At 44.7% G+C, this 143,224-nt stretch overlaps 4 protein-coding genes across 8 annotated transcripts; 1 reads left to right on the top strand and 3 right to left on the bottom strand.

Annotated features, from left to right (window-relative positions):
- Nucleotides 1-6,355: 6,355 nt before the first annotated feature.
- PDX1 (pancreatic and duodenal homeobox 1) lies at nucleotides 6,356-11,981 on the top strand. The gene is made up of 2 exons (XM_036917357.2): nucleotides 6,356-6,865; nucleotides 10,441-11,981. The coding sequence occupies exons 1-2, from the start codon at nucleotides 6,463-6,465 to the stop codon at nucleotides 10,878-10,880; spliced, it is 843 nt and encodes a 280-aa protein (XP_036773252.1). The 5' UTR covers nucleotides 6,356-6,462; the 3' UTR covers nucleotides 10,881-11,981.
- A 27,875-nt stretch (nucleotides 11,982-39,856) lies between these two features.
- Nucleotides 39,857-46,666, bottom strand: CDX2 (caudal type homeobox 2). 2 transcript variants are annotated; one of them, XM_036917354.2, is made up of 3 exons: nucleotides 45,930-46,662; nucleotides 42,399-42,544; nucleotides 39,857-41,527 (listed from the first exon to the last, which is right to left on the bottom strand). In XM_036917354.2, the coding sequence occupies exons 1-3, from the start codon at nucleotides 46,468-46,470 to the stop codon at nucleotides 41,282-41,284; spliced, it is 933 nt and encodes a 310-aa protein (XP_036773249.1). In that variant the 5' UTR covers nucleotides 46,471-46,662; the 3' UTR covers nucleotides 39,857-41,281. The 2 variants fall into 2 exon arrangements, with proteins under 2 accessions (XP_036773249.1, XP_036773250.1); XM_036917355.2 differs by having other exon boundaries at nucleotides 41,277-41,527; nucleotides 42,403-42,544; nucleotides 45,930-46,666.
- Nucleotides 46,667-54,451: 7,785 nt separating this feature from the next.
- Nucleotides 54,452-62,958, bottom strand: URAD (ureidoimidazoline (2-oxo-4-hydroxy-4-carboxy-5-) decarboxylase). Its single transcript, XM_036917353.2, has 2 exons — nucleotides 62,708-62,958; nucleotides 54,452-55,184 (listed from the first exon to the last, which is right to left on the bottom strand). Exons 1-2 carry the CDS (start codon nucleotides 62,880-62,882, stop codon nucleotides 54,838-54,840), a joined length of 522 nt encoding a protein of 173 aa, XP_036773248.1. The 5' UTR covers nucleotides 62,883-62,958; the 3' UTR covers nucleotides 54,452-54,837.
- Nucleotides 62,959-70,808: 7,850 nt separating this feature from the next.
- FLT3 (fms related receptor tyrosine kinase 3) lies at nucleotides 70,809-140,807 on the bottom strand. 4 transcript variants are annotated; one of them, XM_057490043.1, is made up of 25 exons: nucleotides 133,212-133,372; nucleotides 132,528-132,561; nucleotides 120,676-120,797; nucleotides 111,255-111,460; nucleotides 108,567-108,682; nucleotides 104,037-104,166; nucleotides 103,023-103,150; nucleotides 102,579-102,718; nucleotides 102,328-102,481; nucleotides 101,252-101,420; nucleotides 93,515-93,618; nucleotides 92,711-92,819; nucleotides 92,247-92,425; nucleotides 91,359-91,465; nucleotides 91,140-91,272; nucleotides 90,942-91,046; nucleotides 87,539-87,649; nucleotides 86,355-86,508; nucleotides 84,385-84,467; nucleotides 83,431-83,558; nucleotides 80,054-80,176; nucleotides 78,080-78,191; nucleotides 77,642-77,741; nucleotides 77,071-77,176; nucleotides 70,809-71,375 (listed from the first exon to the last, which is right to left on the bottom strand). In XM_057490043.1, the coding sequence occupies exons 3-25, from the start codon at nucleotides 120,781-120,783 to the stop codon at nucleotides 71,253-71,255; spliced, it is 2,928 nt and encodes a 975-aa protein (XP_057346026.1). In that variant the 5' UTR covers nucleotides 120,784-120,797; nucleotides 132,528-132,561; nucleotides 133,212-133,372; the 3' UTR covers nucleotides 70,809-71,252. The 4 variants fall into 4 exon arrangements, with proteins under 4 accessions (XP_057346026.1, XP_036773244.2, XP_036773245.2 ...); XM_036917349.2 differs by lacking the exons at nucleotides 132,528-132,561; nucleotides 133,212-133,372 and adding an exon at nucleotides 140,697-140,807; XM_036917350.2 differs by lacking the exons at nucleotides 132,528-132,561; nucleotides 133,212-133,372 and adding an exon at nucleotides 140,697-140,807 and having other exon boundaries at nucleotides 92,283-92,425.
- Between the last annotated feature and the right edge of the window lie 2,417 nt (nucleotides 140,808-143,224).

Genomic DNA, 143,224 nt, shown 5'->3' with positions numbered 1-143,224 from the left:
CTCAAGATTGATGTGTGTTTTGCCCATGCACAGATTCCAGTAGCATGCTTTCTGCCCTTAGACATTTTCATAATTTTCTTCATTTAAACCTCACACAACCTTATGACATAGAAGTACTTTCTTTTGAATGTCCGTATTTTGTGTTTCTTCTTTAAGAGTATCTGTAAGCCTCCATGCATCAAATATATTATAGTTTAAGGATTTATTGTTGTTGTTATTAGTCCCAATTCACAGTGTGCCCAAGAGTGACTTTGGGTGTGTTTAAAATGCAAATTCCCAAGTCCTACCACACCCACGTGTGCTTATTCAGTAGATTTAGGATTAGGCTCAGGAATTTGCATTTTATAAGCATTCCAGTGATTTTGATACACATGGTTCATGAGTCATACTTCCAGAAACAGTGCCCTATGTACCCATATCATTTCATTGATTAATAGAGTCTGTACCTTTGTGGGATTTGCCTAAAGGTAAATGTGTTACAATATGTAATTGGAGAAAATACACAAAATAAATATATTCAAATAGAGCTTCTCTCTGCTCAACAATACACTGATAAGAAATATCTACCATAGAAAGAAGTAATAATAGGAAAATTCAATGAAGTTGCGACCACAATAAGCCTTTACTTTCGTCATTGCAAGAGTGGGAGTGGGTCTATCCTCGGCAGTCAAAAGCAAGGGCCCTCAGCTGTGCAACACAGAGAAGACAAGTAGTGACTCTACAGCATCTTACTACACTGATGGACAGTGACTGAATGGGGTATATGGGGGGGACTTGTTGATGGGGGGGTCTTGTAAACATAATGTTCCTCATGTAATTGTAGATTAATGATATCAAAAAACAACAACAACAACAAAAGCTAGGGCCCTTAGGGTCCCATTCTGGGTTTGGAGCTGACTCTCTGACTTTAATCCCCACAGATGTCCAATTTTAACCCTTTGATTGGGTCTCAGTTTTGGGGGGACACACAGAGGAATCACCTTGACAGGGGTGTTTCTGCATCCTCACAAAGACCAGGGCTGCCCGTAATTTCACTCCCGCCCTGGAGAAAGCAGGGATGCAGCAGGTCTCCAGCGTGCCCCGACCCACGCACTAGGATCACTCCCATCTCTCCTGAACCATTGGAAGGTTTCCTCTGAGTTTACGACAACAGCTTTATCTCCATCCTGGAGGCAGAAGACCCACAGAAAATGCCATGGGAGTTATCTCTGGTGAACAGACACTACTTAGGTGCTGGATTCTACCCCTGCTAGGAGGACCAGGGCATTTTTAGCTGTGATGAGCTCCCTGCCTTCGAGTCTCTCTACCCTGCTTTTATGGGTGTACGGAAGGAGAAGCCTTGTGTGTCCCCTGCGCCTGCTTCCTCTCTGTGGTGTATTAAGGGCTGGCTAGAGCCAAGGCCAGCTAGCTCTAGCCTCCTCCACTTTGGAGGCATACTGCGCTACAACTCAGGGATATATCCACCCAGTGCCTCCTCGCAGTGTTCTGAATATCGCATCCCAGGCCTACCTGTCCGGGGATGTCCTTAGGCATGGGCTGTGCTGACAGCTCTGCAATTCTTTTGGATGACCTCATGAACAATAACAAAATGCGTGCCTTAAAAACAATGTTAGGTGGGAGAGGAGGAGATGGCTTTTTATGGAGCCTCTACGAAGTGCTGGGAACAGTAGACATTTTGTTTCACAAAAACAATATGATACATTTCTTGATTGCCTACTACATAGCAAGACAGTACAGTATCAAATCCAAGAGAATGGATTCTAAAGCCAGACCTCCTCAGCTTGGATCTAAGCTCTGCCTTACTTGCTGTGTGATTCTGGGCAAGTTACCTAACATCTACACCTCTGTTTCTTCCACAACAAAATGAGAATAATATCTACCTCGTCGGATTTTAATGAGGATTAACACATGTAAAGTACCTAACACAGTGCCTAGTTCCATGTATTTGCTATTACTATTGCTACATGCAGTCGGTATACTTTCTAAGGCAGTACTATTGTTCCCATTACACATAGGGCCAGGGAGGGTTAGTGGGATTATATAACCTGCCAAGGGACACAGCTTGTGCAGAGCAGAGGCAGATTTGGAAGATGGGTGTAGACAGCTCCTAAGAGCTTTCCATCATACACAAAAGCCACACATATTTCCACTACCGTGTTTCTGTCATTCAAAGAGATGGCAGATAGGCAAACACTAAAAGCTCTAGAGCTCTTCAATCAATAAATAGTACTGAAAATAGTATTGAAAATAGAAATAGTATTAAAAATAGTATTCACTCTTCCTACTCATAAACCATGTGAAATACAGGATGGTTCAGGAAGGCAGCTGGAGTGACGGGAAAACGTGGGTCAAGCCTCCTCTGAGCTCTGGGCAGGGACCAGCAGGTAAGGAAAGTTCCCCAGGAGAACAAAGGATTAGTCATGGGAAACAGTAAAGGGAGGAGGTAGAGGGCAGAGAAAGGTAACTTCAGGGGCAGCAAGGAGCTGGTTATCCAGGACCAAGAAGAGAAGAGAAATGGCAAGGCCTGGGGTTTCTGGAGACTGCCTATCTGGTGATGGTGCAGCCTCAGGAGCCTGGGTAAGAGCAGGCCAAAGGGATGGGTCTGGAATTTCAAGGGTTGGTCAAGGGATGCTGGGGGTGGTGGGGGCGCTGAGACGCTTTTAGTGGGGCAGTGCTAAGATGCTTTGGAGTCTCAACTTCCTTTTACACTTCTCCTTTCAACTGCAAAGTAAACTGAGGGCCTTGGAAGGATTAAACAAAAATGTGAGGAAAGGGCTGGGGTCAGGGGTCCCATTCCCAGGGATGGAGCAGTAAGCAGTGGAGCAAAGGGGCCCACACTTTTCGGGGGAGCCCAGAGCCTCCCAAAGCTCCCCTCCCAGCCTGCTCTCAGCTAAAGAGAGCCAGTGAGGTAGAGAACAAGACCACTGCCCAACTAAGCTAGTCTTTTAGGCTTCATTTCTCTATAGGATTGGGAGGCGGAGGGAGGGGCTGAATTTTCTGGAAAATAATTTCAACTCTCCACTTATTTCTGCGGGATTGTTTTGCTCTGGGAATTGACAGAGAGCTTTCCATTCAAAGTCTGGGGTCCTTTTTCCTGACTGAGTTAGATTTAATGTTCTCCTCTCAGACCTAGATACAAGACTGAGGAAATCAGGAATAGGAGGGAAGCTGATTCACCCTGGGACAATAACGACCCGCCTGCCCAGGTGCCCACTGAAGGAAAGGCCAAGGTACAAAAACTCAAGGTAAATTATGGAAGGAGTATTCTCATTACACACATCACATCATTTGCTTTGGTGTTTCAACTCTGGGTGTAATATAATTTTTATTTTTAACAGCAAATTAATTACAAAAACAAATATGCTCTAATAAACTAAATTCATTATGAATCCATCTTTGGCATTAAGTGAAGTTGAACTAATTTTTTTCCCTTTATAATGGGATACAATGGCTTAAAAAGTCATAGCACCAAGCCAAATTCAGCCCTTGGCATGCCTGTGAAACCACCGAGGAAGACCCGCCACCATCAAGAACAAGGGAACCTGTGTTCCCCAGAGCAGAAACTAAATCTCGGAAGGGAAGGGGGGAAGAGGGTAGGCAAGGACCTCCAATATCAGCGAGGGCTATCAGGACGTCGTCCTAATAAACGACTTTTTCACTGTCCACACTGTAATTGGTTTACAGCCTTTTTTGTTTATTTATCCATAAGAGCTGCTGTTAAATGGCTCGGGAAGGCGCTGGCCTAATGGCTCCGTATCGCTCCAGGCCTGTGGGAGGCGAGAGGGGCTCAGGCGTCAGCGGGGATTCAGAGCGGAAACGCATTTCACCTGTAATGGACTTGGCGATTTTTATGATACCATGAGCTTTATCCACAGAAGAACACGATCTCACTCAGTGGAGGACTATGGGGGGCTGCGTTTTTTATATGAATGTTATAAATAGCCAATCCAAAAATCCTGGTAGCTTTGTCCCACCTAATAATAATTATAAATGGCTGTTTGACCTTTGTCTCCTGGGTCACTTCTTTGGGAAGCAGGCAACAGAAAATGCTAATTGTGAAAGTGACGACTTGCCTCCGTTGCACACGATCCCTCCCTTAACCCTCGGCCCCACCTGTCGTCCCTCCCCACGTTTTTGTTCAGCCGGGGGTTCCTGGGGTTTGCCCGAGGAAGCACTGGGTGGATTTGCTTTGTGCTGAGCGCCTCTTTTCTTTCTGCAGGGCCGAGCAAAAATATTAAATGGGAGCAAATGAAGCATCGAAATGGAGACCAATTTACAGAAATGTGCAATTAGACGAGAAGTGCAAAGCAAACATTCTGGGTAGGGGTGGCGGGCGAGGCGGGGAGCAGGGGAGGCGAAGAAGGGGGGGCTGCGCGGACCGTGCAGGGCATAGGGTGGGGTTGGCGAGGAGGGGAGGCGGGAAGAAAAGGAGGGGGAGAAATGTGGCCGATCTTTGTCCCAAGCGGAGCTCACCGCCCGCTCATAACCGCGTCGCCAAGTCAACCCTCGACGACTTGGCAGATTATCTCCGAGGGTCAACACGCCGCGGCGGGGCAGCCCCTCTCCTGTCCTGCCCTGCTGATCGATGTGGCCACTCGCGGCCGAGGTGATAGGGTCGGGTCCTTCGTGGCCACTGCGAACAATGGGCTCATTGACGCGGGCGCGCAGAGATTAGGCGCGCGGGTCCCACCACCTTTCACTCCCCGGCCCCCCTAGGGCCGCAGGTGGTCCTTTTCCCTGAAGAAATCGCCGAAACTCCCCCCACCCGCCCGACCTCCGCCAGCCTGCCCTTCGGTGGGAGCCGGGATGTCCTCCAGCCCCCGAGACGCACGCGTTCCCACCTCGCGCAGACGGCTCGGTACCCAGCGCACAGCTAAACGCCAACACTGACGCGGCACCAGCATCCCACAAAGAAAGGAACCTGCAGAAAAGTCCACATTTCCAGCTGGCTTTTGGCTTTTTAATGAAAATGAGAGTCTTTCAGAGTAGCGCACTCAACCCCTATGCGTTTAAAACAAGTATTTCCACAAGGAGAAATATTTTAAAATCTACCTTGTAAAGGACTGGTTGTAGTTTGTAGTTGAGGAAAGTCAGGTTGCAGTGATTTATCTCTTGCTGGTTCCTTGCGGTTCACTCTCCCTCTTGAAGGGGCTTTTCTGCAAAGTTATCCAGTTTTTCTAAAGCCCTCCGTGGTTGGAGGACTGTGATCATTTCGGCAGGAGCCGGTCCGAGGCTGCCCAGGAGGCCCAGGGCAAACGGGTCGGCAGCGGTGGTCATGCCCAGGCTGGGGACTGGTGGCCACCGCGACCGGGAGACAGTCGGTTCTCGCCACCGGGTCCGAAAAAAGCGTCTTTATTTAAGTCAGGACCCCAGAGTGCCCGGAAGTTACCGAACAGGTGGACCAAAGACGGACATGTCATAAAAACGCAAAGCTTTTCTTTCTTTCCTGAGCACTCTCCTTCTCTCTCCCACCTGCCTTATTTCACAGACGCAGGACTGAACGTCCTCCAGCTGACAGACGCCAGCGGGTCTCGGAATCCATGGAGAGCCATCAAGGATCTGGAAACCCCGTGCCAACTCCCTGCCCCCGCCTCCGAGCTGCTTCTTTTCCCCCTTACCACGTTAGGCAACTGCATTTTGAATGGGCCAAATGAGTCACAATTTCCCGAAAATCAGTTAACAATGCCCTGCAATTAAAAAAATTTTTTTTACTTTTAAGTCACTGTGAAAGGGAAACGCACTGAACGCTTCTGAAGTTATGGTTTGCACTCTAGAAGTCCCCGCAATGCAGCCACAGATAAAAACATATGACGAATGCGGGATCTCTACGTGTTAGCTCACTGATACTACTGGCGGTTGTGTACGGATTTCAAAAATAAAGTAGGACCAACTACTTCCGACCTGTACAGCCGGCACAGCTGGGGTCTGTAAATATTTTTGACCGTATTCCTTGACAGTTAAAATAAGTTTAAGTGTATAACCTCAACATGTGTACATTTATAAATTAATGAACTAAAATATTACGTACATTATCAAACATACAAGAAAAACAGATCGAAGTACTATGAAAGTGTTTCTATCAATGATATATAATATATATAGTTCTAGTATTTTCACGCGTGCCCCACTTTGGAGAGCACGGCCAGCTGCGCATACAAGTGTGTGCAGTAAACTCAGCTGAAAGAAAATTGAAACAAATAAATGCAGGTGCTAGTGGGTACCTGGGCCTTGCTTCTTAAGGCTGTCAGCCAGGCCAATAATGGCCTCCGGCTGAGCCACGTGGGGCACAGGAGCCTATGGCGCAGCGGCCGGCCTGCCAGTCCCAGCCGGCGGCGGGTTCCCTCTGCCGCCAGAGCAGAGCTGTCAAAGCGAGCAGGGGTGGCGCGGCTGTGGGGGAGCCGCACAGCCCCGAGTCCCTGGCTCCCGCTCGCCACTGCCAGTCTGCAAGGCCGGGAGGCAGCCATGAACCGCGAGGAGCAGTACTACGCGGCCACACAGCTGTACAAGGACCCGTGTGCATTCCAGCGCGGCCCTGCGCCGGAGTTCAGCGTCAGCCCCCCTGCGTGCCTTTACATGGGCCGCCAGCCCCCGCCGCCGCCGCCCCCGTTTCCGGGCGCCCTGGGCGCGCTGGAGCAGGGCAGCCCTCCGGACATCTCCCCGTACGAGGTGCCCGCCCTCGCTGACGACCCCGGGGTGGCGCACCTCCACCACCACCTCCCTGCTCAGCTTGCGCTCCCCCACCCCCCGGCCGGGCCCTTTCCGGATGGGGCCGAGCCTGGCGCCCTGGAGGAGCCAAGCCGTGTCCAGCTGCCTTTCCCGTGGATGAAATCTACCAAGGCCCACGCGTGGAAAGGCCAGTGGGCAGGTAAGCCTGGCTCCCGCTCCCTTTGTCTCCCGCTCTCGGCCAGGCTGCCCCAACCGGTCCAAACTCTGCCTGGGACGTTCTCCCGGCTCGCGTTCTCAGCCGCGGGCTAGTTGACCAAACTACACGGTTAGCCAGCGAGGCCCTCCTGCCCTGAAGCTGGAACGGCTTTTCCACTCAGCTCTGCTCCTGGGAGCTTAAACCCCTTCCTTCCCTTTTATGCTGAACTCCAGGAGCCCATACCCTCCCAGAGAATCGAGGCCTGGCAGAGCTCAAGACTTCGGACCCTCCAACACTGCCCCCCCCCACCCCAGGATACCCTGAAGTGCACGTCCAAGAAGCCCAGCAGGGCTCTGGGATGCTCCTGACTCGGCCAGGAGCGCGCCTTCCGAGTCCGGGGCCCCCCTCTCGCCCAGAGCCAGCCCAGACGGCTTCATTAGAAAAAGGCAGGCAGTCTCAGGGGCACCCAGGAGATGCAGAAAAAGCAGGGAAGGGAAACTGCGCCCTCGCCTGCAAAGGTGTCCGGCGGCCAGAGGTGAGGGTGGGGATGAGGATGGGGTGCTCACCGCAAGGCCAAAAACTGGCGGCTCACGCTCGGAGGTAGGCAGGCAGGCAGGCAGGAGAGGGGCGTCTGCGATGCTCATTTCATCTATGAACCAACAAAAGCGCTTGAAGGGGGTCCCCGCGCTGCTTCCCAGCAAGTCCGCTGGAGGAAGGAGATGCTGTTCTTGCACAGCCAACTCAGGCGGCGGCAGACCTGGGTCCTCGCGGCCCCAGGCGCCGGCGTGCTGCCAGCAGGGCTTCCTGGCACCGGGAGGCGCAGACGCCCAGCAGCCCCCCGGGCCCTTCCCCGCCCCGAGCGCGCCGCCGAGTTCCGGCGCGGCCTGTGCCGCCGCCGCTACACAATGTTATCGCTTCCGCTCCCCAGCCCCTTCTGCTCACACCTGCAGTGCAAATAGTTGACTTTTCCTTCCAACCAACAGTCGGGGTAGTGGGAACGAGGCTCGAGCTGGCGCCCCCCAGAGAATCCTCGGCGCCCCTTCTGCCGGCTCTGGCCGCCTGCCCGACACCGCCCCGGCGCAGCCAAGCGGGACTTGGGGGTCGGGCTCTTCCAGGATCCCCCGGGGCTCGCCTCTCCCCGGTTCCCTGTCTCGCGAAGGGTGGTGGGGAGGACCGGACAGGCCCGGAGGCAGGGAAGGGCGCACACTGGGCCTCAGTCACCCCCATCTTCCGCGAATCCCAGATGCTGCGAGGGGCTTGTGCGTCCGAGGCCAGGCCGGCGGCTCGGGAGCCTGGTGAAACGCGGGGTTCTTTGGAGGCGGGAGGGGTTGAGGGAAGGCCAGCCCGTAGTTTCCTGCCAGGAGCTGCCTTCCCTGCGGGGCTCCCCTCCGCCGCGCGCTGGGAACGCGCGTTTCCGGCCTTCAGGGCCCTCCGCGCAGCTTCCCCAGGAAAAAGACGAGGGAGGCCCCGAACGAGGCCCTCTGGCGTGGCCTGACGCCCCCACCCCCGAGGGTGTTACTGTTATCCCTGCACTGCTGCAGCTTGGGCTCTGGCGGACCAGAAAGCCTGAGAGTAAGACGTGAGGGAGAACCGGCGGCCTTGCCAGGGGAAGGGGTGACCCTGGAGGGGTGACATCCTCCGCGGAGAGTCCTCGGGTCAGGGCCTGCACCCTCTGACCCACTGCAGAAGCTCAGCCGGGGTCAGCCGAGGGAAGGGGCCGACCCCCTCTCCTGGAAGCTGCCTGTGGGGTGCTGCGGAGGCCAGCGCGATCTTCTCGGGAAACTTTTCGGGGAGCCGAACTTCAAAGGTCTGGGAACCCACCTGCACCACCCCCCAGGAGGATTTCATGCCCCCGGGAGAGCCAGGTGACCAAAGGGCTTTCGCTCGCAGTATGGATACGAATATTAATAACAATAGGGACTTTTGAAAAACATGATCTAGAAAATGAATTGCATCAGCCTCACTGGCAGGCTTGCCCCCAACCCGCCTCACCCTACGGGAAGGGTGCAGGTTCAGGGACCTTGGCATCTTCCCAGTGACCACCAGCAGCCTCCATCCGCAACCTCCATCCCCTGCCACCTCACCCAGCACGCAGGTTCCGGGCTGGGGGGAGGGGGGAGAGGGAGGGCAGTGTTCCCCGAGCAGCCACTGGCAGTACCTCGGGGCCCCAAGTGGTTGTGGGTTGAATTTAAGAACCCTGAAAGGGCTTTTTAAATGTTTCTTTAAGGTTCCCTCACTTCTCTCCCAACCCAAGGAAGGCTTGGAAGTGTAAGATTAGGAGATGACTCCCAGCGCCTTGGCTTCTAGGAGCCTTCTTTGGGCCTGGGAGGCGGGGGAGAACCTGGGCGGGTTCTATTGGGTAATTAACCCTCCCCCCAAATACACACCCACTGGCCCCTCGACTCCCTAAGGCTCAGCCAAGTCACAGGAGAAATGTCCTATACCTCTGCTTGTAGGACAAGGCGATGTAGGCCTCTTCCCAGTGTTTTGGTGGAGCTTACCGCGCGCCGGAGTCCACCACCTGGGTGCCATCGGTGTCTGGCATAGAAAGAAAAAGATCAGGACCAAGAGGTGCCAGTGGCAAACACCAGAGCTGCGGTGCTGATCTGCCGGGCAAGTCGTTGTTGCCTTGTGACCCAGGACTGGAGCTGGATCCCCAAGCCCTCACCCCACTACTACCCCCTCCTCCCTCCTCCAAGGATTTCAGCTCCCCAGCAAGAATCCAGCCCCCAAGCCTTCCTTCACCGCCTCTGCCAGTATTTGTGGCCCAGGACACAGAGGCTGTGACTGACACGGACCTTCTCTGGGGCCAAGATTAGTATCCCTTCTACTCGAGGACAGGGGTCCAGCTGAAATTAAAATGACAATTATAGAGAATTTATCGGCTGCTGATTTGGGGCTGATTGCACAATATAACTATATGGAGAGAGAATACAGTGAGATACAATGTATGTCATAACCTCAGGTTTTTATTGAAGCCTGTCAAAACCAATTAGTCGTGAAATCAATTTGCTGTGTGGAGACCATTTTTTAAATGAAATAGTAAACAACAGGAAAAGTTAGCATCGTAAATGATAAAGGTTTTATGTCCTGAAATTTTTTGTCAGTTCTCCATCGGTGTGGGAACCGGGTGGTGATCTGAAATGTGTTTCTTACTGAGGGTCCTCGTCAGAAAGTTGTAGGGTTTTTAAGTACCGTATATGTATTAAAGGTATTGTATTGCCCTTGTAGAATCGAGTGGGTTTAGGTATCTGTATGTACGTTTCAAGCAGCATCAGCCTAAACACTGTTAAGTGGACTCATTCAAGAACCACTGGTTGACAGAGCCCGCCGCCAGCTCACGGAGAGGGTCCGCGCGGCTTTGAGCTCCACGAAGAGGCCGTCTTTACCCGGGAAGGGCTGCGTGCGCAAGGACTGAGCTCTGGGACAGGGGCCTGGGGGGCGGGGGGCGGCGGCAGGAGCAGCTGGGAGGGCCAGGGCTCCTAGGAATCGGGCTGGAGAGTTGGGGCTGCGTGGGTGGGGACACGCCAGGAGGAGCCACGGGTCGGGGGACCACACTCACGCTTTGTCTCCCACAGGCGGCGCCTACGCAGCCGAGCCCGAGGAGAGCAAGCGGACGCGCACGGCCTACACGCGAGCGCAGCTGCTGGAGCTGGAGAAGGAGTTCCTCTTCAATAAATACATCTCGCGGCCACGCCGGGTGGAGCTGGCCGTCATGCTGAACTTGACGGAGAGGCACATCAAGATCTGGTTCCAAAACCGCCGCATGAAGTGGAAAAAGGAGGAAGACAAGAAGCGCAGCTGCGGGAGCGCGGCCAGAGGTGGCGGGGACGTGGAGCAGGACTGCGCGGTGACCTCGGGCGAGGAGCTGCTGGCGCTGCCGCCGCCGCCGCCCCCCGGGGGTGCTGTGCCGCCCGCTGCGTCTGCCACCGCCCGAGAGGGCCGCCTGCCGCCTGGCCTTAGCACGTCACCACAGCCCTCCAGCGTGGCGACCCGGCGGCCGCAGGAACCCCGGTGAGAAATGCGGGCTCCTCCCTGCCGGCGGCCTCGGCCACTCGCAGAGAAGAGGGGAGCGGGCCTGGGACCGGGGTATGGACGACCGGCCCTGGAGACTGGATGGGGAGGGAGCTGCGGGGCTCACCCCAGACGGGGAGGGTCGAGAACTTGTGCTTTCAGGCGCCCGTGCCCATGGCAGCGCCTTGGGGAGAGGCTGGCAGACCTCCTGCAAGAAGAGATGCTTTCTGTGATATCTGGGGCCTCTTCTGGCGGTTATCGCTGGATTGGCGAGTCTGCTGCTGTTGTGTAGGTCCCAGCGCTCCAGAACTGGGACCTCTTCAGGGAAACCAACTTCTCAAAAGACAACAGGAACTGTACAAACTAGAACGATGCCCCCAACACGCTGCAAGCAAGCTGGGTGGAGTGGCTTGGTCTGCCCAAGAGCCATTTTTACTCTGGCTTCCTCCTTAACTTGTGGAAATAATTGAAACATACGTGGCTTCAAAGACCCAGTGAAATCAATACCCAAGGAATAGAATAATTCCTGTTCCTCTCCCTTCTTCAATTTTTTTAGCATTGCCACATACTTCACCAGCACATATCCTTTATTCTTCATCTCTTTTCCTCTTGAAGAAGAGAACATTTGCAAGGGTGGCTGGACAGCGGCAGCACTGGGGTGTAGGGGCAGGGCCAGAGTCTCTGTTGCACCCTGTTGGTTCAACACTTGGAGAGAAGGCAAAGGGAGATGATGGGCCTGGGGCATGAGATTTGGTGGAGAAAGACGGACCCCTGAGAGATCACTAAACTGAAGGCATTTGGAGCCGTGTGTTTAGCAAGCAGATTTAGCTCCTAGTCTCAGGGCAGGGAAGGCAGTGTGGAAAGGAAAGCAGAGAGGCCCAACCCACCTTGGAAACTAATCACAGAGTCAGTGCGATTTCTAATCTTTAGAAATGAAGGAAACGTGGTTGGAGAGTTTGGAAAAGGGGCTATTTTTATTTAAAGTTTTTAAATGAACAGTTCTTTACAGGCGGCAGATCTGTGATTTCCAGGTCAGTCGCTCATTTCAGGGTCTGGGCTTTGTGTCCAGGTGATGTCTATGGAAAACATGCAATAAATATGGATAACACAGAAAGAGATGAAACTGACTCCCCTCCCTTTGTATCAAACCTTTCTCACCCTGTAAATGTTTCCAATTTATTTTAAAACTTAAAGCAGTGTTTGTTTTTTCAGGGTTAACCAGGGGAGAGTTGGTAATTAAGAAACACCAGATTTGGGGTTGGGGTTGGGGTAGCATGTGGGAGGGGTGGATTTTCGGTTTGCTTTGCTTTGTTTCATTTTTAGTTGTCACTTCTTAAGATGAATTTCTTAGGCAATATAGTCCAGAGGCATGGTGTTCGGAGGCCACTGGCTAGCACTGTAGGCACAGATCCAGGAGCTGCCCAACCGGCCCCACTGAGGCGGGCAGGAAGTGTGCAGTTGGCCAGGGCTGTGGCCTGGTCTCTTTCCTCCCACAGCGGGGGTCTCAGCAGGGACTCTTTCCATGACTCTTCCCAAGGAAGTGCCTGCGATGAGTCTGAGCTGCCCAGAGGGTCTGGTGTTAAGGACAAACAGGCCCTGACTTAGTGGGCTTCCAGCCTCTGGGCCCAACCTGCTCCTCCCCAGCCTCTGACGACCGTCCTAACCCAGTTGTGCTCTGGAAGGTGCCTCCTGAACCCGGGCATGTGGCATGCCATCGGTTCAGTCCCAGCAGCTGCTATTACTTTCTTTTGCAAAGAAACACAGAGCTTGTTTCTGTTTTGTTTTTGGTTTATACTTTTGTTTTTCGTTTCTGTTTTTGGGGTGCATGTGTGTGGGTGGGTGTGGGGGGGGTGTTTGAGAGAGAGATCGAATCCTAATGCAGTGAATCAGAAAGCGGAAATTTCTCATCAGTGGCAGGTCTCATGGGGCAGACGAGTCCTTGCTCTGCAGCCTCTCCACGTGTGCCTGGGCTCCGGAGTCCGGCCAACCTGTGTTGGAACCGGGTTCCTCAAATGCAGATCCATGTCTGATACAATGATTCAACTTCTCTGCGCCTCAGTTTCCATAACTGTAAGGTGAAGGTGAATACTATCTCAGAGTTGTGGGATTTAAACCAAAGAAAACGTGTAAAGTACTTAATTCGGTATTTAGAAAATAGTTGTCTCTTCACATCCTTGTTTTATAACCATCATCATCATTTTCGGAAGCAACCGGAAGCTACTGCTGTAGAAATTGTCCGGGTCTCTCTTGGCAAATCCCTAGGCTGTCGCTGTTGATGCAATTCGTTTATATACCCACCGATCTTTACTGAGCACTTGCTATAGCTTTAGGACGTCCTACCTCATAAATCACCTCCTTTAATTTCCTTCAGCAACTTTCACCAGGTAAGTGAAACTGTCCGCATTTTATACAAAGGAAGCTGATGCGGGGAGGCATCCGCAGCAGGGGAGGACCGGATGGTGGAGTCCTGTCCTCAGAGGCCGATGAGGCTTTCAGGGCTCCAGCCCAAATGCACCGCCGTCTCTGAGGCTCCCTACCAATCTCGCGCGGTGCCCGGGCCGCCGCAGGCTCGCGGCTTGCCAACCCAAGGAGCCAGCGCGGGCCCCCCGGGGCCGGGCTTGAGCGGCCGACGGCGCAGGTGCTGAGTCCGGCCCGGCGTGCGGCCTCCAACCGCCCAGGGCCGGCCCTGGATCCGAAACTTTGCTGAAAACTCAGCTCAGCCCCTCGCAGGATTCGAACTCAGGGACAGCTCAAGGACAGGGAGTTGAGCTCAGCTTTCCAGTCCCGCCGCCCCGGGCTTGAATTGTTTCCTCTCACCTTCGTGTGGCCTTGAGCAAATTACTTAATTCTCCGTTTTCTCTTCCGTAAAATGGGCTCATAAGGGGATGAAATGGAATGATGTACTTGGAAGAGAGCGTTTCCGGACCCGGCCGCCTAGTCGCCAGCACACGAGGTGCGGGGTGGCCGAGGTAAAGTGTCCCTAGTGGAGACCGGCCCTCCAGCGAGGCAGGGAGAGCGAAGGCCGGCCAGCCAGAGGGCCTCGACGACAGGAGGGAGAGGAGCGGACGCGGGCCGGGAGTGTCTCTCTAGGGCCACCGGAGCGGCGGAAGCGGGCAGGGGACTTTGTGCAGACCCTTCAGGCCAGCGTCTAGGGCAGGTCCCATAAGCCTCTCCGCGTGGGACTCGAAATGGGAATCTCCAGCCCTGCGCGGCCACCCTCGGCCTCACCGACCAGCGGAGCTGACCGCGGGCCGAGGAGCCGGAGCGTTTGGAGCCCCAAACACGGGCCCGGTCTCCGGAGAGAGGAGGCCTCTAAGGATGACATCTCCCAGGATCCCGAAAAACAAAACAGCCATCCCGGCCCTGGGAAGGGTCTCTTTCTGCCAATCAAGTGCTCATCTCCAGGTCCCAGGACTCCAGAGGTGCGAACTTGGCTCCCGCCTCCCCTGTTAAGGCCGCCGACCTCTCTCGGTTCCTCGGGCTCGGCGAGCTCCTCTCATACGGTAAACAGACCCCAGGGGCCCTCGGAGGCTGTCGGGACAGCGGCGGGGCAGGGCAGGGCCCCGGCGAACACCGCGCGCAGGTGCGCTCCTGCGGGCTGCCCGGCTCTGCTCACCGCGAAACCCAGGAGCGCGCCCGCCTGCGCCCCGGCGCCCCTCCACTCCCCCGAGGTCAGCCGAGCCGGGGCCATAAGCGCCTCCGTTCCTCCCGGCATCCTCCACCAGAAGTGGGGTACGTTTGCGGAGCGCTTCGGATGCTGCGAACCAGCCGGGCGCTCCCCGCGCGCGCCACGTGTGCAGCGCGGGGCTGGCTCTGCCACAGCTGCTGGTCCCGGGATTCGGAAACCTGGGCGCGGGTGCCTCAGCGCACACCCGCTGAGAGAGGGTGAGCGCTGGGGTTAGAACCCGAGAGGACGCCGCTCTGCGGACGGGAGCCTGAGCGATGCGCCTCGATGTGAATAGCGCCGGATCACACAGCGCCAGAAAGAGCGCACGGCACACGAATATCTCCTCTGCGATGTGTTACTTCCTGTAGGTTTGCTAACTCAGTCATTCGAAGAAGTTCTCAGCCTAAACGCTAAATTCATACCATGCAATAACAATATTTATTAGAAATAAATGTTGCGGAGAAGTCGGGAAGTCGGTGATGGTTTCAGATTCTGCCTATTGTTTTTAATAGGTCTGATATCTGTAGTTCGCTTGCGCCTTTCGACCTGCGACTGGCGCCTGAAATCACTGAGCAATCTTTACTGGGCTCTGATTTTCTGCCGGGCACGTCTGAAAGTCGCACAGCTTGTGGAGGAGGCACTCACAGCTTTAAGAAGCGGATCGCCTCTTCTGATAGTCATCACAGCCATGGAGATTGGGTTGATTATCGGTGACTTTACCAGAGTAAATAGGGGTCAGGTTCCCCCAATTTCTCCTTCTGAACAACAAAGCATGTTTTGATTTCCCAAATTAATTTCGGCGCCTTAGTCTAACGCTGTCACCTTCTCTTCATCCTCTTCAGCTGATTCAGTTCAAGGCCATTTATGTTTGAATGAAATCTAAGTATTGCCGTGCAAGGTGGTGAGATCTGCCTGTTCTTATATTGACATTCCCTCATTCTCTCTCTCCCCTTCTCTTTCTCCCTAGATCTTCGTGCCTATGTGTGTACAGTGTGTGTCTTCGGGTGAGTCTATTTTTGTGTGTCTCAGTAAGCCTGTGTGGTTTTATATATATATATAAAATGTGTGTGTGTGTGCGCGCGCGTGTTGGTCCTACGTATGCCACAATGATGACAATGATCAGTGTGTAACTAGGGTCCTGGGACACCTTCCTGTATACTCTGCCCCGCGCAGACATCTCCCAAGTGTCTGATGACTCTGCTACTGCTGAAAAATGTCCACACATTTCTCTGTGTTGACACAATATTTGAAGGCAGGAAAAGCTATCTTTAGAAGAACACAGTTTGGGACTTTGGTAGAACTTGACCAATTGCTAAAGTAGTGCATGATTGAATAATGAATTAAAATTGTTTTCTTCTACGAAAAAAGTTCACAAGTAAGGTCTTTTATATTTGAACAGCATCACCTAGGAAACACCACCCCACCCCCCTCAAAAACCAAATTGTTAGAAGGGCCAGAAGAGGAAAGTTCTTGGTTGACTTTGAATCAAATTTTACTCAAAGCCATTCTGACAAGCTAGATGTGAAGGCAGCAAATCTAACGGGAAATTGAGGCAGGGCTGCAGGAAGCAGAAAGGCCTCCCTGCAGAGGAACTAGGAGTGATGCAGCCTCTGGGCTGGGAGTCAGCCTTCAGGAAATTGCTGCATGCAGACAGCTTGGGCGGTGGGAAATGATCTGCAGGTAAGGCTGTGTAGGAAAGGAAGGTCAAGCTCTGCAAATAGTGGCTATTAATAGCTGTTTAATAGTGAAAGTGGCTGGCTGACATAGGTCTTTAGGGCTACCTAGTAATAACCTGCCACTGCTGGGTTCCCACATTAAGCTTGGCTATATTTATATACCATGAGAGCAGAATAGGCATAATAAAAATTTAGTCCATTTTTTCTCATCAAAATTATTTTTCTCTTTAAATGAGATGCCATGGCTTTTGAAAGCATAGATAGCAATATTTTATAATTCAACTTCAAGTTGAAGGCTTGAAATCTTTCCCTAAATACAGGGCACATGGACACTTTAAATATATGCCGTATCATCAGCATACATTCAAGATTCTTGTCTGCATTACCAAATACATCAAACTATCCTAATGATAATTACATGTATAAAAATTGTAACAATATTTTTGTTGCCATTTATATCATTTGAATAATTTATATTTTCCTGTCCCTTCAGTTAGTTCTATTTCCAAGGGAATGAGAGTTTGAAAATACATTTCTCTTATTTACACATCCTCTAGAAAAATTCAGAAGTTCCACACTTTTAGATATGTCTGGAAATACTGCCAATTTGAAATTGACATATCACTATTTCTACTTTGGCAACTCTAGAAATCCAATAAAATGTACAAAATAATCTCCAAGATTAAAAAAATTGAAAAGTACTACATAATTGAACTTACTGCAATAAATAAATGCATGGTTTGGTTTTATTTAGTGTTGAAAGATTAATTTTCTTGACCAAAGTGTAGTAGAGTCAATTATTTTTCTGCTGGATGAGTGGTCCTTTCATAGAAACATAAATAGATCTCACGTTTGGTGAAGGACAAGCTAACTTTCATCCCGCCTTTGGTCTCCAGATCCACTAGAGGAGAAAGGAAAGGGTCTCTGGACAAATATGGAAACTAAAAGCACCATTTCTCAGCACTCTGAGCAAAATTTAAGTTTGAGTTCTGCACCCACTATTTGCTGCCCTTCTGAATGAGGGCAAATAATCCCTGTGAGCCTGTCTACTCACCTGTGAATTAGGGATAATGCCGTCTCATGTGATGGTCATGGGGACTAGACAAAATAATATATGTGAAAGGTACATACATTGGTGAATGAGTTCTTTAGACAGCACGTGGTTCCTCCAAACACTGAGGTCTTTCTCATCCCATTAGACCAGGGACACCATTTTGCTCAGTGGGCCTCACTGGCCCCCCACAGACTGGATGTGGGAGCCTCAGATCCTCCCTTTGATGGGGCTAGTTAGGTCTCTTTCTACCATTTCCCAAGAGTGTCTGGGCTGAAATGAAAAGTCACATTGGTGCTGACCACACTTGAGCAAAAATCAACCAACAACTCTGTAAAATATAGAGCCAAAAGCGAGCCACACTGAAGTTACACTTCAAACAGCATTGATGTCAGAATTCAATTAATTTGATGTGTAAGGCACACATATTTTAACTAATTTAGGGAGTCTCATGACCAAAGATAGAAAGTCTCTTTATAAAATGGAATTTGGCTAGCGGTCCCTAAGTCCCAAGAATAGGTGATTGTCCCAGGACTTATTTAATAAGTCATTTCTCTAGATGTTACTGGGGTGGCTAGGTTTGGCTGTGACCAACAGAAGCCCTAAATAGAGGTGGCTGAAGAGTAGAGCTCTTTCTCTCCTATGTGCAAGTCTGGAGGCAGGTAATTAAGGGCTAGAATGTTGCTCCAGGATTGTCTGGGAACCCAGGCTTCTTCGACTTCCCTTTCTGCTATCCTTAAATCGTAGCTCTCATTTCACAGTCCTTTCAGGCACTCCAGCTAGGACACCTGCTTTCCCAGCAGCAGGGAGAAGAGGCAAGGAAGACGGGTAAGCCCTTGTCACCACATGGAGGGATACTGGTCCCTGAAAGGTGTTCTGTAATCCCTTGAACCTGTGAATATGTCCTGTCATAGGACAAATAGGGACTTGACAGATGTAACTAGGTTAAGGACCTTAAATAAGGAGATTGTCTGGAGTATCTGGTGGGCCCAGTCGAATCACACAAGCCCTTAAAAACAGAAAATGTTCTCTAACTGGGATCCAAGAGATGCAGCAGGGGAGAGTCAGAGAGATTCCCAGTGTGAGAGGATCTGATGTGCCATTGCTGGTCTGGGATGTGGGCCACATGCAAGGACTGGACAGGAGCTTCTAGGAGAGAAGGGACTCACCTAGGGGACAACAAGGAAAGCGGGGGCCTCAGTCCTACAACCACAGGACCTGGATTCTGCCAATGACCTAAATTCTGTCCAGAGCCTCCCTTGAAGAACCTAACTGACCAGCAGCTTGGTTTTGACCTTGTGAAACCTGGAGCAGAGGAACCTCCTGAACCCAAAGGGGCTTTTAATCTACATACACTGGGAGGGAATAAATTTGTGTTGTTTTAAGCTATCAAATGTGTGGCCATTTCCTACTGCCTCAATAGAAATGAATGCAGAAATAAAGCAAACACAATCCCCTTTGATGACAATTTGAGGGCATTATAACACTCCTGCTCATACTGCATTAGCAGGACTTAGTTACATGAAAACACCTACCTGCACAGCAGGCTGGAAAGCATAGTCTTTATTCTGGATGGCCATTTGTCCAATTAAAAATGGGAGGGGACAGCATTAAAGGAGAAAGGGTAGAACGGATATCGGGGACAGCTCCCAGTCTCCACCACTGTTACCAAAAGCCTGTATACGAAATCGTCATAACACTTTGGTGTTTTCTGCAAAATCCACAAATGAAAACAATATTCTTCATTATCCATAGCCTCTACATGGAGCCCATGCCCTAGGATTTAATGCTAGAAGGAAGTTTGTTCAGACAAACTTGTGTGCTTGCTTTTTTCGATAATGAGCGCTCTATGACTCTTTGTTTGCCTTGTCTATCGGAGCTCAAAACTAAAATTAGTATTTAATTAGAGTTCAAATCTGTCTCTCATCCTGGCATGGCAATACTGACGAAGGCAGAGATTTTCAGCAGAAAAGCTGGCTTTCAAACTGCTTCACAATTCATTACTCTTCTGACTACGTGGCAAATGACTTGGTATCTTGGAATTTGTTTCCTCATTAGTCAATTTAGAGAGAAGCCCCAGCTCAGAGGATTGTTTTGAGGGCTAAATAAAATAATGAACTTTTTGATATGGAAGCAGGACCTAAATGCTGTATGTTATTATAAAACACTAGATCTCTCTTTCCTCTAAATCAGGGTTTTTCAAACTGTAGGTTGCAACCTATTAGTCAAGGATGAAGCCAGTTCAGTAGGTTGTTATCAGACTTTAAGAATATTTTTAAATTGAAGTATGGTTGATGTACAACATTGTGTTGATTTCAAGTATACAATGTAGTGATTCAACAATTATATACATTATGAAATCCTCACCCCAACTAGTATAGTTACTATCTGTCAACATAGAAATATGTTACAGAACTATTGACAATATACTCTATGCTGTACTTTCATCCCCACGACTAATTTATATTATGATTGAGATTTTGTGCCTCTTTATCCCTTTCACTTATTTCACCCACCCACCCCAACCCCTCCCCCGTGGGAAGTACTAGTCACTTCTCAGTGTCTGTGAGTCTGTTGCTGTTTTATTCATTCTGTTTTGTTTTGTTTTTAGATTTCACATATAAGTGAAATCATATAGTATTTGTCTTTCTCTGCCTGGCTTATTTCACTTAGTGTAATACCCTCTAAGTCCATCCACATTGTCACAAATGGCAGGATTTATCGGACTTTTTAAAAATTAAATAAAATAGAGTAGGAAATAGAGTACATTATGCATAGTGGGGATAAGGATTGCTTCATGGATGTTTTTTTCAGTTATACGTGTTTGTGTCTAATAAGCCATAATATTAAATATATTTCTACTTTGGTTGCCATGCAAAGTTTTGAAAACACTGCTCTGCATGGTGTTTGATCTTTATGTTATCTATTTTTAAACCGTTTTGTTTTGTTTTCATGTCCCATTTAGTATGTGCCTTTATTGGAAACCAACTCAAATACTCTCTGGAGGGAGAAAGTTGTGCTTGGAATAAAAGAAGTGGGAGCGGAGAACTCATGTGCAATACTTTTAAATCCAGATGATTATTAAGCTCTTATTTCTCAGCCTCAAACCCACCCTCCCATTCTCTCCTTTGTGAGGCTGAAGCTGAGCTGAGACCCTGGGGCCTACGTCAGCTTCCCTTTCTGCTGACCTTCATCGGCGGCCCTCATTTCACAGTCCCATAGGGCACTCAGCCATGACACCCACTTTCTAATCAACCAATTTCTAACGTGTTCCGCATTTCTCCTTTGGGAACTGGCCTCTGGTTCCCTTGTGCCAATCAGCGGGAGGCACTGCAGGGAGGCGCGAGGGGTGGAGGCTGGATGAAGGACCCCGCGCTTCCTTTCTGCTTCCTTTTCACGTCAGGAAGAGACAGTGGGACGTGCTTCTTCTGATGGTGGTGGTTTAGTGCACTACCGCCGTTCATTCAAGTTCGCAGCGTTTCCAGAATCAGCACGTCTCAAAGACATCAAAAATCTCACCAAGACATCGTCAACCGTTGGCCAGCAGCCCCCCCTCAGAGATCTGAGTCAGCTCCAAGGACCCCTCCTTCAAGTTTCTAAGTTTTCGTATTTACAACCTCTTGATTATCTGCCCCAGCCCTTGAATGGTAGCTGATTTTTGCATTGATTGCCTCTGTGATACTTTCATGCTGTCTTTTTATTCTTAGTTTTCCAACATCCGGTTGTTCTCCTTGCTGAAGTAACTTGTGTTGTGTCTGTCTCCTGACTAGATCTTGGACTTTATCCAGTAAACAACAGCAAAACTGATGCTGGGCCAGTTTAGGAAGGACTGATAGCTCCCACATATGTGCTTCTGAGAGCCTAGAACTACCACATTAAAAACCCAGATACCTTGCTGGGGCAACTACGTGAAGTGTCCACACGAAGTGGTGGCTGCATGGACAGGAGAAGTCCTGAGAAACCGTGTGGAGGGAGAGACACACCTGAGCCTCTGGAATTCTCCAGCCCCTGCCACCATCTGACTGCAATTCCTCAGACCAGCAGCAGAACCAGCCAGCCACCCCCAGTCAATCCACAGAACTGTGAGAGATGAACCTCTAAGCTTCGGGGTGGTTTGTTATGTGGTCATGGACACCCAAAACATCCCTTCCCCATACCGTGCCTTACTCTGGACCCCACATACCTTTTCCATTTGTACCTTTATTATATTACCACTCCAGTTGCATTCTCTGTCCCCCCCTAATACTAAGTTTCTTGAGGGCAATGATTACATCGGATTTATGTCTTTTACCTGAAAAGACTGAATATAGAAAATAGAAACCACTTGAAGCATTTCAAGCAAAAGGTGATTCAGTATTTACAAAATCACTGGAAGCAAGCCACTGTGAGACTTTAGGCCCAAAAGTCATATATCCATTGTTGTGATACAGAGGTCTGAAAACTGCAGATAATGACCACAGCTGACCCACATCCAAGAAGATGATGGCCCAACAGTGGAATGTGGAATCTGGTCATGAAGTACTCCCGTCTGCCAGAATGAGTCAGCCACAACTATCACAAGAAGAATGACTCTGCTTTCTGTCTTCCAGAAATTCCATGAATGCACCTTACCAGCTGAACTTTAATTGCACCTGCAAGTCTTGCTGCTTAGACTTCTAAAATGTATGTTTTAACCTTCCAGCTAATACTAAAGAGGGGAGAAGCGAGATGGGGTTAGGAATGGATGATGAGGGCCAATCAACAACATGCAGCCCCTAATGCGATGCCCTGGTAAGTAGCAAGTCTTTGGATAGGATTGTTGAATGAATCGATCAATATACACATTAACTAGCTTATAACCAGTCAGTCTAGCCTACAGTTGTGGGCCTATCATGGACTCCTTGCTGTACTAGATGCAGGGAAGATAAAGGTAAGTAGATGGTGAAAATATTTCCAAAAAGCCAAACCCAAGGGTATAGCCAAGTGTGTGGAACAGAGTGTGAATTTTATAAGGTTCTCCCTATTGTTTGTGAAGTGCATATCTTCTGCACTGTCATGAAAGTAAACAGTAAAAAAAAAAGATGCAGAATCCATTTCAAACATTAACCTTTTCAACCTGTTTTGCAAGAACAACCAATTTCTCCTGGAACTAAGGAGGTTGGTTTTCCAAGGCCATCCTTGCAGCTGATTCTAGAAAGTATGTCTAAAGCAGGTTTAAATAAAATAAATCAGCCACCAAGTTTGTATTCTTGAACATAGTCACAACGAAGGCCATATTGACAGGTAAATTCTATGGTTTCACCTCAAACTTTATTTAACCTTGGAGGTTGACTAAAATCACTTCACATGTACTATTTATTTATTCAAGCTATCAATTATAGCAGCACTGAACTGTCGATCCCTCAGTGATGAGGACTAGAGCAGAAACCAGAAAGAGAAACTCCGGACAACAGGTTTTGTTACTTAGATCAGCCATTAACTTACAAAAGCAGGTTAAGATTTCATTTTCACCATTTATAAAATGCAGGTATTATGTGGGGAGCCAAATAATGCTGATACAATATTGGGAGAGACTTCATCCACCCCATTACCCTGTCACTGTTTATCTGAGAATATGTGAGAGGATTTTTGTGACCATAACGCTCATGAACAGTTAGTTACAAAGCACATCCCCCACACAATTAATCTAGCCATTCATAGATACAAGACTAAGATTTTTTTTTAAGGAAATTAATTGATCTTAGTAGATTTTGTGGAATTTTGTTGTCTCCATTACTATGGTTAAGATCTTGTGTGTGTGTTTTTTTAAAGAATCACTTATATATATATATTTGTTTAATTAATTAATTTTTTTTAACCAAGTATTAATAGTAGTTGACTCTGGGGATTGGAACTGGGTGTTCCTTTACATTTTACTTTTTGTCCTTCTGCATTGTTTACATTTTCAACATGAGGCATGTACTAATTTTTAAATTAATAATAAACTTTTTTAATGTTATCAATGATTAACGATGAGTAGAGGGAGTACAGGTGATTTTTAAATTTTTTCCTCATTGGAACTTTCATGTTGAGGAAAAGAAATGGGCGCGATTTAAAAGAACACTGACTAAATTGTCACTTTTGCTACAGAAAGCGCAACAAGTGTATCAAGTTACAACTGGGACTGCTTTCTGAAGTCTGTAAAGCCTTCTTCACCTCATTAATCATTGGCTGACCTAGAGAGCCTCAACGACCTGAAATAATGACGTGGGGTCAGGCGGCAGTACTTGGGAACGCTGTCTGACTTAGCATGCCCTCAGACCAGACGGTTCAAGGTCAGACCGACCGAAGGGACAGGAAACTCTTCCCCAGGGTCTGAGGGGGGGGATGGTAAGAGGCCGCTCAGCTCCTGTGTGGCTGTCAGCCCCTGGCCTGAGAACACCAGAATAACAAAGTTGCCTTTGTCAAGGGAACTGGACGGGGTGTGATCCCTTCTGTGGTTTTCTGTTTGCTGGTTGGTTAGTTTGTTTCTATAAACTGTTTACTATTTACCAGGCCCTGTGCTGATTTCTGGGGCAAGAAAGAGGCAAAATGAGGGATTCCCTAGCCTGGAGAAGCCTATCACCAAAAGCAAGAATCCAACAGGTAAAAGGGGACAGTGTAATACCCACTGTAATACAGAGCAATAAGAGATACGGGTTTATACAAAGTGCTCAAGGAATGTAGAGCAAGGAAAAACCAAGCCTGGAGGATTCAGGGAGATCTTAGCAGAGTCTGAGGCAGGCAAATTGAGGAGAGGGACTGGAAGTGGGAGAGACCCACTGGGGCAAAGACCCGAGGCCAGGGGCACATGGGAAAAGGATGCTCGCTAGTCCTACATTCATTTCACACTGCTGCCATCAAATGAGCACAAACTTAGTGGCTTTAAATGACTCAGATTTATTCTCTTGCAGTTCTGGGGGCCAGAAGTCCAAAATTAAGGTGTCATCGGGGCTGGGTTCCTTCCGAGGCTTCAGGGGAGGACCATTTCCTCCAGCTTCCAGCTTCCAGAGGCCGCCTGCTCTCCTTGTCCTAGCCCCTTCCTCCCATCCCTCCAGCCTCTGGCTTCTGTAGTCAGCACATCTGTCACCAATTTCCCTGCTGCCTCCCTCTTATAAGAACCCTTGTGATGACATTGGGCCCACCCGGATAACCCAGGATCATCCCCCCAGCTCAAGACCCTTGACTTAATCCCATTGGCAAAGTCCCTTTTGCCCTGTCAGGCAGCAGTCACAGGCTCCAGGGCTTAGGACCTGCGGGTGGCTGGGGGCCAGCGTTCTGCCAGCCACAGTCCCCGGAGACTTTGCATTCTAATTCCTCTGCCTCAGCAGCTCTTCTCCCTCAGTCTGCTTAAGTGGCTCCTTCACAGTTACTTGTAAACTTCCCCGATTTACTTAATGTCTTTCACTGCAGTCTCCTCATCTGGAAAATGGGAATAATAGACCCAACTTAGTAGGTTTTCGTGAAGATAAAATGAGTTCATGGATGGAAAACAGCAGCCCCAAGAAGACAAAGAAATTGTATTTGAAAGAATTGGCCTTTTGTTTTGGTTGTTACTGTTTCTTTCGTCAGCCAGGTTCCTTACATTTGTTCATTATAAATGCCTTTATTCCAGTGTCACCTCTGCAAAAATATCTTTCCTAGCCACCCTATCTAAAGCAGTCCTTCTAGTAATTGTCTGCATATCTCGGTTTCATTTATTCTCATAGCAATGGTCACACTCTCACATGGTCTTACAAATGGCATACATTGATTTACTCTATGCATTTATTGTTTTTCCTCTGCCTCCTCCACCAGGATGTAAGCTCCATGTCTCATTCATCACTACTTTCCCAGCATCTACTGAGTGAACGCATCAAACTCCGTAGGCCAGCATCGTCTAGGGGAGTAGCCACTAGCCACATATGGCCACTGAGTCCTTGAGACGCGGCTATTTCAGACTTGAGATGTGCTCAAAGTGCAAAATGCACATCAGATTTAGAAGTAGTGGGAAACAAATCATGTTAACTATCTTAATAATGTTCATATTGTTTATGTGCTAAAATGATAATTTGTATATATTGGGTTAAATAAAACATACTAACATCATTTCCATCTGTTTCTTTTTAACTTCTTAATATGGCTACTAAAAAATTTAAATTATGTATATGAGTTGGATTATAATTCTACCAATATAAATATAAGCACTGCCCTAGAAAGCCCTTATGGCATGTGTCCTAAAGCTAGACTGTCTGAGTTTGAATCCCTGATCCAGCTACTAGTGGTGGGACCCTAGGTAACTTATATAACATTCTTCAATAATGTAGCTATCATTAGCTAAGCTCCAAAGAAAAACTTATTTTTTATCATAGAAGCTCAGGACTTTATACATGTTTGCAAATAGAAAAAAAAAGAATATGAATCTAGAAAACTTCAATAGACCCTTAGTGGTTTGTGTAGGAAGAGAGAGTTCACTTTTAATCATTTGTATTTCTGTTGATTTGTATTTTTCACAATGACTGTGTCACATTTGGAAGAAAAAAATAGGTACACTTTTTATAAATGAATAAAAGCTTGAAAAAAATTCCTTACATTTGTTCATTATAAATGCCAGTTCTTAAGTCCCAAAACTGAAACTAAAACTGTCCCTGAGGGTTGGCCAGCCATGGCCCTCACTCATCTCATATGAAAGCTCCAGCATCCAAGATAGCCTACCCCATCCCAGTCCTTCCATTGTGTTCTGCAAATCAATTCGGGGACATACCAGGCCTAACAAGTGTCCAGGGAACTACTTAAAGAATTTTCATACTTCTTTTTCAAATATTTCCTGTTTCCATTTTGACTTTCCTCTAATAGTTTTCTCAATGTTATAATAACACAGCACAGAGCCTTGTGTCTGGCAGGTTCTCAACAGAATGACTCATGAAAATAATGAGTATATGAGTGAATTCAATCTAGCCATCACTTCCCTTCTTCCTCTCATCACTTCCCATCCTCTCACTTATACTTCTTACTATTTTTTCACTGTTAGATTACAGTTTTCCAACACATTTGATTCCTTCCTTTTCTCTCCCCCCAATGCTAATATCTCCATGGATTTCTTTATACTTTTCATTTTATTTACCACTTTTACCCTATGCTCCTCTTTAATGTAGCTCCTGGTGAAATTTTGGGAGACATGTTTGGATTCCTGACTTTGGCCAAGAGTTATAACCATGTTTTCAAAATAACTCTTTGTATGTATAATATACCACTGTTTATCTCAGAAAGGGGTAATGTGAATTATGTATACACCATGATGATATAATCAACAAACCAGAATCTAGACTACCTCATGGCATTTTCTTCAACAAATAAATAGCAACATTAAAAACAGATTGAAGGGTTAATCTCTGCTAAAGATTAGTAAAACCATAAAACACCTATCAACCAATCATAATTTGTGATGCTTTCTTGTATCCTTTTTTAAACAAACCAAACTAAAATAAACACATTTACAAGACTTCTGAGACAATTATAACTTTGAACACAGACTTGATATTTGGTTATATTAAGGAATAATTACTTTTTTTGGAGGCATAATTGACATAACATTAGTTTCAGGTGTACAACATGATTCAATATTTGTATATACTGCAAAATGATCATTACAATAAATCCAATTAACATTATCTCCATATATAGTTAGTTACATGTAATTTTACCTACATAGTTAATTACAAATAATAGTTAGTTACAAATAACAAATATGTATTTAGTTACAAATAACTTTTTCTTGTAATGAGAACTTTCAAGATATACCCTACTAGCTACTTTCAAATATGCATAGTATTAACTAGAGTCACCTTGCTGTACATTGCATCTCCATGACTAATTTTATGAATTAAATTTATTTGATAACATTAATTAATTTAATGTCCTTCACCCATTTTACCTACCCACCTCCCTGCCTCAGGCAACCACCAATCAATTCTCTCTATCTATGAGTTCTGTTTTGTTTTTTTTTTAATTTCATGTAAGTAAGATCATGTGTATTTCTTTTTCTGTGTGGCTTATTTCACTTAGCGTAATGCCCTGAGGTTTATTCATATTGTCACTAATGGTTAAGATTTCCTTATTTTTATGGGTGAAAAATATTATATTATATATAGAGAGAATATATATATTCTCTCTATATATAATATTCTTTGGATAAATATATAGAAGTAGAATTGCTGGATCATATGGTGGCTCTATTTTTAATTTCTTGAGGAACCTCCATACTGTTTTCCACTGTGGCTGCACCAATATACATTCCCACCAACAGTGCACAAGTGTTCCCTTCTCTGTGCATCCTCACCAATTTCCTGTCTTTTTGATAATTAACATTCTAACAAGTGTGAGTGGTATCTCGTTCTGGTTTTGATTTGTATTTCCCTGATTACCAGTGATGTTGAGCATCTTTTCATGTGTCTGTTGGCCATTTGTATGTCTTCTCTGGAAAAATGTCTATTCAGATCCTCTGCCTGTATTTTAATTGGATTGTTTGTTTGTTTGTTTGCTATGGAGTTGCATGAGTTCTTCATATATTTTGGATATTAACCCCTTATCAGATATATGATTTGCAAATATTTTCTCCCATTCAGTTGATGGTTTTCCTTGCTGTGCAGAAGTGCCATTTATAAAATATGACAATAAAAGTGTCCATATATTTTAAATATACATTCTAAAATATTTAGAGATGAATTGATATATTTTGCATTTTTTTCAGAATATTAGAGAGATGTGAATGAAGCAAGATTGGCTATAAGTGGATTATTACCAAAGCTGGGTGATGGGTACATGGGAGTTTCTTATACTATTTGTCTTTTGAATATCCTTGAAATTTGTCACAGTAGAAGTAAAATACAAAAGAATTGTTTGTTGCAAAATAAATACAGTTATAGAAATTTTGAAAACTATAGATGAGTCAAAGGAAAAGAAAAAAAATTTCCCCTAATACCACAATAGTGATTATCTCTTAATCACTCACATTTTGGTATGTTCCCTTTCAGTCTGTATTCTATGCACATATGTACAAATACATGTGCATCCATGTGATTATTTTAAAGCATGACCACACATTTTTGACAGTCCGCTCATCAAAAAGTGGAGAATATGTTCTCCCTCCTTGAATCTGGACGGGCTTGTGGTTGCTTTGACCATTATAATATGGTGGAAGTGACTGAGTGTGATTAGGTCACTGGAGGTCATGCAACTGCTGCATTGTTTGCTGGGAACACATGCTCTTGGAGCCCTGAGCCATCATGTAAGAAGTCTGATTATCCTGAGGTCATCAAGCATGAGGAAGCCCGAGCCACATGCAGAGACCGAGTGTTGAGACACCAAGCAGACAGGTCCAGCTGAGCCTGGACGTTGAGTCATCTCAAACAAGGTGCCATATACATGAATAAAGAAGCCTCCAAATGATTCCAGCCCCCAGCCATTCAAGACTTCCCAGCTGTGGCTCTGGACATAGGGGAGAAAAAAACAGCTACTATTCCCTGACTGAACTGCTGCTTCACAGAAACTGTGAACTTGTTAAGAGAGTTGTTTAAGGTGGCTTGCTATGCGAAAATAGATAATAGGAACAGAATTTGGTACCGGGAAATAGATGCTGCCATGAGAACATCTGCAGCATGGCATTTATCTGGGGATTGGATGGCAGGAAGAAGCCAGACAAGCACTGGGAAGACTGATGGCAGGGCTGAGATACAGTGAGGATAGTATTACCGGAAGCTGAAGGAAAGGAGACACTTGTTAGGTACTGGCGGAACGGTAGGTAACTGCCCTGGACGTGAAAAATAGGAAATGTACTTCATAAACTCAGTAGTCTAGTTGAGGAGATTTCTGGACATGGCATTAAAAGTGCCCCCAACTTTTTCCAGCTGCCTATATACAATGTGAGAGGATAAAGATAACTAAAGAACACAGGATTTGGTTTGTAATGATAATTAAGTGGAGATGTAGAGCGCTCGGCTGCAACTTTTCCAGCAAGGATTCTAAAATAAGAAAAGACCTCTGAGCAAAGATCAAATCCAGGGTAATATCAAGAAAATGTTGTCAGACTAAAAATGAGAGTCAAAGGCATGACCTGAAGCCCTTCGTTAGGACCTAGGAAAAGTATAAAGTGGAGTGTTTTCCTCCACCTTCTCAGGTTCAGGATCTGGGAATGCCTTCAAATTTAACTGGCAAAATACAGATTAACAGGAGAAAGAGAACACATTTCATTAATGTTTATCTGCATGGGAGTTCACTGAAATGGAACCCAAAGATGTAACTGGACTCAGGGGTTTATACACTATTTTAACAAAAGAAAGGGGCTTTGAGTTCAAGAGATGATAAATTGTGGGGAGGTGACTAGGAAATATTTGGGGGGAACTAATGGAAGATGAGGGTTATTTTAGTAAGGTTTGTTTACACAGACTCATCATAGTTAGTCTACTCCGTCTCTGGTGATCAGGGTTGCTCTCCTCTTCCTGGAACAGGGAAGGAGGGACACCTTCACAAGGGGAAATGTACGTCCCACTCTTAGACAGGAAAGGAGAGGGCAGACAACACTCCCTCAAACAGCTGGCTCTCAATTGCCTTCAGCTCAAAATAATCCTTATGCCAAAGAGGCATATTTTAGATGGCTTATTCTGGGCCTCTACAGCCTCCTAAGGATTTTAGGGCAAGCCTTACAATCTATTAAACAATAGAGCTTCTAGAAATCTTAAAGAGGTGGTTGCATGACAACCTCAGAGGGGCTCAAGGGAGAGAAGAGCTTATCTCAGAGATTTGTGGGTAGCTGCATCTAACAGATGTTTTTCCCTTTTTAATAAATGGAAAGATGAGAAACCCACAAGGGTTTTTAAGTAATTATATCATCTTGAATTGAAAGGAACAGAGATAGTACAAAATGAAATGAGGCCTTGGGCTCCCAAAGCTTCTAGGCAGAAAGCAGGTTGAAAAAATTGCAAACACAGACTACTTTTTATGGAAACACAGGAGAATAACTCAAAGAATGGGAACAAAGGCCCACAGGGCAAAGAAAAAAGTCCCAGAGAGTCACTCCCAGAGAGCAGGACAGTGTTGTAATCAATAAATGGGCCACATGTGCTTGGGTGGATTTCAGAATTACTATAAACCAAAGACTGCTATGTACTCCTGTTTTCTCCATTTCAGAACCGGAGTATCTGCAGCAGTTACCCTGTACCAGTCCCATCATTGCATGTTGGGTTAATTTGAGGAAGAAGTGGCAGAAAATTTGTCTCTTTAATTCCTAGGTTTTCAAATCAAGGAACTTAACTCAAGGAGCCTAAAGCCACCTGGAATAGATCTATATTATGATGTCCTGGACCCTGAGCCTAAGCCCAGTTCCCAAATGAGATGAAACTGGGAGAACTTAGTGCAGAGGAATGTAAATAATTTGTAAGCATAGGACTAACTGTGGCAGCTTTATTCTTTGATATGCCTCCCATTCAGAGGTGAACTCATTCCCCTCCTCTTGAATCTGAGAGGGTCCATCATTGCTTCAATCAGTAGATTGAAAGTGGTGGTAAAAGTGACACTACGTGACTTCTGAAGCAAAGACTTAATAGGCCAGACAGCTTCCATCCTGCTCACTAGGAACACAAGGTTTAGAACCCTGAGCCACAATATAAAGAGTCTGACAATCATGCTGTGAGGAAGCCCAAGCAACATGAAGAAGAACTGTGGTTAACAAGCAAAGGAGTCCAACTTTTTACTCATTTCAGCCTAGGTACCAAATGTATGAGTAAAGAAACCTCTAGATGATTTCTGCTCCAGTCACGCAAGTCTTAAAGAGCATCTAGACATTGTGGAGCAGAGACAAGTCAGTCCTGCTGTACCCTGTCTGGATTCCTGACCCCCAGAAACCATGAACACAGTGAAATGCTTGTTGTATGACACTACGTGCAGAGTTTTGCTATACAGCAATAAAAAAAAAAACACTGGTGTATTAGTTTCCTGCGGCTGCTGTAACAAATGATCATGAATTTGGTGGCTTACAACAACAGAAATTCGTTCTTTCACAGTTCTAAAGGACAGAGCCCAAAGTTAGTATCACTAGGCTGAAATTAAGGTGTTGGCAGAGCCACACTGGTGACTGTAGGGGAACATCTATCTGTTCCTTGCTTCTTCCAGCTTCTGGTGGCTGTATCATTCCTGTCCCTGTGGCCAACATCAAATCTCTCACTGCCTTCCTCGTATCACTCTCACGTGTGTGTGTGTGTGTGAAATCTGCCTCCGTATCTCTCTTATAAGGTCACTGGTGGACAGCACTTAGGACTCACATAAATAGTCCAGGATGTTCTCTCTCTACCTCAAGGTCCTTAATTTAATCATATCTGCAGAGACTGTTTGGGGTGTTTTTTTGTTTTTTGTTTTTGTGGGCTTTTTCTTTTTTTTTTGGTGTTTTGGTTTTATTTTGGTGAGAGGTGTTTGTGTGTGTGGTTTTTTTTGTTTTTTTTGCTTGTGTGTTTTGGGGCCATACAAGCTAGCATGCACAGGTTCCTGGGATCAGGACATAAATATCTTTTAGAGGAACATTTTCCAGCCTGCCACAACTGAATAGTTACAAAGATCGTATTGTATTTATTATTTAGTATGCTGCCTTTTTTGATGTATGGGCCAAAAGGAATCATTATTCCCAAGATCATTAAATACTCTGAAAACTGCAGCTTTAATGGTTATAAAATATTCTACTGAATGGATATATTAAAATTTAGCTATCCAAAATCTTAACGGTTGGACACTTATTTCCAACTTCCTACTTTGGATTGTTTCCTTAGATCAGTTCTAGATGTGGAATTACTGAACATGAGTGTACATATTTTAAAACTTGTAAAATATGTTGCCAAATTGCTATTCAAAATTATATTAATTTACAATCTTATTATCAGTATGAGGTGCCTGTTTCATCATACCCTCAACCAGCATTGAATATTGGATTTTTTTTTAAGTTTTGTGTTATTTGATGGTATTTCTTTAGAGGTCTAGTGTTTTCCTTATCATTTTGCATTGACGTCTTCATGTATTAAGGATGACACTCTTCTATCATTTTTGTAACAAATTCTTGTTCGTCGTTTTTTAAATTTGCTTTTAAATTTTGGAAGTTATGTTTTTGATAGTTATTTATTGTTTTATTTATAGTATCACACTTTGCTTTTAAATCAGCTGCATTCAGAGATTAGACTCAGTAGTGGTTGAAATGACATGGTGTTTTATATCAGAAAGGCCTAGATTTGAATCTCTCTTATAGGGATAGGTATTAGTTGTTGTAAAAATTAAATGAAATAATATAAGTTAAAGGATCAAGCAAGAGCCCAGATGTGTAAGCACTCCGTTTCTTTTCCATTTACTAGAAAATAATAGATTCAAACAAATCACAGAAAATGCAAATGCCTATTAAACCTATGAAAATATGCTCAACCTGCTTAATAATTACGAAACATAAAATCAGGTTAGTGATCATTTGCTGTCCACCAGATTAGCAAAAACGTAAAAGATAACCTCTAGCACAAAGAGGCTATGGAGAAAGGGGCACTCACATATAGGCACCTGTTAGGGTGGTATGAATTGCTAGACCTTTTCAGAAAGCAATGACTATATTTATTAAAGAAAAAAAATGATCGTTTTCTTTGACGTAACATTTCCAATTTAAGCAACCTATTCTTTAAAATACAAAGATACAAAAGGATATATGTAAAAAGATGTTTACCTCTGTATAGTTTATAATAACAAAAATGCTGATAACAACTTGAATATCCATCAGTAGGCAAGTAAATAAGTACATGATTTTCAGTGTCTCCCCACCCAGCACATTATAAACTTCCCAAGAACAGGGATTTTTATCTGTGACCTTAATACATAGACCAGACTTTGCTACGTTTGAATCCTTTGCCCACACGTTAGGAAAAAGTGTCCTTGACACGATTCGTATTCTTTTTACAGAATTGGTTTGTTGCCTATCCATATTAAAAAAAGAAAATGTTTGCGGACCCTACACGCTCTTATGGGTAAATTTTGCTCCCCCCAGCCCCCACTCCCCCGAGTTTGCGGGGCTGCTCCCTTCCTGCGGGTAACTCTCCTGTCAAACCTGCTGACTCCCCTGGCGCTTATCTCTTAACTCGGTGCTGTAGAGCCGGAGGCGCGGCGGGAGGGCGCTGCTTCCGCGGGGCAGCTACTGTGTGTGCACGCTCGACCTTTGCGGCTCTCGGCGCTCGGTGAACCGGAGGATGTGGTGCGGAGGACGTGGCCCAAGCGCCCTCGTTTCCCAAATACTCCCCAAAGTACAAGTCCCATCTCCGATTTTACAAGAAACACCAGAGGAGGGGGCTTGGCTTGGAGGAGCGGGGAGAGGAGACCGCGGGCGGCTGCAGAAGCACGGGCGCGGCGCCGCCGGCACTATTAATATTAACTTTTATTAAGAGTTGGCCTCTCTCTCCCCGGGGCTTCACAAAGCAGGAAGTCAAGGGCAGGGGTGCAGGCAAGGGAATTGGCAGGAGGAGAAAAACTTGAGTAAATTATTTAGCCGTGAGACGAGATTAAGAGTGATTCCGCCTCGGCGCCACCCCCACCCCCCGAAGTGGGCCCCGGTTGGGGATCAGCCCTCAAACCGCCTCTGCTCATTGCAGCTGGGAATCTCCTGCGCCTGGCGAGGGGCAGACCCGGGAGACGTTTCCCTGCCGAGATGAGACGCGAGCGCGGCGGCGCCCCCCTCCCCCGGGAACTGTCGGGGCCGCGGGGAGAAGGAGCCGGGGGCGCAGTGCGGCGGCGCACGCGAGGAAGGGTGCGAAGGTGCAGTTCGTGCACCGCCCAGGCGCCCCACAGGGCGGCGGGCCCTGCGCTCCGCGCCCTGAGCCGGGAGGCCGAGGAAGCGCCCGAGGGGCGGGAGGGGCGGCGGGGGGCCCCGGGGCCGCTCAGCCCTCGCGTCCCCCGCCCGCTCGCCCGGCTCCCGGGTTCGCGGGGGTGGGACACGGAGCCCGTGCAGCCGGCCGCGGGGCCCGGCCCTTTCCGCCAGCCCTGCGCTCAGCCGGGGCAGCAGCGCCGCCTGCCGGGCACGCGGCTCTCGTCGGGCGCCGCTGCGGGCGGGGCGGACCCACCAGCGCTCCCGCCCCGTCCGCCCCCCATCCCCCCGGTCAATCTACAGCCCCTCTGGCCCCGGCCGCCGCCGCCCGGGCGCTCATCCTCGCCGGGGGCCACCGCTCCCGGGGCTCCTCGCCGGGGCCGGGCCGGCGCGCGCGCCTGTGGCCCCTTGCCCGACACCGCCCCCGCCCCTAGCAGCCCGCGTCACGTGGAAACCACAGTTCCCTTAACCGTAGTGGCCAAGGCCACTGTTGAAAGCAAGCTGCTCCACGTTAGAAAAGCAGTGCCTGGAATCTCCCTGCGCGACTTGGGGGGCGCAGGCGGTGGCGGGGCGCCGCGGGGAGGCCCCGGGCGCAGGCCCCGCGGTCCGCACCTCGTTCCCCCCCGCACCGCGCTCCCCTGCAGCGCGGAGACTGCCCGGGAGCCGCAGGCCGCCGCGGCGGGCGAGGGCGACGACCGGGCCCCTGCGCCTCCGCCCCACCCCCCACCCCCGAGAGCTCGAGCAGGCGCGCGGCGCTGGGGCTGCAGGCCCTGGTGGCCTTGGGGAGGGTTCCGGAGCCTGGAGCCGGGTGGGGCGGGCGCAGACGTGGACTCGGTGATCTCCCCCCCGGGGACGGGGCGCGGCCGCCGCTACCTGAGCTGTATCTCCCCCAATGGCTGGGGCCATGCACAGATGCCTAGATCCAGGCCCAGTGCTGCCCAAGCCTATTTTGGACACCTGACCTTTTTGGGTGTGAGCAGTTTAGCTCCATTTTTCTGCCTGAAGCATTCAAATATTCAAATCCAGATAGACTCTGAGGTAGAGGGAACTAAAGGTTCCCACTAGGGAAACCGCTTGCTTCTTGTCTGTTTTCTCTGGCTTTAGCGTCCAGCGTTATTCAGTAATATGAAGTCCATCTAAAATTTGCTCATTGAGCAGTTTCAGATGGCACGATCTCTCGGTCATTTGGCCGTTTAGCTCTGAGTTCTGGCCCAGTGTACACCCAAGAGCTGCAAACACAGCACTGGATATACATTCAAGACTAACTAGAAATGAGGGGGGAAATGTTGACTGTTGGTTTTCTGTTGCCTTAAAATCAGAACCAAGAACTGTCATTCTGAATTAGTGTCTAATGTGTCTAACAATAGATCACTAACAGATATCTGAAAGTATGAAGATGTTTATATGACATAAGCGTGATGGAAATTGTAATAGGAACGAATAGGATTAGAGAAATTTGGATTTCTGGAATTTGCATGATTTTCAATAAAGTGGTTTGAGGGGGAATTTTTTTTTCTTTTTTGTATGTGTGGGTCCCACACAAGCAGTCTTCTTTCTGTTCTTTCTGCATGATTCCTGCTGTTGCTATTTATTAGACAACAGTTTCTGATTCTTGCTTAATTATGTCTTTCTTCTGTTTGTTTCTGGCAATTCACATATACACTACCAGAATTCTGCCTAGAAAACGGGGTGGGAGGTACTGAAAATAGAACCTAGTCCTGTTAACTTTTGTTGTGGTTGATGTTTTTAATACACTAGATACACAGAGTGAAGGGAAAATACATTGTCTTTCATGAGTAAAAGAGCCTGCCCAGGTCATTTTTAACAACTTCTAATCTGTGGTTCAGGTACTTAATCTTCTCATTCTAATTTTACTAATCGCTAATCCTACTAATCGCCAATAAATTCAAATCGTTTAAGTGTCACACAACAAGCCATTGTATGTTTGTACTACAATGACTTTAGCTCCTACATTGTTTTTCATTGTTTGCTTTCCTGAGGTTGGAGAGGAATTTATCAACTACCACTTGTGTAAAACTTAGTCATGTCATACTGCAGATACAAAGTGTTGTGATAGACTGTCAATCTTGAAAGTTCTGAGATAACACATTAACAATTAGAAAATAATTCCTTTCCTAGAAATTAAAACATAAATACTAAAATGCATGAAATACCTGGGTTCCTATTTACCAATAAAACACTAGATGCATAAACTTGATCTGAATACTATTTTAAAGCAAATGTGTAAATTTCTTACGTGTGTGTGTGTGTGTGAAGGGATGATCTGGCTATCATTTAATCACAGGGAACTCTTCTTTATGGATCAAAACTGATTGTGTTGTAGTTTATGGATTAGAATCACCAGGATCCTGCAGAAAAGAAGAACAAACTGTTCATTTAACTTTGGGGCTCTAGCAATTTAGTTGACATTATCTATATCCACTGAGGTTAATGACAATTCCAGTTTGGAAAAGCTGTTGTTAAAACAAATGTAATGTTTGGGTACTAGAGACCTAATAACCAAAGGGTCACCTATGCACTTGCCCTACCTTCTCTAAACTGATTCTTCTCCAAGAAGAATGTCAAGGTAAATGTTAGTACAATCTCTGGAACTGACAGATTTTGCTTCCCTTGTTTGGAATTTGAGGGTTTTCCCCTCTAGATCTAGTTTCATAACCTTCAAGAAAGTAATGAGACAAGGAGAATATATTCCCTTTGGTTTGTAGCTAAGATGACATTTAGTAATTGTTTTGGCTCAGAATCACTCAGCTCATCCAACAGTCATCAGTACAAACCTGCTTTTCCTAAAATCCTAGTCATCCTCTTGTATTAAGAGAGTAAGATGAAAGAAAAAAGGTCAAGGGAATAAAATGACTAAATGTAAGAATTACGAGGGTTGCAATTTTGTATAGTCTAAATGTGATTTAAGAAAATAATTTAAATGTTCATTTTAAATATTTACAAGTTAATCTCCATTACTATTATTACCTACAGGATAAGAATGTTTTCCTCCAAAGCAAAACTTCTTTAACACAAGGTCCGTTGCTGTAGTTTGAATGTAAAGTCATGAGGACTAGAGTCAAATGCTTGCCTTAAAGCTGCCTTGAAGGGATGGATCAGGCTTTAAAAATTAAATCCACAGCTGCTTTTTGGGGTGGCTCCCTGAAGAATTGATACTGAAATGTTGGGATGGAAATTGTTCCAAAATAAATTTATTTTGATGCCATATAATTAGAGTATCTGTTTCTCTGCCCCTTTTGAGTTAAAAGCAACCTGCTCAATTATAAGGGGATTCTCAACTACCTCCTCAGCTTGAGTCTCCTAAATACAACCAAAAGTGTATGGAAATATCTTTTCTGATGAATGAAAGAGCAAATAAGCTACGCAGATCAGTAACTCACTTTCACATATGGTAGGTTAGTACTTTGCCACCTGAGATTTTGTGCAGTTGTTTGGATAGTGAAATCAAGAGACAACAGCCTGGGGGATATTTTGACAAGGTAAGCAAAGCTGAGTGCATTAGAAAAACTTCTGGGAAGGGGTTTTCCTACCATGATTTGAGAAATTATCCTTGTTCAAAAGTTTTTTGTAAGCACCCTTGACCACTTTGCTGAAGATAGTTCATGATAAAAAGCAGCAGTTCATGTCATTATTGAAGTCTAATCCTAAGTGTATGCTGTACCTTGCATTGGCTTTCTTCACTTCATTGGGTTCCCATATGACAAATGAGGAAATGGTTGTCATCTCCCCAAGGTCATTTAAATGGTAAATGCCTGTCCCTAAACTTGTGCAAATAGTGCCCCTAATATATATATATAATCTTAAGATTCTATAGCTGAGATTTCTTTATTTCTGCTTTGTTGTTGTCTTAATATTTTCCAGAGTGGTTGTGAATAACAATAGCGAGTAGGGAGAATATTGCTCTTTACGTATTTAGATTTCTATTGAATAGGCACCTTACTAGATGTTATAAGAAGTGAAACTCATTGAAACTTTCATTGCCTTCATTAGCAGTCCACCTCGTTATTTTTATTTGATGACTATGACAAAGCAATGAATTGTTCATAGGAAAAAAAAAGATTCAGGCTGTTTTCTCTTCATATGAACCTATTTTGACATGAGTTCCACAATACTGGTACATTTTCCCCCTATATTTATCCTAAATTCTCAGTCTTTCCATATATTACTGTAATTTTTTTAAGAAACATTTTGTGCAAAAAGACCCTTCTAGAATGGTGGATAGCTTCCCTCCCCCAAATTTGATTTTCTTAAACATTCAACAGATCCAAGAATCTCCTGAGCCTGACTTAGCTTGAACTTGTTTTCGACAGGCCCACGGTCATAGTGAAATCTCGCCTCGGCCCAGTTTGGGAGCAGCCGGCATGGGAGCGGCGCCGGAGCTTGCCGCCTTCCAGGTGGGTGCGAGCCGCGTCCTTTTCCGGGTGCGCTCCAGAGCCGGAGAGGCGCGCGCCCCGGCCCCAGCTCTTCCCGGAACGCGCGCGCCCCCTGGCGGCCCGAGCTAAGAATAGGGCCGAGGGATTCCTCGCCGCCCACCCACCCAGCTCAGCGCCAGAGGCGCTCGGAGTCCCGAAGTCACCCTTTAAAAATAAACCCGGGAGTCTCAGCGCCGATCCCGCTAAACTTCTGCTCAGACTGCACTGCCCACTTGCGCCATGTCCCCGTGTTCCCTTGGGTTTACTCCCGGGGCGCTGCCTCGGTGTTGGAAGCGGGGTGGCCTCCCTTGCCGGCAAGAGCCCCCAGGTCTTGCCTCCTGGGCGGCCGGGGAGATGGGCAGGCAGCTGGCAGCCGAGCAGGGTCCTTGCATTTCAGAGGGCGGCCGGGCGCCCTTCCTCGCCCCGGAGGCGCGCCGCGCGCGGGCCCGCGGCGGACGGCAGGGCAGGGGCCCGAGCCCCGGGAAGGGAAAGAACTTGTAATCGCCTGCGGAGGGACAATGCCGACTTTTGAACCTCTAACCACTAAGCAAACAACCCTTGTGCTCTCGCTCCGCTGTCCAAACAGCGTTTATTGACAGGCGTTTCACGGCAACGCATAGCAACGGCGGCGGCGGCTGGGGGCGGGCGCGTGGGCGCGGCTGGGCGCGGGGCTCCGCTCCCCTCCCGGCGCCGGGATAGCCCGCGAGGACGCGGCCTCACCGCCGCCGCGAGACGGAACCCAGCGCCCAGCCCGCCCCATCTCGGCTTCCCCGGGAAGCCTCCGCCCCTGCGGGGGCGGTGCACGGTCTCTCCCGCCGCCAGGCCGGGCGCCTGCGGCCCGGCCGCCGGAATCCCTTTCTCAATCCCGGAGCGGAATGCGCCCCCGGAAGAGCCGCGGCACCGGGGAGCTGCTGCAGGGGCTGTTCCTGTCTCCCAGCTCGGCTGTCCTCCCCAGCCCTCGGGGCATCTCTTCCCTGTGTGGAGGCCACGATTAGGGCTCAAAGGTGCTCGTGGGAAGACCGAAATGGAGGGTGAAGCCCTTCTCCCAAGGCCCTGCCGACAGCGCCTAGCTCATTGGCCTCCAGGACCAAAAATCTCAAGGACGTCAGCCGGGTCCCCAGCGGATCAGGCCGATAACAACCAGCCATCACTAAAGGGATCTTATACTGGTTCTTGAATTCTCGTCTGAGGGTAGGTGGGAGGGAGAATGGGGCAAGGACGCCGCGTGGGGCAGGGCACAGGGCGGAGGCAGTAAGGGCCCCTGGAAATGCCCAGTGATTCACGGACTATATTCATGGAAATGTTGCTTCGGGAAAACAGAAAATATTTTTACTTAATGCTTATGTTCAACTAGCTGGGCTGTGGGGCATCCCTCGGGAGAAGGGAATCACTAATGCAGGGTTTGTCATTGCGGCAGTGCGTATTTGACGGGATGCTATGAAGGGGCTCTCTCACCCCATCCCCCAGAATTCCAGGTATCTGGGAAGCAGCTGACGGTTCAGATGTACATTTTGCCCAAAGGCACCCCCAGGAGAACCACACATTCCACAGTCCAAGGCTGGGCTCAGGCTTGGGGGCAGGGAAGGTCTCAAAAGCAGCTCCCTCAGGCTTCTGACGCTCTGGGGTAAAATGAGGTTGTCCAGATAACCTTCTCCACCCCCTCCATGATTTTCTAATTCTAGCTTGCAAATAGAGAAGATATTTCATTTCTTAAAAAAAAATAATAATTCCAGACAAAATCTGATGATAAATACAGAATCTGAAATCTGGAAAGCTCTATTTATCTTTTTTTCTCTTTAGAAAAAATTCAACTGTGTTCAAGTACCCCACCCCCCCATGTCCCTTCACCATATCACTTCTCTCCCCATGGATCCAGAAGGCGTTTTAAATGCTGGCTTGGATGTTCTACAGACCAACAAACAACCCAAACAGCAGCAGCAAAACAAAAACGTCCCTTCTTCATCAGCCCCAAGACTGTGAGAATGACAGGAAGTCCAGGTTGGCTCTGGCATTTACAGCACGGACATACATTCATCCCAGAGAAGCCCTGGTGACAGGTTTTCTAAACAAGGCCCTCTGTCCTGGGCCCCTGTCAGGCCTGGAGACCAATAACCACCCCGCCTCATGCCATACACGGCACATACACCAGCCAAGGCTTTCCTGGTCTGGGAAGGGAAGAGGAGAAAGACAAAGACCTGGGGGTTCTGCAGTCTTCGGTGGGTCCAGGTTTCTATCTTAGCTGCCTCTGGCTTCTGCAGTTTAAATCTTGCCTGCCCTTGAGGCAGGAGGGGCCAGCTAGTCCTTGGACGGCAGTGCAGTAGGTCATCTTGACTCCCAGCACTGGTGTTCCCCCGAGTCCCTCTCCCCTCAGCTCCAAGCAGAGGTGCACGCTGCAGATTTTGGAGGCAAAGAGTAGGGAAGGAGGGGGCTGAAAGCCTAGGTCTGTTCAGCCAGGCCAGGCAAGGCTTCTGCCAGGACTAAATGAAGCCCCCGTGACCACTTCCTGTCTCCTCACTCGCTGGCGGAGTCAGACCAGAAAATGTCAAAATATGGGAGAATGTCTTCCTTGAGGCCTCCAAACCCACTTGTCTTTACTCCTAGCCCCCATTTTTCCTCGGAGAGCTAGTGAATTGTTGCACATTTGTGGGTGGGAGGGGAGGGGTGTCTTCTGAGGATTCTAGCAGAGTCCACGCTCCTCATGGCTCAACCTGGAATTGCTCTGCTGCTGTAGGTCACTGGGTGACAGTGGGGTTTAATACCCCCCCAGTTGGCCCCAGAACCCCAGGGACATTGCCAGGCACCGAGCCTTGCAGGGAAGACACGGGACTCAGGGGCTCCGGCACACTTCTCAGAGGACCTGGCTGCGGCTGGGCAGGCGGCTGCGTGGGTGGGGGCGGCGGCGGCGGCGGCTGCTGCTGTAGCTTCTTCTTGTTGATTTTCCTTTCCTTTGCTCTCCGGTTCTGAAACCAAATTTTAACCTAGAAATGGAGAAGTGGAGAAAAACAGGTAATGGAGAAAAAGATGTGAGGGGAAAAAGGGAACGGTATTCAGCACTAGCACCAATATCTCCCTCTCCAACTAAAGACATGCCTTCTCTAAGGAAAGGACCCCAAACCCCTCTCAGAGCCTGTCCCCCCAAGCCGCCATAACAGCTCAAGCCCAAGCCCAATTCAGCCTTGGGGGGGAAGAGCCTTCTGCCCTCCGGGCTCCACAGGTTTCCCCCAAAAGCAACCTTTACCTACAACTTGACTGGAAAGGTGCAGTGTCAGAATCAAGGAAAAAAACAGCCAGGGCCTTTCTCCACCAAGCAAGAGGCGGCCAGCGCTCCATGTACTTCAAAATGAAAACCTTTGGCCTCTCAAAGCTAAACTGAAATGTAGTATTTCTCACCTTGGACCTGAGAATGAGATTTAATGTGGAGCTTCCTGGCTGTGAATTTGCCCTGTTTTTTCTAGACCACATAAAGTGTTCATGAGCCAAGCTCTCCCTCTAGTTTTATGGGCAGGGATTTGGGTCTTACATAATTTTTTCCCCCAGATACCATAGTGTGCACAGAGAATAGGGCAAATAAGTTTTTATTGACCCAAATGGAATTCTGGATTAAATGAATACTATTTTTTCTTGCATCTCCCCGATCCCACAGAAAAAAAATAAATCAAATTAAGAAAAAAACAACTAGAGGTGAAAGGAACCTTTTAAAAAAAGTATTCGCAAGGGAAATACTCTCCACCCTCCTGCTTTAACCTGCCCACAGAACTAGGTGGATTCTGAGGGGCCTGGCTTCTAACTCTTCCCATGGTGCAACCCCAGGCAGCAACCAGGCTTAGGAGCGAGCCGGCCGGTTCCCACCTGCCTCTCAGAGAGCCCCAGCGTGGCAGCCAGCTCAGCTTTCCTCCGGATGGTGATGTAGCGACTGTAGTGAAACTCCTTCTCCAGCTCCAGCCGCTGGTGATCCGTGTACACGACTCGGTATTTGTCTTTTGTCCTGGTTTTCACTGTGGAGGAAGGAGAAGGTAGGGCTGAGAACTGCAAGGCAGCCCATCAGTCATGGGTAATGACAAACCTCCCTAACCCAGGGGTCATTTCTCTTCCTCCACCACCCTGGGGGGCCGGGGTTTGGCTGGTTCCTACTGTGTCTGACAAGACCCCCCAGAGGGTCCTGCAGAGGGAGGGTGTGGGGCTGTTCCGGACAACTAAACTAACCTTCAGGTTAAATGGTTTTTAAAAATTAAGAAAAACTAAGGCCTCATACACACAGAAGATAGCAGAACCCAAGCATCTTTTTGGTAAGCCAAATATAGCACAAGAGAGCTGGCTGGAACTAAAGAGAAAGGGGCAGAGTACTCCCAGGTTCTTGGGCCCAGCAGAAATGGGAGGTCAGCCTTATAGCTGGGACGGTGAGTATGTGTTGCGAGGGAGTTACTTTCTGTTTGCTGTATTCAAAGTGTAAAGGGTGTGCAGGGAGGTGACAGGTTCCCTCAAACCACCAGACTCATGCCCAGGCCCACTAGGCCTGTCTGCTGGAATTCTGAGCTGGGGTCTGGCTGCCAAACCTAGTTTGGCATTCAGCATTTTTGTTTTTAATCCCCCATTTATTCCTGCTGTGAACTCTGCCAGAGCTACCCCGACCAGTGATCTATGTTCATTGGATTGAGTCAACATATTAAACCTCGGATTGATTGTTTTACTGAAGGGCCTTGACAAATAGAACCGACGCAGTTGGAGCAGGCCGGGGCCTGGCGTCTCCACCGGGTCTCTCGTGGGTCACCCGTACGCAGAGCTCTGGTCAAGAGCTGTGCTCTCCCGGTGGGCCCCAGGTCAGGGTCTTCTTGCCAGCAGAACAGGTTCAATCGCCCAATGCCCCATCCTAGAGGAAGATCTAAAGGGTCTGGGAGTTGCTTGGAGGTGTTTAATGCCCCGCAGGCCGACTTTGTTCAGGTAAAACCCTTTGCAAACCACAACAAAAGCGCCCTGGGAAGATACAGGCAGGATCAGAGAGAGCTCCCCGGAGCCGCTGAAAGGGGAACACAGTCGCAAACAATGCAGGACAAGGCGATCTTATCAAAGAAAAGCCCTTTCAATGCCTTAATAACAACCGCATTCTGTTTGAATTACCACTACTGAGCAAATGGCGGCCCCGGCTTTCATCCCCTCCCCGCCAGGCGCATTAACATAAACACGGCCAGGCAGGCGCATTTGAATGGGCGCTGCGGCCCCGACCCCGCGCCTGCTAAGAACGCAGAGGAAACAAACACGTCCTGGGAGCTTTCTAAGCGGTGGGCGCGTTCACACGCGTTACCGTCTAAAACCCACCCGAGGCTGCAGGAGGCAGTGCTCCCTTTTTATAGATGAGGAAACTGGGAATCAGACTAGGTGAGGCAGATAGCCTGAGGCGGGGCTGACAGGGGAGCCAGGCTGGAGCCGCAGAGGACACCTCCAGGGCCCGGCAGCAGGACGCAGAGTTCTCGGAGCCCGGCTCCCAGCAGCAACACACGCCGCAGGGTGCTTGGGAGCGGCTCTTGCTGGAGTGCGGCCCTTTCAGGATCCCGGACGGAGGGGGAAACCGAACGACCAGGACCCGAAGGGCGCTCGGCGGCGCGCGCCCCAAGGGCCCTGGAGGCGCCCCACACCCCCTGGGAACCAAACAGAGGACTGGTGGAGGGAAGAGATGAGAGAGACTTGTCAGAATTCATTATTGACTGCGAAAAGTCACCACCCTCTTTCCGGGCCCTAAAAGAGACAATGGCAGGGCTGGGAAGGTGTATATCAAAGCGGGCCGGGCCCAGTACCTCCCCCACCTCGCCCCTTGACAGATGATGCTCCGCAGAGGAGTCGGGCACCGGCTCGCGGGCCGCGGCCTCCCCACATTAACATCACAAGGGCGCCCGGCGCCGACTCCGGCCTTGCCACCTCGGCGCGGGACTTCACAGCGGCCTCTCATCTGCTGACCCCGCGGCCCGGGCTCCTACGGCCCTCCTCCCCCCGCCCCGGCCCCGCGGCTGCTCTCAGGACACGCCAGCGGTCTCCGAGACCCCCCTGGCTCCCGCCACTTGCGCCCCAGGCAGATTCGGTGCAAGGGAGCCTTCTTTGGGACCGCGCTCTGTTCGAACAAGGGCGCCTCCTCTCGGGGAAGGGACCTAGCCGAGGTTCCGAGGTTGGCCCTGTGGCCTTCTGCCTGGGCGGCCTCGTTTCCTACCCTGACGATCCCCGACATGTGCCCAGTGACGCAAAAAAACCGATGCCCAGAGACAGCCCCCAATGGCTACCCTGATTTATACGGCTGTAATTGGCCATAAACCTCTGCAAAGTGGTCATAACCTGCATGCGGGCCGGGCTGGGCTAGAAAGGAGGGAAGAGAAAAAAAGCGGAAGTGCCGAGAGCTGGGAAAAGACCTAATGTAGTAAAAAGGGGAGGCCAACAGCACTCTCCCCGCCACACCCAGCGCCTGTCCTCCCACCTTGACACACATCCCGACACCAGAAGGCGCAGACCCGGAACCAACGGGCCCCCACAGTCCAGCAAACCTAGGGTCTTTGAAGGGACATCTCGTGAGCAAGCTTCTTGAACGTATGAGTGCTTGTACACCCCCACCCACACACAACCCCCAGACCCTTGAAAGGAAGGTTCGATAGAAATGAATGAAGCCTGTCTGGAGCAGCAGCTGAATTCCGCCTCCTCCAAGGATTCCTCCCTTTCTTCCTCTGCAGACACGAGAGGACTCCCACAGCTTCTGCCCCTCGCCTCCTGCTGTCGGTTGAAATAACCCCGTTGTAGATCAAAGGTTCAAAGACCGTGACGCACCCCCTTCCCCTTAGCTCCCGGGCCCTACACCTTCCTTCCAGCTAGAGCAGCCTTGCCCGGCCTCCCTTCTCGCTGGGGCTTGGATCCCTTCAGTTGGCCGGAATGGCCAAACCTGGCCCCACGCGCAGCTTCGCCGGCCTCCCGGTCCCCCCAGGCCACCACTCTCCGTCAGTGGCTCAAATGAGCAAGGAGGGCGTGGAGAGAAACGGTCTGGAGGCCGGCGGGTGGGGTTGAAAGTCCCTGTTCCCGGCGGCTGGAAGCTGCGCCCGGGGCCCGAGCGGCAGCAGATGGGGAGGACGCGTCTAGGCGCCCTCGCGCACAGCCGCGCCGGCATTCCGGCCGCTTCCCAGAGGGTTCGGGCGGTATGAATGAGGAACCGTCGGAAAGGAGCCTCTCCCCTGCCCTAAACTGAACCCGGCTGGGTGGCCCAGATCTGCCCTCCCGCCCGCCGCTGTAGCGAAAGGCCCGCGGGCCGGCGCCCCCGGACGTTCCCCCGGTCCGCCCCCGGCGCGCAGCTCCCCCACCGCGCCGGGTCCTCCTCCAGGGCGCCCTCCCGCGGGGCGCCGCCGCTGCGCTCACCTTGGCTGCCGAGGGGCGGCTGCGCGGGCTTCCGCATCCACTCGCACAGGCTCCGCCGCTGGCCGCCGGGGGACAGCTGCTCGGCGGCGGCGGTGGCGGCGGGCCCGGGAGGGCCGGGGCTCAGCGTCTGCAGCAAGCCCGAGGCGCAGGACGGCGCGGCGGCCGGATGGTGCGGGTGGTGGTGCGGGTGGTGGTGCGGGTGGTAGTCGGCCGGGCCGCTGTAGCCCATGGCGGCGGCCGGGGAGCCCCCGTTGAGGCCGTGCGCCACAGCGTTGGCGGCGGCCGCGGCGCCCCCCGGCGCGTAGCCGTTCCAGTCCTCGCGGAGCGGGGCGCCGTACGCGGCAGGCCAGGACGGCCCCGGGGACTGCGCGCTGTCCAAGTTCGCGGCCGCGGCCGCCGCGGCCGCCACATGGTAGCCGCCGTAGTCCGGGTACTGCGGGGGGCTGACGAAGTTCTGCGGGGCCAGGTTGAGGCCGCCGGAGTGGCGCACGGAGCTGGGGTACATGCTCACGTCCTTGTCCAGGAGGTAGCTCACGTACATGGTGGCGAGGGCCCCACAGCAAACCTCACCATGCTGCCTGGGGACGGACACTGGAGGCTGCCGGGGGGTGCGAGGGGAAGGGGCCAGCGGGCGCGCCGAGCGGCGGGTGGCTGCGCCCCGGCCCGCGGAGCTCCGCAGGCTCTTGGCGGCGCGTCTGCCTCTGAGGCGGTCCCTCCCTCGGGCCTGCCTCCTCCCTCCCTCCTCCCTCCCTCCCTTTCTTCCTTCTTTCCTCCCACCTCCTCCCCACTAGGCTGCAGAGGCGGGGAAGACCCGCCACAGGCTGGCGTGCGGAGCCCCAGGCCGACGGCCTTACGTGATTAACGAGTGTTTACAAGACTCTATTGGTAATGACACAGACACCAATGGCCGGAGACGTCGAGGCGCAGCGCTCACCCTGCAACACAACCCCCCAAACGTGATTTGCATTTTAAAAGATAAGGGGGGGGGCTCGCGAGAGGGCCGCGACCCGATCACAGCTAAATATTCAAACCTTTATTGTTAAGAGCTTCCTTCTTCCAACCTGGTGCACTTTAACCTCCAATCACAGGTTCAAAGAATGAAATCAAGAGACTTGCAAAAGAGGGGGTGGGAAGCGCTATCTTGGTGGGAATCTGGGCTTGGAGACTAAGGAGTTGTGTTTATGCATTTGCAGAGAAAGGCCGGGGGGCGGTCAAGAGGCTCCTTCTATCCCAGGAGAAAGGGGAAGCCATTGCTTTGAGGACAGTGTTACTGACCCACCCGAGAGGTGATGAGATGAACCTTAGGAGATGGGCAGGTTCCTTCCCGCTCTGCGCCCCTGGCCACACTGACCGCGCGCCCAAACAACTGTCACCGCTAATCATTTACTTTCTTCCTCAAGTAAACCTATTGCCCTCCACACAACGTACCTATGACCCTAGCTTCAGGCTGCACCTCCGTGTTCATCTAACATTTGGAATTTACATTAAATGAAAGCAATTAATTCTTTTAAAGCATTTATATTCAGGTACTCAAAAGTCAAACCAAGGAGACTGAGGTGGAAGTCCGGCCAGCGGAGGCAGACGTGGAGGGGAGCAGGCGACGCTTGCTAGGGCGCTAGCGATATTCTGTTGCTTGAGTAAGGAGCTGGTGATACGTAAGTTCATGAAAATTCAGCAAGCCACACTTACATATTTATTATACTTAAATAAGTAGTTAAAATTGAGGAAAAGAGAGCCTAGAATTTCTGCTAATGTATCATACATCATACCTATGTCTCAAAAGCTCTTTCTCCTTTATGGAGAACATTGGTTTTCCTCTCCAGGGCATGGGAAGGGAGCCCCGGGCCATTATGACTGCTTCTGAAAAGTGGGAAGAGTAGAGGAAGGATCCCCCTTGGTTTCTGAGGCACAGTGTCCCAGGGGCCCAGGGCCGGGAAGTGGCGGCTATGGGGACCTACGCAGCCTGGCTCCGCACTATGCCAACAGAAGCACAAGGCTACACGATTCAGCTCCTGCCTGCTCCTGTCTCCATTTAGCCACCATGGGAAGTGGGCCCTGGGTCCCTATCTACCTTCTCTCTGGGCCCAGACGGCTCTGCCAGACTAGGACTTGGGGTCCCATCCACGGGTTGGGTGGGCTGGGCAGACTGACTGGGTGACTTCAGCCCTTTCAGAACCAGAGGGGCCCTTCCCGCTCTCCTGTTCTGCCCTTGTCGGCTCTCACTGTCAAGCACGCTGGTGTTGTCACTTCACCTTTGTCATCTCTGGAGCTCTTTCCAGGGTCCTTTATATCCCTTGATCCTCACCTCTTCCCGAATGGGGAACAAAGCTGGTGTCGTCCTCTCCAGCTCACAGATGACAGCCACCACGCTGCACAACAGAGAGACCAGGCCCAAGCAACTAGCCCAGAACTAACTGGGGCTGCAGGATCTCCTGCTGGCTGTCTCTCCCATCTTCTGTGTTTCCTATGGAAGAAGGTTGAAATGGGGGCCCGGGGGGAAGGGGCAGGCAATGAGCTGAACACTCAGGAGGTGAGAGACCAGAGCAGGTCCATGTGGATCGCCCAGGCCTGGCCCTGACAGCTGAGCGTCATTGGGCATCCTGAGAGATGAAATAGGAAATCAATTGCAAACCCCATTATAGAACCCAAATCACTGGGTTGGGGGTGGGGAGTAAAGGGAAGGGTCTGCAGTCCTGATGGGCAGGAATGTGGGAGGTTAAGTGGTGGGTACTGCAGACTTTTGATCTAGCAAACATCTTCCTCCTCTTCCTGGAGACACAATCCCTCCTTCCGTCCCCCACATCCCCCTCCAAAGCCTCAAGCTTTGGAAGCCGGGCCCAGGCTTGAGCCTGTGTCTTCGGAATGTGGGCATTCTTTGGAACAATCACTTTATTGGGGATAGCCATCCCCACCGCCCTGTGGTGGCCGCTTCCTGCGTTTTTATGGCCTGGCCGCCGGCCGGTGGCTAATTGTCCCGGTTTTCCAGCTGTGTCTCTGTGCTCTTCCCCAGAGAAAGGGCTCCAGCCTGCCTGCCCAAATGCTTTGAGCGTGGCCAGGGTTGCTCTGTCCCCAGGAGTCACACCAGGCCCTAGAGCTGGCCGGATTGCAGGGAGGCCTGATGCTTACTTGGGTGCAAGGGCTGGAGAAAGGAAGTCATTGTGAAGATCAGTGGGTTTCCTTCATGGAAAAATGGGCTCCCGTGCCAGCGCAAGGCCCCGCCCTGTGGTGCTGGGGTCCGAGCTATTTGGTGAGGGGAAAGGAGACAATCATAATGTCCTTGGACAAACTCCTCAAAGTGGAAGTCTCACCTCACATCCGGGTTGCTCTCTGAGCCGAGAGAGGGCCTGTCTAGGTTCCCACAGGTGCAGGGTTGGATGGAACTGGCTGGAGGGGAGGAAGGGTGCCAGGGCCTTTTTTCATTCTGATGGCTTAGCCCCAGTCGTCCTCCAGGGCACCTATCCCTGGAGGCCTGCTCTGGACTAGGGGGCCCCTCCAGCTCCTGGGAGCAGGTGTGTGGCCTTGGGAAGATGCAGGTGCCACTTGCAACAGGGCCCCAAGCAGAGCTTCCTCAGTCCTAGACCCAAGGTGCTTGGCGGCTTTCTTGGAACCTTTTGGTCTGAACTGAAAATGACTCAGATGGTTGTCCCCAACCCCCGCTGCTCAAGGCTCCCTTCCTGCCAGTGCCGCTGATCTCCAACCAGCTGCCCCACCAGAGAAGCCTTCAGCAAATCACTCTGAAGGAGACAAACTTGTTTGGGAAGCTTGGGCTGGAGTTGGGCTGTGGCTGAAGCTGTGACTCCAGAAGCCAGAGCTCGAGGAGGGTTTTAAGGGCAGGAGAGGGTGGGAAGAAAATGACCCAAGTAGGTCAGGAAGACTAGAGAGGCAGCCACAACTTGTCTGTCAAAGGGATGTCTCCTTGTTACTGATGCTGGTGTAGAGGCTATCCGACTCCTCAGAGAGGGTCAGGGCTTCCAGGATCCCCGCTTGGGGCAAGAGCAGGGGCCCAGGGGGTGGGGTGCAGGAGGCCCCGGAAGGGGCGGGCTGCTCCTCTAGGCTGATGAGACACTCCTCAGATCCACAGATCATTGACAAGGCTCCCTCCCTGCTCAAAGGTCCCCGGTGTTTGTTCCAGCTTGGGGGACCCTGCTTTCCCCCATATTTGTGGAAACTGGGGCCCCTGTGACCCTTGTACCCAGATAGAACAGGCCATCACTATCCACATTAACATGCAAGTCTACTTTCTGAATCTCCTTTTAGGTCAAGGAAATTATCCAAATAGTGCAGCCCTTCCAGACTCCCTCTCCTTCCCCCGCATAGAAAACCCTTGCCCTACAGCGACCTGAATTCCCAGGATAATTAAGGAAGACTGAGAAGGAAGAGAATGTCATCTGATAAAATTGCTCAGCTAGGCAATCTACACTGCTGTGGAAAAGCGACTCAATCCCTACTTCATTTGGAGTTTAGGAAGTTCCCCAGCCATTGCACTCAATCAGCAATCCCCTCACACAAAGGGAGGCTCAGCAATGGGATGTTTGACCCCGGCGACCCCACCCTGCGCTGCCACAGCCCACTCAGCTAACATCTACCGCAAGGGAATCGATCCCAGTGTCCTTTCTGTGGGGCCTCCCCAGAGTGCATCGCCCGTGCAGCCCATCAGACCACAATGGAGCCCAGCGCGTTCATTCTGATCGCAGGGAGGAGTCGCAGCTGTCCACAGCTGCCCGGGCTTCATTTGCAGGAGCAGCTGTGTCCCTGCCCCATGCAGACAAGAATGGTCCCCACCCCCCCTCCCCAAGCAAACTGAGTGTTTGGTCCTCTCTACCTGGGGAAAAGGTGCTGACTTTGTGGGAGGTCATTGGTGAACTGAGTTTCAGCTCTCAGGGACTCGGGTGCAGGAGAAAGAGTGCGGCAACAGCTGCTTTGCCCCTCTCCTGGAGGGCGACCTTTCCAATCCAAGGCAAGGGTTTGTTTTTTTTTCTTTCTGCTTTTCTATCCCAAAATTGATTCTCAACACCAACAGATCTAGGAAAATAAAGCGCTTCAGGTGAGGCGGTGACATTTGGGTGTAGAAATGTGATTTTGCTCATTGGGTGAAAATTCTGCAAATAGATGATGGTTGCCCACTCTCTTCTGAAATCAGAATCTGCGGCCTCTGTGTGGGTATTGTATAATGCACTCTAATTCTGAGTGATGGATGATCACGGATAATGATTTAAAGTCTCCTCTTGGGACTCACGCTAGAGGAAAAGCTTTGATGCTGGGAGAATCAGGCTTTCCGGCCGGCAGCAGCTGACCGTCCTCACTTGATTGTGACGTGGAGGGCCTTCAGCCACCATGTGTTCACTCATCAACGTCTCCCGCTACAGTGACCTTTGCTTATCATATGAAAATATGTTCCTACAAAGCCCTACGCAGTAGGCTTCATGTGGCTGATGGAAGGGGCTCAGGTGAAGAAAGGTTCGCCTTCCCTTGAGTCGGTGGGCGCATTGGGACTTACTGTCTCCATAGGCCTTCTATTTTACAAAGGAGAAATCTGAGACCCAGAGAGGTTGGGTGACTTTCCCAAGGTCATCCAGCAGGTTGCTCCAGCTGCTGAAGTAAGCTATTGAAGGTGCATTCTTTGCCACCCATAGCACCCAGAACAGATGTTAATTATTAGTAAGGCTGCTGGTGCCACCCTGGATACACTGTCTTCCCAACACAAAACCAACTAGCGTGATTCCCCGGAATCCAAACTCCCCACCCCCACCCTGCACACCAAATAGATAGGTTCTGTTGTTGCAGACAGTTCTAACTACTTTCCACATCCTATTTATATTCTCCCTTTCACAAGCACCTGCTAACTGTGGTTTATTAGTTTGTTGAATAGTGAATTTTCCATAAATTCCACCCCAGATCTTTCTTTAAATGCCAAAGAAGGTATCCATCTACTTTGGCCCCAATATTTTCTGAAAAGAGTTCTTTATTTTTGAATCAGAACCCATGCTCTGTGGCTGATCTCTGGAAGTGTCTCTAATTTAAAACAAGTAAAGCTTGTGCAAAGAAGCTGTTGTCTATTTTCTCCCTTCCCTTCTTCCCATATCAGTAGAGTCTGTGGACATCTTTTGGGCATACAAAACAAAGGAACTGCTTCTTTGGATAAATAAAAGGAGGCCCCCCCACCCCTTAGGTTTCCCAGTTACATAGGCGAATAGCAAGCACCGATCGGACTCTGACTTCCTAGCGGGAGCGCCCTGGAATCCCTTTTATTCAGAGCCTTGGGGATGGGGGACCGGGCTGGGCTGGGCTGGGCTGAGCTGAGCTTGGACAAATTAAGGTAAAGTGCAGATCAGCGAAGGTGCCCCTACCTCAGAAGGGAGTGCTTATGAAAGGATAGAAGAGGTACGGAAACTGAAATCAGCTCCTCGCCCTCCAATCCTTCTTAGCGTTTCCATCATGCTTTTATTTTTAAACGAATAAGTAAGTCAAGTATTAATTTTTCACCCTAGAATCTGCACCAGACACTTCTGCGCCCCCGACACTCGCTGGGTGCGCTCCGCACCACCCCGCCGCCGGCTGATGCGCACGCTGAGGTCCAAGCGCGCAACCGCCGGCACTGCTGTCGCGGTTTGTCCCCGTATCCTGCGCACCCAAGCGCGGACACGAGAAAACATCTCTGCCAGGCTCGTGCCGGCAGAAGCCCAGGGCACGTCGCAGTTTGAGCCAGGATGTGGCTGGAGAAAACTGCGCTGCCGGATCTCGGCAGCCACAGGTGACCATCTCGCTCGGGACCGGCCTCCGTCTCTTTGCTCCTACCGCAGAAGACAGCTAGAGCCACCACCGGCTTTTGCCAGGACCCTTCCCAGCCTGGCACCCACATCCATCCCGCGCCCGCCGTCGAGGCTTCTTCGGCAGAGGCACAGCAGCAGCCAGCTCCCCCCACCTTGCCCCCGGTTCCTTTGAAGAGGCGGATCCTGCGTCCACCCCGATCCGTACACCCTCCTGCAGAAATAAACAATTTTTCCGACAAGCTTTGAACCCTTAAAAGGCAACTGTAATTGGAGACAGCGGGGTTGTGCCTGAGAGGTCCAGACCACATCTACACTCCTTCTAAAAATACCACTGGGACTCTTAGCCCTGGGGAATCCTGCTCCTGGGTTGAGCACATGTACATAAGAAGCAAAGACTGAATTTGGGGGCTCACCCACCGAGGAGCTGGTCTCACCTCAGGGTTGGACAGGATGCTTTGAACATAGTGCATTATTCTCAATAATGCAGTCTGTGGCACTGTATCCTGGGCCAGAAAACCCTCTTCGTCAAACAGCAGATCTCTTGTATGTCAGAAAAGCCCCCAAGTTACCCTGGTGAAAGGGAGTCAGGCGTCTAGCCCCAGGCCCAAGGGCCCCACCATTTCCTCTGGGTCCCTGAGCACAGAAACTGAGTCATCAAGCTCCGTTTGTGGTGTGAGCCTGGTGCTTCTGCATCCAGAGAAGGGGTCTGGCACAGCCCCATGCAGAGACCCTGGCAGTGGTCCATGGGGTCGCTGCTGGCCACAGCTCACTTCCCTGGCACCCCACTACCCTCCTCTCCCGTTTCTGGCGTTCACTCTTAACGACTAGCAGGAAACATCTGCAAGATGGGAAAGGGAATCCAGGTTCCTTGACTAAAATTCTTGGTGCTTCAAGAGTGTCTCCTTTCTGTGGAATTCAACCCCAGCTAGGGTGCAGCCACCCTTTTTGTGGAAAGGCTTTCTTGCTACAGTTGCTGCGACGAGGCCAGATCCGGGATGGTCACTAATGGAGGTTCTTGTTCTCAAAAGGGCAACTCTGCCCTCACTTCTCGCCTTGTCTGCCTTGAGAAGGAAGGTACGACTTTTTTCTCCTTTGCCAACAGAAGCCTAAGAAGGAACTGTCGGAGTGAGGTAGACCTTCCAGTGTGTGTGGTGGACAGAGGATGCGGAGGGTTCCTCCTGCGTGAGTGGACATTCTGGCCACCAGTGCCAGGAGCTGCCCAGTCCACTGGGGCCCTAGAGCCCCAAGATTGACAAGCTCCCCAGAGCTGCCTAGTCTGGCCAGAAAGATTTCCGTGAGCGCCGATTTCCTCCATTACCTGCTTTTATAAGCGCTGTGGGGTCCCATCTCCCTCCAAGGGCCACACTATCCAGTACCAGTCAATGAGTATTGTTAAACTATTATTGTTTATTATTTTTTAAAAAATGACTGATGGGTCTCCCGGGGCAATCTAAGGTTCTGATGGGCTACTTCCCAGGGACCGATCCCCAGGAGAGACCGGAGGCCCCAGGCCTCTGCCCTTCAGGCTCCTCCTGCTGGGAAACGCCCCCAGTCCCACTCCTCTCTTAGGAGCGGCGGGAGCAGCCACTCTGCCTGCCCACGGGGCGGCTTCCCCGGACCTAGACCAGAGCTTTGCTTTCCTTACTCTGGCTGCTAAAGACGCCCCAGAGTGAGAAAGCCTCTTCCGCTCACTTGTAAAGGTGGGGGTGCAACAAATAAGGTGGGAGAAGGAAAACCAAACAGACAAACCGCTGTGGAATAAAAGATTCTTTTTCCATCCGTTTTGCTTTGCAGCTTGGTCTTAGCAGGAGAGAGTGGGGGAGGGGGGTGCGCCAACAAGAGCTGGATAAGCACTCTGGGGTCCACAAAGGCTGCCGGTGTCAATGGGGAAGCAAAGGGAGAGAAGGATTGAAGCAGTGAGCTGGATAAATCTGGGGCAAAGCACGAACTATACAGTTATTCTGACAAAGCGTGCGCGTGTGGGTGGGTGGGTGGACAAAGGGGCTCGTTATTCGTAGGATTGTCTCAATTCTCCCCTTTGCGCGCGCGTGTGGACGCTGTTTCAGGCCTGCGCCGGCCTCCCGCCCGGGGCCCACCGCATCCCGACGTGAGCCCCGGATCCCGGGCTCGCGCGGCGGCTACAGCCTGGCGGGGTCGACACCGAAGAGATCGGCCAGACGCAGGCGGCAGATCTTCCTCACCTCGCCCAGGGCGGTGCGCAGCTCCTGCGCGGGCGGGCAGTGCAGCCGGCGCGCCAGCTCGCGGGGCACCGCCGCCCGGTCCTGGAGGCGGGCGGCGAGCACGAAGGGGAAGCCGAAGCGCGCGCGGTACTGCGCGTTGAGCTCGGCCAGCCGGAGCCGCTCGCCCGCGCCCAGGCTCGCCAGGCCGGCGCCTGCCTGCTCCCGCTGCGACTCGGCGGTGAGCGCGCCCCGCTGCAGCTCGCGGCCCGCCAGGTCTGGGTGGCAGCGCAGGATGCCCTCTTGACCTGCGGAGAAGCACAGCGCACAGACCGTTCCCGCGCCTGCTCCGCGCCGCCTGGTGCAGCGGAGAAGGCGACCAGGGCCGCGGGCAGGCCAAGCCGACCCCGCCGCGCAGATGGCCTGGGGAGGGAAGCAGGGTCCCCAGCAGGTGATGAGGGGTAACAAGGGGTGTCCTGGAGGCAGGGGTGCCCTTTGCATCCGCCCCTCAAACATGCCCTGAACCTTGAGCCCCTCCGTCCCCGCTTCTTTCGGCCCCGGCCAGGACCCAGGGGCGGGGCGGGAAGTGACAAGTTTGTCCTTTGAGACCTTGGGGCAAGAAGAGCCGAGGGGAGAGGCCGCGGAGGCTCGGAATTTACGACTTGCTCGGGAGGGAGCGGGGACGCGATAAGGAACCCGAGCATTTCGTATCTTTTCAAAGTCCTTTGCTCTCAGGGGGGCTTTGATGTCGCAGAGGGCCGGACGCAAGGGCCTGAAGACTTCCTGAAAAAGCCACGGAATAGGTTTCCTTCTGTTCCAAAGGAGATGGGCCGAGAAGGTCCATGGGGTAACGTCCATGGGACTTGGCAAATAAATGCCCAGGATTTTGTGGCCCTAAGTGTGAGTTTGGGCTTCTGGAATCGGGCATCCTAAGAGCCTTGCAGATTATTAACCGCAAAGAAACCCATTTCCAGCCGGAATCCCAGAGCTTTTTGAATGAAAGTGGCTTTCATCCTTTTGGGAAAACAGCACCCACTCACCCCTCCACCCACAACCCCATCTGAGACTCATTTCCCTTCTCCGACTGTAGATCCCCAAGAGACTGCAGAAAGATAGCCCTCAGACTCTCCTAGAACTAAAAGTGGAACCCCTGGTGTGATACCTGGGACTTTAAGTCCTAACGGGGTTTTTTCCTGAGTCCTGGCCAATCAATCGTTGTGCTTAGCTCTCTAAAGAGAGAATTAGAATCCTCACGCTGGGCAAGATTTAAGATAGGCAAGAAGCAGGGCCATGATTTGTACAATGAGGGTAATGGCACACATCGTGCTGAATGGTATGAGAATTAGAGACACATCGTTAAACCGCAAACCCCTACTGGTAACAAACGTTCAATATGCTGCTATTATTATTAGCCGATAGTAAACTCCGTATAACTGCCCCGAGGTGCGCCCGGAAGCATCCGACTCTGGCCCTGGGAATAGACATGGGGTGGGAGGTGTCTATTGGGAAGGGGATTGTTTAAAACTCCTTTAATTATGGTGTGTGAGTCTCCTCTTACTCAAACCTTTCAGTTTCTGCTCAATTAAAAGGTGATTAAGATTGGGCCGTCTAACTCATGGACCAGTGTCCTGAGAGGTAGGGAGAACTGGGGGAAAGTTCTGCATTAAAGAGAAGATTCAGTGGAGGCTCAGAATGGGTTAGACGACCTGACCAAGGTCCCTTAGCCAGTAACTGGCTGGCCTAGATCCTGGACTCCGAATCGCAGGCGTCTTCGGGGACGGGCTGCCGTACTAGGTGAAGGGAAGTCTAAAACGAAACTCCCGTCACTAGTAATCCCATCTCTGTAACACCGCTGGTTTAGAACCCCTTTTATGGGCTCTGTACCTTGGGAACTGCAAACATGAGATGTTCTTTCCTGCTTCCTACATCCAGCCCCACTCGGATGGTGCGAAAATGTAAATGTAAAATTCCTGGGTGGGGGACCCTCCAACCTTGGGCTGGGGTTGGCCGTGCCACGCGGCCTCTTGCCAGGCCCGACGCCCAGCCGTGCCCTAATCTGTTACGCACCCGGGCAGCTCCTAGGACGCGCAGCGAGCGTGGCGGGGTCTGGGGACACGGCAGTACTGGGAGGCCCTAAGGTCCGGGCGTTAGGGCCACCCCGTACCCCTCCCCGCATATTCCTCTCAAAGCAGCCCCCAGGAGAGGGGACCCCAGACCCAGTCTTCTCGCTGGACGACTTGTCTCTCAGCTTCCTTTGCGCCCTATTTCGTTCTCCCCAGAGGCCGGGCTCGAACCCCGGGGGAAGACGTTGCTGGCGGGAAGCCCCTGTGTGGGTCGGGGTCTGCCCCCTTCCGCCCCCTGGCGGACAGGGCGCCCCCGAGGCGGCCCCGCAGGCCTCACGCGCCCCAGACCCGCCTGTCCCCTTCCTGCCCTCGCAGCTCTCTTCTCATCCCCCTGCTTTGTCTCCCCTCTCGAAAATATCGCCTGGGGTTAATGTTTGTCTAGGACTGAGCGTGTTTTTTTTACAGTTTGCGGGGAAGGAAAGGGGAAGAGAAGAGAAGGGAGGCCCAGAAAAGGGCAGAGAGGAGAAAGCAGACGAAAAAAGAGGAACCGGAATTTGAACACACTCGCGCACACACCCCTCAGTTGCAGATAAACAGAAATAGGTGCGGAGAGTCGGGCAGGGGGATGGTAGCTGGGACAAATAGAACCTGACCGGTCCGTCCGGGCGGCTCCATCCTTACTGCTCAGACCTCTGAGCCTGGACGGCTGCGCCTCGTGGTGCTGACCCAGCCCATGGCTGCAGCGGGGCCCCAGCTCCCCTCCACGGCTACATCTCAAAGGTGCTTCCCGCCAAACCCCAGGAAGAAGCTGGAGAGCCAGGTGGGTACTTCGCCCCCTCTGTCTCCAGTCCTGGGAGCCCTGCCACCTGGAATATCCTCCCCCAGCCAGCTCACTCCAATGTCCTGTGGTTCCAAGGGCCATTTTAATGCTGCCTGTTCTTGAGTCTTCCCTAAAATCTTACGCTGCTGCCATTGGCATGTCATGCCTGGAGATGTGGGTGTGGACAGGTGTTATTTGCTATGACCACAAGTAATGGATCTTTGCACCTGGAAGAGTTCCTGGCACAGAGCGGACACTCCTTGTTCCAACAGGAGATGAACAAGTAGAACAGGTGGCCACTGCGGAACAGGCAACTGGCTTAGAAACCCACTGCCCTCCCCTAGGGTCCCTACGTCTGTGCCAACTGGTGCATTCTCTCCCCTTGCTGGTACAACAGATCATCTGTCCCTCCTGTAGAAGACCAACCACTCCACCTGTGTTCTTGAAACCAGGCCCTCTTCCCATTTCAAAGACTGCAGTTTTGAATGTCAGCCCTCCCCCACCCTGTCTGCCGCAATGCCCACCGCCATGCCTTATGCCTGTCAACACACAAACATGCCTTAGAGTCATTCATCCCATGAACAAAATTAAAAGCCTCCCTTGATTCCCCATTGTGCTCTAGTTTCCTCCAAGGTCTCTGCTCCACCTCACAGCATACTCCTCAAAGGAGTCATCTCCCCAGTATCCTCAGTACCTCACCTCCCATCCCACGTTCACTCTCTCAAGCTGTCAGTCCACCCACCAACCGGTCTGCATGCGTCAAGGTCACAGATGGTGGACGTCTTGCCCAAACCCAATGGCCAGTGCTCTGTCCTCTTCTCTTTCAGCCTCTTGGGAACATGTCATAGGGTTGGCCATCACTTGCCTCCTTTCATCACTGATTCTTGCTCTGCCAGATCACTAACACTGAATTACTCTGGGGCTCAATACTCTTACCTCTTCCCTTCTGTATTTACACTGATGCCCTAAGTATATTCATCTAGTCCCATGGCTTTAAATGCCATCAATTCTTTGATAACACCCAGGTCTTAGGCTTTCCAACAAGTTCCTTTGTATGGTCCAACTGAACATTCAGTATTTTCATTTTGATAACTATTAGGCATCTCATATTTAAACTCCTGTATCCACTGTCCTCTTAGTTCTAAAGTCTTCCTCATAGAGAACAGCACCACCACCTACGCAGTTGCTCAGGCCCAAAACTTAGGAGTCATTATCCTTCATTGCTCTTTGTTCTTAACCTGCCTTCCCTTAACAAATCCATGAAACAAAAACCCTGTGGGCTCTAACTCTAAAAATCTCTTCTAAGAATCCAGCTTCGTCTCTCGAGCTCTCCTGTTCCCACCCTAGTGCCAACAACCATCACTTCTCACTTCTGCTGCTGCACAGACCTGACCTCTCTCCTCATAGCCCTCCGCCCCTCGCTCTTCTCCAACCACTGCGGACTTTGCCCCCAAATGTCAAGAGTCTCAGGTTCCTTGTCTTAGAGCGGCCTTCTAGACCCTTGATGATTCTTTCTCATCTTTTGGTTTTAAACTCAACTGTCACTTCCTAAGAAAGAGCTCTTTTGTTATATGTTTTCTACACTATTACATGTTTTCTTCTAATAGTTTCTAGAATCTAAAATTATTTTTGTTAATCCTGTCTGCCTTCACTAGAATGTAAACACATTGAAGGTGGTCACTTGTCTTGTTTACTGCTCTATCCCCAGTGCCTGGGACAATTCCTGGGGCACAGCGGTCACTTGATAAGTATCTATGATCCAACACATCACTCTCGGGAAAGAGCATTATATACTTTTTGACTGAACACATCTTAATAGCTTCATCTAAATATCTTATAGCCTGAATTTGAGGGAATATTAGTATCTAACTCATTCATTCAACAGCTATGAAATAAGTATGAAATAATGAGTTTTGGCATTAGTGCAATTCTGAAATGCTACAGAGAGATGCATGATTAGCTGTATTTTGACAGTTTTACTGCTGTTTGATTTTTAACACAAATCAGTACTGAACTGGCTTGTTAATGACTGTGTGTGTGTGTGTGTGTGTGTGTGTGTGTGTGTGTGTGTGTGTGTGTGTGTGTGTGTTTCAGCCTTTTTCCATTTACTATTGCTATTCCTTCTGCCTGGAAGTCAGGAACCAATTGACTGCAAAGGGCACTTTGCCAATTATTGCTGGAGCTGAATATTAATCCTGCACTACCACCTACTGGCCAATAATCATCATAGCATCATCTAAATGGATGTCACCCTTGTTTATTCTAGAAACAGGAATTTTCAGTTTCATGTTAATGGTGCAGGGTTTTCTGGATCATCCAAAACAAATCCTTGGCCAGCTATATCATCATATCCTGAACATCTCTGTAAGGCCCCTTTTAGTTTTAGGATTCAAAGACTCTGTCCCGCTGGTTTGTTTCTTACTATACAAGGAGTAGAGCTAGATTGTACAGTAAATCTCATTTTATTTGATTAAACAACCAAACATGGGATCTGGGACACTAAGCATTCATGTTAACCAAGTAATTTACTGAATGAATAAATGAAATCTCTAGGAACTGTTCATAGACCTTGCTTCTGATTGTCTGGAAAATTCTTCAAAAGCTATTGGTTTGACCACTGGGGTTCAAATCTCAGTTCTGCCACTTCCTAGTTGTGTGTCTTCAATAAAGTTACTTAGTCCATCTGTGCCTCAATTTTCCCATCTGTAAAATGGGGATAATAATGATAATGCTGCTTTTACAGGGTTCATAGGTGGACTAAATGAGTTAAATCGAAGTGTTTGGAAAAGGGCCTGAAACACACCAATAGTAAGGAAATGCATTTTACTATTGTTACTATTAGTAGTATTGCTAACATCACCTGCCTAATGTCTTTAAGGTGATTAGATACAGAGCAAGTACCCAGACAGCACTGGCTTAGCTCCCAACTGCCTAGGAGAAGCGTGGCCAGCAGCATAGGGCTGAGAACGGGCTCCATCAGCAGGGAGTTCTTCCTCCAAAGAACAGTGTCCAGTTTAGAAGCAAACAGCCATCTGTGTGGCCCAAATGCCCTCTGACCTGCCACTAAAGGCACCCCCGTTAAATTGTGTCGGGAACAGGTAATACCAGGATGTCATCTTTCAAAATCATCTGAGGAACAATTTCATTCACTCATCCAGCAAGCCTTTAGTAAGTCCCAATAATACCCTATTCTCTGACTAATGTAGGATTCTGACACTGGCCAGAATATAGAGGTCCCACCAAAGTGGGGTGGAGGGGGTGATCCTATACAAACCTCTGGAGCGAGGGACTGAATGCCCCACCTGCCCCTAATCCCACTTTGTTCAGGACTGTTTGGATGTAACCTTAACTAGACCTTAACTAATCTTAACTAGAACTTCTGGTCAAACTGGTTTGGGTGACTGCTGGTGGGAAAGAAGACAGAAATAGGGAAACATTTTATTATCAAGGAGCTGGCACAGAGTAGACCCCAAATCGATGTTTTTAAGCAGCCGGGTAAGCCGGTGCAGATGGATGGAAATGATCTGTGTGTCACGGTGTCTCTCTCAGTACATTCCCTCCCCAGACCCCCGGCCCTCTGAGTGTTGAGACAGATCATGGGACTTCTTTCCTCCCCCGCCCCACAGAAAAAATGTCATTCATAACGCATTCAAACCATTTAAAAGCCATTTCCCCGGGGCCTAGACGGCTCTTTTTTGGCTCCCTCCATTTTGAACATGGCCCCTGTGGCCTCTTGCTCTTCCCAGCTTGCTGGGCAGGCTTGCGGCTGACAAGCTGGCGTCCCTGCCCCCATCAGGCTGCAGCTGGCAGTGCTGTGAGTCATGGGCCAGAAGGCGCAGGTGTCCGCCAGCCCCACCTACAGCCCTGAGCCCAGTGTTCCGGCTTTGGAGAGGCCCCGAGAAGTGGGTGGGTGTCCGCACGGCCCCGACTCCGGTCAACATGACTTTGTAACACTGCCCTCCACTCCCGGTAGAGGCGCTTAAAACTAGGTCCTTATTTGGGAGGTGTTCATCTTACCATCAGAAGCCATGCGAGAGGTCAAAGCCCTGGGCTGATAGGCAAGGAAGGCTCTGTCGGCCTCCTTTCGGAAGAGAGGAGAGGCAGATCCCCCACCCCCACCCCACCCCCCGACCTCTGGGAAGGCCCCGCCGAGAAGGTGGCCTTGCCCTCTGTGTCCCTTCAGCTCCATGGAGGCTCCTCTGAAGAGGTCAGGACAGCCCAGGAGGCAGCCTCGGCGGCCAACCCTCGGCCTGAATCCCTGCGGGGCTGGGCTTCCTTCTGAGTCACTTGGGTTTGGCGGGGCCTCTACCCTCCACCTCTCCCCACCCACATCCAGAAGTGTCTCCTTTTCTCTCTCTACCCAGAGGAAATCAATTTCTCTCCCTTTCTCCAGAGGAATTCCTTCAGATTTTTGTCTTTCCCCCTTTACTCCTCTAGGGAGTCACTGATCGAAATGAGCTTGCCTTCCTTGGCAGCCAGTCCAAACTGGCCTTTTCTGGTCAAAACGTCAGCCATTTGCTCTTTCCCCTGGGCTCCTGAGATATCCTGATATGGAGCTGACTCCTTTCTTGCATACAGGACATTCCCAAAGTGAGCACGCTCTGCGCAGAGAGGCTGGGCCTTCGGCCTGACCTTTGGCCTCTGAGCCGCGGTGAGGCCTGCGGAGACAAGCGCCTGTCCCTCTTTCCTTGTGACCTCATAGCTTTAATATTTAACAGCCAGCTCGCCTGAGACAGTAGGTGTTCTTTCATTCCACTCTTGGCTTAACACCTTGCAAGTGCTTGAGTCTCACTTACTACATCTGAGAAAACTTTCTGAACTTCACAATAAAAATAGCTAAATCAATATATCAATTATGAGCAACTAGCTAAACTATCTATAGATACTGCAATAAGCGTATTTGAAATACCTTTGTAGAAAACCTCCATGTCTAACACTGAAGCCTTACCCGACTGCGGCAGAGCATCAACAATGGCAAAAAAATGCTTCTCCAAATCTTCCAAGCCAGAGAATGGGCGCTGGGACCACACAGCAGCTGCAATCAGAGGACATCTCTCAATAACGTTCCCAAACACATCCACAAATTCTCCGAAGTCCATGGAATTGACCTTCTCAATGTCCATTGCTTGTATTCAGCTGAAGGCAGCAGGACGCTGGCTGTCCTCTAGGTGGGTGAGTGAGTGACACCAGTTCTGCTCACCAGGTTATATTTGCTGAAGCCCAAGCTTGTTTTTTATGCAATACCAGCTGGGCATGTTTTAAATGCCTCTGGAAAAGCGGATCCCAAATCCTTGTGTAATGAACAAACACAGGCTTATGGTTCTAATCCCAAGAGTGGAGAGCTCTGTGCGGTCATTGTTTACCACTGAACTGTTCCCATAGTCAAAGCCAGTAGGGGCCATATTTCACTCTCAGCATTCAAACCAGGTGTACTTTTGGAGTCATTAACATTTTCATGTCAACATTATCCTGGGGAAGTTTTCTCTGATAATTCAAAGACAGTTCACGAGTCATCCCACTTGGAATTTGATTTCTCATCTGTTGTATTTCTTACTTTCTCTGCATCTCCAATGCTTAACACATTAGGTACTTAATAAATGCACCTTAAACAGGATGAGGAATGATTTTGCCCCATTCTCGGTTGTCTCTCAAACAATGTGATGTGTCATTTTCTTCCTGAATATATCTGTCCATCTCTGAAGTCACCTTGCCTAGTTATTTATTTATTTGCACTTCATCTCTCAGTCCCAACAAGTTCCGTAAGTCTGGAACAGCACGCCTTGTTTGCCTCCTTGTCCTGGACACCTAGGACCGTACGCACAGTAGACTCACAATAAACACCATTTAGTTGACTGAAGGACCTCACAGATCAAATTTTTCACCCTAACATCCTTCATGTGTACTCAGAACGAAAATTCCAGGGAAGATAAAGTCAAAGAAAAGGAGGGAGCAGATATAAAACTAAAGAAAGATATTGCTGTCACTTCTCTTTAGAACGACAAACACACACCTATTTCCAAAAGTCATCCTAAGTACACATTTGCGTCCATCCGAATCAAAATTCAGGGAGAGAGCAACCATGGTAGCATGAATAAATCCATCACATTTGGCCCGATGGTCTGTGAGAGGAAGGTGACGATAGCATCCATGATAATCTATCAGCAGCCACAGACTTTGTCCTGACTCTGTCGCCATTCCCCAGCCTGGTCTCACCCTGACAGCCTGAGTCCAAGGGTCATGGCTGATGGACCTTCTCCCTTGAAAAGAAGCTGATGAAATTTGCTTTTCAAAGGGCATAAATCGGTGCCGGACGTACCACCATTACCGGCCTGTCTTCAAGTAGGAAGAAAGCTGTATAAGATCACTGCTAAATCATATACTGCGTACACGGGGAAGCGCCCTGGACCAGAGTCAATGCTGTCGGGCAGTAGAGCCCCGTGTGGGCAGCGCGGGCCCCGGAGAGGCCCATCCTGCCTCTGCCACCTGCCACATGACGCTTCGCAAGCCACTGAGCTTTTCTGTACTTCAGTTTGTCTGTGAAATGGGGATAACTCATGGGATTTTTTGCAAAGATGAAGTCAATTAATACACCAATGTGCTTAAAATGCCTCCGGTGCACAGCACTTTGCAGGTATTAGCTGGGATTTTCTGTGTCCAATCTCTCCATTGGACCAACCGCAGACTTTTCTCTTCTTCCCCTTCTGCCACCAGAGTCACAAGGGCTTTTCTTGTCCTTACAGTTTTTCCGCAGACCCGGTTAATAGCCCAGTATCCAATCCTGCCCCCCAGCCCCACCTCCCCTCCCAGGGCTGGCCTGCGAATAAGGTAGAGGGGCAGGGAGGGGGTAGTCTGTCCGGGCCCCCACTGTTGGTCTGTCCAGGCGCCTAAGCTGGTTCCCACTCGTGTCCCGGCTCTCTGCGAGTGGGAAGAGAGGGTAGAGCAGTAGATGAGGAAGAAGGGTATCCAGATTCCACTGCTCGCAACCCCTCGCCCCTTCTCATGACCTCTTACCATTTCCTCCTCTTATCTCTGAACACGGAGGGTGTCCCCGCCCCCAAAGGGGCTCCTGCCTGGGGCTTGGAGCCTCAGGGGTTCTCAGCTCCTCTGAGAGCAGCAGGAGATAGACATCTGAAGCTGCAAGCAGAAGCTCCTTGCTCGTGGAAATGCCGAGGCCCAGGTGGGAAAGGCCAGCCGACTGACCGCACTGCACTTTGGGCACAGCCTGGAAACAGCACCTCCTTTGACTTTGTGTTATCTGTCATATAATAATAAAATTCCAAATAACCTACTAACATATAAACCTTTAAGACACAAAAGGTTAAGGAATTAAATATCCATGGGCATAGAAACAACATCGACAAAAAATAAAACCCTGAATTCCTAACACGGAACTTTGCAACTCAAGGCAAGAAGCACTCTGGGGCTTCAGTTTTCCTGTGTGAAGCTCACCAATCAAATCAGTGAGAAATGTAAGGTGGTCAGAAGTAAGGTGATTTTCATCCAAGCAAACAGTGCATTTATTGAATTGTGCACTGCAAATAGCTAAATTGTGTGGTATATGCATTGTATGTCAATAAAGCTTTTATAAAGTTAACTTATATAAAGATGTGCTTAAATAGGCACACATTTTTACTTCATCTTTTAGTGGAAGTATTTTACGGGGCTGCTCCTTTTAGCTGCTGCCATTAGCTTTTCATGAATAGAGCTCATGCACAAGTGTTTTCTCAGTAAGATAACCAGAAAAACGATTTGCTTTTCTACATGTGCACTTTTAATTTGAGGCAGATTGGGAGCTGGAACTCACATAATCTTGCTGTTACCAGAACACTTTCGTATAATTGAGGACTGAGACAAAGCAAGAAAAAGTGTGGGCAGGGAACCACGCGGCGGTAGCTGCCGGGTGCGGCTGGGAAGAGGGGGCAGGGGCTCCAGGCCAGGCCTCTGTGTACTCAGCAAGTGACTTCACCTTCTTAAGCCTTGGTTTCATAATTTGTTAAATGGGATAATACAAACAGAGGCTTTACCACGGCTCTGGAATATACAGTATGTTACCAATGAAAGTTAACCTTTAGAAATCAAAGCAAACCTTGAAGACATTCCAACAGTTGAAATAAACCAGTTACAAAAACATATACTATATGATCCCACTCATGAGGTCCCTAGAATGGTCACATTCATAAAAGCAGAGAGCAGAATGGGGGTGGCCAGGGGCTGGGGGGAAGAGGAAATGGGGTGTTAGTGTTTGGGGACAGAATTTCAGTTCGAGAAAATGAAAAAGTTCTGGAGGGGGTGGTGCTGATGGTTGCACAACAATGCAAATGTGGTTAATGCCTCTGACCTGCATGCTTAAAAGTGTTTAAAATGGTAGATTTTGCATTATATTTTAGGACAAAAAAAATTCATCAAAGCCTTTTCTGCCTTAATAAGATAATTTGAATTTAATACATTGGACTCCTAAGTGCTGAGAAGATATGTATTTTTTAGGTGGTAACTTCCCTCACCCTTTTTTCCTGTTGCTGATGGCGACTGTGGCATAGACAGAAACAAATGTGAATACTGATCTGTCACGTATTTTTGACAAAAATGGTAGTGGGAGGAGCAGAGGAGTCGCTTAATCTGTTGCTGAGAAAGTCCTTCATGAAGAGCTAAGGAGAGAGAGGGAAGAAACTCAAGTGGTGGTGGGATAAGTAGGGACAGAAAGGAAGGTGGGCCACCGAAAGGCTGGACTTTGACAAGAGGTCACCCAGGACACCTTCCTGCTGCAGGCCACACACCCCGGGGGGTTGGCGGGGAAGGTTGTTACTCTTAAAAAATCTTTAGGAAACAGACTCTTCAGTTTTCAGTATAGGAAGCCGGTCCAGGCTCAGACAACACTAAGCATAGCATAGACAGCGCCCCAAGAAGAGTAAGTTTGAAAGTCAATTCCCTGAGCAGATGTACGCACTGTTTAGAATAGGGTAGTAATAACCAGGTCCTATAAAAGAATCTCACAGTAGGCTGCTCAGTAATGTGGAGACTGTGGCAAATAATGCACATAAAAGCGCAGTCCTTAGTATAGTCAAAAAACAACTGGATACTGAATAAATGAATTGAAGTTACCTCTACAGAGGGTTGTTTTTCCTTCCAATCAACGGATTGACCCTTTCTTTAATTCTGCTTCTTAAAATTTGCCTTTCCGGAGGCAGGGTGCTATGATGAAGTCAGGCCTGATGCCTGAGCGAATCAAAAAATAGTAGTCCTGGGGCGCCACCTACTGGTGATGCTCTTACAAGGCCTGGAGGAAGGCACAGGGTTTACCTGCGCAGCCACTCAGTTCCAAAATCAGTGCACATAAGTGGTGTTCCCACATGTGTTAAGAACATGCAGTCAGGTCAGGGACACAACTTGACCCAAACTAAAACTGAATCTGTGGAAAGATCTTGTGGGCTTAATAGAGTCTAATTTCATTTTCCCCGAAGAGGTTTTTAAATGCCACCCTTCAGAGAATGTTGTCTTTTAAGTGTCCTATTTGGCATATACGAAAGTGATATTATAAAGCAAAATAATATAACCAACACCTGTCAACCCATTATCTTACTGAACACAAAAAACTTTAAGTGTCATCAGTGTAAAAATGAGTAGTAGTCGTCGTATATTCACATAATCCATCAGGGAAGTGAAAGAACTTCAGCTCCATGTAACTCCTTGAGGGAATCTTAGAAGCATAGTGTTGATTTTTGTTTTTAAAGAAAGCAGGATTTGGAAGTGTACATAGAGTATGATACCATCTTTATAAAGCTCATGAACAAGAGAATATTCATTTTCAAGGAAATCAAATTCTTTGGTGTCCTGAATACTTCAACAGCAAGGGGTGTGCTGTTTAGATGATTCCATGCATAAATATCTCTGGTTCCATCCAGTGAAGCCACATGCAGAACGTATGTCTGTCCTGACTAAAAGCACTTTGGCAGAAGGAAGAGTACATTCCTATAAATGTTAACTCACTTTCTTTTCCTCCCTATGATCACTAAAAGTTTTTGACAAGCAGTTCTAGAGGGCTTACCAAACGCTTGCGACTTTACCCCCGCAAATCCTATGAAGGTAATAGAATAGTATGCCAATGAAGATAAATCAGTACGGCACTTGAAGCTAGGAAGAAGACCACCAGCCAGCTCAAGCAGAGGGGACTTTCTAGGGAAGGTGAAGCAGAAGAAATCCTCAGTTCAGCTGAGGAGATGACTAGTCAATGCTGGGCTTTTCACCAAAGTTCTCAGGCTGTAAGTGGTAAGGCAGGCTCGGGCTCACTGCATCAGAGGAGAATTCACCGAGAGGGGACTGCGTGCTCACAGGCGTGACAAGAAAGCTAGAGACCAAAGACAGGGCAACAAGAGGGATCAAAGCAGCCCAGGGAGCCAGGCAGTAAGAACTGCTTGTCCTCCTTGCCAGAGGCTGGCGCTGTTTGAATAATAAGCTCCAACTCCTTTTTTTACCCTTGCCTGGATCCAGTCAAGGTACTAAGTTCCAGAACAATAGAGGAAGTTTATTAGGCTACCTTGAGTCAAGGACTCCCCTTGGCTAGAAGGCAGAGCCCCCTGCCTACAGTTTCATGGCATTGCCTATAATAAGGGGAAGTAATATCTCAAATCGCAGTGCTGTTACTGAACAAAATGGGAATTGATACTAGATGGTCAAAGAAACACATGATCACTGCAAAACAGTCTTTAAAAATAATAAACACAACAAAAAATTTTAAATAGAATTACCATATGGTGCAGCAATCCCATTTCTGGGTATATATACAAAAGAATAGGCAGCAGGCTCTCAAAGAGGTATTTGCACACCCACGTTCATAGAGGCATTAGTCACAACAGGCAAAAGGTGGAAGCAAGCCAAATGTCCATTGATGGGTGAATGGATAAACAACATGTGGTATACACATACCATGAAATATTATCCAGCCTTAAAAAGAAAAGAAATATTGTACTGTCACATGCCACAACTTGAATGAACCTTGAGGAAATTATGCTAAGTGAAATAAGCCAGCCACCAAAAGACAAATACTGTATGATTCCACTTAGAAGTTAGTCAAATTCATAGAGGAAAAAAAGCAGAATGGTGATTGCCAGGGGCTGGGGGAGAGGAAAAGGGAAGTTGTTAGTTATTTAGGGGGTACAAAGCATCATATTTGCAAGATGCAAAAGTTCTGGAGGTCTGTTTCACAGCAATGTGAATATACTTAACCCTACTGAACTGGGCACTTAAAAATGGTTAAGGTCGCAAGTTTTATGTTATGTGTTTTTTTTACCACAATTAAAAATAAATAAAATAATTGTAGAACCTAAGAGTGATCGCAAAGTGTAAGTGTTAACAGGGGCTTGGAGACTACAAATTACTAACCTAAGTTTCAAATTCCTCAGAAAAAATGTTGGTATAATTTTAGTATGTACTTCATAAGGCAGCAGAGAAGATTAAGTGAGGTAATACATTAGTCCTTCTTAGCACAATGCTTAGCTCAGAACAAATGCCTCACAAAAAAAAGTAGAGTTGGGAAAATATTGGCCCATTGTGAAGAACAAATGTACATTTGACAATATGGCTAGTGCAATTCCATTTTTGTGAAAAACAAAGGACTCTGTGTGTTTTAGTGTATAAATGTGTAAGTAATATAAATATATTTAAACAAGTACATGGGGAAATATATCTGGATCTTTAGCAGTATTGCTCCTGAAGAAGCATTTTGGGATTCAGGTTAGGTGAAAGGGGAAATTTCACTTATTACTATAAGTAAAAACACAAAATTGTTTGAATTTTTAACACTGATCATATTTTATGCTATAACTTGCATAGGTAAAAAACATAGACGTAAATACATATACTTACTGTGTGCTGGCTGTATACACATATGGGGGATGGGCATTTGACTTGGTATAAATCATATCTAGTTTCAAACTTAAAGTCCAAATGAAAAATACATGGTCTTTAATTCAGAGAACCTTTCTCAGCTGAGTTCAGTGTCAGAGGGAGATGTGAATGTAGAAAAATAGCTGGGAAGCCACAACATCGTTGGCTGTAAAGACCAAGAAAGGGAACATGAGCAAGAATTCTAGCAGTCTCGAGGAGCTGGAATGGGCAAGGGCTGTAACTAGGGGAGCGGAAAGCGAGCTGGCACCCCAGGTACATGGAGGGCGGAGTAAAGAAAACCTGGGGCTGGGAATGCCCGAGATGCACACGTGTTGTGTAGTCTGACACTGAGAAGTGCAGTGGGGCCCGGCTGTGTGGGGGCTGAATGCAGGGAGGCACTTGCCTTTAGCTGGTAGGCACCGGAAGCTCTCCAGCTGGATGGGAGAGAAAACACTGGATGCTTGAGAGATTAGGAGAAGAGTTACAGGAAGAAGGGGTTACTGCTCTGTGAGTATGTGGCGGCTCGGCCTAAAGCCAAGGACGTGAACAAGAAGGAAAAGTGCATGGACAGTGTAAGTTATAATTATGGGCCAGGCATTGATTGAAGTGGTTTACATGTTGAGGTAGCCTATGTATAAGCTGATAACACACATTATATGTAATTCATCTAATTCTTTCAACAGCCGTAGAAGAGGGATGCCATTATTATCCCATTTTCCAGAAGCAGAAACTGAGACCTAAAGAAAATCAGTTGTCGCACAGCTAAGCAGGACTGGAGAGAGAATTCCAGCCTAGCAGAGAGGCTCCAGAGCTCTGACCTTACCCACACTAGGAGACAAGACAAGGAGAAGAAAGAAAAGGCAGAAATGCACCAAGTTCTCCACCAAGAACTGCAGTGGCAGTAACAAGGACAAGTCCACATTTATAAGCCCATGGGGTGTAGGGGGCTAAGCCTCAAAGGGTGAAGGGGACTGAGTCAAACACAGCCATTCTTCACATGGTCTGGGGGGTGGGAGTCGTGGGTCCTTTAAACAATCTGATGAAAGAAAGGCCTTCTCAGTAGGAAAAAAATACACACCCACAAACAAAATATTGCACACCATTTCAGTAGGTTCAGAACCTCCAGTTACATCTTGTCCTAAATATGCCATATAAACAATTCAGTAATGGACGTTTCCATAATAGAAAGTTTATTTCCATTCATAAAATATATCACTAGCTGAAAAAGTTACATATTTTAAAACATAGATTTAAAAAGTCGTATCAGCTTCTCCTTAGCAAAATGCTTTTGTTTTGTGTATTTACAAGAATGTACTATACTTCAGGTACACAATTTTTCATTCAAGCCTACCCCAGAAGGCCTTTGGATGGTAGATGCTCCAATAAAATAAATCATCAGCTCTTCCTGCCTTGTGCAAAGGATGATTCGATTTTACAAAAGTTCCTTTGGAAACGAGAGTAAATACAGAGAGCTTCTAGAGCAATAGTCCAGCAAAGCAGCGGTTGAGAATATACATTCTTTTAGTGAGGAAATTAATCTGGTTTTGGTAATCTACAGCCTGTTCAAGGCAGGAGGGGGTGGGGAAGGAAGGCCTGAAGGTTTAGTTGCTCCTCTATGAATCTTGAACACGAGCCTGTGGAGAGAGCAGCCCTGGGGTCCCCTCTCTGCTGTAAGATCGCCTGTTTTGGTAGATGGATGGACGTTCCGAAACATGGCCGTCCATGCTCTGATACATCTGAAAATGGGAAAGAGATAGAACACTGATTAACCAGCTGATTCAGACTTACAGGTCATGTGCCCATATTGCCAATTCATTACTTTTACTATGCATAGGTCTTAGAGGATATTTTGCATATTAATTGACAAGCAAAGTGGTCCTTTGATTAATAGAGAAACCAAATATCTCATTTCATTATTGTTTCTACTCCTAGATATAAAATCGCAATTTAGAAATCTTAAAGCTGTGCAGAAAAAAAAAAAAAACAAAGAAAGAGAAAGGCCACACAAAGATATCTGTTCATTGTCAGGCGACGGATTCTCGGCTACTAACGATCTTCCGCATCTCCAGCCTTTGCTGAGCAACATGTTTTATCTCGTCACCTGCGTGTATGTCATGATAAGCAAAGCGGAGCCTCTTTTCCTATATTTGATGGCCATTTGCCTTTCATTGTGAATAATCTGCTCATCTCCTTTGCCCTTTTATATTGGGCTACACATGTTTTTCTTATCATTTATAAGAACTCTTTGTGATGTAGGAATTGTGCATTTTATTTAACTTTGACAGAACCCCCTTCCTCTACCCCTAGTGACTATTTACTTTGTTAGCTGGTTTTGACAGTTACGGTGTTGACTGATTGGACTGTGTCCTACTTTTAATTTTTCCTTCCAGAAAGCAAAAAACATCTCCCTTTGAACCTGGCCTGCACAATGACAGTTTGCCGGTACCCTTCCGTTGAACGAGGATGACACGTCTTTATGGTGAAGTGGACAGAGCAGTTGGTTGTGACCCACCGGATCTGTTGAGCCAAGTGTGTCTTTCTAGCATTGCTCTTCTAGCCCTCTAAGGAAGCCTGTGCCAGAACCTCCACACCTGAGTTCACTAACCTGGACTTCTAAACCTCCTCTCCTTCCTGCATTTACAGCTTCCCTTAGCGCCCTGCCCGTCACGCAGCCCCGCAGCCTGGCGTTTTTGATCCGTCTCCTCCAGCTCCCTCTACTCCCAGGGGCGGCTGTGGCTCTGGTTCTGATATACCACACCGTTTAATATCTTCCTCTCCATTTCTTTAAGTGATTTTTTAAAATGAAGTTTTGAATTGTACAGTACATATACATTTGAAACCCTAGGTTTTCAAGTGTATCGATATAAAGAGGTACGTTAAGATTTTCTATACTTGTTAAAATGGTTTTTCTATCCATAGTTATGTTCTCTTTTTTATTTTGCGTGATAGTTACTTATGCTTTCTCCTTTTTGTTTTCTTTACAGTTAGTGTGCTCCGGTGGTATACTTGAATATTTTGTTAACATACAACATTAAAATGCAGTGTTAGACTAGAGCCAGGCTGCTCTATTCAAATCATAAGTCTGACAATTGCTGTGTTACCTTGGGCAAATGACTTAACCTCTCTGGACCTCAATTCACTAATCTGCAGAAGAGGTAGTAACAGATGTTCTTCTTCAGACTGATGTGAGAATTAAGTGAGTTATTAGGGGTAATATATTAGGGAAGTGCGTGATAACACTCAAAAAATGGCAGCTGCTATATTATTACTATCAGTTCAAAAACAACTTTGGTTTTCCTGATCCTCATTAGCATTTTGCTTTTGCCTCTGTCCTCCAGTTAAGGAATTTTGCCTTTTTCTCTACCAATTCCTTCCTTCTACTTGGTTCAGTCTCTTCCTGCTCCCCTTTCTCCTTGTTTGTATTTTTTTTCTCTTAGCTGCTTGAGTTGAACATTTAGTCATTTATTTCCACTCTTTTTTGTTTTCTAGGAAGTGGGTTTAGGGCCACAATTGTCACTGGGGTCCATTTCTATTTCTTCCCCCCACCCCCACCCCCAGCCCTACTCTTCTAACCCGATTTCTCGGGTTTTCCCTCCTGCTCTATGACTTCAGCGGCTTTTTGGACTGCTCTTGGTGACTTCTCATTTCACTGCCCTGACGTTAGTGAATGTGGCCTGTATGGTAACGATTCCATTTACTTTGAAATTTTCTTTCTTAAGTGGCTTAACCAATTCTTGCCATTTTGTGTGTTCTCTTACCATAAATTCTGTTTCTCCCTGTTTTGTTGGATTGATCATGTTTTCTATGGGTCTTTTTCTCTTCTGCACTGACCCTGAGGTTCCATATTACATCACTATTTAAAAATACCATTGCTATTTCATTTTGCATTGCTATTTTTAACACTCAATTTAATTCTTACGTTTATTTAACAGTGTGGTTGCACCACTGCAGGACTTCTGCAGAATCTCACTAGACCTCTTCCCACGTTCCATGAAGCCCTTCTTGTTCTTTCAAGGCCTCCCCTGCCGTGTGGGAAATCCCCCTTCAGTCTGGTCTTCTTAACTGCTTTTGTTTTCTCAGGGATTTCCCACAGTTTCTGGTCCACTGAGACCTCCCTCTTGCTTTCAAAGCAATTATGGCATCATTTCTTTTAAAATATAGATACAGATACAGATGTAGATATAGATGTGGAAGGGAATGTGCATATAGATAGGATATGGGTATAGATGTGGATGTGGATATGACATGGATATAGATGTGGGTATGAGAGACAATGTAAGTTCAGGCCCCTTTCATGCAACAGGAGGGGTGGCTGTCCCTCCCTCCGCTGCCCCACTGCCCCAGCCCCGGTTCACTCCCTCTCTTTGCTCATCCCTGTTGCTGCCGCACCTCTTGACTAATGTCTTTCCTTCTGGTCTCTTGCCTTTGCTTTCCCAAACTCACTTTCATGCTTCTGCTCCTTCCTTCCTTCCAGAGATGTTTGCTTAGCAGCTTCTATGTGCTGAGCATCATGCCAGCAGCTGGGCATGAGACGGTGAACAAAACAGATGTGGTCTGCAACCTCTTTTCATGCTGACATTCATTCATTTATTTAGTGGCCAGTTATTGATCGACTCCTGACTGTGGGACACTTTACGTCAGGTGATGTAAAGATGAGCGGCACATCATCCCTGACCCCGAAAGTGAGGTCTAGTGATGAGAACGACAAAGCCGTAGAGCAAACTTATCATCCAGCACAACTGAGTCTCTTATCAACTGTTATGGGGACTCGAAGAAGAAGCCTGAAATCTGACCAGGGAAATCAGGGAGCCTTTGGAGAGGAGACAATATTTGATCTGCTTCTTTTTTTTTTTATTGAGGTATAACTGAAATACAACATTATGTTTCCAGTATATGATATAATGATTCAATACCTGTATATATTGCAAAACGATCTCAATAAGTCTGGTTAACATCCGTCACCACACAGAGTGATCTGGACCTTTAAGATAAATGTTGAAGCATGTTTGTCCATTATGAAAATCTAGTTGGTTCATCACTGCCTGCATAAGGTCTCAGCACATTATGCAATGACCTCGCTGCTCTAACTGCGACCACTGGGCCTGTGTTTGTCTCTACAAGCATTGACCTGCACTTTTTCTGCGTGTTTCCCTCCTCCTCTCACTTGTTCTCCAAGGGCCGTTTTCCTTCCCTAGTCCCTGATGGAGCAGAAACAAGAGATTCTACGGAAACCATTCACATGCATGCAGGGAAGATTACCCCAGGCATGCCGGCAAAGCCTATTTTCCCACCCATGACTGGCTTAGGAGAAGTGAAGAAAAAAGATGGAGGGGCAACAGAGGAGGGTCACGGGCTCCCAGTGGGCAGAGCGGCCTGTCATGGCTGTGCAGATGAAGCCTTGCTGAGAGATGCCCAGCCACACGGGTAAGTAGGGACTGAAATCTGTTTCTGCTCTACTCCCCAGGCTTACCACTGCACCAGCCAGGGGTAAGAGGTTGCTTTTGGTGCATTCATCCTACCCCAAGGGGAGGCTATTTACCAACTTACCTAAAGAAACTAGAGCTTGCAATCAGTGGTGCTGATACTGGTAGGGAAAAGAGGCTTCCATCACAGAGGGTCAGGGAGCAGAGTGGAGGCGACTGGGGCAAGCCAAGGGGCTCTTCAGTAGCCATGGAGCCCCCACCTTTGCAGTCTTGTTTGCCCCCCCTCGATTCCCCCACCCACCCTATACTGTAGCCACACCTACTGATTTTCCATTCTACTCTCTCAGCTTTGAACCTTTATTTATATTACTCACCCAGCCTGGAACACCCTACTAACCTCCTATTCTCCAATGGCCAAAGCACTACCCATTTTTCACAGCTTAGCTCAAACAACAGCTCTGTGAGTCCACACCCAACGGCCAGACACGTAGAAACTGCTCAGTCCTTTCTGTTTACTCCAACAGCTCATTTCTTGCTTCTCTCTATAACCTTTCTTCCAGTTTATCTTTTAGAGTGTTAGCGACTGCCTACAGGTCATCTCCTCAACAGCCTGCCATTCCCTTGTGAGCTTTCTATCTCCCCAACTTTCTTGACCTAATTCCCTGACAGTAACCTAGTTTTGGTATGTGAGTTTTACAAAATCCTAACAGGAGGAGAGGACACACATCTACGCAGTTCTCTGGAAAGACTACCAAATTGAATGTGGAGTCTTCAGAATTTAGAAAAAGAGGACCGACCATCCACTTAAAGAATCAGATTCATATCTGACTAATATTCATTGATAAATTACTAAGTGCCCTCTATGTGCTGAGCTTTTTCACATACAACAGCTTATTTACTCCTTACAATTCCACGAAATAGGAAGTAAGATTTGTTAATTCCATATTTCAGAGGGGGAAAATGAGACCCTCAAAAAGATTAAGCAGCTTAACCAAGTCATGTAAGAAGCAAACAGTGGAGGCAAGCTCTGCACGTAGGTATTGAGAAGTCAAGGTCGCCTCCTCTGTTCACCTCATGAGGGGATGGATCCCTTTACTGTGCCAGGTGGTACTGATGAGGGGAAGAGTCAGCAAAGTAATTCGAAGTTTCTAAGGCTCAAGGATCACCTGGCTTAGCAACCCACTTTACAGGTGAGTAGGTAAGGCCCAGAGAAGTAAGTGACTTGCCCTAATTCATACCGTTATTAGGATGTAGAGTTGTAGCTGGCATGAGACCCTTCTGACTCCAGGGCAATGCTCTTTCTACTCCACTATATTACATGATTGAGTTATGTGATTATTCCATACTAAATCTTCATGTTTGAATTAGGAGAGGTCGGTGGCTACTGGAGGTCAGGGATTAAGTTTCATTCAGCTGTCTAGTCCTCTGCACTAGAGGCTTAAAAGCATTTACAACTGACCCTGAAACAACATGGGATTGAACTGTGCAGGTCCATTTAGTACGCAGATCATATTTTCAATAAATATGTTGGGAAACCTTTTGGAGATTTGTGACAATTCGAAAAAATTTTCTCTTCTTTAGCTTACTTTATTGTAAGAACATAGTATATAATATATATAACATACAAAAACGTGTTGATCGACTATTTTTGTTATCGGTAAGTCTTCCAGTCAACAGTCGACTATTAATAGGTAAGTTTGGGGAGAGTAAAAAGTCACATGTAGATTTTCAGCTGCACGGCATATGGTGCCCCTAACTCCTGTGTCGTTTAAGGGTCAACGGAATTTTTTAATCAATTGGCTGAAATTTTCAGGAAAAGCTTTTTTCCCCCCCTAAAAATACTTAATAAATATATCTTACCTCCTAATGCTTTTAAAGAGCAATCAAGACAAATTGTGGTGAGAAAGACAGCTTGTTACTTCTGGTTCTTAGGAAATCAGCAACGACTGTCCTGAGCTACTGCTCTCCTTTCTAAGAACGCCTTACAAAGTACTGTACTGCTACATACCTCTTCCTCCGCCTCCGTCAGCTGACATCCTAAAAAGGAGATCAGGCTAAGGAAGGACGGCCGTTTCCTTGAGTCGAAAGCCCAGCAGGACTGCATTATAAAGTATCTGTGAAAACAGCAGAGCAAGGAGCAAGATGAGGAGGTCTGAATGAAGAAAATGGATCATTTTCCACTTAATGAAGCCCCATTTATTTAAGGCGTGTTTGTTTTGTGGCAAGAACTCTACTAAACTGTGACCTCATATCAGAAAGAACACAAATTTGATGATGGACAGAAAGGCATTTTTAAAAATATGATGTGGACGGTAAGTCAAGGGCACAGGGTCCTATGGCCCTCACGGATCCCTCAAGCAAAGGAACTGAAACCCGAAAGTAAGAGGGTCTTAGGGCAGGAAAGGTTCAGCTTTGTTGAGAAATCCCAAAACAAAAGAAAAGTTTTCTTTCTTATTTTTTTTTAAGAGGAATCATATGAAGTTTGCATTAAGGAGTTTCACCTTTGTTGTTATGCATTTGGAACTAGACAGACTGTAAATTTCTGATTTCAGCCACTAGACAGTCTGATTTGAACTTACATTCCTTCGGTAGCATAAAACGGCTGATCCATCTTAAATCCACTCTGAATGAGTTTATAGAAGTTAGCGTCGACGGGAATACCAGGGTAAGGATTGACGCCTGAGAAAAACAGTAGGGCGCGTAACCATTCATTCACTCGTTATTTGTTTATTCATTCATTCAATTAACAAACATGTGTTGAGAGCTTCCTGGTGCAAGGCTTCAACTGGGAAAAGTCAGGGTTCCCACTCTTGAGACAGGTGTGGGGAAGGTAAGACCTAGAGACACCAGCAAATAAAAAAGAGGGGTGCATGCTGCAACAGAAGTAAGATTTAGGAGCTCCGCGAGCACTTCCGGTGGCATGTTATCCACTCTTTGACAAGGGTGGCGGAACAGCGCAGAGAGAGCAGAATGTGCAGAACCAGTGCCCGGGGGGCTCAGAAAACAGCAACACTTACCAAGGGAGAATATCTCCCAGAGTAATATTCCGTAGGACCAGACATCACTTTTAATTGTGTAGATCCCTTCAAATAAGCTTTCAGGAGCCATCCACTTTACAGGCAGACGGGCCTGTGTAAAGTCCAAGAGGAGAGCTGGGTGAATTTCCCACCTACAAACACTTCCTTCTTTTCTCTTCTTAGCTAGATGACAAAAGGTGCTCTCTTCCTAGGGCCACTCCTAATGCGTAGTGAGAAAATTATATCCTCAAATGGAGGTTTTTCACTTTCATATTAACATTTGAACATTAGCCTTTGAAAAAAACCAACCCCTACTTTTTTTCAAAACTCATCCTGAATGAAGGTTTGTGCTTGGATGTGGTAAACTGAAGGGTAGATACTCACTTCCCCTTGACGCGTAGCTGGTTAGTTGCCCAGAAGTAAGTGGATACTAGGGAACTGGTGGACTATTCTGTTAACGCATTTCTTGGAAGCACTTCAGCGGAAATGCCATCCACAAGAACGTGCGGAGGGGACTGTAAGTCATCACTACAGGAAAGACACCAGGCTGGCTTCTGTGGCTTTCATAATTTCCAGGAGCATGAAAGGGGGGTTTGGAATTACTAAAGCCTCAGAACAGAATCAAGACATGGGACAGACAGGTCACCGAAGGCACAGACTTTTGCAGTATTTGCTTTTTCATAGGTTGAGGAGCCCTTCGCCATGTACAAAATCAAAGCCCAAGAAAGAAACCCTATTTTAAATCCTATACAAACTTTGAGCTGATAGAATCAAGCAGGCTAGTCTGGTTAATTTGATGAATTAAAGGAATTAACTGTAGTCCCAAATGGAGTTCACCTTCCCACACAGGAGACCACCAGCTAGCAGGTTCAAAACTGCATAGCCACATAGGAGTATTTGTTGTATTTATGATGAGTGAGGTATAAACTAAGATCCGCTAAGACAATTATTTGATTCTAGTGGGAATACAGTTTAATTTAATTTTTAACCTTTATTGAATGTTTGCCCAGGACAGGTGCTTTCATGTGGGTTTTACTGTTTTTTCCCCACAATGACGCTACAAGTGTATCAGCCTCAAGGGAAACACCCTATCATAGTGGTTATGCCCGACATGGGGCTCAGATTGTTCAAGTTCTAATCCATGTGCTGTGCAATCAAAGCAAGTGACGTTTCTGTGCCTTAATTTCCTCGCCCACAAATGGGAACTTTGAAGACTAAATGAATCAATGTACATACAGCAGGTAGAAGAGTGCTTAGCACAGGGTAAGTAAGCGCTGTATCATTTTGGTATTTGTTGTTATTATTTCACAAGTAGGGACAATAAAACAGAGAGAAATCCCAGAGAGCAATCGCCAAAAGCAAGAAGAATAGGGGCCTAAATCCAAGTGTTGTAATTCTTAAAATCCATATTCTTTCAGCCCCACAACATTATCATCTGGTATTTCTACTAGTTTGCTTGTAAATAACACATCTGTCCTTAGTTTTGTTTAACAAGTAGATGGCATCATATTCCAGGTCTCCCTGCATGACAGCAAGAGGATAACAGATATTTATTAGCTGATATTTAATTTAAATATTATGCCTTTTTAAAGTTTACATTTAACATTCAACTTATATGTTAAACAGTTTTCTACATGTTTCATTGTAACTATTACCTATTCCCATAATAGCTAAGAACTGAAATAAGTGCAAGTAACTAGATTTTCTTTGAAGTGTGGATTGCCTCAAAGGCCACTAATTGATCTATTCTGACTAGCCCAAGGATAGACACTATTTTGTTCAACTTTTATGACAAATGGAATATTCCCTGAAGCTACAGAAAACCTTCTAAGCATAGGAAAGCAAACTGCTGTGAGGAATTTTTCTAATGTTACCATAAACCAAAAATGTTTACTGGAACAACGACAAAACATTGTCATTATAAACAACAGTATACAATTAAGTATAAAAATATGTAACCCAGAGCAGCCTTACATTGCCTCTGATAACATAGTTGGAGTCACTCATAATGTCACGAGCCAGTCCAAAATCACAAATCTTCACCACTTTCCCATGGGTCACGAGCACGTTCCTGGCTGCCAAGTCTCTGTGGACACACTGCAAAGAATGAAATCGCACTGTTATTTGCTACATATTTTGTCAGTCCTTCCTGTCGTTTCAAGTTCCGTAGTAGGAGTTACAGATGACGGCACGTACAGCTCACCATGGCTCGCCTCTACCGCGCATCACCACCATGTGCGACACAAACCAAGTACACAGGGCAACCCAGTTCCTCAGCTGCTGTGGGTGCTGCGCATGGAACATTCCAGAAGCCAAAGGGGATGGGATCTTAGAAAGGAGACCAACCCAACCCAGTAGCCTACGGTGCTGTAAGAGACACAACAGGCCCTCGGCTGATGTCCCAAAGTGAGTTCCAGGGAGCCGTCCTTCCGCACCCAGTATGAGGGTGGAGAAAATCACCTCTTTTCTGACTGGAAATGGCTTTGGCAATAAAATGGAGTCAAAATCTAAGAAAATATTCAGAAAGAACTAAAAACAAGTGTGGGAAGGCTGAGTAAAGAAGAATTAGGAGACCCCGACCCGAGAGGTGATGTGACATTAATCCGAGGGGTCTGGCAAGAAAATTAACTCTAAAAAGGAAGATCTTAAAAGCAGCAGGGCCCGAGCAGCAAAAGCCCAAAGGGCTCTCTTCAATCCTTAAAAAATAAAAGCAAAACCCGTAGGGACTAAAACCCCCAGCCTGCCTTCCTCTCCATCCAGTGCTGTCCACTCTCAGGTCCCACGTCCAGTTCACCCACGGAAGGAAAAGGAAAGCCAGCAGGCATCATGGGTATTTCTGGTGGGCTTCCCACGGGAATCAACCAATCATCTCAGTCCTTGGGTCTCTGCCTCACCCATTGAGGCTGAAGTCATAAATATAATGAAGGCTCCTATACGGCTCTGCAGTTTCAAACCTGCTCGCTGGTGGTCTCTTACAGAGGAAGGTGAATTCCATTTGGGACTACAGTTAATCCCTTTAATTAATAGCATCATGAGTATTTTACTTAACTACCAGGCTCCTGCAACCTGCCTTCCACCTCCTGCTTGTCTGCCCCAGCTGCTTTGGCTAAGCCAGCCGTGACCTGCACAGCACAGGCCCAGCTGGGATGTGACCTGACCTCTTGGGGGGTATCCAGTACTGTTTGGCCAGCCTCTCCCCACTCAGGTCCTTTCCTCTGTGAATTTTGCACACCACCCACCTCTGTCTTCCTCCCAGTGCCCTGGGGGCTCCTGTCTTCGCCTGTGCTCTTTGCAGGAGCCTGCTCTGCTCCCCAAGGGCTGCGTCCTCTCTCACTCCACATCCACAGCTCACGCCACACAAGCACCATCATGAGAATCTCTATTTCCAACCCAAACACTTCTCTTCAGCTTCAGAAAGGAAAATCCAAGCATCTCCTTAACTAAGCTCTACTTTGTTGCCCAGGGGACCTCACCTTCAACTTGTTTAACTCGTGACCTTTCACAAGAAACTTCCTCCCAACAGCAGGTTCCCCAGCCTACCCGGGGTTCCCTGATGGCTTCCTTTTTCCTTCAGAAGTCTCCTCTGGGCCAAGCATGAACTCCTCCAGAAAGCCTCCTCAGCACTGTCCCCCCACGCCCTACCAGCCCTGGTCTGTCATCGCCGCCCCTCCCTGGGGTCCCAGAACTTAGCAGAACACGGTATTCACCGCAACTGTGATTAGCATGTCTGCCTGTCCCTTTCTCTCCATCAGCGATAAGCTCTGACTCTAAATTTCAGCATCGAGCCCAGAGCTTGGCCCCTATCAGGGGTCACGTAACATCTAACAGAGAAACGTTGCCAACCAAGGAGCCTGAGGAGCAACCAGGTGGGGAGGAAGAACAAGCCGACAGGGGACAGTGACCTGAGGACTCACAGTGGGCAGCCGAGGAGGACAGCACAGGGGAGGGGCTGGCAGCTGGATATTCTTCAAACAATTCTCATTACTGCAAGCCCAGAGGGGAAAAAAGCATTGCCCTCTACCTCCAATTGTGAGTAGTTTGAGTATTCACTTAACTACAGGCAGCACACCAGCCAGATGGTCTAAGGACATGTTCTCCAAAGCCTACACTGAAATTTGAGGAAAGAGGCATCCAACAGCAGGTGGGGAAGGTGCAGAGAAGGATGCGCCTCAGAGGTGAGCGGTGCGGAAAGATTACGAGATGGTAATTACTGTAAACTGTTGGGCGAGGATGCCCAATTTGGAAAAGAAGATCACACGCACTTTTAATATTCACGACTACAAAACCCCTGAGATTCTAACTTAGGTTGTGTTAAAGGTACAGATTAATTTGAAGAGAACTGACTTTTCTTCTCAATGTTGAATCTCTCCAATGTCAACACAGTAGAGTTCATTCATCAGATCATCCTTTCGTCCTTTAATAAATGTCATGGGTTTGTCTGCACCGATCCGGCACGTTTCTCATGTTTTATCTCAAGATATTTCATAGGTTTGGTTGCTAGTGTGAATAGAATTTTCTTTCCACTCTTCAGAGCTATTGATTTATTTCATGGTAATCTTTTTTTTTGAATTGAGGTATAATTGACGTAACATTATACTAGAGACAATACTTTTTGAAAGAAAAAAACACAGTTGAAATTATCCTCTCCAGATTTGGGGAGAAAGGGGAGGCAAAGAGAGAAAGTGGAGGAGAGGGGGAAGAGAAGAGGTCCCTTGAAGGAAAAAGAGGAAGTCTGGGGTGTAAAGAAAGGGAAAGGAAGGGGAGAAAATAAAGACAGAAAATCACCAGAGGAATGGCTTTAATCTGCTTAGAGGCAGGAGACATTTGACATGTCAGAGAACAGCAGGGCTAAAAGGAAGGATGCCAGGTTGAGGTGGAGACCATGGTCCTAGGCCGGCTCCATGGCCTCCCCAGCCCAGCCCTAATGGATCTGGGGCCAGCAGCAGAGGCGGCAGGCCTCCAGCTAACTGCTAGCCCACAGCTTGGCTGCCAAAGAGACAAGGCGCCCAGGGAGGCTGGCCAGGCCCGCAGAGCACCTGCATTGGAGCCCCCACTCACCCCGAGGTCACGTGCAGGGCATGGCCTGACCAACTGGAGTGGCTGTGCAAAGGGCCGGCCCTGCCACACCTGCCTTTGAGGAGGGATGTCTGAGGACGGTCTATCTGGCAGGCTCAGGGGACTTGGGCCAGCCTGGGAAGGATATGATAACCATTATCTAATAAGGGATGGTGTGTGTGTGGGGGGGGAGACAGACTTTAAGGGATACAAGTTAAAAACAAGAAAAAACCCAGCACATCTCTTTTTCAAAATTATCAGTTTTTTTTTCATTAGTTTCTTTAAAGGGAGCTTACCGACTTAAATTCCAGAAATTCCATTCCTTTGGCAACCTGATATGCAAAGCAAAGGAGATCTTCAAAGGTAAGCACGTTCAAGTCCTCTTCCTCCTCCAGTCTTTTCTGGTTTTCATATTCAATTTCGTCTGTAAAATAGAACTGGTCCTCATTTTGGCCAAAACCCTGAGAAGGTGCCTTATTAAGTCTCTCTGAGGAGGTTATTAAAGCACAGTTAGGTGAGGTGCTAAGATGCACACGTGAAGCTATCACATCACTGGACTGGTTGCTCCAGGCCTGACCTGCTCATCCCGAGAGCTGAGCGGCCCATGAAGGGTTGCTTGAAGACTGCTCTGGATTAGAGGAATACATTCTCTGGCTGCTGCGGTGAGAGACGGCCTGCTGACGAGCCGGGGGTGTCAGGCGCTCTACTTTAGCACTGGATAGTCTAGGCACGTGGCTTAAGGAATTAGCATGAACCTACCACATTCTATGAACTGTATCTGCACTTAAGGTTCTTCCATTTAATCCTTCTAATAGTTCTATGAGGAAATTAGGCCCATTTTACACATGAGAAAATTGTGATCCAGATGGTTAAATAACTTGCTCAAAGTCACCCAGCCGGAGCGCAAAGGAACCGGAAGTGAACCCGACTTCCATTGGCCTCCCAGAACTCATCTTTTCCACTTACCAAGTGATAGGGTGGCTCCAACTAATTTTTGACTCTGAAAGAATAACCTAATCAAATAAAATAGCTCTCAGTGTTTATTAGTTGGACACTGACATAAAATTCACAACCTATATAAACTGTTGGCCATTAACTACCTTTAAAACAAACACACATTCACAGAGCCTATTGATGACATTAACAAAGAAAAACATGCTTTTGCTTTTATACACTCTTTAAAACAGCTAACACAGAACTCTTGCATCCGTTTCTGTTTTACAGTGCTACTAATCAGAATAAAATATTACCTTCAGATTGAAATGAATTCCCACTGAACCCTGAGATAGGATCCGACTCCTGCTGTATTTGAACTTCTCTTGAGCCAGGCATACTATTAAAACAGTTATTTTATTATTTCTGATCTTCCAAGTAGACATTTTATTTTAAAAAATACAATTCGTCAAATAAATGAATTCCATATAAAAATGGGCTTTTTAAATAAAAGCACAGCACTGACTTGTCCATGTGTGTGTGTGTGTGTGTGTGTGTGTGTGTGTGTGTGTGTGTGTGTGTGGACATGAAAAGCATCTCTGTAATGATGAGCTGGCCAGGCTAATTACCGTAGGCATGATCCCCACTATCTGTATGGAGTCTTCCAGCTCAAAGAGGACCTACTCGATCCTTACCATAACTCTACAAACTGGGTGTCTACACATTTTGTAAGAGAGAGAGCAGACTTGGTGAAATGAAGATGATTTGCTGAAGTCACAAAGCTAGTAAGTACAATTAGGACTCACACCTCATTCCTCTGTTTCTAAACTCAGCCCACTTGCCCTATAAAAGCTCATGGAACACAGATCTTCTACAGAGACCTTCAAGTGTTTTACCATATTTCTTTAAGTGGGCAAACCTCATTTCCTTTTCCTGTGAAATTAATAAATGGTAATAATGAAAATCGCTTTTATGGCACATAAAATAGAACTCTTCACTGAGGAATTCTTTATGCATTATACACAGACAATGATTCCATGTATTCCACCATACAAGTTTAATTCCAATTTATAACTTCCATATCTTTGGAAAATGGCTTAATGCTTTCAGACCACAAATATTCCAAATGTGGTTGCTTCAGTGTATTGAATACCCCAATGGCTGGAGCAAATCAAAGGTGCTAAGTTACCAGCATTAGTTGTTAATAACAGTGGAGTGCCATTATAAGAACATCTGACTCATTAGGATAGACTCCCTAGTCTAGAATAAAATGACATTATAGGACTTTCTCAGTTTTACAATATGAACTGAGAAAGGAGTGCAAAAGGGAAAATTGGTGTGAAAGGTATGAATCGGTTAAGGGCAATGGCACAAGAAGGTGAATGGGGATCTGCACACTCTAAGGTGCTGGGTCTCTGTCTCCGATGACAGAAGGCCAAACCTGCGGTGAAACTTTCATGTTTAGAAAACAAGGCTGGAATCTAAAACACGTCTTCCAAAAGTCCTCCAGTAAAGACAGAAGTCTCTAACAAATCTGCCTTTAGAATAAGGGAGAGGTTTCCCATACTGGGGAAATAACGATGCACTGGGGATTGTGGAATCATTCCACCACAATGCCGTGAATTCATTCAGAGAAAGCCGTTAACAGAGCTTCGATGTTCATGTAATTAACAAGAAGTTTCCAAGGATGAGATAGGCATCCCATCAAACTCCTACAAGTCCCCATTCATGCACGCTGAAATAAGAGATCCCATCAGGACCAAGAATCACTCAGGATCCACACGAATGGTAGAATATACAACATGGAGCATAGAGATATATGTTGCCACTACTTTATTTTGTCTCCATCGCATTATGTAAAATTTTTTAAAAGTTGAGAGCTCTCTTGTGCAATACTCCCAGGATCTGAACTACTCTAACCATGAACATGTCAAGGACTTTGGAAAAAATGTCCATTCTTTCTACCAGTATCTATGTGTTAACCCAGAGGCTGGAAAGAATGGATAATGCACCTTCCCAAAGTGGAATATATGTCTAGGTGTGATTTAGGCACAGGTGAACAGAGCCTGGCTCAGCTATAGTACCTGTGCCAGAGGAAAGGGAAAGGTTCCATGGTTCCAGATCAATAGGGAAACAACGATAGCAAACATAAGTGACCTCTCGAGGTCCGGGAGCCCTCCAGCCTCGTGATGCTAGATTACATAGAGACTCGCCAGCTGGGGGTGTTTAACAATCATGCTCGGTGCTTTCTATTGTGTAGTTATGAAACTTTGACCCAGTCTCTTACCTGGAATTTGGGTGTGATTGGAAAGTAGGGTAAAAACTGAAATTGTGCTCCTTGAAAATCTCTGTCCATGTCCTGTGAAATTTTTCTCTTTTACTTCTTAGATAGTTGAGAAGATCACCGTAGCAACAATATTCAAAAATCAAGTAAATTGGTCCTGAAATAGTGGCAATTTTAATTATAGGTATACAAATAACGGAATCACTTTTTCAGACATCTGTGAAGCAGACAATGAATTCTATGCAAGCGCACTTCTCCCCTGACTTTGGGAAAGGACAGTTTTCCCTGATGTTTCTCTTCTTTTTTTTTTTTTTTCACTAACCAAAATTTTTACTGAGAGAGAAAATATCAGGAAGGAGGCTGTCTTCTGGAGGTTCTTGGGTCTCAGACCTCAGGAAGTGGGGCCCATAGGCCCTGACCTTTCTCTTCTTAGGATTTGAATTCATTTTCAGCTTTTTGCTCCAATTCCTTTGGAAAACAGTCTCGTCTTGCCTTCCACTTCGGCCCTTGTAATACATGTGGCCTCATCCATAAGCACTGGCAGCCTGGATTCTCCAGCATGTAACTGGGAATAATACACCAGCTGCACTATGAGTGCTGAATACACATGCCGACTCGCTGTCTGCCTAAGGAGGGAGAAACACATCCCTGTCCTCTCTGACATTCAACTTCTCTGTTTCTTTTCTTCATTGTCCCAGGCTGGCTGTCCCAGAGAGAATATGCCTTGGGCACATCGGTTGGGTATTTCTAGGCCCAAGTGCAAGAATCAAAGCACATGCTCCACTGAATTCTGGGAAGATAAAGTTCGAAATCCTGCCTTGGCTGTGTCTTATTTGAAGGAGGCCCAGCCAGGACAGTGGCCAAGCTCTGCAGCTCTGCGCCACACATTTAAGCCAGCTTCACAGCTGGGGGAAAAGTGCCGCCTGAGTAAGCAGAGGGACATGCCACAAAATACACTTGCCGTGTTGTTACTATTGCTAATTTGGTCAGAATTCTGCGGCATATCCCAAAAGAAAGGCATTCTCTACGCTGATCCGTATGCCCACATGGGGCCCCAGTGTCTAATCACACTTGGGTTCGAGGGTGCACACTGAGACTGAGAAAAGAGGAAAAATTGAGAAGATATGTTCTCTTTGTCTTCAGGCTAAAATATTTTTGACTAGGTGCTTTTGGTGGGACTCGGTTACCTGACAGCGTGCATGCCCCCAGCAGATTCACGATATTCTCATGGTTTCCCAGGTGGGTCATCATTTTGAGTTCAGACATGAGGGCCTCTCTTTCAGAACTGTCTGCTTTTTCTGCCAATGGAAGAGCATTACAAAATGTAAAGCTGAAGTAAAAGAAGTATTTTACGTTAATATATTAAAACTTTCCTTGGTTCAGAGCAGATGTGCATAAAAATAAATACATGAAATAAGACATGAGTTTTGAGTAATAATGTCCTGTGTTTTATGGCAGAATGTCAAAGATTGCAGTATAAAAGTTGTATCTGATAATGTACCTTTCTACTGGACATTCTTCTCCCTACCAAAATAAAAACCTTTATAGTTGATTCTCAAAAAACAAAACAAAATAATAATAATACATGATTTTCCTCCACTATTTTCCTCCAGTAGAAGTTAATATTCTGAAGGGCAAAACATACATTTTATTACTAATTTCTGACTCTTGGATTTGTTGAAGTCAAAGAGACACCAGATAGGGAGGTGAGCAAGGGTGGCTGGCAAGCCTGTGGTCCTCAGGTCAAGAACCGAAACGTGTCACTGGGGCCAATGGCAAGAAAGTCAAAGAGGACCAATTCCCACTGAGTTCTCAAGACACTCAGTAATTTATAATGAGAAATATGACTGTCAAGTAGGCTGGAATGTATCTGTTGGCCAATGCAGTCTCTCTCTGGAGAAAGTCTAGGTAGCTTGGCAAATTGTACTCATAATTGGGCTTAGAGGCATAGCACAAGGGTGGTTATTGATGAACTCAAAGGTCTCATGTCATTGAGGCTGATGTGCCCAGGTAGACAGGGCACCTCTCTAAGGGTGCTGGGGCCCTACAGGCAAGGGTGAGGTCTCTGGGCTGCCTTTCCCAGGCTCCAGGTACCAGGCACCCACCCATCTGTTAATATATTCTTTCTTAGAGACATAGTAACTTCACATTCAATGAAAATTTGCTTCAATATTTCCACGTCTCAGTATTTTGTCCAGGAAGACATCCTCACTTTTGTGATGGCTTCTCCAGAGCCCTGATGCCATTTCTTCTGACTTAAGTGAGCTCTCAGGTCTGTCTTATTTCTAACATCTTTGCTTGGGAGAGAGAGCCCTCACTGTGTGCGCCGTGACCCACTGGTACCTTGTGTCCTCCACTCCTTCATGTTTTATAGAGATTGGTGGCTTTCAGGTGTCCATGTCTTGTTCTTCATGACCAAAATAATACATTTTATGGCGTGCTTAACTTTTTCAAAGCTCTTTCCTATACCATTACCTGACTTTCATTCACTCACTTGTTCATTCACTTGTTGAGCAACTGAATGCCTACTGTGTCTGAGGTAATACATCAGGTATTGGGGAATGAATGACAGACAAGACACAGCCCCTGTCTTCCGGGTGTTCAGAGTCTCCCAGAAAAGAGAGACAAATAAATAAACAACTACAACACAGTGTGATAAATGCAACATGGCAAATGAATGTAGGGGTGCTGTGGGGTCACACAAGAAGGACAACACATCTAGCCTTAGGAGGGGCAGGGCAGGGAACACCAAATGTCTGTGCTGAAACTTGAGGGGAAAAAGGAGTTCACCAGGTGAATTCACAGTGGGGAGGGAGGGAGAATGCTCCATACTACGTAGCAGAACGGGCAGAGGTCAAGAAAGAAGAGAGCATAGCAAGACAGAGACAGACCCCACCCTCACGAGGCTCACAGACTAACAGGGCAGATGAGACATTAATTGAATGATTAAATAAATATGTAATTAACAACTGTGATAAATTCTATGGAAAAAAAAAGCCACCTAAAGCTAAAATAGCATACTGCCAGGAACTCCATCTCATCTGTGGTGCGAGAGAAAGCTCTCCGAGGAAGTGATATTTCAGATGAGCTCCAAAGGAGGAATGGGAGAAAACTATGCAAAAGAGGAAGGGTAAGCAGGAAGATCAGCCTGTGCAAAGGCCCTGACATGGGAGGGAGCACGGTGCTCAGAGGAACTGAAAGACGGTCAGTGCGTTGATGTGCTGAGATCACTGAACAGGCGAATGGCAGGCAAACCCCGCCGGGCTGGGATGACTATTTCAAGAGCAATGGAAAGCAACTGGAAATGTTAAGTAGAAATATGACTGACAGATGCTAACTACACTTATCGTGGTGAGCAGTTAATAATGTAGAGAATTGTAGAATCACTGTGTTGTATACCTGTAACCAATATAATATTGTCTTATCAACTATACCTCAATTTAAAATAAAAGAAAAATGATTGCATTTCATAACCACCACTTGGCCATCAGTATAGAGAGTCCAGAAGGAGGTAAATGTACATACAGGGTACCTGCCTGGGGAGCGCTGCAGCCATTCAGAAGAGACTAGGCATTAGCAACCCAGAGAAGAGAGAAGAGGATGAATCCAAGGGATGCTGAGCAGGAAACCTGCTAGGAAGAGCTTGGGGGTGTCAGAATGAGGGCGGGTCCAAGGATGAGTCCCAGGTTTCTGGTTTGCCTAGTTGTGTAAAATATGGCTGGTCACCAGTTCTTTGATAACCAGTCACCAGGAGAGGGAGCGCTGATGGTGGGCCAGGGTTGGAGGAACTAGAGTTCAGTTTGGAGAAGCTGAATTAGACGGACTTGTGAGACATCCAAGCATTTAGACATAACCTGACACTCAGAAGGAGACGCCATCGTGAGAACCATTGGTACATAGGATGTCATCATAGGTAGTTGAGAGGGCCTGCTGTGGGCACGTGCAGTGAAAATGGAAGGAGTCCCAGAAGCAAGCCTTCAGGAGTGCCATGTAAAAAGCTGGGTAGAAGACAGTGAGCCTGCCAAGGGCTGTGGAGCAGTCAGAAAGGTAGGGGGAGAAACAAAAGAATATGGTGCCATGGAAACCAAAGATCATGCCCATTTATGCTGAAAATTCAAGCATCGTGAGAACTGAAAAATGCCCGTTAGACTTAGTTCCTTGGAGGTCACCAAGCCCCTTCACAAAAGCCAGTGGGGTCTTGCTCAGTGAGTGATGCTAATGGGGGGGCTGGGGGTGGGAGCCAGGTGGGCGTGGGTGGAGCAATGCGTGGAAAATGAGAACACAGATTTGCTCTTCCACTCAAGGTCTGTGTCAAAATGCCAGAAACAATATCTACCCCTAGTACAGAAGCCAAAAAAGGAAAACTAAACAAAGAGAGAAAAGGAAGAAGGGAAGGAGTTCTGTATTCATGACTTGTATTTAGTATTCATAACTTTTGACACTAACCCCAAACTCACTCTTTTTTTTAACCCTGAAGCATGGCAAGTGGTAACCATAAAAATGATGGAAAAGATGAAAATGGAGCTGGGAGCCTGTGCCGCTCGCCTCTGGGCGGCGTATCTCTGTGGACATCATTCCGTGTAACTGTACCTTTCAGCATTTTGACTGCAACCTGGATCGAGACTCCTGTTTTACTAATTCCGTAAGCTGTTGCATTCATTACTTTTCCAAAAGCGCCCGATCCTAGTACCTTCCCTGAAAGATACACAGTGAGTGAGTAAGTGCGTGTTAAGGATTTTCTGACGGAAAGGAAAAGCTGTGGGAACATTTGCAACATCCCACTCTTACCAAATTCTAAGTTTTCTCTTGGAAACTCCCATTTGAGATCATACTCATATTCTCTGAAATCGACATAGAAGTACTCGTTATCCAAAGAGCCGGTCACCTGTACCATCTGTAGCTGACTTTCATACCTAAATTGCTTCAGAGATGAGACAAAGAGCCGATTAGCAACAGGCAGTTCTTCAGAAATAGCAAACAGTGATGAATTTTTACCTTTGCCTTTACCTTTTTGTACTTGTGACAAATTAGCATGGTTAAAACAGCAATGAAGGGAACACAGAGCCCAATGGTCGCATAGAAGGAGATGCTGTGCTGGATAAAACGAAAGGGGCCTGCAACGGAAGAGGGTCACCAGGCAATGAATGCAAATTCCTGGTTGATAATCATAGTAGAACGCTCATTACAACTGCTCACGTTCTGCTCAAGTAACCGTTCCTTGCAGTCCTTACAAGCACCCTCTAAATACTCTTCTCCCCACAGAAAACCAGGCATTGTTCATTTAAAAGGTGAGTTTCTTTTATAGGAAATCTTAAGGGGTTCTGAGACCACTTTAAAATATCATTTAATAGTGTTACAGGAAGTACATCGATTTAAACCCTCCGGATACACAGGTTAGATGAAAAAAGAAGATTGTGTTCTCCCAGAAAGATATCAGACAAGTGTGAAGTTAGTCTGGGGATGCTGGTGATTCTAAACTATCAGCGTAGGCAAGCAGGCTTCAGAACTGTTTAACTTAGGAAGTTTCTAAAAAAACACAGCTAAAAATTATTAAATAGCGGGCTAAATGCAAATAAGGATTGCAGCCAAAGGGAAAATAGTAGGACTCTCAATTACTCAATCTGTTTCCCTAGAATTGGGTCTTTTGGTAGATATTCAGTATTCTGGGAGTTTATAGTGCTACTTACACTACTCTGGGTCATGAGTCATAGCAATGCAAGTGGAAGCCGCCCTGCCCCTGACCTACACAGTAGCACACATTCAGCGGGGATTCTTGCCTGACTCAAAAGCCTTCTTTAACTTACATTCTCTTGTAAAATTCCCCCAAATAAAAGCTTGCTACCTTCTAGAGGGGAATTCCTAATGGTGGCGCATTACAGTAGCCCTGGTGTGTACCTGGGGAGTTTAAAAGGATTGTTTCACAAGATGTACCCAGAGAATTGTGTGCACAGCATTTCACCAGGAACCCTCTGATGGCTTCACTCATGTTTAGAGTACTGCTCGATATCCACTGTCCAAATACTTTTCTGTTAGCCTTCTTATTCCAAATTCCTTCGGTGATTTCCTCGGTGCAGCTGAAAAGAAATGGCAGACAGAGAAGTTAGGCAGCTGGGGCTGTCAGCAGATTGACAGACTGATAGACACCAGGGTTTCTCTACTGAACTCTAAGAGAGATTGGTCTGTTGTAAGTTTTCAGACACAATCTATGACCACTTAGAATCGCGGTTGGCTCAGAAGGCAAGCATTTTAAACACTGCATCATTTCTTCTTAAACTGTATTCATGAGAAAGACTCGGTACGTCGGAGAGAGCGTATGTTTTATGTTCTTCCCACACAAGAGACACCGATGTCCTTATTACTTGGGAGACTTGTCTGAACACTTCTTCCAGGTCCAAGATGGCAGTGGGTACCCATCAGAGGAGCAAGAAGCCTGGCTTGCTGATGCTTCCACTAGCACTTGAGGTTTCCCTGTAAAGAACAACATGTGACATAAGCTCTGTGGTAGGGTCCTTTCCAGAAGTTTCTCCAAAGTTGGCATCATATAGGGTACCCATTTATGCCAAGCAGTTTGTGCTTCTGGGATGTGTCTCATACAGGATGACTCAAGACCTCTGGTTACTCCCTTTTTCCCCTTGTCACGTAACCTTCTGTACAGGCAGCCCTACCGCCTATCTGCAGAACACCACTTTGTTACTGGTAGGCCCCGCCTGCAGGGAGCTGAGGTGTAGACCTCTATGGACCTACAAGAATCAGAATGATACTTTTTGTAGAACTATCTACAAAAAGTCCTATGAAATGTACTCTCATCTTCTTGATGACCAAAGAAACAAAAAAAATCATTACACCAAATAAATGGCACATAGTAGGACTTCTGGTCTTTCCTTAAAGATGACTTTTAAAGTCCTCAAGTCAGTAAGTCACAACACTTAAGGCACATTCAGAAAGGACATGGAATAGGTAGTATCTTAGCTTCAAAGGATGAACACAGAAAGATATATAAACCATGCCAGTAGATATGAAAGTAAAATCTCAGATGACTTCAGCATATAGAAATAGTTTTATAGCATCCCTTCTAATCCATTACCTGGCTCTTTCTCATCATGGTGAGTAAATAATTAAAGAGTTGTAAGATTAAAATTCAGTTTCTTGACAATGTAACTTACTTTTTATATTCAGTGTGAACATTTTAGTGAACTGGGCGTCATCATTTTCTGCACGGAATATATATTCTCCTGGCTGGTGTTTATGGTTGCAAAACTTAGATACGCTGTTTGAAAAGAATTAAAGATAGGTTTAGCCAAATTGTTATAGGAGATGCTGAGATGGATGTCAGTATTTCTGGGAGTCTTTCTTGAGACTCTCGCTCCCTAAAGTTCATTGGACAGGGAGGTGTCTGTAGGCTAGGTCCTTGCTAATCAAAGTGTGGTCCACAGACAGGCAGCATCAGCCTCGGTATTGTCTGGGAGCTTGGTAGAAATGCAAGACCTCCGGTCCCACCCCAGACCTACTGACTCAGAGGCCTAAGTTTTAAGATGATCTCTGTGTGACTTGTAGAAATATCAGAGGTTGAAAAGCACTGATCTAGGCTGGGGCTCATAAGAGGGACAAGAAGTTACCTGCCCCTACTTTTGTGTACATTCTGGACTAGTCCGACTTCTCAGAAGGAACCTCGGTGACAGATGAACCCATCACTCTGCTGGTCCCTGAAAGGTTGGCTCTCTGATGTTGCCGCAAGGCAGGACCTTGGACCAGCCCTTGACTTACATGGCAATTAACAGGGATGAGGGCTCAAATCCACTGAGTTTGCATAGAAATCTGTGGGTCATCTCAGCAGGCTCTGCTTAGAGTGCTCATCAGCCCTCAGAACATTTTGACATGGATAGCTTGATATTGGGGGTTATCCGCCATGCTTGCCAGGTATACGAGATGCTGAATATTGTATTGGGAGGTTGGATGATGTAAGGAGAGGCAGGGGATCAAGGAGCTGTTGAATATGCCTTCATGCATTGAAGAATTAGAAAAAAATTTTGCTTAAAACAGAGTAAGAAAATCTATTTGTTCAGAAGATATTTAATTAGGCCACTTCAATATAGCCTACTTAAAGTTAAAAAAAAAAACTATGCATGTTCAGGGTAGAAATGTAAACAGGATGCAAAAGACTAAAACATGGCTCTAGTCCTCAAAGATATCATAATGCAGGTGAGCAGACAAAACCTACATAAATAGAATGAAGCATTAAACTGGAAGCCAGTAGATTAAAGAAAGCAGGGGCCACTCTAGATGAGAAAAGTTCAGAAAACTTCATAGGCATATGAACTGAGCCAGGTCTCCAAGGATGAGCTGGTTTTAATGAGAGGGCAAAAGAAAAGACACCCAAAGGGGAGGCAACTGCATCACTTAAGACATGGGACAGGAATTCGTAAGGCCACAGTGGAGAGGAACGGGAGGCCCCTGGGTGCAGAGGCACATGTGAGGATGTAGTAGAAAGAGGGCTGAGTGGGTAGGGTCGGGCCAACTCATCAGGGACCTTGAAACACAAGCCTGATTGCTTAGAGCTGCTGGAAAGATCAGGAAGAAGCTGTGGGTCCCAGAGCAGGAGAGCAATGCCATGAGCCGTATTTCAGTTTAGACTGACGGCGGTAGCAAAAGTTCACTGGAGGGAAGTCTGGAGGCAGCTGTAGGAATCCAAGAATTCATTCATTCATTCATTCTACTGTCAATAATGCAGCTTATTTGTGAGAGGAACAGGAATATAGCAGTGAGTTAGAAAAATTAGGTTTCTGTTCTCATGGAATTTACAGTTTGGTGGTGAAGGCAGATGTGTAAGCAAGCAGTAACAGTCTAGTGTGGGCAGTCCTGAGGGAGAAGAAGTGAAAGTTCAGATGTGAGAATTCTGAGCATGAAAAGACAAACATTGCCTATGGAAGGGAAAGGAGAGGAGAGAGCAAACCCCAGCTGCCCCAGGAAAACAGAAATAACAGGCAGGTGCTGGACTGGACACAGAAGATGGAGGAGAGAACAGAATCCCATTTGAGCCCTAGGATTTTACACGCACACTTGGCAACACACACCTAGAGCAGCAGTTGAGCCCGGGTCTATCTGACACTAGTGTTTTGTGCCCTGCACTCCCAAACTCAGAGGTAATCTGACTGCATCCAGTAATGAGAGGATTTATTTCTCTGACTCACCATTTGAGCATTTAACAAGTTTTTTATTTGCCTTCCTAACAAAAAGACTGAAGAAGTAAAAAGGGGAATTCTTTTTTTTTATCCTGACCTACCTCTGGACAAGACGGAAATGGTTGGTGAAGCGCAATTGATGGAAAGATGGGGGAAAGCCCCATTATAACCCTGGGGAGAGAGCAGACACAGCTACATATGATTTCCGGACTTTAGGAAGAAAGAGTTCACTTGGTCCAAGAAGAGAAGAACAAACGACATGAGCTTCTACAAACAAAAAATGTAATTCTCACTGGACAGCAGCCAAAGGTCCCAAAAAGGAAGAGGAGAGGAGATAAAAGAGGAAGCCAATGTGGCTAGGCAAGGACCATGCCAAGAGCACCAATCAATTTGATAGGAAGGGAAATTACCGGTACAACTATTGATCAGTCTGCCAACCAAAGGAAAATGATTTGTAAATTTTTTTGCTAAGTCTTTTGTGGTGTCTTACTGGCGTATGATAAGCCATGGTATAGATGACACAGCATCTGAAATGTTCTCTCTCTTCCAGGAAGGAAGCTGGCCACACAAACAGCCCGAACACAAAATGGAAGATCTAGGTTGTTTAAAACTGCCCGTCCCCCTGTGTGACATTAACCCTAGCTAGCAACTGCAGCGCCGAACCTCCTCGGGAATTCCAAGGGGACTAACCTGTTAGGTGACTGGGACATACAAAGTTTCCTCTTTCCCTGAGGGTTTTTCTAAAAATGGCTAGCTGGCACGAGACGGACAGTCAAAGAATTGGAGTTCACAGTGAAATAATATCTTGGTGACTAAGACATATTCTCATTATGATTATAGTGTTCTCTTCTGTACAATCTGAATGCAGGTCATTTTAGTTTTCCATTTAGCACCTAGATGAGGGGAGCTGAGGACAGGCAGGCTCTTCCCAGGGAGTGGTTTTTCTATAAAGAATGTTTTATTCAAAGGGCAAAGGATTATCAGAGTCACATCGGATTGCAGAATAAAAAGGCAGGTATTGGGGAGGTTGAGAGCTTCTGAAACTGGAGCACAAAGGGCTGACAGGCCTGGAGGTGGCTTTGCAGCCCTGAGCAGCACCTGCTGGGGAATGTGGCACGTCCATTTCCTGGGACTGCAGTTTCCTCGGGTTTGGGAACACAGCCCAGCTGGGGTTGAATCTGTTCAAATTTTTATCCTGAGTTATATAAAGATATGAGGGGGGTGGGTAAGAGGTACTGATGATTTTGTATGAGTCTATGTAACATGAAGCTCAGAGAGCCCACAAGCCTTGGGTGATACAACCATTAAAACTGGAATAGCAAAGCATGGCATGGCTCATAAAGAGGCTTTTATTTCTAAATAACCAACAAGCATACTTCTATTTTTGTTTTCTGTACACTAGGTTTGAGAAACACACTTTTGAAATGAGTTGGTATCAAGAGGCAGCATAGTAATATGGCTAAAGCACAGGCTTTGAAGTCCACAGTTTTTGCTGGAATCCCAATTCTGCCATGCCCAGTGTGTGACCTTGGGCACGTCACTTAACCTCTCTACCTCAGCCTCCTCATTTGGGAAATGAAACCAGTCATAGTATCTGCCTCGTATGGTTGTGGGAGGAGAACTTTTCATTGAATCTTTATGAAAGCAGTTTTATACAAAGTGACTACAATAGTGCCTGGCACATGGTAAACACAATATATGTGTTAGATTATCATTGCTTTGAGGCATATTAAGTCAGAAAATCACATCAAAATAAAAAGAAAGATGAAAAGAAAAACTAAAGTAAATGCCCATCAACAGGAGTTACAATAAAATTTTCTAGAATGTGGAATACTATGCAGCCATTAAAATGATAGGGTAAATAATGTAAGATATACTTATTAACATAGAGCAGAAAGCCATGATATGTTTTAAATGAAAAATCAGTTTACAAATGGCACAGTTAACGTCCTATTTATACAAAAATCTATGTTTATATATTTCTGTCATGGTGGTTATGTAGAAAATGTCTGAAATGTAATCTCCGGAGGTAGAATTATTGGTGTTATTTCTATTTGTTTTTTAAAGGTAATTTCAGAAAACAGAAATGAATGAAAGGTATTGATTTTGCCCTATGTGACTGGGTAAGGAACTTAGCCTGTTTCCATAGTTCATAAAATGGGATTGTGAACATTAAATGAGATAACTCGTAGAAAGGACTTTGCACACTGTCTGGCAGGTAAGAGTTCAAAGAAGTTTCTTTTATTCTCAGTGAGTGGGGTCTCTAGGAGAAAGGGGGCTACGTGGCTGTCACAAACAGTAGAAATGAAGGGGGGCAGGGTTTGGGTGGGGGCTCTAGGTATTTCACTAACCCCAACATCTTTTCCTTCTTTCTCTCTATACACTCAAGTTTCATCTGGCTTAAGGGAGAAAAAATAAAATCCTCCCAGGGAGGCTCAATACACTTCTGTAATTACACATCATTTATTGCCTGGGGAGCCTGCTTTTCTGTTTGTTCCTGAGAAGGACCAGGTCTCATCAGGCTGAACCCACACGACCACCACACTGATGTTTACAAGCAAGCACTGATTGACACCTGCTATGTGCAGAACTTAAGACTCCTAGAGTTGGGAAATTAAATACTTCAGGGAAAATGAAAACACAAGGATTGGGCAAGCTAAGGATAGCCTTTCAGAAGAAATTACTAAATAATGATAACACTCTAATAGGTTTTGTTTTGTTTTTAACCATGACACTGGGGAAAACTAAGGTAGATTTGGTATTTATAATCAAGTCTCTACAGATAGGAAATTATGCAAACAAACAGATGAAATACCCTAGACTTTTTCTCAAGACCAAGGTATCAAGACTGCTGGAAAGTTATAATTTAATACAATGTAAACATGACAAGGCAAACCCTAATAAACTTTGGTGCAATATTTGAGGAAGTAAATTGGAGAAATGAAGCTGTGAATGTGGGGAAGCTGCAAGATTCCTGGCACACGCACCACAGCCACACCAGAGCTTTTTCAGGAGGAGTGTTATTACGTAGACCTTTCAGTTACATAGAAAAACCCCAGGCCACTCTGCTTTTAAATCAGTTAACATGATTTAAAATACTCTGGTTAAATTTGTTCAGTCTAGGATGGTGGTTGCAAAGGATGCTCACTACGCCGTTCTTTCTGTTTATTTGTCAAATTGAAACTTTATAAGTGGGAAAAAAATCTCAGATTATTAGTGAGTCTGCCACCCCCATCTCAACATGGAGCCTCACGTGGAGAGCACAAGACATTTAGAGCCTGCAGAGCTGTGCCCACATTTTTGATTATTCATTTTTCGGAGGACCTTTTTCAGGAAGAAGGAGGCTCCGTCTTCCCTTTGTGCTGTGTATTAAGTGGGGCGTGGCTCCTGGTGTATGATTATCACCAACAAGCATTGCAGCGCTCCAGGAACTTTTAAAATAAAATAAGCACTGAGTGTTAGGTGCTGTGCTAAGTCTGTCTGTATGGTCCTTGTAGTGCAAAGAGGGTGCCACTGATTCATCTTTGGTCCAGGCCCTGCACTTTGAGTCATTTTCCAGGTGAAAATGAATTCACACATTTATTAAGCGCATGTGAACTGAAAGAGGCATTGTACAGACATGGAGAGATGACAGGGCGCCTTTCTTTATGAAGCTTATAAACTCAGCTGTGAGATTCTACACCCAAAGAGGATACCTATACTAGCAGGTAACTATGAACAAGAGAGGTACAAAACACTGCAAGAAACTGGATCTGTCCTGATTTATTTATTTGGCTCCCTCCACAGGATGACAGCATGGGTCAGGATGCAGACTGGGACCATGGACAGAAACCACATTTACCAGCCCACTAGGTTGGCCCGTGACCCATATAACAGACACATGGTCCTGTAATGAGTGATTCTGTAAAATCTCAAGAAGTTGTGAGACATGTCCCCAGCACAGTGGCAATGATCTCCCAGGTGGCCTCTGGCACTGAAAGGTGCCTGTGTAAAGTTGGTGGGGATTGGGAGACAGGCATTACTTCATTCACTCTGTAGCCTCTCACAGCATCAAGCCCGTGAGAAGATATGAAAGGAGTATTTGCTCAACTAAACTGAGTTGATCCTCCAGCTCCGAATCAGGTTCAGAGGAGAATCCCTTGGTGCTACGAGCTCCTCTGACACTGAGTCACATGCAAGGCAGGGAGGGGATGATGACACAGTTGACAGCCTTCTGCCTGGGGTAGTCCAACAGGGAAGACAGGGTGACTCTCCGGCCTCCTAGTTTCAAAAGTCTGATGATTCAGCGTAAGGCTCAGGACAATGGGGCATCCCTCTAAGGTGGTGTTTCTGAGTTTGGGAAGTTTGTATCAGTAAGCTCACAGGCCAGAGGCTGCATTCGTAATTAACTGAAAAATGAACGCTTGAACATGTGGAGTTTGGGGCAAGAGAAGGCAGACACTCCCGTGCAAACTCTGCCATTGACACTCTTTAAAAATGCAAGCAAGGATCAGTTACAAATCACTTGTGGGTATGGAGAAGAGCACACTAATCATGAAACAGACACTGAGTAGAACAAGGTCAAAGAGCCTAACCCTTCCTCTTCCTCTAGACCAGGGCTAGCCAACAGAAATATCATGCAAGCCACAGATGCAATTTCAAATTTTGTAGTTAGCTACAATTAAAAAAGGAAAAAGAAGTAAAATTTAATAATAGGTTTTATTTCACTCAATATATGCAAATGACTATTATGGAACAAATAATCAATATAAAAATTCTTAATGAGATACCTGACATTGTCTTTTTTTTCACACTATGTCTTCAAAACCCAGTGTGTATTTTACAATTACAGCACATTTCAATTTGGAATAGCTACATTTCAAGTTCTCAGCAGCTGTATATAAGGCTAGTACCTACTGTATTGCTTGGCCCAAATCTAGACCCATGAAAGGAGTTACTGGAGAGTCTCATTAAAAATGTAGAATCTAGGTGTTTTGCCCCAATTTCGGTTTGGCATGTCTGGAATGAAAGCCAGGAATCCACATTTTTAACATCTGCCCCAATCATTCCCAGGTAGTTGGTTTATGGACCACACGTTGAGAAACAATTTACTCTGGACCACTGGCTTGCTTCAGAGATGACAAGGGCCTTAGTCCTCAGTCTAGCCTGAAACCATGTTGCATAAGATTAATTTTAAGAGGTAAGAGATGTTGTAGCTATGGAAAATCCAAGAAAAACATGTTTTGTTCTTCAAAGAGGGAATGAAGATTTCTCCCATAAAAGAACCTTGAATACAGTGGTACAAATCCCTAGGAAAGTGAAATTTTCCTTCAGCATTTATTACTGGGCTAGTTCTGCATTTGTTTTTTAAAAATTTAAATCAATACACCTATAGGTAATGTTTTACTGTTTTTAAGGGGTTTTACTTCCTTAATCATCCACAAATGTGCTCAGGGAGACTCCGTGTACTACATGACAGTCCCCTCAAAAAGGAAGTGACAATCTGGTGACTCAGAAAATGCCGTGGAACCATACGCAAACTAATATTATTCTTTCCTTTTCTCGTGGGGGTGTTACACTGTCTGAACGGATGTTAAAACGTCTTGTGTCCTCATATCTGCTGTGCCTGTTCTCGTCTTCAGTGTCAACTCAATAATATGTGAACTCATAATTCGAAACTGTTCTCAAGGGCAACGGGAAGCATGGTGCCAACAACGGAACGTTGGCCTTGGACTATCTCACCTGTACCCGTCTTCAAGGCCACGGTGCTCACAAGGAAATGATTTGCGGGAGAAGGTCCACGTACATCTGATCTGTGGGTATGCTTTAAACCTGACGGAAAAACAAAACTCTTCATACTGGTCAATTTCATAATCTTCACTTGATTTGGAAGCATTTATAAATCCCTTTTCTGCGAAAGAAAAGAAAAACATGAATAAATCAGACAATGCGATTCATGTGGAAATACATTGAGAAGATAAAATAAAATGTTTATTCATCAGTTTAACATAAGCAAACTCAGATGTGGGCATGAGGCAGGTCAGATCTGATGTTCCAGCAGCAAACACAGGGGTCCTGACCCCAGGAACAAGCCTGAGCTCACCACCTTCTGGAATCAAGATTCCTCTAAGACTTGGATGTACATAATTGACTCACTTTCCAAAGAAAAGTATAAATAAACCCAAAGGTTTTGCAGACAATTTCAAGACACTGAAAGGCTCCCCCAGCCCAGTCAACCAGGTACTCATTGGGGTCCATGACAGTTGAGAGCGCCTGTTCTCAGCCAGAACAGCTCTCTCAGGGACACATCCCACGTGAAATAACCTCAGGATAGAAATAAAAGCAGTCTTGCCGGAAATATTCACAAGGTTTCCTTAAGGAACACTTCCTTATTAGTTTGGTAAGAGAAGCCCTTCCTTTCCTATCATTTCCATCACGGCTGAAGGCTGCCACCTAATCTGAGTTTACTTAAGCGTGGTTGGTCCAAATCCTAGGTAGCCCACCCAATGTCGATACAATCTGAATAGAAAGAAGTAGCCCCATCCTAAGGAAACTTACAGTCCGCTGGCAGGCAAAACCCACAAACAATGCTCACATTACAACGTGATAAGTATACAGACGGTGGCACTCATGCAGCGTGGTTAAACCGGAGGGAGGGGCGTAGGCAGCTTCTATTTGCAAAGCTATTGTAATTCGTTTCTTTCTCGGCTTTTTGACACTAATATTTAGATTGAAATCAGAATTTTCAGTACACACCTCACATTCCACACGCAAGCAACTACAGTTTGCATACACATTGTGAGAACAGCCTGCATTACCTATAATGGTAACCAAAGCGGATTTACTGGGATGCTCTGAAGAGGAACAAGTGTAATACCCGGTGTCGTTTCTTCCCACTGATGATGCAAAAGCAAACAGAATCCGTATCATAGTTCTGTTTGTGGAATAGGTACTCATCTCAAAGTAGCTGCCCTAGATTTTAATAAAACAGAGTTGGAATTTAATGATTTCAACCTGTACTATCAGTTCATTGTTTCTGCATTTTTGGAAGGCAAATTGGTCACATTACCTCATCCAGGGCTTTATTTTCTAATTCCCAGCTGAGCCCGAATCCATGGTTTACATGAACAGCTTTGCACCTTATCCATAGGGGTTCTCCTACTTTAAGAAATAATTGTGGCAGTGTGGTCTGAGGGGTGTGATTTAGATCTAGAAGATGAAGACATCCCAAGTAAGAAACACAGTTGTTTTCCTTGTCACAAAATACATCCTGAACATTCTAAAGAACAAATGTTATGAACCGCGCTGATAATCTTTTAGAGACTGACTACTCTTTCATGAAGAAATCAGCAGGTAGAGAATCCATATGACATTCGAAATGACATAAAAGAACTCTAGAATTTCTGAAGCTGGATGATTACCAAAGAGATTGACAGGAAGAATATATGGTTGGTCCCAGACTGCTTCTAAAGAACAGTCTCTGGAATACAAGTCCATGATACTGTGGTCTTACCTATTGTGAACAGCTTGGTGCATTCCCTGCCCAGCTCATTTCTTGCACAGCACCTTATGTCTGTTCCAAACAATTCATGAAGCACGCTCTCCTCCTTTGTCACAACAGCTGGACTTTCTCCTTTACAGCTGCAATTAGAGAATCAATGTCATCTGACTAAACATGTTTTAACATTACCAAGGAATGTTCAGGAGAAGAATAAAGCTAAAGGTTCTAGAGCCTGTTTAACCCTGCCAGGAAAGGAGCAGGTCAAAAGGCAAGCAAACCCAGATCTATGGCTTCAGAGAAGAGTTCCTAAGGGAACTAGTTACTTAACCATTAATTAATTAGTTAATTAACTAGTTATTAATCATTATCTCAACCCTTAGAATAACCCTGGAGAGGATTATATAATAAAACAGTTTACAGTTTTTCGTGTTTGGTGATCTCTTTTGTTATTTCAAAAGAGAAAGAAAGGAAAAATTGAGAAAGAAGATGGGGGAAAAAGAAGAGAGAAAAGGAATCGCATGATTAGGTTTTAATACAGCTTAACAAGGTAGGTGTCTTTTCTTTGAAGCACAGAAGAGGCCAGCCAGTGACAAGGAGAGAGGCTAAGAGTGCAAAACTCCCTAGAGTCCCCAGAACTAACAGGGGAGACGGTCAAGGTGTCCCTCCTGAGAGACGTTCTCCACATCTCAGGACCCAGGAGCAAATCCTTCTCCCCAGCCAGACGCTCAGGCAGCCAACAATCCTGCAACTTTTAAGGGCTTTTACGGGTAAAGTGTGACGTCCAGCGAGGACCCTGCTGTTGAGTGACATCAGATTTGAGTTCTGTAGGGCCTCCTTACTAAAACATCCCCATCTTCCTCCCCGGGGAGTCCTGTTCTCCCTGGGAAGTTCTTTTAGGAGCCAAAATCTCCTGTTAACATGCTGATAGATGAACTTATCCAGACAGTATGATATATATTTAGGTCTATATTAGACAAAGTCCAAAAAGTAGAGTAACAAGAGCAGTGACCTCCGTACATGTCATACCTTTCACTCTGTGAATCGCAAAACACCCATTCCACGGTCGGTTCTGGAATGCTCTCAGAGATGCAGACCAAGGCATCCTGATTTTCCATTTTTCGAAAGTAAGGTCTCCGCAATGTGTAGAGCAGTGTATCTAAAGCATCATAAATTATTCACATTTTAATGTTTTAAAAATAATCGTCTTAGCAGCCCCCTCAAAAAAAGAATTCGACATCATTAAGCGGTGTTAATATTTTATACCACAGCAGTATCTTTTGCTCCCCTCCAAATATATATGTGATGGTATATGTCTCCTCGCTGACATATTAAATTCAATTCTGGCTGAAACACCCACTGGAGTATTTATCCTCTTTGCCAGTTTCTTTGGGTACTTCATCAATGCACACACCAGTAAAATAAGTAAGGGGGGTGAAGTCATGGACACATACGAATATTGCCATGCACAGGAGAAAGAAAACTAGAACTAACACAAAGACTAAAACCCTCCATATGTAGTTTAAGACCAGTAATTTTATCTGGAACTAGGCAGAAATATCCTGATTGAGAAATGCAGAATACAGTCGGATGGAGTTAGAACTGGAACAGAATCAGGGGGTTCACGCTGGACCATCACCCCTCATGCCCCACCCCCTGTCTTCCACTCCCCACAGAGCTTAACATAAACTTTCTGCTTCTGCTTGGACACCTCTACAGACAAGAGTTCACCAGCTCCCAGAGTAGATCGTTCCATTGTCAACAAATCTTTTTTTTTTTTTAAAGAAAGTTTCCCTATATTGAATTCCAATTTCCCTCCTTACAATATTTTTGTTTAAAATTATTATGTAATACTTTCTCTATATATACAAAATAATATATGAAATATCAATGTGAAGCATATAATCAAAATGAATATTCATGGACTCACATACAATTTAACAACCTGAATATTAATAAATACCTTTGAATCTACTTTTGAGCCCCTCCCCATCTATCAACCCTAGGTAGCTTTTATCCTGAATTTTGTGTTTATCATTCCTGTGCTTTTAAAAGTAATTCACCTCATGTTTGCATGAGTGTGTACACGTTAAAATTCATCAAACTGTACGCTAAAACTTGTGCATTTTATTGTATGTACTTCAATAAAAAAAATAATAAAAATATTTGGCCACACAGAAATGTGTCCCTAAACAATATACTGGTTTGTTTTGTTTTTGAGCTTTAACAAAAGAAATCACTCAATATGTCGCCTTCCACAACATCATTTTTTTCAAACAACTTTATGTTTTTAAGATTCATCCATGGCTTTGCATGTAAGTATTTTTTTTTTTTTTACTGCTACTTAGTATTCCATTGGTGAATACACCACAGTCTATTCTATTTTCTTGCACTGGACATTCGGGTTGTTCCCTGTTTTCTGCATTACCAACAGCGGTGCTGTGAACATTCTATACTTTTTCACTGAGGCAGGTGTGGATGTTTAATAATATATCTAGAAATGGAACCTCTGGTTTATATGGGATGAACACATTCAGCATTATGAATCATAACAATCTGTTTTCCAAAGTGGTTATACTAATTTACACTTACAAAGCAAGATATGAGATATCCCAATTCTCTATATAGGTACTAAGACTTCTTAATTTTTAACAATCTAGTGGGTATAAAATGGTATCTCATTGCGATCTTAATTTGCATTTCCCAATTATTAATTTAATATGTTTATTGACCACTTAGGTTTCATGTTCTGAAAGTGAAATGCCCACTCATATCTTTTGTTCATTTTTCTATTGAGTTTTTCCCTTATTTATTTGTAGAAGCTTTACCTATTACAATCATTAATCCTTTTTGATTATGTGAATTGCAAATATCTTTTCCCATTTTGTGGCAGCTTTTACTTTCTTTCCCTGTAATTTCTGACTAGCAGTCCCAATTCTAACCCTTGAGCAATTTTTCTTTAATGTGTAGCTTTGCTTCCACATGAAAATCTCTCAAATATTTAAAATCAGAAACCAAGGTCAGGGGAGATTATTACTATCCAAGGCATTTTAACCAGTTAGCTCAGGTTTCCTGACTCATATGCCAGAATTTCCTCTAAGTTACACCACAATCTTCTTTCCTCAAAAGAGTTCCTTATCTTTGTGCTGAACATTACCAATTCCTTCAGCTGCTCCTAATTTAAGGAATTGCAAGTTCTTCACTATCCTGGTTGCTCTGTTTTGCCAATATTTGTCTGAAAAAAAAAATGTAGAACTGACAATAATAATCTCCCATTAATTTCCTTAACCTAGCTGTTCTATTTTCACGAACACTGCCAGAGTTCAGATTTCCTCTTTAGCAGCCGTGCTCTACTGTCGGTTAACACTGGGCTTGTGGTTCACTAAACCCTGTCCTTTTTTTCACACTAGCTGTTGCCAAATCTCCCCAACCTGATTTTTTGAACCCCACCACCCAGCAGAATGCTAAAAACATGATACAATTGACTTGAATGATTGTTACATTTTTACATGGTAAATCTTAAGTGAAAATAAGATACCCTAAATGTTACAGAAACACAGTAGATGTTCCCTTTCCTAATACAACTTTATTCAACTATAAAACCCTTGGCAAAAAAAAAAAAAAAAGAGAGAAAAAGCAAGCAAGAAATCTTTTATTTTCCAACCTGAAGCAAACAGACAATTTACCATCCCACGGAGGAGGGCAGGGGACTGAGGAGAGGCAGGGAATAGACCAAAGTCAAAGACTTCCTGACCTTTTGTTTGCTTCATCCTATACATTTCCGAGTCCTTGAAGGGCTTTTTGAACAAATTTTGACAAATTTTGATCTTACCTGATTTTTGTCTTGTAGGCTGGCTTTAGACAACCCACCTTAACCCCAGTAAAATGACACCTCTGGAAATCTAATGAGCACAGGTGCTCTTTCTGTCAGCATCTTTGCCTACAAGGTTATGCATTCCTGCACAAGAGCCAGGGCAATGGGTGTAGACCTGGCTACACTCCGCCTGTGCTGGGCCCACTTCCACGCCTATGAGCATGCCCATTTTCTCACCTACATGAAGGCGAGATGGCTGTGAGGGTCTGAGATGGTACGCGCAGAGCACGCTCAGCAAAAGGGTGGCTCCACTGTGGGTGGGATGCCATGCACCACCCCCCAGCTTCGTGCCTGCAAGTCGCTGGCAAGGAAGTTTGGCCCAGCAAGTCGATCAAGGTGTAGCCAGGGCACCTGATTTAAAGTGGCACTCACCCAGAGATTTGGGAGCGCTGCCCTGGCCCTAAAGGCAGGAGCTATGAACGCACCACAGCCAGGGCCGATCTGTTGTGTGAGGTAAGGCGGTGAGTGCGTACGGCGCTGGGTCTGCGCCATCGGGAGGGAGTGAGGAGCCCGAGACGCGTGCCACGGGAGATGCTGCCAGCTGCGTGGTTGCCTCCCTGGGTAGGCACACTGCATTGTTCCTTACAGTTGGCACAGTGACCTGGCACTTGTATAAATTCACAGTAGCCACTAACTTTACATAGCTATTTCAATTCCATTTTTAGTTTATTAAAATTAATAAAATCAAACCTTTGGTATCTCAGTCACACAGGCCACATTTACAATGTTCAACAGCCACATGTATCTGTAGCTACTGCACGGGAAAGCGCAGACACACGGTTCCATCACCTCAGAGAGCTCTGTCGGACAGCGCCATGATCTTACAGTCCCATGGGGGATGAATCTAACCCCATTTTACAGTCGTCCCCCCTTATCTGCCATGTCACCTTCCACAGTTTCAGTTTCCCACAGTGAGCCATGGTCCAGAGCAGATGATCCTCCTTATGACATGTCCTCAGAAGGTCAGTAGTAGCCTGAAGCCATGTCAAGTGCCTACGTCATTCCCCTCACTTCATCTCATCACACAGGCATTTTATTACCTCCCATCATCACAAGAAGAAGGGCGAGGACAATACAGTGAGATATTTTGAGAAACAGAGACCACATTCACAATAAAACAGAGACTTTTATTATAGTCTCTTGTTATAATTGTTCTATTTTATTATTAGTTATTGTTAATCTCTTACTGTGCTTAATTTATAAATGAAACCTTACCCTACATATGTATAGAAAAAACATAGTATACATAGAGTTCAGTACTGTCCACAGTTTCAGGCATCCGCCTGGAGTCTTGGAACGGATTCCCCGTGGATACATGGGCACTACTTTACACATATGGCAACTGAGGCTCATGGAGATCAAGTGACCTGCCACAGGTGGGGGTATCAGATCTAGAATAAGAACCCGGGGCTTCTGACTTTAAGATCAAAATGTTTTCCATTTTCTCCCCTGTCAGCCATCTGTCACTGAAAAAAGGATGTCCTGGATTTTTAGGAGCACGAATTCTGGTAGTCCAGGGATCATGTCAGAGTCTCAGTGGGTTATATGGACGTTTAAAGCAAATTCACTCAACGACGTGCTGATGGAAACCTGAATATTGTGTCCAAAACAGCTGGTAAAAAGCTCATGAGTTCTAAACCACTGCTTTGGAATACTGCGAATACCTAGGAGCAAACTGCACTTACTTCTTATACTCACTGTAAACAATATTGTGTAATTGGCAGCTTCGCTCTGAATAAAAAGTAGGTATTCTCCAGCTTGGGTTTCTGTCATTTTCAAAATGACCATGGAAACAACTCTTCTGAAAAACAAGAAAGAGAACTGGTTATTTTGGAAAATGGGTGAAACTAAAAACATAAAATTTCATACTGAGTCAGAATGGCGGCTCCCACATTCCATCCCTACCCCGGCACCCAGGGCGGCTCTGTGGAGGCCGCAGCCTCGGTCGCACACCCAGTGCTCAGCCTGAGCCTGGTTAATTCGGCCTTGACTTTTATGAGGTCCCACCTTTGAAAGTGAGTGTCCTCCATCCAGCACTTTCATCTCATGCCTCTTGCACCCCATGGCGAGGAAACTCCTACCCAAAACTGCAGGGACCTGTTGGCACACCCCCATGGGCAGTGGCGGACCATTCCTTTCAGTGATGAAGCACCTGCCACAGCCATATCGGTCCAGTCACCTGGCCACAGCGTCAGTTCCCCATTTGCAGAACCACATCACTGCACAAGCACGAAACACTGAGACATAGAACCTTCTGTTTTGTGCCTCTCCCTCTCAAGAGGAAAGAATTCAAGCAAAAGGTATTTTCCTATGAAGTAATCAGTACACTGACATATCACATAGATGTAAGGAGAAAGACGTTAGTATTTTTAACTTTGCAGATACTTGGTAGAGATAAATTGGCTAAGGGCAGTCTCTTCAAAGAAATGATGTTGATGTGTTTGGTGATACCCATTCTCATTTAAGCATAAAATATTGTTTAGCAGTTGACTGAGTAATGTTGGATTTAAATGTACACTTTCTGACCTTTAAATCCTTACTACTCATAGTGTGGCCTTCCTCTGACAGTGTTAGCATTAGTTGGGAGGTAACAGAGATGCACAATCTCAGGCTAGCCCAGACCAACTGAATCCAAATCTGCCTTTTAACAAGATCCCCAGGCAATCCAAATGCCCATTAAGCTGGAGAAGCACCACTCAGAGCTCCAAGCAACAAGTTCAAGAGTACTTGTGCACGCATCCATGTGGACAGCAAATTAGTAGGATATATATATTTGATTTGCTTCTGCAGATAGTTTGGTGATGTGCTTGCTTTCTCTGAAATGTTCGCTTTCCTAGTATCATTTATGAACTCTTGGACATATCATACAAAACTCTATGCCAGATATAAATTTCTATAATTTTCTACTGTGGAAAAGTTGCTTAAAGTATTTTGGTACCAAGTTAACTAATTCACATAAAACACCCCCATGACTCTGGCTAACAAATAGAACTCCTGTCCTAAAGCAACAAAGGCAGTCTTCTCATGGAATGAAAAGAACCCCATTTTTTTTTATTTTGCTTTTTGGTCTCAATCTAGTGAGAACTGCAGTGGCATAAAAATTTAATAAGATTACTAGGACATTTCTTTAAGCCAAAATTCTTAATACAAGAGTGCTTTGGTTTAACCTCAACATAAAAGTAACCAAAACACAGAAGTGAGTAAGACAGTCTCAAAAGAGGAAAGGAAAATGAATGTGCTCCAAGATTCAGAACCAAACCTCAGAATTATAGCTACTGTCCTGAAAATCGCTTAAGAGTTTGGAAACAAATACAAACACTTGGTACAAATCAGCCACAGAGATGTTCTCCCATACCTCAGTCAAGTGGCATAACACCCCCTTTAGGCCATTTGGGTGTCATTTACAGCATGTTCCTGGAAAAACAATGCCTCTTCTACAGCTATGGGCCACGAGAACACCCCCAAGAGTTAGAGAGAAAGGCTGCTTTAGGATTATTAATTGGGCATTTAAATGGCCTGTGCCCCCTTGCTTCCTGTCCCCATCTGGTCTCTGCAAGAGGACAAGGAAACCAGGAGGCAGCAATCGGTGCAGAGTTAGATCTAGGCTTGGCTGTGATCACCCACAAATCTTGGCTAAGATACTTTTACAGTTCATGAGATCAATGTTCCGTCCCGCAGATCAATTTCTTACTAAAATACTTTGTGGATATCACATATCATTGCAATTCTGCTCATCATACTGTGAAACAAAATAGATAAAACCAAATCTTCTTTCCTAAGCATTTCTAAGAAGCTTCTTACTACTTTAGAAAACTTCTTGCTACTGTAGCTAAAATATAATGAAAATTTTCTATTTTTTTATCTTTAAGACAACATCCAATTAAAAAACAAGACACCTTAAGTAGATACCGTAAGAAAAATACTCCCTTCACAATATGTTACATTCCACTCCCTGCTTTCTTACATCCTAATATGTATATTCCTATACACAATTTTTAGATTAATACTTTATTTTTTTGAGCAATTTTAGATTAACAGAAAAGTTGAGTAAAAAGTACATATGCTCTTTCCCACATATGCTCTCTCCCTAAAAAAACACACATAGTATTCCTTATTAATAACATCTTGCAGAGGTGTGGAATATTTGTAACAATTGATGAACCAATATCAATACTACCTAAAGCCCCTAGTTTATATTAGAGTTCATTTTTTTATGTTGTACATCCTGTGGGTTCTGACAACTACATAATGTCATACATTATATAAAAGATTCCAAATGAACATTTTGTGGCTAGAAAGTATTCCTTTAAAAACCCTTGCAGTTGTACCTCAAGTTGCAAGTCCTTGCAAAATTGGTGGTTGCAAATCCTTACCTGTTTTGTGAATCAAAGTGTGGCTGGCAATTCAGGGGGCTGTGATTAAAGACCCAGAGGCAGGAAATGTGTCCTGGGGTGTTGACCAGCACTTGTAGTGTGATGGATGCAGACGCGTCTACTTCCACAGTGGCTGCTTCATATACTGCCTCTGTGCTCTCAGACTTCAAGGAGCACTTGAGGTCTTCCTCCAGGGATCCTGACCCCTATGTTGAAACAATGTGAATCTACGACAAGTGCATATTTAATGCCTGCTCTTATTAACTGGAAGCTTTATCAAATAGATACGTGGTGATACACCGCACACAACATACAAGCATGTTGTAATCTGCTGAGAACATATCACTGACTGAAAATCCTATTGTTCATAATTCTCTAAAGAAAAGATAATGTTAGGCTGCATTTATAAAACATTGCACAGATGGTTATGGGTTGAACTGCATCCCCCCCAAAAGTCATATGTTGAAACTCTAGCCCCCAGTACCTCAGAATGTGACTTTATTTGGAAATAGGGCCTTTCTAGAGGTAATCAAGTTAAATGAGGCCATTGGCATGGGCTCTAACCCAATATGGCTGTGTCCTTACAAGAAGAGGAAATCTGAAGACATGCACACAGAATGCCAGGTGAATACATGAAGATGTCCACCTACAAGCCAAGATAAGGCCTGGAATAGATTGTTCCTTCACAGCCTTAGAAAGGAGCCCACTGTAACGACATCTAGATTTTAGACTCCCAGCCTCCAGAACTAGGAGACAATGAATTTGTTGTTCAAGTCACCCAGTCTGTGATACTTTGCTATGGCAAATCTAGTCTACTAAAATACAGACAATAATCATAAAATTCATAATACATAGGTAAATGTTTTTTGAGGTTATTGGTATTTAGATAAGAATCTACATAATAACAGTAAACTGGTATCTCTGTTAGCAAGACTTAAAAAACAAAAAATATCCCCATAGGCTCATTGCTATATTCCTTAGCTGCTTTAAATAACTGATATATGAGAGTAGGGTGTGGTAGCAACTTCTGCCACTGGACCCCTTACTGTCTACTCTCCTAACATGTAGAATTACACATGTGTGCATATACACACACACAAAGCTTCTTCAGGTGAAGAGCAGCATATAGCTCTTCTGCTCTGATTATGAGCCATATTTCTGGTTTTATTTGTTCATTTATTCAGTATATCTGACAAATTTATTTAGTTAATATCTGATAGGTGGTAGACCATCTGCTGGGCACTGTGGGACTAGAAAGAAAAGACACAGATCTTGTCCTTAAATAGTTTCAAGTCTAGTAAGAAGAAATAACTCAAATACAAGGTGAAATATGATGTGCCCCATAAAGAGATACCAACTAGTTTGAAAGGTAAATTTAACCTCAGAGGAAGGAGAAGCAACTTCCAAACCAGAAGAGTGGGGATAGGGAGACTTCGCTGAATTTCAGCAATCAACCTGGATCTTAAAAGAAGGGTATAGAATGTTAAAAAAAAAAATCCAACATACTAGAAGAAAATATTTGCAATATATATTATAAGTAAATGGCTAATACCCTTAATATATAAAGAAGTTTTTAATATTGAGGGACACAGGACCAAAAACACAGTAGGAAAAATGGGAAAAAGAAGTGAATAGACAATTCACATAAAAAAGATAAAAAGAATGGACCTTGTCCTAGCCACAGCAATCAGACAAAACAAAGAAATACAAAGAATCCAAATTGGTAAAGAAGAAGTTAAACTGTCACTATTTGCAGATGACATGATATTGTACATAAAAAACTCCAAAGACTCCACCCCAAAACTACTAGAACTGATATCGGAATACAGCAAAGTTGCAGGATACAAAATTAATACACAGAAATCTGTAGCTTTCCTATACACTAACAATGAACCAATAGAAAGAGAAATCAGGAAAATAATTTCATTCACAATTGCATCAAAAAGAATAAAATACCTAGGAATAAATCTAACCAAAGAAGTGAATGACCTATACTCTGAAAACTACAAGTCACTCTTAAGAGAAATTAAAGGGGACACTAACAAATGGAAACTCACCCCATGCTTGTGGCTAGGAAGAATCAATATCGTCAAAATGGCCATCCTGCCCAAAGCAATATACAGATTTGATGCAATCCTTATCAAATTACAAGCAACATTCTTCAATGAACTGGAACAAATAGTTCAAAAATTCATATGGAAACACCAAAGACCCCGAATAGCCAAAGCAATCCTGAGAAAGAAGAATAAAGTAGGGGGGATCTCACTCCCCAATTTCAAGCTCTACTATAAAGCCATAGTAATCAAGACAATTTGGTACTGGCACAAGAACAGAGCCACAGACCAGTGGAACAGATTAGAGACTCCAGACATTAACCCAAACATATATGGTCAATTAATATTTGATAAAGGAGCGAAATGACAGTCTCTTCAACAGATGGTGCTGGCAAAACTGGACAGCTACGTGTAGGAGAATGAAACTAGACCATTGTCTAACCCCATATACCAAAGTAAATTCAAAATGGATCAAAGACCTGAATGTAAGTCATGAAACCATTAAACTCTTGGAAAAAAACATAGGCAAAAACCTCATAGACATAAACATGAGCGAACTCTTCTTGAACATATCTCCCCGGGCAAGGAAAACAACAGCAAAAATGAATAAGTGGGACTATATTAAGCTGAAAAGTTTCTGTACAGCAAAAGACACCATCAATAGAACAAAAAGGAACCCTACAGTATGGGAGAATATATTTGTAAATGACAGATCCGATAAAGGCTTGACGTCCAAAATATATAAAGAGCTCACACACCTCAACAAACAAAAATCAAATAATCCAATTAAAAAATGGGCAGAGGAACTGAACAGACAGTTCTCCAATAAAGAAATACAGATGGCCAACAGACACATGAAAAGATGCTCCACATCACTAATTATCAGAGAAATGCGAATTAAAACTACAATGAGGTATCACCTCACACCAGTAAGGATGGCTGCCATCCAAAAGACAAACAACAACAAATGTTGGCGAGGCTGTGGAGAAAGGGGAATCCTCATACACTGCTGGTGGGAATGTAAACTAGTTCAACCATTGTGGAAAGCAGTATGGAGGTTCATCAAAATGCTCAAAACAGACTTACCATTTGACCCAGGAATTCCACTCCTAGGAATTTACCCTAAGAATGCTGCAATCAAGTTTGAGAAAGACCAATGCACCCCTATGTTTATCGCAGCACTATTTACAATAGCCAAGAATTGGAAACAACCTAAATGTCCATTGGTAGATAAATGGATAAAGAAGATATGGTACATGTACACAATGGAATACTACTCAGCCATAAGAAAAGGGCAAATCCTACCATTTGCAGCAACATTGGAGCTGGAGGGTATTATGCTCAGTGAAATAAGCCAAGTGGAGAAAGAGAAATACCAAATGATTTCACTCATCTGTGGAATATAAGAACAAAGGAAAAACTGAAGGAACAAAACAGCAGCGGAATCACAGAACCCAAGAATGGACTAACAGGTACCAAAGGGAAAGGGACTGGGGAGAATGGGTGGGTAGGGAGGGATAAAGGCGGGGGGAGGAAGAAGGGGGGTATTAGGATTAGCATGCATAGGGGGGGTGGGAGAAAGGGGAGGGCTGTACAACACAGAGAAGACAAGTAATGATTCTACAACATTTAGCTATGCTGATGGACAGTGACTGTAAAGGGGTTTATAGCAGGGACCTGGTATAGGGGAGAGCCTAGTAAACATAATATTCCTCATGTAAGTGTAGATTAAAGATAACAAAAAAAAAAAAAGAAAGAAAAGGGGGATTACTCCATGATAGGATAAAACTAATTGTAAATCAACGATTAATGCATGCTTTAAATATCCTTAACTTTGATCACTTAAAGGGTGTCAGATGATCGGCTATGGAGGTACACTTTTCTGATAATATTCCTTTCTGTTAAAAAAAAAAAAGCAGTTCCTGTGTGGTGACCTCCAATGAGTTCTACACAATGGTATAAAGGGCAGATCAAAGTGTGGGCAAAGGGTCTGTTTATATTTATACAGAGGATCAAAGCCTAATTTGGCTACCCAGAAAATGAACTAAGATATGATATGAAGAATAACTTCCAACATCAGCACTCTCTGGAAGAGTCATACCAGAAGATGATCATCAAAAAACCTCAACAAAGATCAAGGCGATGCTGCAGTTGTAGCTGCATTCATCCCACCGGTTCCTGGACTTACCATGGGAATTAAGAAGGAGATATCTAAGCTGGCCTGTGCATACAGTAAAACAACAAAATTGACTGGATCTACACTGTTGGAACTCAACCAAGAATTAGGAGAAGTGCAAGTTGTAGCGCTCCAAAGTCTTACAACTACAGACTATCTACTGTTAAAAGAACATATGGGATGTGAACAGTTCCCAGGAATGGGCTGTTTTAATTTGTCTGATTTCTCTCAGACTGTTCAGGTACAGTTGGACAATATCCATCATATCATAGACAAATTTTCACAAATGCCTAGCGTGCCTAACTGGTTTTCTTGGCCTCACTGGAGATGGCTGGTAATTATAGATCTGCTTTGGTTATGTAACTGTATTCCTATTATGTTAATGTGTGTGTGCAATTTAATTAGTAGTTTAAAACCTATACATGCTTAAATTACTCTACAAGAAGATATGTCAAAGAAATAATCAATCTTCCCATGTTTTCTTCCGTCTGCTACCTCTATAGCTTTTCTTCTTCCTTCCTAATTACAACCCTTAAATAGAATTCGTGCCTCATATCGAATTTACCGAGTATCATAACTCCTCCAAGTGCTAAAGATACTCAAGACAAATGCTGGGCATAGAAGCCACAGGGCATAAATCTGTAAAGAAGTAAAAAGCTAACCTTTTCAAACAATATGGCTTCTCTCTCACTTACCAACTTTACATTTCCCTGTATGGCCCCAGAAGATGACTGGTTAGCCAGAGACGGGTAAGATTCCTCAAGGGAGGAACAACCTAACACAGGCACAGTCGCAGGGGGGCCATCAGGTGAGAAATTGGGGATCAACAGAGGAGAGGCTTAGAACCTCACCCCCCCATTCTGAGAGAAATCTTCTGCATACGTGGATGTTTTATTGCCCTGGTCTAGCTTGGATTAACACATAGTCTACAGGCACACACCTGATCATCTACATGTGCTCTCTTACAACACTAAACTAAGTTTTCTACCTTTATCTTACATCTACCTACCATTTCAGCATTTTATTAAAAATAATAATAATAATAATAATAATAAAGGGAGAAATGTGGGATCCACATATAAATCAAGTATAAAAATCAAACAAATATTCATATTTGACCTGATTGTTTATGGTTCATAATGCGTGATCAAAACTGAAAGTTTCTGTGATGACTGCCCTTGCACTGTTCACCATGTAAGAACTTATTCACTATGTAAGAATTTGTTCACCATGTAAGAACTTGTTCATTATACTTTAGAAGATTGGAGACTGTTGAGAATTAGGCTTGGGGTTGATTAATGATTGTGCATTGAGTCCCCTATACAGAATTTTATTGTTGTTAACAACCATTTGATCAATAAATATAAGATATGCCCTCTCAAAAAAAAAAAAAAGAATGGACCTTGAACATAAGAGAAAATGTTCAAACTCATAATTAGAAAAATGTAAATTAAAACAACACCGAGCATCACTTCTCATCTATTAGACTGGCCAAAATTTTGAAGTATGAACACATTTTGTTGGTGAGGTTGTGATGAAACAGCTACGCTCATACATTGCTGGGGGGAAATGAAAACTGGTGCTGTTCTTCTGAAGGGGAATTTGGTGACACCTAATAAAGCTGCATGTGCACTCACCCATTGAGCCAGCAACCCTTCTTCAAGGACTATTCCTCCAACAATTAATTGCAGCATTACTTGTCATTGCAAAATACTGGAACCACCTAAATGTTCATACTTAGGGAATGGGTGAATAAACTATGGGACATCCACACAATGGAGTACTAAACAGCTATAAGAAGAAAGAGGACAGTCTCTATGAACTGATTTGGAGTGATTTTGGATATACCGTTAAGTGAAGAAAGCTAAGTGCAAAAGGTATCAACTTTCAAGTATGCTATGCTTTATGTAAGAAAGAAAATACACATGTGTATACCCATTTGTGCACACAAAATACAGGAATAATATTTTTAAAAATCTAAAGAGATTGGTTACACATAGGAAGTAGATGGGAAATGGATGGAAATTTGGTGTCAGGGATGAGAAGGGAGAGATATTTCTCTGAGTATCTTTTTATACAGCTTTGGCTTTTAGGATCATAATCATGTTTCACATACTTAAAACTAACAAGGATGAGGGAGGGGAACTCAAAATAGAAAGCTAACCACATGGACTTCTTTGTATTACAAATAAACAACATAACCAGAGTGAAAGGGGTGGGAAAGGAAAGAACCCAAGTAACTTTGGAAAACAATACCTTAGCTACTATAAGGTTAGAGACAAAAAGAATCATACACAAATAACATATTCTAGTGTGTAAATCTGTTTCTCACTGGGATATGGGTGAATATTCAAGTAAATTATGATAGATAATGAGAGCCAGGTTTCTTATTTCAGAGAAAGAAGAACAAGTAGGGAAAGAGGAAAAGCTAAACAGAACCCTTTCATGCTGAACTGAAATTAGAGTTATCAGCATGAACTTACGGAGAGAGAGAGAGAGAGAGATAACAGATGAGAGATAACAGAAAGATGAAAAATAGATAGATAAATAATAGATAAATAGAAGTAGAGATGATAGAGAGATAGATATAGTGTGTATGGGATGGGAGTGGGTGGGTAGTATACATACATATATTTCCTAGCTGTGTCTGCTGAGAGGGCCTAGAAGCAATGACATCTCAGTAGCAGTGAGCACCCCCAGCTCTCAGATCTTGGTTTCTAATACTATTCTCCATGAAACCAGGGCTCTTGAAGAAGTGGTGAATTCCAGGGCTGAAGCAGGAAAAACACAAAATGAGCCTGAACTATGTTGTAGCCAGAAAGTAAGGCAGTACATGACAAATGATGGGGACCTGTTGGAAGGGCACAGTACCAATCTGAAGTAGTTTTCAATGGCCAAACTGGGAAAATTTGAGCAATAAAATAAAAATGACAGTTTTGGGTGATAACCTATTAATAAAATAAGTGCCTATAAGTCCATACTGATATAAATAAATAAAAAGGAGAGAAGAGAGAGCTCTTCTTCACAAAATAATTCCAGTTAATAAATGAAGACAGAGTAAGGGGGAAAGGTAATCAGCATTAGGCAAACATCATAGGAACAACAGTTGTAGCAACATCTACCAAAGGATGCTAAAATCAGCAGGTGAAAATTGGAGAAGAAACAGGATATTTGCATCTCCCCCAAAATACTTGTTAATTACAAAGAAAAAATATAGTGACTTTGCAGTGGAGAAACCCAGCACACACCATCTTAATCTTCAAGCAGAAATGATAAATGATAGAGATAATCAGATTTAAACAATAATTAAGTGGGAAGAGTAAAATTATCTTATTTTAGTTCCAGGATATACTGGTATTATAGCTGAAGATGTAGTTAATGATTTATTAGAGTTGCACTGACAAATTTTGTCTACTGAAGAGCACTTGGTTATTCAAAACACCCCTGCACTGTGAGTTTCCCAGAAAATATTAATCTGGGATGGATAATATCTCATCTGAGAATTAAGAACTGTGCAAGAAATCAAAACCATTTTTTTCAAAGCCACAGACACCCTAGAAATCATTTCACATTAAAGGGGGAAAATATCCTAAAGGAGCGGCTTCGGCTTCAGGAAGGTGAAAGTGCACAGTGAAGACTGCTCATCTTTGCAGCAGTTAGGATTTGCATGACTGTCTGTTTGATGCTGTTTAAGAATGACTAGGTCTTAATACAGTCCTGAATATTGCAAAAGAATATAATTCATACTGCATGAAAAAAATAATGCAGAACTTAATACTAGCAAGACCAATCACATTAATTTTTAAAAGATGGTGTTTTGTAAGAAAACACCTAAGTGGGGTCACTATTTTCTTACGTTGAAAAGACATGGAAAGTTTAAAACATCATAGCAAACAATATTAATATATTTTGCCTGCACTGAAATACTGTGTATGCAAAATGCCTTAATTACTAATGTGCCAATGTGTTATATGTTAACCCATATATGTTAAAAATTTTAAATCGACCATGCTTCTGGCATTTAAAAAATCATGTATTAAATCAGGATTCTTACATGCATGTAGAATGTTGTTATTGAAACCTATTTCACACTGTTTTAAAATTTGAGAATATTTTTGATACCTTTGATTTTGGGGTGGGGGTAAGTGCAGGGTATCATGTCATGTGTTTATGTATTATACCTACATAAAAGAAAACAGAGTGACTATATATTTGTAAGCATCCTTAACTGGAAATGTCCACAGAGTTGCTAATTTTTGCTCACTTTTTGTTGTAGGTAGACTGTTAATATTTTTAGTTCTCTATCATTTAAGCTTCCTTCATTTGAGTAAATACCTAAGCTATGCTAACTGAATATCATGGGGAGAAGAATGGTAAAAAACAAGCTTGGAACTTGAAGAAGCCAGAGTCAGATTACAGAGCAATTTGCATGTCAGTTTAAGTAAGGGGAAGTCTCTGAAAGTTCCAAGCCAGGCAGTAAAGGATATAGCTGTACTTCAGGAAGAATAGTCCAGCCGCCCAATCTGAGATGAATGCAAAATCCTTATGATATTGTGATTATGAGAGAGTTAATGAGGGCTTGAGTTAGGGAAGTGGCAGTGAGACTGGGGAGTCTGAGATGATTGTATGAGAACTATTAAAGAGAGGAAACTGATAGGACTTGGAAACCAAATGTGAAGGCAAGAGAGGGAAAATAGTAAAATATGACTCTGAGCTTTCAAGCCTGGGAACTAGAGAAGGCCATAAGCAGAAATCAGTTAAAACAAGAATAGGAGCAGATTTGGGGAAATGGAAATGAAATAAATTATGTAGGAGGATTTTAATGAGCAAATGGAAAACTTATTCATTTTACTTCATACTTCAGGAGGCAATTGGAAATCAGGGACTCATGCTTGAGAGAGAAGCCTGGATCCTCTTTAAGGAGAAAGGTGAGTTCCTGTTACTTGTTCATGCTGGGTATCAGTGTCCTTCCTAAATCCAGACCCAAAGAGAACATGACTCTTGATGGAATGGACTCAGATGGAATGGAGTAGCAATGAGTATAAATGCTCATCTGCACCAAATAAGAGTACATAATACATTTAAATACATAAAAAGAAGTATCCATATAACCATGGTAGGTCTCAATAGCTTAGAAAGTATATTCTTTAGAGAAAACAACTAAAGTTATATCGTTTTAATATTACTTTACCATGGGATATGATGATGATATCCTCATTGATGAATCGTCGTTCTTATGATTGATTAAAACGCACTTGATCACAGGTAGCTCTTGATTTGTAATAGTCTCAAATACCATTGCTGAAAATACAACTGTAAAACAAAATACAATGATGCTGATACATGTACACCATAATAAAGAAAATATCATCTTACAGCGAGCATAATCAAGGACAAGTGGCCAACAGGAAAGTGTGTAGGAAACATAATTTCATAAAAAGCAAGTCTTACTATAAATCAGGACCACTGCTGTCCAGTAGAACATTCTGCAATGATGGAATATTCTTCCTCTCTGCTGTCCAATATAGTAGTCATTAGCTACACGTGGCTATTAAGCATTTAAAATGGGGCTAGTGCAACTCAGGAATGGATTATTTGTATATAAGCCATTTTTTCTTCTTTATGAGTACTTGTAGAATCTTCTTTGCGCGCTAAAATTTTCAAAATTACATGCCTTGTTAAAAGTCTATTTTCATCCATTGTGCTAGATACATAGTGCACCTTTTCAATGGGGAAACTCATACTCTTATCTTTGGAGAAGTTTTCTTCAGTTATATCTTCAATTCCTTCTCTCTCTTTCACTTTTTGTTCTATTATTTGGATGTTTTTGATGAATGATGATCCCTGAAGTCTGCCCATGTATAATATAAGAAAGAAGTACAAAATGTTCATCATAAACTCTGTGGACAGTGTTTGACATGTTACCTGATCTTCTCTGTGTGGTTATATTTAGGTTGGATTCCCTGGAAAATACTCTCCTTTCTCTTGCCTGATGCCTATGCTCTGGGAGCTGGGGCTGGCAATTTATACTCTTTTAGGGATCCTTCAGTGGAAATCAAACTGCTTCTAAGTTTTCTCAGCCTCCACCTTTTGATTCAGCTTTCTTCATGTGCTTTGAAGCTCTTAGAACTTTTTCTCCCTCCCCATCGTCTTTAAATTTTTTTTTACTGTAATTTGAGTGGACTATTTGTGGACAGGAAGTAAATGTATGTGTTTAACAATGTTTGTACCTTGTAATCTGCCTTAAAATCTCTATTGCAGCTATGGAAACTACATACTAAGACACACTCACTGGTCTGTTTTACTTTGTCTTTATTACTTAACTATTAAAGAAGTCTCATTACACCAATACAAATGGACTTGTAAGTGAAAATTCACACTAAATCCCAAAATCCTAACAAACCATTTTCATTTCTCCAGAACCATTTCCATCTGTATACATAGTTTTCAACTAATTGTATTGATAGAGTAGAAATAATTTTATTCTGACTTTGAAAATTAAAAATAAGCATTTCTTATAATATATATAATTGTTTTGTATTTCTTTAGTGGATCTAACAAAAATGATCTAATCATTCCCTTGCTATTCCACATTTTACACACACACACACACACACACACACACACACACAACACCATTTCAAAGACTTCACTAAGCCTTTCACTTTAAAAATAATTATTTCCTTAGTAAAATTTCTGGAAGTGGAATTAGTGTGTCAGAGGATATAAACATATTTAAATGGTTCTTGATATGCATGCCATTTGTTTTCCAAAGGTGCTACACAAATTTATGTTGCCACATGTAAGGTGAGAGTGTAATTATTTTTATTATGACCTCATCAGTGTTTAGTGATTATGTGTTTTTAATTTCCCTTAATACAGCCCTAGTCTTTTAAAGGAAACTAAATGAGCACAACGGAGAGGGTAAGGGAAGAAAAAAAAAAAGAAAACAAGATTAAAAAGAGTGCAAGAAACTGTCCTGTCCAATTCCCTAATGTGTTTTTCTCCCCTCTTTTTTTAAACAGTTTTTTCAGTATGCTTCACATACACTAAATATAACATATGCCAAGTGTATCAGTGAGGATTGACATTAATATACATATATCTGTAAAACCATCACCACAGTCAAGATAGTGAACTTATCCATCACCCCCCAAAAATTTCCATGAGCCCTTTTGCGATCCCTCCCTCCTCCCCATCCCACTCCTAAAATGCCAAGCAATCTCTGATCTCCTTTCTCTCACAATAGGCAAGTTTGAATTTTCTAGAATTTCATATAAATGGAATCATATAGTAAGAACTTTTTTTGTCTTGATTCTTTCACTCTATATATTTTTTGAGATTCATCCATACTATAGTATGTATCAGTAGTTCATCCATTTTAATTGCTGAGTAGTAGTCTATTATATAGATATAACAGTATTTAATTCATTCACCACTTGATAGAATTTGGACTGTTTCTACTTTGGGGCTCTTACAAATAAATCTGCTATGAACATTTGTATAAAAGTCTTCGTATGGACATATGCTTTCATTTTTTTTGAGTAAATACCAAGAGGTGTAATACCTAGGTCATATGGAAGTTTGTGTAACCTTTTAAGAAAGTGCCAAACTGTTCTCCAAAGAGGTCATATCATGTTATATTCCTATTGGCATGAAAATTCCAGTTGTGCCACACTCTCACCAACATTTGGTTTGATGAGTATTTTTCATTTTAGCAATTCTAAAAGGTATATTATATCTCATTGTGGTTTTATAGGCATTTCCCTAATGATGTTGAGCATCCTTTCAGATACTTATATGACATCCTATATATTCTTTGGTGGTATGTCTATTCACATCTTTTCACCAAATCAAGTCTTTTAAAGTTGGGTTATTTTGTCTTATTATTATTATTATTTGGTACCAATATACAATCACATGAGCAACATTGTAGTTACTAGATTCTCCCCATGATCAAGTCCCCACCACATACCCCATTACAGTCACTGTCTATCAGTGCAGTAAGATGTTATAGAGTCAATATTTATCTTCTCTTCCCTGTGACCACCCCCTATGTTATGTGAGCTAATCATAATGCCCTTTATTACCCTTCTCCCTCCCTTCCCACCCAGCCTCCCCAGTCCCTTTCCCTTTGGTAACTGTTAGTCCATTCTTGGGTTCTGTGAGTCTGCTGCTGTTTTGTTCCTTCAGTTTTTGCTTTGTTCTTATGCTCCACAGATGAGTGAAATTATCTGACACTTGTCTTTCTCCACCTGGTTTATTTCACTGAGCATTAACACCCTCTAGCTCCATCCATGTTGTTACAAATGGTAGGATTTGTCTTCTTCTATGGCTGAATAATATTCCATTGTGTATATGTACCACATCTTCTTTATCCATTCATCTACTGATGGACACTTAGGTTGCTTCCACCTCTTGGCTATTGTAAATAGTGCTGCGATAAACATAGGGGTGCATATGCCTTTTTGAAACTGGGATCCTGCAATCTTAGAGTAAATTCCTAGGGGTGGAATTACTGGGTCAAATGGTATTTCTATTTTTAGTTTTTTGAGGAACCTCCATCCTGTTTTCCACAATGGTTGAACTAACTTACATTCCCAGCAGTGTAGGAGGGTTCCCCTTTCTCCACATCCTTGCCAGCATTTGTTGTTCCTAGTCTTTTTAATGTTGGCCATCCTAACTAGTTTGAGGTGATACCTAATGTGGTTTTAATTTGCATTTCCCTGATAATTAGTGATGTGGAGCATCTTTTCATGTGCCTGTTGGCCATCTGAATTTCTTCTTTGGAGAAATGTCTGTTCTTATCCTCTGCCCATTTTTTAATAGGGTTACTTGCTTTTTGGGTGTTGAGGTGTATGAGTTCTTTATATGTTTTGGATGTTAACCCCTTGTCAGATATGTCATTTACAAATATATTCTCCCATACTGTAGGATGTCTTTTTGTTCTGCTAACAGTACCTTTTGCTGTACAGAAGCTTTTTAGTTTGATGTAGTCCCACATGTTCATTTTTTATTTTGTTTCCCTTGCCTGAGGAGACGCATTCAGGGAAAAGTTGCTCATGTTTATGTCCAAGGGATTTTTGCCTATGTTTTCTTCTAAGAGTTTATTGGTTTCATGACTTACATTCAGGTCTTTGATCCATTTTGAGTTTACTTTTGTGTATGGGGTTAGACAATAATCCAGTTTCATTCTCTTGCATATAGCTGCCCAGTTTTGCCAACACCAGTTTTTGAAGAGGCTGTCATTTCCCCATTGTATGTCCATGGCTCCTTTATCATATATTAATTGACCATATATGCTTGGGTTTATATCTGGGCTATCTAGTCTGTTCCATTGATCTATGGGTCTGTTCTTGTGCCAGTACCAAATTGTCTTGATTACTGTGGCTTTGTAGTAGAGCTTGAAGTTGGGGAGCGTAACCCCACCCCTGCTTTCCTTCTCAGGATTGCTTTGGCTATTCAGGGTCTTTTGTGGTTCCATATGAAATTTAGAACGATTTTCTCTAGTTCATTGCAGAATGCTGTTGGTATTTTGATAGGGATTGCATTGAATCTGTAAATTGCTTTAGGCAGGATGGCCATTTTGACAATATTAGTTCTATCCATGAGCATGGGATGTGTTTCCATTTATTGGTATCTTCTTTAATTTCTCTCATGAGTGTCTTGTAGTTTGTAGAGTATAAGTCTTTCACTTCCTTGGTTAGGTTTATTCCTAGGTATTTTATTCTTTTTGATGCAATTGTGAATGGAATTGTTTTCCTGATTTCTCTTTCTGCTAATTTATCGTTAGTGTATAGGAATGCAACAGATTTCTGCATATTAATTTTGTATATTGCAACTTTGCTGAATTCAGATATTAGATCTAGTAGTTTTGGAATGGATTCTTTAGGGTTTTAAAGTTGGATTATTTTCTAATTATTGAGTTTTGAGAGGTTTTTTTCCCCAGTTTTATTGAGATATTATCAAAATTGCATAAGGCTAAGGTATACAATAAAATGATTTGATATATGTCTATATTGCAACATGATTACCAGAATAAATCTACTTAACTTAGATCATCTCACACAGTTACAACTTTTTTTCTTGTGATGGGAACTTTTAAGATCTACTCCCTTAGCAACCTTCAAATAGATAATAGAATATTGATAACTATAGTCACCATGTTGTACATTATATTCCCAGAAATTACTTATCTTATAACTGGAAGTTTGTACCTTTTGACCACCTTCACCCATTTCTTCAATCCCCAACTCCTGCCTCTGGCAACCACTGATTTGTTCTGTATTTCTATGACTACGGTATTTTCAGATTCCACATATAAATGGGATCAATTGTCTTTCTATAACTTATTTCATTTAGCATGAAGCCCTCAAATTCCATCCATGTTGTCATAAATGGCAGGAATTCTTTCTTTTCTGTAGCTGAATAATATTCCACTGTGTATATAAACACTGTATTTTCTTCATCCATTCACCCATGAGTGGACACATGAGTGGTTTCCATGTCTTGGCTATTGTAAATAATGCTGCAATGAATGTGGGGGTGCAGATATCTCTTTGAGATAGTGATTTTGTTTTCTTCAGATATATAACCAGAAGTAGAATTGCCACATCATATAAAAGTTCTATTTCTAATTTGTTGAGGAACTTCTATACTGTTTTTCATAGTAGCTGCACCAATTTACATTCCTTCTAACATGGCAAAAGAGTTCCTTTTTGTCCACATCCTCACCAACACTTGTCATCTTTTGTCTTTTTAATGACAGCCATTCTAACAGATGTGACGTAATATTATGATTTTGATTTGCATTTCCCTGATTAGTGATGGGTTCCTTTTCATCTACCTCTGGGCCATTTGTAAGTCTTCTTTGGAAAAATGTCTATTCACTTCGTCTGCCTATTTTTTAAAAGGCTTGTTCGTTTTGCTATTGGGTTGCATGAGTATATATATATATATATATATATATATATTTCACTGTGTTCACAAGAACAATTTATGAATAAAATGAGATTTCCAACAAAGAGATTGAAAATCTGAGAAAGTGCTAAATAGAAACCATAGAGCTGAAGAACATGATAACCACACAGTAAAATTCAAAAGAGGGGCTCAACAGCAGACTAGGTGAAATGAAAAAAGGGATATTAAACTTGAAGGTAGAGCAGTGGAATTCACCCAATCAGAGGAACAAAAAGGAAAAAAAAAAACTTGAAAGGGAGTGAACATAGCTTAAGGATCTTAGGGAACACCACCAAGTGGCCCAATATTTGCATTACAGGGGTCCCAGAAGAAAAGAAAAAGAAAGGTGAAGAAAACTTATTCAGAGAGATAATGGCTAAAAAATTCCCTAACCTGGGGAAGGACACAGGCATCCAGATCCAGATCAGGAAGCCAAGAGAGCTCCAAATAAGAAGAATCCAAAGAGACCCACACTGAGAAACATTATAATTACATTGTCAGAAGTTTAGAAAATAACTTTAAAAAAGTTGAAGACAAAGAAAGAATCTTAAAAGCAACAAGAGAAAAACAACTTATTACATTCAAGGGAACCCCTATATAGAATCAGCAGCAGAAACCTTGCAGGACAAAAGGGAGTCACATTACATATTCAAAGTGCTGAAAACAAAAACTGCTAACTGAAAATACTCTCCCTGACAAATTGCCCTCCAGACTTGAAGGAGATAAAGTTTTTCAAACAAGCAAAAGCTGAAGAACTTCATCAGCACTAGACAGTCTTTACAAGAAATGTTGAAGGGGCTTCCACAAGTGGAAATGAAAGGATAGTAATTAATGATAGGAAAACATATGAAAGTATAAATTTCACTGGAAAAGATAAATATATAGTTAAATTCAGAATATTGTAATGTCATAAAGGTAGTAGGTAAATCATTTATAAATCTAGCATGAGGGTTAAAAGACAAAAGTAATAAAAATAACCACAATAATTTATTAATGGATGCATAAGATAAAAATATGTGAATTATGACATCAAAAACATAAAATGTTTTTGGATTCCTCTTATTTGGAGCTCTCTGGGCTTCCTGATTTGGATCTGGATGTCTGTGCTCTTCCCCAAGTTAGGGAATTTTTCAGCCATTAGGTCTTTGAATAAGTTTTCTGCACCTTTCTCTTTCTTTTCTTCTGCGATGCCTGTAATGCAAATATTGGGCCACTTGGTGGTGTTCCCTAAGATCCTTAAGCTATGTTCACTCTTTTTCAAGTTTTTTTTCTTTTTGCTCCTCTGATTGAGTGAATTCCACTGCTCTATCTTCAGGTTTCACGTTCCTGTTTTCACTTCATCTAGACTACTGTTGAAACACTTTTGAGTTTTTCTGTGCAGTTATCATGTTCTTCAGCTCTGTGATTTCCATTTAATACTTTCACAGGTTTTCAATCTCTTTGTTGAAATTCTCATTTTATTCATGATTTGTTCTTGTGAACTCAGTGAGCATCTTTGTTTCTATTGTTTTGAACTCTTTCCAAGTAAATCTTTTATGTCCATTTCATTAAGGTTTGTCCTGGAGTTTTATTATTTGGTTTGGAACATATTCCTCTTTCTTCACTTTCCTTGATTCTCTCTGTGTTGGTTTCTGTGCATTAGATAAAACAGCCACCTCTCCCAGTCTTTATCGAGTGGTCTTGTGTAGGAGATGAAACTTACCTAAGCCCAGGCTTAGGTCTTGATTGTCTCTCAAACCTTTGGGATTGTCCAAGTCACCTTCTTTGTTCTTACTGGCTTCCCGTAGTAAGGGTGGGCCAAGACCTGTCAGTGTCTCAAAGGTGAGGATCTGAATCAGCACATAGAGGCAGAGTGACTGGAAGCCAGACCCTCAAGCAGTAGTTTTTTTATTTTTTTATTTTTTTTATTTTGGTATCGTTAATCTACAATTACAGAAAGAACATTATGTTTACTAGGCTCCCCTCTTCACCAAGTCCCCCCCACATACCCCTTCACAGTCACTGTCCATCTGCATAGTAAGATGCTGTAAAATCACTACTTGTCTTCTCTGTGTTGCACAGCCCTCCCCGTGTCCCCCACGCACTATACACCTCAAGCAGTAGTTTTAAAGTATGCAAGTAGATTTCTTTCAGGGAAAGACTGGGAGCTGGGCATTTCTGTCTGCTCCCTCTGCACTGAGCCCTGAGGGTTCTACAGTCCTGTAGAATCATAAATGCTAGCCACCAGAGCCAGACAATCCACGGGTGCACATTCTGGGTGGCAGCCACAAAAGCCTAGGCTCCAGATATGTGCACAAGCTCCTTTTAGGGAGATACCAAAAGAGGGAAAAGATAGAAATGGCCCTCACCAGACTCCCGTCTCAGGCAGAATCATAGTCAGTTCCTAGATGTATGTTAAATTAGGAAACTGACTCCAGGTAGCAAATAGACCTCTTTAAGGGAAAGACTGGGAGACAGGTGCTTCTGTCTATTCCCTCTGCTCTGAGCACTGGGGTATAGCCACAGTTTGTCTTTGTAGGCTTGCTAAGTGTTTCTTTTCTATAAACATCTTTGAGTTTTGAGAGTTTTTAAAAATACATATTCTGGATACAAGTCCTTTATCAAATACACAATTGACAAATATTTTCTGCCAATCTGTGGCTTGTCTTTTGAAGACCAGAAATTCTTAATCTTGAAGGTGCTCAATTTATCAATTTTTCTACTATGGATCATACTTCTGGTTTTGTATCTAAAACATCTTTGTCCAATTTAAGTTTGAAAATTTTTTTCCTAGAAGTTTTACGGTTTCAAGTTTTGCATTTATGTTTTTACATTCACATTTTAGTTTTACATTTAGGGCTATCATCCACTTGGAGTAAACTTTTTGTACAGTATGACATTTGGATCAAAGGTTTTCCTATGAATATATTTATATATGAATATCCAATTGTTTCACCATTTATTGAAAGATTATAATTTTTTTACTTATCTCTGTACCTTCATCTATTTTTTTTATCTATTTCTGGAATCCCTATTCTTTTCCACTGATCTATTTGTCTATCTGGATGCCAATTCCACATTGTCTTAATTATTATTGTTTTATGATAAGACTTGAAATTAAGATTATAAGTTTTTCAACTTTATTCTTCTTTTCAAAGTTGTTTTGGGTAATCTAGGTCTCTTTCATTTCCATATGAATTTAGAATCAGCTTGTCCATTTCTGCAAAAGGTCTGCCGAGATTTTGAGAGGAATTGTGTTGAATCACCAGATCAATTTGGGCAAAACTGACATTTAAAAAATATTGAGTCTTACAATACATAAACATGGTATATCTTCTTTTATTTAGGTCTTCTTTAATTTCTCTTAGCAATGTTTTGTACCTTTCATTGTATAGGTATCTTAATCCCTATTTCCTATTTTTGTGCTATTTTATATTTTTGCTTCAATTTCTGATTGTTGTAGAAACACAATTGATTTTTCTACACTGATCTCGTATCTTTTGTATTTGCTTATTAGTTGTAGTTACTTGTTGCAGGTTCCATAGTATTTTCTACATATATGATACATAGAAAATAGCTGCAAATAAAGACAGTTTTACTTCTTCCTTTCCATTCTGGAAGCTTTCCATTTCTTTTTCTTGTCTTATTACACTGGATAGACTCTGCAGTACAATGTTGAAAAGAAGCAGTAAGAATGGACATCCTTGCCTTTTTCTGATCTTAGGAGAAAATATTTTGTCACTTAACATTACGTGTCATGTTAGTTAAAAGTTTTTCATAAATGCCCTTAGTTTGAGGAAGATCACTTCTATTAAGAGTTTGCTGGAAATTTTTATCAGGAGTGCTTCTTCTGTGTCTATAGAGATAAACATATAGGTTTGTTTTTGTTTTTGTTCAGTGGCTTTTCTTTTTTATTCTGTGAATGTGGTGAACTACAATGACTTCTTTGCACATGTTAACTAACCTTGCCTTCCTGGAATAAACACCAGTGGCTGGACATGATGCATTTTAAAAATATATCATTGAATTAAAATTGTTAAAGTATTGCTAAGATTTTTTGCCCTTTTATTCATGTCAGTTATTCTATAGGTTTGTTTTTGTTTTTTGCTTTTAATATTTTGTCTGGTTTTGATATCTGAGTAAAGCTGGCCTCATTGAATGAATTCAGAAATATTATCATCTCTTAAATTTTCTGGAAGAGTTGTGTAGAATTTGTATTATTTCCTCTTTAAACATATTTGGCGGATTCTCCAGTGAAGCCATCTGCTCCAGTCATTTTCTTTTGGGAATATTTTTAACCACATATTCAATTTCTTTAACTGGTGTGGCATTATTAGGTTATCAATTTTTCTTGAATGAGCTCTAGTAGTTTATGTCTTTAAAGGAATGGATCTTTTTTCCATTAAATGGAAGTTCCAAAGTATAGGCATAAAATTGTGAATAATATTTCCATGTTATCTTTTTCATATCTATAGATTCTATAGTCACATTGCCTCTCTTATTCCTGATAATGGAAATTTATGTCATCTCTCTTGTTTTTCTGAGTAGCTTGGCTAGAAGTTTAGCAATTTTATTTGCCTTTTATTGCTTTTGGTTGCATTGATTTTCTCCATTACTTTTTCTATTCCATTGATTTTCACTGTCATCATGTTTATTTCCTTTTCTTTGCTTACATCGGCCTTAATTTGTTCTTTTGCCCCATTGCTAGTTATCAAATTCAAGGTCATTAGTTTGAGATCTTTACTCTTTGCTAGTTTAATTTGTAACAGTGTAATTTAATGCTACTTATCACTTAATATTTAATAATTTAATGCTACAAATTTCCTCTTAAGCATGACTTTGGGGCATTCCACAAATTCTGGTATATTGTACTTCATTTTCATTCAGTTCAATATACATTCGCATTTATCTTTTGGTTCTTCTTTGACCCATGGATTATTTAGCAATGTGTTATTTGGTTTTCAAATATTTGAGGATTTTCCAGATATTTTTGTTATTAATTTCTAATTTAATACCATTGTAGTCACAAGATATACTTTGTATGTCTTCAATCTTTTAAAATCAATTGAAACTTGTTTTATGGTTCAGAATATGGTCTTACTTGCTTAGTGTATTGTGTGCACTTGAAAAGAATGTACATTTCACCTGTTGTTGAGTGGAATATTCTGTAAATATAAATTAGGTCCGGCTGGTTGACATTGTTGTTCAAATCTATATTATCTTAGTGATTTCTTTCTACTCCTTCTATCAACTGTTAAAGAGTGTTGAACTCTTGAATATAATTGTGGATTTGTCCATTTCTCCTTGCAGTTCAATCAGATTTTGATCCATGTGTTTTCAAGCTGTGTTATTAGATGCATAAATATTTAGGAATTTTATGTCTTTCTTAGGAATCAAGCCTTATAACATTATGAAATGATTCTCTGTTCCTAGTAACATTCTTTGCTCTGAAATGTACTTTCTCTGATATTTTAGTCTCTCCAGCTTTCTTTTGATTACTGTTAGCATGGGATTTTCCCCCCATCTTTTATTTTCAATCTATTTGTACCTTCATATCCAAGGTTGGTTTCATTTATGCAAATATAAGTGGGACTTGCTTTTTGTTTGTTGTAACCAACTTTGACAATCTCTGGCTCTTAATTGTGACATATAGGACATTTAAGCTTAATGAGATTAATATGCTTAGGTTTAAATCTACCACATTATTCTTTGTTTTCTATTTGTCCCATCTGTTCTTTTTTTCCCCTTTTCCTCTTTTTCTGCCGTCTTTGGGAATAACTGAGTATTTTTTATGATTCTACTTCATCTCCATTTTTGGATTATTAGCCAAAGTGCTTTGCTTTGTTCTTTTATTTGTTACTTTAAGGTTTAGAGTATACATTTTTACCTTAACACAGTCTATATTTAAGTACTATTATACCTCATGTATAATATAAGAAGCTTATAATAATATATTTCCATTTCATCCCTCCCAGGTATAATTATTGCAGTCATACATTGTACTGCTACATAAGTTAGAACCCAACAAGTTATGATATTATTTTGCTTTAAACAGCCAATTATCTTTTAAAGGGATTTAAACAATAAAAGTCATATTTTACTCACTTTGGGTGGTTCAAATTCACATGTAATTAGAATCCTTGGAGAGAATGGGGAAAAGGAGGACAGAAAAAATATGATGAAATCATGGAGAAAAATTTTCCAAATCTGATGTAAATGATATAAACCCACAGATCCAAAAAGCCCAACAAAATCCAAGCACGTGACAAAGAAAACAACAAAAGGTATATTACAATCAAATTGTTTAAGCCAATGAGAAAAATTTTTAAAGCATCGAGAGAGAAGATACATTCATGCAATAGACTTACACATATATTTGACTAACCAAAGTTCTCATGTAGCTCATTGATTCTCTGTTTATTTTGTCTTTTTTCTCTGTTCATTTCAGAGAATTTCTATTTCTCTGTCTTCAAGTTTACTAATCTTTTTTTCTGCAGTATCTAATATGCTATCAATCCCACCCAGAATAATTGCAGTTTTCAATTCTTTTGTGATTTTTTTCATATTTACTATGTCCCTGTTTAACCTGTACAATCTTTTCTCTAGCTTCAGGAATATATGGAAATAGTTATAACAATTATTTTAATGTTCTTGACTACTAATTGTAGTCTATGTCATTTCTGAGTCCCTTTTGAATTATTGATTTTTTTTTCCCTTATTGTGGTTTGAATTTATATCCTTTGTTTGTCTGTTAATTTGTAACTGGATGCCAGCCATTGTGAATTTTACCTGGTGTCAGATGTTTTTGTACTCGGTTAAATATTCTTGAAATTTTTTTCTGGGATGTAGTTAAGTTCATTGTAAACACTTTGTTCCTTTCAGGTCTTGCTTTTAAGCTTGCTTAGCTGGGACCAGAGCAGTGTTTAGTCTAGGGCTAATGTTTTTCCACTAGCAGACTTCATCAAAACTTCTGCTCTTCCAAAGACACTGTTAAAAAAAATGAAAACACAATCCACAGACTGGGACAAAATATTTTCAAACAACCTGATAAGACAGACAAAACATTTTAGGGGACACTCCACCAAACAAAATATAGGATGGCAATTAAGCACTCAAAAAGATAATCAACATCATTAGTCATTAGGAAAATGCAAATTAAGACCACAGTGACAAATTGCTACACACCTATTAGAAAGGTTAAATAAAAACAAACAAAAAAATTGACCATGCCAAGTGATGACAATGATTTTGAGCAACTGCAATTCTCACACATTGTTGGTGGCGGTGAAAAATGGTGCAGTCACTTTGAAAGACTGGCATTTTCTCATAAAGTTGAACGTTCACTTAGCATACCTTCCAGCAATACAACACCACTCCTGGGTATTTATGCCAAAGAAATGAAAACTTATAAGTACACCAAAATCTATATTCAGATTGTTATAGTGGCTTTATTCATAATTGCCAGAAACTAGAAACAAACGAACATCAGCTGGTTAATGGATAAAGAAACTGCAACATCCATACAATGGAAAACTACTCAGCATCAGAAAGGAGAAAAATACTAATTTGCAGCAACATGGATAAATCTCAAACAAACATGCTATGTGAGAGAAACAGATTCAGAAGCCTACATATTGTAGAATTGCCCTTGCATGAAATTTTGGAAAATGAAAAATGATAGGAAAAAAAACAGATTACTGGTTGAGAGGGGTTGTGGTGGGTGCTGGGGATGATAACAAAGGGACATAAAGAAGTTCTGGGAGGGATGGAAATGTTCTATACCTTGATAGCAGTGGCAGTGTTGTGACTGTGTGTGTTAGTTAAACTCATGGAACCATATACCTTTTAAAAAAGGGTAAAATTTGCTATATGAAAATTGTACCTCAAGAGACCTGACTTCTAAAAAAAGCCAAAGAAAGCATTTTCCACCATTGGTATTCAGGTTCTTTCTGAGAATCCATTCCAAAGCCCAAGTGGCACTTCCCAGAGTACAGTTCCAAGCACATGCTGAGCAAACAGGACAACTTGGGAATCGGAAAAGAGTTCCAACGTGGTGAAGGGACAGGGCTGGGAAGAAGGGGGTGCCTAAGAGCAGAAAAGTTTGGCACCAATCTAAAATTTGGAGTAAATGTAAAATTGCTCCACTGGAAGGATGATGGCTTTGGACATTATAAAACAAGCCAGAGAATGTCAGGGCACCTCATTTTCAAACCCTCTATGTCAAGTCTCCCATGAGGCAAAGAGAACTGGCTAAGACTTGGAGACCTGAATTATAAGTCCCTCTTCTAAGAGTTAGCTGCTTTGATAACTTTGAATTTCAGCAAGTCATTACACACCTCTTTGGGCCCCATTTTCTGCATTGGGTAAAAGAGGACAGGAGACTGGTATGGTATAATAAATGTAGCTGGTATCTGAGAATTGCCTCGTGCGGGGAGAGGCTCCCCAACCCCACAAACATTTGGCGACCATAGTGCCAGATGCATTCAGTATCAGCAGCACTGTGAGAAGAGAGGGAGACACCAAAGTGTGTTTTTCCTTAGACCTGGGGAGCAATAAGGTGTCACCTCGCCACTCTTTCTAAGCCCTTTTTCTGTAGATTCGCATGATTATAACTACTGTCTATTCGTTGATGAGTTCCAAATTCATACCTCCTGTGTGTACAGCTATGTACCTGGGGGGCCCCCAGAAACATTAAACTCAGCTTGAGTTTCCCTTTTCCCTCCCTAAGCCCACTCTGTCCTCTCTCTTCCCTCTCAGTTACTCGCAACACATCCAAGGTCACTGAAGCCAGAACCTCAGAAGGCATATTTGATGATTCCCTCTCCCACACTTCCTGTCACCCAGACAGTTGCCAGGCCTTGACCTTTTAACCTTCATCATTTCCAAATCTATCTGCTGCTCTGCATCTCTATCCCCACTGCCATAATTCAAGCTGTTGTCGTCTCTGGCCCAGACTACTGCCAACCACATCCTAGCAGGCCTCCCTGCCGGGGTGCTGCTGACCTGCACACATCCGCCATGCAGACAGCAGAACTGTCTTTCTAAAATCTACCTCAGAGCATGTTCTTCCTCGGCTTGAAACCCCTCAACCCACAGCAGTGGCCCTTTCCCTTTCTTGAGTCACAGGCCCCTTTGAAAATCTGATGAAAGCAATTCACCCTCTCTCCCCCAAAATATCACACGCACACGCACACAGCCTGAGGGATACAATGGACACGTGTAATTCCATCCAGAGACTCTTGATCTACATGATAAAGTACAAGTTGCTTATCATATAACTAAAAGACTCCTGACATATTACACGCAGAGCCTCTGGCAACCCTGAATTTTTTAAGAAGCTGTCCATTGAGCAGTATTCAAACAATTTTCTGAGTTACAACTTTGTAAATGATAGTCAGCCTACCCTGGAGGCCTCATACCTTGTGCCTCAGTAGGCCAGTATGGAATGATAGTTTTCTGTCTACTCCATGCTTCTTACATCCGTACCTTTTCATATACTGTCCTGTGGGCCTGGACTCCCTTTATCCTCCACTTTCCCTGGTACCTCTTACTTATCTTTCTAGTCATGCTTATCATATCACCTCGTCTTGGAAACTTTGCCTTACTTTGTCAGTCTGGGTTAGAGGCTCAACCTCTGTGCACAGTTCTGAAATTGCACTACAATTTTCTTTGTATGTGACCCTTTCCTGCCAACATCCCAACGTTAGACTGTGGGCTCTTTGCGGGCAGGAACCATTATGGGACCCTTAACTCAAGTCCTGGACATAGATGGTGTCTAAGAAGGTCGGGAGCAAACTCCCATGACTCTAAATCCTAATGATTTCTTCAGACTTTATGTATCTCTTCCTGCAAAGCACCTGCCTAACAAGGAGTGCAGCTGTGCTTTACAGGTACTATCTGATGAAGGAGTAAGATTCTGCTTATCTCCTTATTACAAATGAGGAACTTAAATGCAGAGAAATTCCCTGCCGGAGTAAAGAACCCACATTTCTTAACTGGGTTGGTAGTCCTAAGATATCTATCTGTCTTGCCTCTAAGAACAAAAAAACTTCCCAACATTAGGAAAATCATAACTCAATAGCAAGTCATTTGAACACTGAATTCAGTGAACATCTTATAATCAAAACACAAGTTTAAAGAAATAATGACAATATCCTATTTAAGTGTAGACTGCAAATAATTTTATGGAGGATTCTTGGCTACCAGTTGACTTATAATGACAGCAGTGAAAAAATATTTTACTGTTTAACCTAAAAAATAACAATAGTTCCTCTTTCAAGAGCTTATGCAATTTTTCTAGCCACAAAAGAACACTGTGTGTGTACTTTGTATTATTTTTAAATTTCCTCCACATGTGTTGGTACCCATAGAACAGAATTGCATGATTCAACTTAACGACCAACAGCGAGTCCTACAAAAGCGCTCATCACCTGGGGAATCACTGGCAACACAGCCATAAAAGCTGTCAACCAAAGGTAATTGAATCACCCAGGTATAAAGCTCATAACAGGAAAACCCCGAAACACAGAAAAACCTTTGGCCGCCTAACTCCGGCAATGTAACAAATGGTTCAGGCTTTTTTGGAAGTTAACGGAAAAATCTTAAGACCACAAAGTCACCTGATAAAAATGAAAAAGCTCTACAGAGACAAACTGCCTACTGTGAGATTCACAAGTTCACTATTTCAGAATGAATGAAGGGTAGAGCAGTGCAAGACCAAAGCTTTTATGATTTTATAAAGCAGGCTAAGCTAATTCTCAGCCCCTCAATATCCCCTCTCCAAATTCTATTCTCTGCAAGGTCCTTTCAAAATCAAAGGATAAAAAGCATTACTTCTGAGATGACTTTTCTCAAATCAGAATCTTTAACCAAAGATTAAGGCAACATCTGGTGGGTATCTGGGGAGTCAACAAGACTGTAATCATGGACGCTGAATGATAAAGTCTCTCGTCATACTGCCTTCTGAGTTGCATTTGAGAGTGACAAGATGAGAGGAATAAAAAGAACTGTGGAGAAATGGATGAATCTGAGCCATCCTGTGGGCTTCTCGAGGGAGCAGGGATGTTCTCAGGAGTAAAAGGAAGTCAAATTTTGTTCAAGGAACCACCTAGAAATTTTTTCTTCTCAAGACCTAAAAGATGGCCATCTTTAATTCTTAAATGATTACCTCTTTAACAGTGCATTCATTTTATTTTAAATGGAGGAGCGGCTTCCTTCCCACAACCATTACATACAGCAGATCCAAGCATAAGTGGCTTTAGGGGACAAAAACCCTGAGGTTTCTAGTTTGACCTGGTTGAAGCTTCCTTCATTGAAGTATGCTATTTTTCATCTATAGATACTTAGTGATCATAATAGTTGTGTTCCAAGGTTTAACTAACTGAAAGCAAGCTTTGGGTTGAAATGCTTTTCCTGGGGAAATGCAATGGCCATGCATTTAAACAGAATGGAATTAGTTATTTATATGTAAGTTCCCCATACACATCTCTTTCATCTTTGTACCCTTTGTGTCTAGCACAGAAATAGGTATTCAGCAAAAGTTTGTCGAATAAAATTTTGTCTTTTCCTGCATGCTTCTCCTTCATCTTTCTTATACGAAATCTTTCCTGGAATATAAGTAAGTCTCCCTCCTTGACATCTAATATCTCATTACCCAATCGTTTTTCAGTTAAACAACAGCAGCAAAAATCATTAGTGATAGCTAAGAGTTACTGAAAGTGCCTTTGTAGTTAGAAAAAGTAGAGCTATTCTTTAATGGAAGGCAAGCAGTTCACGACTAAACCTAAGAGGATAATTTACTATAGACAGACATGAAGTACCTAAGAAGAAATGAATACCCAATCTCAACTTGTATGATGGCAACAAATAGAACTAGACTTTTAGAATCAAAGAGGACCTTAACATCTGGTCACCAGGTCGGGCATCCTGTTGAATCCAAACCAGTCTTTGCCTGGCTTCTCTTCCCTCCACCTCACCCTGAATCATTCCCCGTTAGGCTAGCACATCACAAGAAGGCAAGTAAAGTAAGATAAGCAACAAGGACAAAGGATGGCAGCTAAAATGTGTGATGCAGGGCTCTGAATATCAATTTTCTGACACTAATGAAAGAGATGGTATCACGGTTATTGAAATATTGAAATCCTCCTCTTCCTGGCCAGTATGAGCACCTAAAGCAGTGAAAGCCAGGGGGGCACTTTCCATTCTTCAAATACTACTTAGAAAGCTTTATCATCATTCATGAAATGTAGAGCTTACAAGGTAAAGGGAATGGGGATCACATCCTTTAAATTCAAGGAATTTAAAGATCTTAAACACTAAGTTCTCACTTTTAAGCCTCTCATGTTATGCTTCTTTCTTTAAGAAAATCTGTATTTCCAAGTGTTGGTAAAGATGTGAGGAACTGGAATTCCCTTACGCTGCTAGTGGGAATGTAAACTGGTGTAACCACTTGGGAAAACTGGGGCAGAATCTATCAGAACTGAACATGTACCTTCCCCTATGATCTTGGAATTCTACTGGTGAGTATCATCATCCTTAGAGCAGGAGGTGTTTATGTCCACCAAAACCATGTGAAAGAATGTTCATGGCAGTATTATTCTTAATTACACGAAATTAAAAACAACCTAAATATTCTTCAACAATAGAATGCATAAATAAATGGCATAGCATATTCATACTAAGGAATGGCACCCAGCAAAAGAAAAAAGAAAAAGAAAACACTGCTACTGAGATAAAGATTGAACCTCATAATCATAATGTTGAGTGAAAGAAGCTGGACATAAAAGAGTACATAATGATGGTTTGGTTTACATGAAGTTCAAAAACAGGCAAAACAATGGCACTAGAAGTTACAATAGTGGCTACCTTTGGAGCAGAACTAGAGTTGCTCTGTATCTTGATCCCAATGGTATATCCATATATAAAAATGAGTGGAGTTGTACTGCTAAGATGTGTGCATATTTGCTGTATGCAAATTATACTTCATTTAGAAAAATCTGGAGATATGTAGAAATTTCTGAGATCCTAAATATGAAAGAATTCAATGCAGCTTAAATATAGTTGCAAGTATTGATCTTTATACTTTTAGAAAGCCTTTGTATGCTATTGAAAAATTCACTTAACATCAAAAATAACAGAAAGTTAACTTTTTGTATTACTAGACTAAAAAGTATCGTACTCTGCATCTGAAGTGTACTTACTAACCAATTAACAAAGATAAATGTCTGCTAAGAAACGCAAAATGTTTGTTTTTCCACTCTGTTCCCCCTGTTACATTTCTTACTCTGTAATTCTGAAGTATTTGTAACAAAAGCTACTGGAAATAATCCTGCACATCTGTACTGCAAATATTTTCTCTATATACGACAGAGACTTCAAGTTAGAATGCTAGAAATTTGGAGCCGGAGGACTCCCTACGAGGGTGGTGAGTGCGGGTCCCAAGGTTGGAGAACTGGGACAGGGACATGAGTCTCCGGTGCTCCCCAAACTCTGTCTCGTTCACCCTAAGCTCAAATCAATCCTCTCATCTTTCCAAGTAGATGAATTGGATCTAAAGGGATTCTTATTTTTCCAGTAACAACTATGCTACCCAGTAGATTATCTGGAAACAGCCGAGTCCTTGAAAATCCCCTTCGGGTTTAATGCCAGGATAAAAATCGAGTACTGGAGGAAGGGGCAGCTAGCTAGCATTTTAATATGTTAATCTTGTTTGCATAACATTTCCAAGTAACTGTTCTTTGATCCAACCAAAATCCGGCGGGGGTAGGGGTAATAACTCGAAATGGTTATTCGGGGGAGAACGCGGGCGCATTTTCCCATTGGAAAACTCCATAAATCAAAACCTGACAAGAAGAGTTAAAGACACCAGCCGGGAGTCCGCCGTTTGGACTCGGGGTCGGTCCGGGCCACCTGGCGCTCCCCTCGGGGCCGCAGGCTCCTGCAGGCGGCCCCACCCAGGGCGCGGCGGACGGGCGGGCGGGCGATGCGGTCCCGGCCCGGGCAGCTCCCGGCGAGGCCGCCTGAGGGGTCCCGGCCACGGCTCCGGAGCGCGCCCCGAGCCCGAGCAGAGGAAGGAGGACGTGGAGGGGGGGCGAGGCAGGGGACGCGGGCAGGAGGCGGGAGAGAGGAGGGGCGCGGGTGCGAGGGCAGGAGCGCGCGCGGGAACGGGCGAGGCGGTGGGGACGCAGCAGGCGCGCGTCCGCGTCCGCGGTACTGGGTGGGCGCCGGGGCCGCGTCGGGGCCGTGGGGGCTGCGAGCGGCGGAGCAGGGCCTTACCGAGCAGCAGCAGCCGGCCGCCAAGGCACGCCAACGCCGGCATGGCCTCCGGAGCCCGGGGTCCCCAGGCCGCGCCGGCCCAGCCCTGCGAAGCCGCCCGGAGCGGCGCGCCCCGCGCTGCAGGTGGCTCGCTCAAGGATGCGCGTCACCGACCGCAAATTCCCTCGGACTGGTGCAAAGTGGAAGGGGGAGGATCCCTCTCCCCACCGGCAGGGGCCCCGGCGGGAGCCGCGGGGTTGGGCCGGGCCGGGCGGGTGGCGCCTGGTGCAGCGCTGCGGCCGAGCCCACGTGCCCACCGTGGTCCGCAGCCCGCGCTCCGCGGAGGGACACTGGGCACGCTTGCGCCCGGGAAGTGGCACCGGCGCCGGGGCTCCGGCTGGGGAGAAGGCACGGCAAGAGCTCCTTGTCCCCGGGAGACCCTGAACCCTCTCATTCGGATCCCGCAACGTGGGGACAGCGCGGGGCCATGGAGCCCCCCAGATGGGAGCTAGATCCGCGCCACACACCCGTGGGTCTGGCCAGCGCCCAGGTGAGCAGAGGGTCGCGTTTCACGTCCCCCGCGGATCCTGATTGAGAACTGGTTTTCTTTGTCTACCCCTCCATCTCTTAGGAGGTCCAGGACCAGCAGAGGCAGCAAGACAAGCAGGCTTGGTTTCAGTGTCAGCCCAGGCAATCAGGGAGGCCAAAAGCCAGCCGTGGAAACAAAAGCAGAACACACTGTACCCCAGAGGATGTTTTCTAATTATTTAATCCATAATTCTTGTTCTTCGTCACCTAATATTTCAAGTTGAAAATCAATTTCTTTGCAGTAAGTTGAAGATCGGAAAGCCCTGGATGCCAGTCTGATTCTTCTCTTAACTAGCCCTGTGACCTTCACCAATCTCTTGTCCTCTCAGAGTCCCAGTTTAGTCGTCTGTGAGTAGGAGAGTGGACCAGATGGTTTATAATGTGTCTCCAAATTCTAGGAATTCCATACTTTTAAGCAATCATTTTCTAATAAAGCCTGATAATTGACAGTGTTCTTTCTTGGCCATACAATCTTTTTCCTCGGCTGTCATCTATAGTACAGCAGTTGTCCGTCCCTGTTGGGCATGACAGACATTTTTAAAGTGCCTACCGTGGTGCAGCTACGATGGAGAACAGTATGGCAGTTTCTCAAAAAATTAAAAAGTAGAATTACCATATGATCCAGCAGTTCCACTTCTGGGTATATTGGGTCTATAAAAACAAAAACCTGACAGCAGGTCCTGAAGAGATACTTGTATACCCATATTCATAGCAACATTATTCACCATAGCAAAAAGGTGGAAGCAACCCAGGGGTCCATCTACCTGGTGGATGGATAAACAAAATCAGATGAATGGATAAAGAAAATGTGGTATATACATATAATGGTCTATTATTCAGCCTTAAAAAGAAGTAAATTCTGACACATACAACAACATGGATGGACCTTGAGGACACACTAAGCGAAATAAGCCAGTCACAAAAAGACAAACGCTGCATGATTCTACTTGAGGTACCTATAGTCAAATTCCAAGACAGAAAGTAGGATGGTGGTTGGCATGGATTGGGAGGAGGGGTAATGGAGAGTTAGTGTTTAATGTGTAGGGTTTCTGTTTTGCAAGATGGAAAGAATGCTGGAGGTTAGATGTACAACAGTGTGCATGCACTAATGCTACTGAACAGTACACTTAAAATGATTAAGATGGGAAATTTTAGGTTATGTGCATTTTTACCACAATTAAAAGGTAAAAAAATTTTTAAGTGTCTACCTTAGGTCAGATATACAGAACTAGAGGAAGAGGTGTTGGTGAGACATGAAAAAAAGCAATGACGCAGACTGGTAATGGGAAGACAAGTGGACTAGTAAGCCTTCCAATTGCCAAGACTTCACGCAGAAGTCTTGAAGCCAAGACTTTACCTTTTATTTATAGCTTGATTACTGCACACTTTAAGAAAGGTTGATGATTATGAGTTTGCAGAATATCAGTTTGGGTGGAGCACTGTTCAGGGACACAGAATCATGAAGATACTGCTACTTTTTCAAAGAATCTTAGACACAAGGCAGAAATCTCTGGGAGAAGAGGTGGTAAGAGAAGAGAAATTAGGAATGGTTTCTATTCACACATACACACCCCTCCCTGGAATTAATGGAGAAAAATGATTCTAGAGAGAACAAATTTTATGGACTGAAATATTTGTGGGTATGAAGTATAGGCTAACATTTAGAAGGTGAGATCATGTCCGTCATTCTTTATAAAATGTGCCAAGAGTCATAATTAATATGATACCTTATTTATTCTTCTTGGCAACACCCTAAGCAAGGTGGTCCTAAGTTATCTAGAGCCCTGGATTGCACAGCTAGTTATGTACACCAAAGTGTAACATTTTGGTTCCAGAGCTCATTACAGGAAGCCTATTATAAAGAATCTTCAAAATGGGCCAGAGGCACCAGGAGGAATGAGATGAAAGAAGAAATCAGAAGAGAGGAGAGAGTAAGTTTGTGTCTGGGTTAAATGGAGTGT

The sequence above is a fragment of the Manis pentadactyla genome, chromosome 2 (genome assembly GCF_030020395.1).
Source record: "Manis pentadactyla isolate mManPen7 chromosome 2, mManPen7.hap1, whole genome shotgun sequence".
NCBI classification, from domain to species: Eukaryota; Metazoa; Chordata; class Mammalia; order Pholidota; family Manidae; genus Manis; species Manis pentadactyla.
This window is presented reverse-complemented; position numbering and strand designations above follow the sequence as displayed.

Bases quoted from the DNA above. Each gene is read 5' to 3' on its own strand.
- PDX1 (XM_036917357.2), top strand. From the start codon at position 6,463: ATGAACCGCGAGGAGCAGTACTACGCGGCCACACAGCTGTACAAGGAC. The intron at 6,866-10,440 runs GTAAGCCTGGCT...TGTCTCCCACAG, and splicing joins GTGGAAAGGCCAGTGGGCAG to GCGGCGCCTACGCAGCCGAG.
- CDX2 (XM_036917354.2), bottom strand. From the start codon at position 46,470: ATGTACGTGAGCTACCTCCTGGACAAGGACGTGAGCATGTACCCCAGC. The intron at 42,545-45,929 runs GTGAGCGCAGCG...CTTCCTCCACAG, and splicing joins GCCGCCCCTCGGCAGCCAAG to TGAAAACCAGGACAAAAGAC. The intron at 41,528-42,398 runs GTGGGAACCGGC...CTCCATTTCTAG, and splicing joins TGGGGCTCTCTGAGAGGCAG to GTTAAAATTTGGTTTCAGAA.
- URAD (XM_036917353.2), bottom strand. From the start codon at position 62,882: ATGGACATTGAGAAGGTCAATTCCATGGACTTCGGAGAATTTGTGGAT. The intron at 55,185-62,707 runs GTAAGGCTTCAG...GCTTCTCCGCAG, and splicing joins TGATGCTCTGCCGCAGTCGG to GTCAAGAGGGCATCCTGCGC.
- FLT3 (XM_036917349.2), bottom strand. From the start codon at position 140,739: ATGCCGGCGTTGGCGTGCCTTGGCGGCCGGCTGCTGCTGCTCG. The intron at 101,421-102,327 runs GTAATGCAGGCT...TTTCTTTCGCAG, and splicing joins CGCTTTGGTTACCATTATAG to AAAAGGGATTTATAAATGCT. The intron at 78,192-80,053 runs GTAAGGCTGCTC...GACTTTACACAG, and splicing joins ACTATGTTATCAGAGGCAAT to GCCCGTCTGCCTGTAAAGTG.